Source organism: Parasteatoda tepidariorum, chromosome 1 (genome assembly GCF_043381705.1).
Source record: "Parasteatoda tepidariorum isolate YZ-2023 chromosome 1, CAS_Ptep_4.0, whole genome shotgun sequence".
NCBI lineage: Eukaryota > Metazoa > Arthropoda > Arachnida > Araneae > Theridiidae > Parasteatoda > Parasteatoda tepidariorum.
In genome coordinates this window covers 48,976,209-49,107,577 of record NC_092204.1, presented here as the reverse complement: position 1 = coordinate 49,107,577, position 131,369 = coordinate 48,976,209, and the positions used below count along the sequence as shown (strand labels likewise).

The 131,369-nt window shown below is 28.4% G+C and overlaps 6 protein-coding genes across 18 annotated transcripts in view; 4 read left to right on the top strand and 2 right to left on the bottom strand.

The window, feature by feature from the left end:
- The first annotated feature begins 22,657 nt into the window (after positions 1 to 22,657).
- Positions 22,658 to 30,000, top strand: LOC107438723 (zinc finger MYND domain-containing protein 19). Of its 2 annotated transcripts, none has more exons than XM_043042347.2 (6): positions 22,658 to 23,027; positions 24,229 to 24,288; positions 25,547 to 25,653; positions 27,001 to 27,184; positions 28,533 to 28,587; positions 29,302 to 30,000. In XM_043042347.2, exons 1-6 carry the CDS (start codon positions 22,947 to 22,949, stop codon positions 29,496 to 29,498), a joined length of 684 nt encoding a protein of 227 aa, XP_042898281.1. In that variant the 5' UTR covers positions 22,658 to 22,946; the 3' UTR covers positions 29,499 to 30,000. The 2 variants fall into 2 exon arrangements, with proteins under 2 accessions (XP_042898281.1, XP_042898236.1); XM_043042302.2 differs by lacking the exon at positions 25,547 to 25,653 and adding an exon at positions 25,927 to 26,033 and having other exon boundaries at positions 22,815 to 23,027.
- A 3,319-nt stretch (positions 30,001 to 33,319) lies between these two features.
- LOC107438725 (golgin subfamily A member 2) lies at positions 33,320 to 61,114 on the bottom strand. 3 transcript variants are annotated; one of them, XM_043042415.2, is made up of 23 exons: positions 60,859 to 61,114; positions 58,180 to 58,320; positions 56,278 to 56,327; positions 54,598 to 54,714; positions 53,914 to 54,127; positions 52,466 to 52,661; positions 51,401 to 51,507; positions 50,699 to 50,757; positions 50,536 to 50,596; positions 48,971 to 49,138; positions 47,814 to 47,921; positions 45,620 to 45,707; positions 45,328 to 45,422; positions 43,802 to 44,020; positions 43,025 to 43,138; positions 41,304 to 41,453; positions 41,091 to 41,216; positions 39,536 to 39,671; positions 39,383 to 39,453; positions 38,866 to 38,968; positions 37,954 to 38,060; positions 36,979 to 37,117; positions 33,320 to 35,253 (listed from the first exon to the last, which is right to left on the bottom strand). In XM_043042415.2, exons 1-23 carry the CDS (start codon positions 60,907 to 60,909, stop codon positions 35,039 to 35,041), a joined length of 2,835 nt encoding a protein of 944 aa, XP_042898349.1. In that variant the 5' UTR covers positions 60,910 to 61,114; the 3' UTR covers positions 33,320 to 35,038. The 3 variants fall into 3 exon arrangements, with proteins under 3 accessions (XP_042898349.1, XP_071035997.1, XP_042898392.1); XM_071179896.1 differs by lacking the exon at positions 60,859 to 61,114 and adding an exon at positions 60,540 to 60,749; XM_043042458.2 differs by lacking the exon at positions 54,598 to 54,714 and having other exon boundaries at positions 60,859 to 60,990.
- Positions 61,115 to 61,342: 228 nt separating this feature from the next.
- LOC107438726 (sarcalumenin) lies at positions 61,343 to 70,466 on the top strand. The gene is made up of 6 exons (XM_016051065.3): positions 61,343 to 61,500; positions 62,083 to 62,301; positions 63,941 to 64,057; positions 65,744 to 65,916; positions 67,360 to 67,551; positions 69,639 to 70,466. Exons 1-6 carry the CDS (start codon positions 61,443 to 61,445, stop codon positions 70,290 to 70,292), a joined length of 1,413 nt encoding a protein of 470 aa, XP_015906551.1. The 5' UTR covers positions 61,343 to 61,442; the 3' UTR covers positions 70,293 to 70,466.
- Positions 70,467 to 90,135: 19,669 nt separating this feature from the next.
- LOC107454513 (Ornithine aminotransferase precursor) lies at positions 90,136 to 116,756 on the top strand. Of its 3 annotated transcripts, none has more exons than XM_043042636.2 (9): positions 90,136 to 90,268; positions 104,259 to 104,468; positions 106,580 to 106,804; positions 108,102 to 108,325; positions 110,896 to 111,068; positions 112,449 to 112,527; positions 114,015 to 114,128; positions 115,097 to 115,235; positions 116,515 to 116,756. In XM_043042636.2, the coding sequence occupies exons 2-9, from the start codon at positions 104,264 to 104,266 to the stop codon at positions 116,673 to 116,675; spliced, it is 1,320 nt and encodes a 439-aa protein (XP_042898570.1). In that variant the 5' UTR covers positions 90,136 to 90,268; positions 104,259 to 104,263; the 3' UTR covers positions 116,676 to 116,756. The 3 variants fall into 3 exon arrangements, with proteins under 3 accessions (XP_042898570.1, XP_042898618.1, XP_071035985.1); XM_043042684.2 differs by lacking the exon at positions 90,136 to 90,268 and adding an exon at positions 98,205 to 98,417; XM_071179884.1 differs by lacking the exon at positions 90,136 to 90,268 and adding an exon at positions 100,454 to 100,529.
- Positions 116,757 to 118,025: 1,269 nt separating this feature from the next.
- LOC107454519 (zinc transporter Slc39a7) lies at positions 118,026 to 127,931 on the bottom strand. Its single transcript, XM_016071737.3, has 3 exons — positions 126,970 to 127,931; positions 121,624 to 121,829; positions 118,026 to 118,493 (listed from the first exon to the last, which is right to left on the bottom strand). Exons 1-3 carry the CDS (start codon positions 127,784 to 127,786, stop codon positions 118,242 to 118,244), a joined length of 1,275 nt encoding a protein of 424 aa, XP_015927223.1. The 5' UTR covers positions 127,787 to 127,931; the 3' UTR covers positions 118,026 to 118,241.
- A 212-nt stretch (positions 127,932 to 128,143) lies between these two features.
- LOC107454518 (general transcription factor 3C polypeptide 1) overlaps positions 128,144 to 131,369 on the top strand; it is an 11,440-nt gene continuing 8,214 nt past the window's right edge. The window contains exons 1-2 of one of the 8 annotated variants that reach the window (XM_043042771.2): positions 128,144 to 128,232; positions 130,828 to 130,922. The gene's annotated coding sequence lies outside the window, so the exon portion shown is untranslated. Of the gene's footprint in view, positions 128,450 to 130,827; positions 130,923 to 131,369 lie in introns of all 8 variants that reach the window. The other 7 variants (XM_043043004.2, XM_043042740.2, XM_043042957.2 and 4 more) reach the window with 7 other exon arrangements.

Below are 131,369 nucleotides of genomic sequence, written 5' to 3'. Positions count from 1 at the left end.
AAATTTATTTTAATGACTTAGTATTTACTAAAAAGATGTAATCATTATATGGATTTGAATGATTTTTTTAAATTCTAAGAGTTTTGTGCATTTGTAATGTACCTAAGTTAGTAGCGAGCGAAGCAAACTATATAAGCTTGCTTAGCAATTTTCGAGGGTTGGCGAGCGTTAGCAAGCAGGGGGTGCAGCCCACTAGTATACTAATAATGGTACCAAAATACTTTAGTGGAAATGAGTTTTTACGCCCAGCAGAAAGAAATATGTACAGGAGAATATTGTTGATCATGGTAATTATTACTATCAATTAGTAATTATTACTACTAAAAGCAATAACATTATGTCAAATAATACTGAGTATAATTTGTCTTTATTTTGAAGGAATGAACTTCCAAAAACATGAATTACGTAATGATGCTGATTCTTATTACAAAAGTTACCGGAAAGGGTACCAAATATTAAAAATAAAAATGCAAGCTGTATTATAAGCATTTTTTTGTGATTCATGATTAACTGGCATAAATTCTAAACAAATTTCAGAAGTTTATTAAATTTTAAGAACTAAAAGGCATCTTATACTTCGTCTTATACATAGCTGCATTAAATATAATACCCTAAACGTTTTGTAATCAGGTATTTTCTTTGAAATTAAAAAATCATTTGGTTGTTTAATGTATCTAAAAACTATTTCGTTGCTTTGGTTAATGAACAACTAAATAGTTAAAACTTTTTTGCAACAGCAACAACTAATCAATGAATTAAAATAAAACTTTATGTTGTGCAGGGGACTAGAGGAAAAAAATACTGTTATTAAAATTTGAGTTATTTATTGGATTTTATGCTTTTTAGAAAGCTTCATACAAGTCTGATTTAATCATTAAGTTAAACAAAAAGTATAAAGGAAATTAATTAATAATTCCTCTTGCAACAAAAACTAACTAAATAGTATTCATATCGTTAAACCTTTATTTAAATAGATCAAAAAATGATTTAAATATTATTTCAGAAAAGATACATTCGGTTCAGTGCAAAAAAAAAAAAAAAAAAAAACATCGGAAGCAAATATCATTTATGTCTAAATTGCATTTTGTAAATTTATCCCTCATTTCCCCCTCTTTTCTCTCATTTTTAGTTTACGACTATTAATGTTCAATTCAGAAGACAAGAAAACCCCTGAATGAAGTATTGGGAGAAATTTGCCTTCGTGTAGGACTTTTTGAAGGATTTGCATTACATGGAGAAGAAAATCATGAAAACCTCCCACGGTTAGCCAGATGACAATGGAACTCTAACCCATGATTCGTCCACCACTGAAATATTTTTCGTCAGCACTGTGGTTGGTGTGAGCCGATTGCGGAATTCGTATCTACCAGTCATTGCTGGAATTCGAACCCGGGCCACCACATTGGGAGGTGACCATTCTATTCCTTGAGCCTTCATGGCTCAGATAAATATAATTTATTTTTTATGACGGTCGTTGAACAGCCAATCCAATTTTGGGTTCACGAATACCTATGCTCAACTCCGTAGCCTTGTAATGTTGAACCCAGAAGAAAATGGAACACATGGATTAAGTATTGGAAGAAATTTGCTTTCGTGGAGGAATTTTCGATGGAACTAATCCGCATTAGCGTTTCATGGAGAGGAAAACCACGAAATCCTAAAATGGTTTGCCCGACGGGAAGGGGAATTTAATCCATGATCCGTCTACTACCGAGGATATTTTACGTCAGCACTGTGGTCGGAATTCATATCATCCAGCCATCACTGAGATTCGAACTCAGTTTAGCTCTTTGGGAGGCAAACGTTCTATCCCCTGAGCCACCAATGATCAATATATTTTATTGTAAAAAAGGGAGATAATAGTTCAATTTTATCCATTTCTGAATTTATTTTCATCTTCTTCACTGGCGTGACAGCCCTGGGTAGGCCCTGGCCTTAATATAGGAGTTTCCTTCAACTGTCCCTCTGTTTGGCGACAGTCCGCCAGTTTCTGATTTTCAAAATATCGATGTCAAATTTATTTTCATATTAGGCGAAAATGATCGACGAGATAATACGTAAGAACCGTTCTGAACAAAAATAAAAGTTCTGTTAACTGAACAATGGATGCGCGATGCAATTGATGTAATTGAAAAGAAATAAAAAAATAATTTATAGTAAAGACTATTTCTTAAAACTATAATGATGCAGTTTGAAACCATCATATTAATTAATATGTCAATGTGATTGCTAAAACACCTGCTGTATTCGTTTAAGGACATATTTTCAATCGAAATACTGTCCTTATTAATGACAATAGCAGGTGCTGTCACTTCGAATTGATGTCAACAGATCAGAAGCCATGTAAATCAATAAAATAATTCTAGATTTTTTACAGACATATATTCACAAAAGATGTAGTTAAGTGTGCATTTCTTAATGGACAAAAATTATGCCCTATTTGCGTCGGAACAGGTGTGTTGAGGTTCATAGCATAACAAATGCGGATACAGATAACATAATATGGGTTAGAACAGGGGTGGCGAACCTTTATACACCAACGTGCCATATTTTCTAAAAAATTGTTTAATGAGGCCATAGACGTGCCGTCAAATAATTTTGACTTCGTGATTATTGGGAAAATAATAATACTAAATACTATCATCCCAAAACTCTTTATTTACATTGATAAAAATTTTTTTGCCATGTCTTAAAACAACTTAAAGTAACATCAGTGTGACTCTGTTGTTGCAGATTAGATGACAACTTATACTAGGTTGTAAGATGTTAGTTTAAGCAAGACTGTAAATTTTTTTTTGCTTGTTATTTATTGTTAGCTTGTTTTTTATGGTTATTTATTGTTTTTCTTTTAGCATTAATTGTTTATTTTTTTTATTAATAATTGCTGATTATTTTGTTTGTTTTTTATGAATTTTAATTTAATTGTTACATATGCTTCATAGTGTAATAACATTTGTGTAATAATAATTCATAGTGTAATAACAATTGTGATCTGTGGCGCGACCAAAATATTGCGTCTCGTGCCGTAAATGGCACGCGTGCCATTGGTTCGCCATCCCTGGGTTAGGAGATGGTGAAATCGCGAAACCAAATTAAAATGAACAAAAACCCATCGAAAAACGTATTATTCTTTAATTGTGCCATTTGAAATTTAGTCATATTCACTGCACACGTAAGATTTTTATTCTTATTAGGAATATTTTATTTAAATCTTAGACAGACAATCTAATCACAAAGATCAGAATGGTTATTAGCTCTACGCAAGTTATTCAACCTTAACGCAAAGATTTTGGGATTAAATGTCGTAGAAAACGCAGTATTTTAATCAGCTATTGTAAGGTATTTATGCCAGAAATTCCTATTTTCCTCTAAAAATTAACGTTATAGTAACAAAAAAAAATCGGTAATAGAGCATGCATACATTACTCAATGATGTCCCTTAGTTTGAGCTGGGAGTTCCCTTGTCTTCTGGGTTGGGTTTAAAATTACGAGGCTAAATAATTTAACATTGACAGTCGTAAACTCAGAATTGGATCAGTTGCTGAATGCCAGTTATAAAATAAAATCTGTCTGTAGAGTGTCAGAATTATATTTCCCATTTTGCATGCCAGCTTTATATATCTCCAAAAGTGGCTTTCGGGAGAAAAAGAAAGTTTTTATTTAGGAGAAAAAGTGAAGGAAATTTTAATTTAAATGATAGTTAGGAAATTTATTTCACAAATTTTCAACATGAAACTTTTAAATTTGTGAGCTAAAAAATAATTTCTACTGTGCTCTTTTAAACAGATTACTCAAGGCTCTCAAATTTTTTTAAAAAAAAATAAGTATAAAAAATTAAACGTATTGATTTTTACTGCATTTTAGACTCATCATTTTCATATCATATCATATCTGTTTTAAAATTTCAAGCTGTCAAATCTATAATTGTTATCTTACTGAGAAATTTTCTATTAGTATTAACGTAAAATACAACTAAAATAATTATTTAAGGATTCTGGGAACTCTTCGTTTAAACTCTTCCGTAATTAAAATTTATTTGGAGATATTATTTATGTTTCGATTTATATTATTGCGTAATAAAATTTTAAAAATTATTTACGCTTCGAGTATCCTTTTCTTTACATAAACACAACTTCATTTCAATCTTACATAAATAAACTGGCATTAAAAAACAATATTTCCCGAGCAATATTTAAACAAATAAATTCTGCTTTGATGACACTCTATTTTTTGTTTGATGTCATAATTTTTATCTATCATAATTTTTTTTACACATCATCCTTTCGTAGAAAAGTTTTTATAATTGTTTTTATTTTGTGGATAATTGCTTCGATTTATTTTGTGGACAAGATTTCTTCCTTGTTATTATTTTTGATTTTACGTGTCAACGCTGCACTGCGTTTCCCTTTATTCCTTTTTCATACGGGGTTTTCTTCGTTTATTTGGGTGACAAAAAAAAAAACATTTTTTTATAATTCAAAACCAGTGTTTAGATTTTGGTTTGGTTGATTATTATTATTTGGTTGGTTAGCGGATATAAGCGAAAAATCTTTTTGTTTTCAACTTTTAAATTTTGTAACTTTTAGTTACGTAATTTCAGAACAAAATGGGAATTATGGGAAGATTGAATATGAATATAGGTGAACTGGAATAGAAGTGAATTAAATTTATAAAAAAACAATTAAATGGAAAATCGACAAACAATGGAATGGTCATTTTTTGTCCCAAAGTAAACGAAAAATCTATTTCAGAAATATTTAGCACGATAGGATAATGGAAAATAAACTATATATTTTTGCTTCTTATTTTTATACAGGGTGCTCCGTATAACTTTTAATGTTAATTTTTGAAAAATTCTTTTAAAAAAATAAGTTGAAAAAAATAATGATTTGATCAAGTGTCTTAAACTTTTATTTTAGAAAAGAATAAAGAAATACGCTAAGGAGTTGTTATGAATCACTGTCGGAGAAAGCGAGAATAAAATAAACAAACTTGTTTAATTGTCAATAGAGATAGAGAACCAACTTTCTTCCTGTATTGGAAGTGTTTTTGACTTTTTTAATCCCATCTTCCTCTATGTTGGTTCATCCAACTTTAGTAGCGGTTTTTCTTTTTACCTCGCTTTAATGTTAATTTGCTAATCCCAGCGAGTGCTGAGCAAAGCGTGGAGGTATCNGGCGTGACAGCCCATAGAGGGCCAAGGCCTACTGCGCCCATCTCAGTTTTCTTGACCTTGGGCTCTGGTGTGCAGGAGCAGATGCTCAATGGTGACTGATGGACAGCAAAATGGTGACTGATGCAAGCTAAATCTGTCGGGTCACAAAGTCCTCCAAGTTCCTATAACAAATCAATACCTCTTGGGGTACAGCAGTGTTTCCCAAAGTGCGGTACGCGTACCCCCAGGGTTACGGGAACAGTTTAGCGGGGATGCGCGTTATTATGCGAAATATCTTACAACAAACGAAAATTTCAAAGCATTTTATTTAAAAACGAAGCTAGCCATGAAAATTAACGATTGCGTATTTTTCTATTGGCTATTTTTTGCAGAGTTAACAGTTAATAATTAGTGGTCTAAACAGCTAGTTGCTATTTTTAACTTTTGTGGAATTTTCTTACAGTAAAAATAAATTTTTTATTAGAGGCACACAGCGTTACGAAAAATTTAGAAAGGGTACAAAAAAGTCATAAGTTTGGGGAACACTGGGGTGCAGGATCGGAGATTGATCATTCTCTGGTTCAGGTCTTAATTACGATCTGCGAATGAGTAGATGGTGTGTGAATGTATCCTTCCTGTAAAACGGGATGTGACGTATGTATGTTGTTTCCGGATCATCCTCAGCAATGTTTCCCAGACCGTCGCCAATAACCCATTGTGCAGCTCTAGCGCGACGTAAATGAATGCACTTGTTCACTACCTATGTTATACCAACAAATAAATAACTCCAACGCGTTTGCTTTTCAAGCTTCATTTTAACAAGGATTCTAATTGTATACATTACGCCTGTTTGATAGAATTTTTCTGTGTGTAATACAAAAGTAGATATATTTTCCTTTCTTCTCTTACTTAAAATTTATTGGATAGAATATCGGAAAATCAGTTCATTCAAAATTTGTTAGACTTCAGCACATAAAAGCTTGAAAATCAATAAATTTATTTCTTTTTTATTATTATTATCCTTTTTGTAATATTAGAGATAAGACTGGCGTTTCACAAGAGAAAATAAACATCACTCCCTCTTCGAAAACAATTGCTGGCATTTTCTATCATAAATAAATAAATAAAAAAAATATATGATCTCAAAAGGTATTAAAAAATAATAAGCTATTATATAAAGGAGAAAACAGCTAAAGATTTATAGCACAGCTAAGCTTTTGTGTTTTATTCATTGTTCTTGGTAAATCCTTCAGCAGAAATTCAATCAATATCTAATATATTTCTTAATATATTCCATAAGGTCAAACAAGGTCAACTTTTTCCCATCGTCATAAAAACCACTTCATTAACTATAAGCTAACCCTCTATTTTAATTAAATTTTCCACGCATAATTTACTTTTTTCTTCGGGAGCTTGATTTGATGCGAAATGAAAGGAAAGAATGAAAGATTGCAGCAAAAACTAAGGACAAACATTGGGAAAATTTCATTTTGTAGCGTATTAAAAAAAGTAATGCAAACGAAAATTATGTTTTTGCGTGTATTAAATTAAAAATACATGTAAGAAAATCAAATACTAGTAATTTTAAATACAACATTTTTCCAATGGGGTAGAAAAAAAATTGTTCGTGTTACGTCTAAAACTGAAAACGGTGGGTTAAAAGGCACGAGAGAAGTTTTCGATGGTGAACTTCATCACCGTTGAAATGTTTTCTTTATAGGTGTAGCAAAGCGTCGTTCGTTATGCGTCATAGTTGTGAGGAAAATAGAATTACCTCTTCCTTTCAAATCTACTTAAAAAACGTAATTTTAAAATAATTTTTATTTTATTTTACGCATTTTTTTGTTCTGTTTATTTGTTTCTGTCTTAAGGCGATCAAAATTTCAATGGCAGTTAAAATGAAGGCAGATTTTGCTTGCAACGGATAGGAAACAATTAAATTTGCAAGGTCATAAAAAAAAACAGAGCTCCAGTTAAAATTTGAGAGCTCTAAATAGATAGGAAGAAATCGCAATTCGGCTGACACCGATCGCGATGCTAACGTCAAATATCCTCAGTGAGTAGTGGTGGCTCAGAGGATAGAGCGTTCGCCTTTCAGTGAGGTGAACCGGGTTCGAATCTCAGCGATGGCTGGTGGATACAGATCTCGCACCCGGCTTGCACTGACCACAGTGCTGACGTAAAATATCCTCAGTGGTAGACGTATCATGGGTTAGAGTTCCCTTGTTCGTATGATTATGCGGCATGTAAAAGATCCCTGGAGTGCCTTATTGGCTCTTGGCATTTCCGGCAAAATTAAATTCCTAGTGCACTTTAGCATCCAAATAGAGTTTCGGTGCTGCCATCTAGTGTGGCAAAAACTAGACGTCCAACGTACATGACCAACGGTATCTCACCCATTGTGGTGGTCCTGAAAGAGTGGATACCACCTCTGGAGAACGCACTAGGTCTGCTCATCGGCAAGACCGATTGTGCAGCTCATTGGAAATTAAAAAAAAAAATTAAAAAAGTTCCCTTGCCGTCAGGCTAACAGTGGAAGGTTTTGTGGTTTTCCTCTCCACGTAACGCAAATGCGGCTTAGTTCCTACAAAAAGTCCACCACGAAGGCAAATTTCTCCCAATACTTTATCCAGGAGTTCTTTTGTTTTCTGGATTGGGTTCAAAACTACAAGGCAATGGAGTTGAACATTAGTAGCCGTAAAATAAAAATAAAATATCTTCAGTGATTGACGGATCATAAGTTAGAATCCTCTTGTAGTCGGGCTAACCATGGAGGTTTTTCTTGGTTTTCCTTCCCATGTAATACAAATGAGGGTTGGTTCTATAGGACAATCCTATGTTAAGGTTACTTTTTCCCAATACTTGATCTAGGAGTTCTCTTGTCTTCTGGGTGTGGTTCAAAATTAGAAACCTACTAAGTTGATCATCGATAATTGTTAACTAAGAATTGGATCTGCTGTTCAATGCCGGTTATGAAATAAAATGAATTAAAAAATTACTACTGCGTAAAATGACCAGGAAACGATTAAAACTTTGCATTGTCATCCGACACGAAGCTTCCGTAAATATTTGAAAATATTGAAGTTTCAAAATAGTTGAAATTTTCAGTTAAGATCCCATTAACACAGATATGAAAGCAAGATAATTAAGACGTAGAAATAAACAAAAAATAATAAGCTTGACTTCATATCTTGACCGTGAGAAATTTGATTAATTACCTAATGCCATATCCATTACAAGAGACTCTTTATGCTGTGTAAAGATGATTCAAAATGCCAAGAACCCTTAAGTTTAAAGAACTAGTCCAACTTAAGTAAATAACTTAGCTATTTATATCTACTTTTGCAGTTCTTTTTCTTCCGAAGACCACTTTTTGTTATTCTCAATAAGCCCACATACTCTCAAATTAGGAGAAAACTTTCTTTGATAAAATGACATTATTATTAAACGCAAGTGCTCGTTCTTTTGATGGGATTAAACAAAAGATTTCGTTCTATTTTTAAGGAAACTAGCAAGGGGAGAGAGGGGGCTAGTGTGGAGATTTTATACAAATTTACTAAGAAACCTTATTAAATATTTTTTCACCTCGTGAAGTACACTTTTAAAAATATTTTAGATTGTTTTACTGCGTTTCGGTTTAAATAAGGACTTAAAAAGCTGTTTAGCTTGTCATAAATTTTTTAAAAGTTTTTTGTTGTTCACACTAGCCCCACTACAAGGGGCTAGCATGCACAAAATATGAGTAGACAATCAGGAAAGTTGTTAAGTTGTCATTTATTACAACTCAAAAAGAAATATCTAAAGCTAAAATGAAGTTAATTTAAATCTAAGCCATAGTGAATAATAGATATTGACATATATTAATTGAAATACTAATTTATAAAACAGCTTTTCATTCTAAAAAAGACGTAGTGAGCGCAAATCGGAACATTTGAAATCCGTTATTCAGTTTTTTTCATTTGATACAGATTTAAATTTATTTTTGTTATTTTATTAAAATAATCCAAATGTCAACTTTAAACGTGCATTGAAATACAGTCTTGTTAACTCTGTATCAGTCACTGGCAAGGGAAGTTTGTGAACTATTTTGCTTTCTTTGAAATATGAGAAATTGTTTTTGGAAAACTGAAATATTTATGATTAGAATAAAAATATACACCTTTCTTTCTTATAAATTGAACATCATAATCTTCAAAATAAACAGCTTTCTTTCGACCAACATAATGCACCTGTTTTTTTATTAAAAGAACTTGACTAACAAATAGTTGATAACTCTTATTGTAACATTGTCCTCAAGTAGATTAGATCTATTTATATTGATCAGACTTTGCGATTTAAAAATGAAAAAAGTTGCTAACTTATAATCCACCTAAAGCATGTCCAGTCTAGTCTTGCAAACGTGTGTCTACACTAGTCCCACAAAGACATATAATACAGGACAATGATTATTATTGAAATGGCTAAAAACAGTATCATTTATAACATATTATCTTCTTCAGTGGAAATTCTGAAAATAAAATGTGTTAACAATAAAGTCAAGAGAAAATTTGAAAGTTACTTTTGCATCTTAAATAACTTCTTTAACTAATTTTTACTACAGTATTCCAGTGTGCTTATGCAACTACGGATGGAAGTGTACAGCAGTGTTGCCAATTTTCGGCATCTCACAGAGGAGATTTTATCAATACATAAAAAAGTTATTCAAGATATCCACTTTAGATCCATGTCTACACCAGTCTCTCTCCTCTCGTTTATATTAGGGAAAACGCTAATGAATAACCCATACATTTATTGAGATTTTTAATTAGGTAAGTACATACAAGGTCTCTACTGATATCTGTACATGTATGTGTATGAAATTGCAATGTATGTGCGTAATTATGTACACACAATGTAAAAGCGTATTTATGTAGAATGATCATACGATTCATGATTACAACTTAGCATATTGCACCTAAATCAGGGCTCGAAAAACCACCCGTCCGTCCGTCCTCGGCTGTCAAAAATTCCCCGCGGACAACGAATTTCTCGAATCCGACGTCGGCGCGGACGGCCATTTTCCCGTTAATATTAGTGATACATTTTCAATTTTTGTTATCTTACAAGAGTCTAGCGCCTCACTTCTTAAATGACCCTCTAATCTAGAAATACAGCAACATACTGCGCATGGTAGAATTGATGTTTTCTCTGTCTCCCGCACTGCAGCGGTTGAAAGGGACTTTTCAGCAATGAAATTAAAAAAAAAAAAAAAAAAAAAGAAATAAAANAAAAAAAAAAAAAAAAAACATTACGTATTGGTTTTAAACGAGAAGCGTTAAACGCAATTATGAACATCTACCTAATGAAAAACCCCTTTCAAAGTTTTGTGCAGAAACCTCTGTAAATCATTAACGTCATATTTGATTCATTTTGAAAAAGGCAATACCCTCGGATAAATTGACATTCCAGACAACTTGACATTTGTCATTTAAATTATTTCATAAAAGAAATAAATTATTTCATAAAAGAAATAAATTATTTCATAAAAGAAATAAATTATTTTATAAAATAAATACTTGGTTCCTATTATAGTAACCTAGTATTCCTTTTATTACTGTATAATGCAATTCTAGTATTTGTAATCCTAGTAACTACTAATTCATTGTGCAATTTATATAAATGATAGTAATAAATAAGAGAAAAATATATTTTTATTTATTTAGAAGCGACGGGTTAGTTTCAAAGGAGGACGGGTACATTGTTGGACAAGCCGTCCTCGGGGACGGGTAAAAGTTTTGAGTTTTTTCGAGCCCTGACCTAAATCATTTAAAAAAGTTGCATATTTAAAATTCGATTTCTCGGGAACGATTCGACGATTTAGCTCAAATTTGGAAGATTGCCATGTAAAATTACATTATTTAAAGTTATATTGTACATAATTATCTTTGCATCTACATACGTATATCCACCCATATATTACATGTACATACATTTTATGTCTATACGTACATTTATGCATTGTACATGCATATATTGGATAGGAAAAAGGTAGTAAATCTTACCTTTTCAAGGCGATGAGTTCGATCAATGGCTGAAAATAAGTTGTTTGATATTGATTAATTTGTGACCGGTTAAACTAGCATCATTAAAGAAGCATCTGTTATGCATCAATATAGAAATTTAATGATTCATTTTGATAAAACATTTTTACAAGCAGCGAGGAATGATATGACTTCATCCTCAATCGAAGATATACAAAGCGAAGAGAACATTAAAGCATTAAATATAACATTTATATTTAATTAATATTTAGACCTTGAAAAGATACATGCGATGGCAGTCACATGACATGAGAGTTTAAGTTCTTAAAAACCACACTTCCTGGTTGTAAAATAAAGCTTCAGAGATCATTTTATCCAACAATATTGTATATAGGTACGTACAAACATAAATTGTACATTTGGACTTAAACATTGAACATACATATATTGCCCATACATGCATGGGACAAACATACAATGTACAGTAAGCGAAAAAAAAAACTTTGAATAACTTATGATCTAATAAACGGGGTTTCGATCTAATAAGGACTCTAACTGAATGGCTCACGGAGATGGCGTCAAACGTGCTAATTAATTTGCGTTGACGATATTCTAAGTTACGAAATCAGACACGAAAATTTACTTTTTGTGAATAAATATGCCTTTTTTTAGACGGAAACCTTTTTTTAGATAGTCAGGAGAGAGATCGAAAGTTTCGATTCCTTAATCTTAATTTTTTATTTTTGAGCATTTAGCCATTTCTCGAGATATTTTTAAGAGAATTGAATTTTTTTCAACAGAATTATGAAATTAGCATACCCGAAGAAAAATCTAACCAAAAAGTAGGTTTTAATAACTATTTAATATTTTATTTAATAATAGGTGAAACAATTTTGATTTGTAAGAAATACAAGTTCTTAAATCATTTTAAAGAATGTGATTTCATATGGCAAAATTCAGAACTTTAGCGAAATCGCTCAAATTGTTCCAGAGAAATTTAATTTTTAAAAAGTCAAATATTTAAAAATTGCAAGCTTAATATAGTTTTTTAAAATATTTATTTAAAAAAAATTGAAACTCTTTGTTTTATTCTTTTGATACGTTTTAATCTCATAAGTATATCTCATAAGTATATATAAGTAAGTATAAGTAGTAAGTAAGTATATAAGTATGCCGGTAAAAATTAACGTTTCACGATTATCCTCACTCACTCTAAATGCTCATAATTATTTTAATTGTTATTTTTTTTAAAAATATACTTATCTGTTCTTTTTGCAATATTTTACTGCAATTGTCCAAAAGAGAAAAGATAGACATTTTATCATGCATTAAAAATTGTTATACAAATTCTTCAAGGAAATAAGGCGGTTTTATTCTAAGATGTTCCAGATATATTTTTTTCAATTTGATATCATATGACCTATTATTATTTTAGACAATTACAGAAAATGACTAGTAAGAACAGGGATATTGATAGAAAATATATGAGTGATTTTGAAAAGCAAAGAAAAATGAAGAAACGGAAATGAGCGAAACACTATAAAAAAAATTTCAAATAGGTTTAGCTAAGTCAACTAATTAACACTGACGTCTAACTCTACTAAATCTGATAATAAGGAACTTAAGTTTTCTTTAATCGAAAGGAAATTGCTAAAAAATAGCAAAAAATGCATCAGTTTCAAGATAATTAAAAACTAAAATAAAACAGACGAAGAAACATCATATATCTACTTCTTGCCGAAGAAACGGTTCATGAGTCGACTAATCTGAGCTGTAATCTAAGCTTTCGTGAACGAGGTAAACGAGTTCTAAGAGTTCAGAATATTTTTAAAGTTTTATTTTAACATTTTCGAAACCCGTAATTATATTTAGATTCAATCAATTGCATTACTTACTTAATATGTTGGTTGCTTTTATGAATTTTATTGAAAGTAATTTTAGTGAAAGTTGCTTTTATTGAAAGTAAAATGCCAAAAGATAAAGAAATGGCACATTTTATTGAAAAAACTACACGAATTTTCAAACAACATTGTATTAAATAAACTATGCAAATGATATGAATTTATAAAATAATACATTCGTACTTCCCGTTGCGCTTTTCAAACTAAAATAACTGGATTGTTATAAAGAAATATTATTTCCACTAGCAATTTTCAACGTTTCTAGCAGTTCTTTTTAGTTTTCATTTCAACGAAAACCATAATTTGACTTATTTCATTTATGTTCAGATTATATTTATACACAAAATGCAAATTCATAACAAGACTAGATTCGAGACCAGAAATGTGAATTCAAATGTTAGCTATAAAACCTAATTTAAGATTATTAATGATAAAGTAATGAAAAAATCCCCTTTTTTTATTAAATATTTTCAAAATAAACCAAATTTTTTTTTATGTTAATACGTTCACAATTGTGTTTATATACTAAAGTTATAAAGTCAGGGTTAGGTTGAAAGGATGTTGACAATTTAGCCGAAAAAAATTGGAACTGCTGATCTAATAGATTAGATGAAAAAAACATTTTTTGAAAAAGAAGAATTAATTGAAACGAAATAATTGGAAAAACACCTCGTATACTTCTTGATGAAGAAACAGAAAAGGATTTTTTTTATTCAGATAATGACATTAATCATTTAGGAACACAGCCGGAAATTATTAATAATAAATTTAAGATGGCAATTGTGTTTAACTGTGTAACCCCCACCAAAAAAACATTGTTTCCCTAAAGACGTCAATAATCGGAGTTCAGAGCTGTGGTGACTCAGGGGATAAATGAGGGGTCTCGAGTTCGAATTCCAGAGATGGCTGGTCGACACAAATTCCGCACCCGGCTCGCATCGACCACAAAACTGACTTAAGATATCCTCAATGGTAGACGAGTTATGGGTTAAAAAATACCATCACCGATGCTAACCGTTAGAGGTTTTCGTGTTTTTCCTCTCCAAGTATCGCAAATACTGGTTAGTTCCCTCAAAAATTGCTCCAAATTTCTCCCAATACTTGATCCAGGAGTTCCCTTGTCTTCTGGATTGGGTTCAAAATTACAAGGCTAGATGTTGAATAATGGTAGTCATAGAGTCGGCTCTTCAACAACGGTTATAAAACAATCGGAGTTCCTCTGAATGCCATTATATTTATACATTTAAGAAACGGTGAACGTCAAGAGAATAAATGGTTGCTTTACTCAAAAACCAAAAAGGGTAATGTTCTATTGATATGCATGCGAATTGTTCTCAATTGGGATTACTTCGTTGGGTCTGAATGCACTAAGAATGGAAAAATTTAAGTTGTCGGCTACAAAGCCAATAAAGGCTTGAAGAACCATACGCAAGCGATGCATAGCTTGTTGGAGTTGCAAGAAAGAATGAACTCAAATAATACTATTGATGAGGAAAACCAAAAACTTAGAAGGAATGAAAAACAACGTTTGAAAAATGTGTGGAAGAATGGGTTTGGTAATTTTGTATTTGTCTGAACCATAATTTTGGTTTCAGGGGAAGTAGTGATGTTCTGTAAACACCGAATAATGGTAGTTTTTTTGGGTTTTATTGAAATATTCACGAAATATGATCTAGTAATGAAACAGCATTTGGACAGCTTTATGACGACATCCTCACCGTTCTATTTGTCCCTTACGATTCAGGAACGAATTAATTTCGTTTTTAACTGAGGAATTCAAATTCCAGATTACACAGCTAGCAAATAATACGAAATATTTTACTACTTCATTGGATTGTACTCCAGACGTAAGTCACCAACTACTACTCGCTTTCCAATGAAGTCACCCGAGTTCGAATCCCAACTATGGTAGATCGAAGCGAGTTCCGCACCCGGCTCGCACCAACTACAGTGTTGACGAAAAATATCCTCAGTGGTAGATGAATCATGGGTTAGAATTCTCTTGCTGCCTGGCTTAACATGGGAGTTTTTCGTGGTTTTCCTCTCCGTGTAACGCAAATGCAAGTTAGTTCCACCAAAAAGTCCTCCACAAAAGCTAGTTTGTCCCAATACTTGATCAGAAGATCCCTTGGCTTCTGCGTTCCATAGAAAGTCGTAAACTCAGAATTGAGTCGGCTGCTCAACGCTGGTTATAATATAAAATAAACTTGAATCGGAATTTGTTAAAACTGCAAAATCTTAAAATGTTATCAATGAAATCGTCATTAGGCATTCAAAAAAAGACAGCATAACTATTTATTTAAAAAAATAGTGTAATATTTACTTTTCTTCTACTCTAATAACTTTTTAGGACATGTAGCGTAGCTACCACTGCTACTGTTAAATTCCGATGGAATTTAAGACATGTTAACTCGATTTTTCCTGGAGGTAGCTTTAGATGGATGAAGGTTGACACCGTTGGAAGCTTAGCCTCACACTGTTGATTTCCGGATGTGATCTAAACACGCCTGTCTCGATATGAACTTGCCTAGTTTGATGGATGGAACACAATGATTATTTGCCTTGCTATTTGAGATTGCGAAAGAGTCCTCCTCACACTGTTGCTACTCAGTCTCGATCATACTTAGTGGAGGCATGTACACATTGGCCTGCTAATTGCAATACAGAGGCTGTGTGCTCACAACTGTGATCTTAATACAGCTCTCAAGAACAGCACTGATCGAGATTAACGGTGATCTCAGTGCAGCTCTCCCGGCGTCTCGCAAAACAGCAATGAACCAATTAGTGATACCCGTTCATCTAATTCAATCCTAGATAAAATTCTGATGGGGGAGTTATGTAGCATAATTACCACTACAATTATTCAATTACCATTCACTATTATATAAGACATGTTAACTTGATTCTATTTGAAGGTACCTTTTGATATATTGACATTGTCGGCAGTCAAACCCCACAGACACACTAATTCCTTAATTATTGCGTTTCTAATTGTCTGAAATTATTGCTTACAAATTAAAAGAAATTAATTTGTGTTCGATTGCTAGCAAAAAAAAAAAACAATGCTTGCAATGAACAGTAATATTTTGAACAAAAATAATTAAACTTTTTTAATAAGGTTCTATAATTTTAAATTAAGGGTTCATTTAATCTTCAATATCTTGACGTACGTCATAATATTAAATTATCTTATATCATAATCCAAATATAATCTTAATCATATATCATAATCTTAAAATATCTTATACACGTCATATTTTCTGACGTACATAAGATATTTTAAGAATTGAAATTCAATGTTTTATAATCATTAAAAAGTATTTAAATCGATATTTCTTAACAACTATTCATTAAAACTTATGCCATCATCAATATTACAAGTTAAAAAAAATTTATATATGTAATTTCATATATATATAGATATATATATAGACACACGTGCCCACACGGGACCCCGCAAATGATTTCTGCCTCAGGCCTCGCGTTTTCTAAGGCCGGCCTTGAGAGCTGTTTATTTAAGTAATTTTTGTAATTTTAAAAGTCATTTAAGTCAATTAAATTGATCACAACATAAAAAAAAATCCTTTTGATTTAATGTGTAATAAATCGAAAGAAAAATTATATCAATATGAAGAAATCGTATAGTTACAAACTCTTGGTGTAATTATTCGGTGTCAAGGTCATGAAAAAATAATCGTTGCATTATAGATTCTGAATCTCAAAGTAGTTACGTCATCGAAAATATTATGAATCAAATTGGCGCCTCGCCGCTTTGAAATGAAACAGTTGACCACGTGCTTTGAGGGAGTGGAATAAAACCAAAACAACATGATGTATTTGCAATCGAAGTCATTAATTTAAGGCGAACGTTCAACGTTGATTTCAAGGTTCTCTATGAGAAAATGATTTGTGGTTTTATTCCTAAAATTAAGGATAAGAAAAGATTTGAAATTAATTAAAATAAAATAAAACTTATTTTATTGATTGTCTTACAAACTGAAGCTGATTTCTTGATCGGTGCAAACATTGTAGGAAAATTATTAATAGGAAATTCTGTTCAATTACTGTCAGATATAACGACCATGAAAATGAAATGGGGTGTACTGTTTTTGAGAAAGAAAATTCGTGATATTCGTGAAAGAAATTTCGCGAGAAAAAAGATATTGTTAGAACCTTGTCCATGCATTCTATGAATATGTCTCTAAGTAAACTGTGGGAACTTGAAATTTTAGAAATATATGATCTAACCTAAAAAGGGAAGAAAAAGACTGATCTTGATTTAGATCAGAGGTCGCCAAAGTGGTCTATATAGACCCCCAAGAGTCTATTTAACAAAAGCAGGGGTCGATCTGAGACAGGGGGGCGAATGGGGGTCGATCCGAATCGGAAGGGTCGGAAAAAAAACAGTTCTCAATACGCAAATCACACGTACCTAATGTAAAATTTGTATGTAAAATTTGTGAATTTTTTTTATAATTGACTCAATATCAGTTTCTTTATAAAACATAAATTAATAAACGTATATTTATTCAGGTGAAACAAGTATTTACGTACCACCGAGCAGTGGCACGAACTCAGCTCAGTTTATAAGTAATATGCATATGTGCGCTTGTCCAAATGTCACGTGTGACGAGCATTAACGTTACAAATGCAAATATCATACGCAGTTTCAGCTATCTTTGCAAACTGTGTTGAATATTTGTAGTGTCATTATTAAAACTTTTATAGTTTTGGATAATTAGTTATTGTTTCGATAAAACCATTCGTTTAGTTTAGATATCAATTTTAATTATCAAAGCACAAAAAAGAAGGTAAGCATTAATAATATGGATTAGTACAGCCCGCGACAAAACTATAGCACACTTTGTATTTTTTTACGAAAATTACAAAATTGACCAATTTTGACGAAAATTAAAATTGACCAATTTTGAACCCAATATAGCGAACCTTGCAAAAAAACACCAGGCACACCCATCTCATTGATCAAGAAGCAGTAAATCTTTAGTTACTTTACTTATTATATCTACTTATGCATAATTACTTATTATTTAATAATAAGGTATTTAAATTTCAATATTAATATATTTTTCATAAAACTATTGTTACACAATGTACTATTACTTTAATAAATGTTTAAAATCATAAAATAAATGTACAAACACAGTATCTAATAGAGTTTTATTTTAATTAACAGAAAATTACTTTTGCGGGGGTCGATGGAGATTTCGAAAAATTATATAGGGGTCGATAATCAAAAAAGTTTGGCGACCCCTGATTTAGATGATTGTGATAATAAAAACGAAGATTTTCCCATATGGGCTATATTAATCCTTTCGCGCCGACTGTCACAAATACGAGCAGCATAAAACCGTATCAATCAGGGTAAAAAGATAAAACTGGTAATCAAAGTATTTCCTTAGCAATTTATTTGTGGGCGGAGTTATAATTGCTTGATTTATTTAATTCACAATTACTTTGTTCAAAATAAAACTATTTAGTTATACTTTGAATTAACATTGATTATATATATGATTAAACTAACAATAATTAAAGTAAAAGCAAAGTAAGTCTGTNNNNTGGCTTTTAAGTCTGGTTTTATTTAATTGCAACTTGATTCTGATTTTGTACGAATGCTTTTCTGAATCACCCGTCCCCAAGGGGTTAAATAGAATTTCCAAGGAAGTATAACGTGAAGAATTTACCAACTAAAAGAGAATTAGTTTCGAAGAGTTAAAGAAAACGATTAATAGATAGCTTTTGAGGAATTTTTTCTACATTATCAGAATGTATTTAAAGATTGGGAGAATTTAAATATTATTGAACATGTTCCAGGTTTCGAATTGGAAAAGGAATGTCTTCATTTATTCCATAAACCGGTATTTAAATTTAGAAAGCCTTACTAATAAAATTCGACTCGTTTTTGACGCTCCGGTCTCTGAGAAATAGCAAGGGAAACCTTAAATGGGTGTCTGTTAAAGGGAATTAATCTCATTAAGTTAATACCTGATATTCAAGATCGGTATAGAATAAATACTATCGGTATGAGCAACAACAACTCATATTTTTGGGAGGGGGAAATTCCAAGTTTGCTGAATGAAACCCCCCATTTTCCGAAAATTTGACGCACATGGAAAATATTCAGAAAATTCTTCTTTAATATAGACTGTGGAAATATCATGTTTTGATTAAATAAATCTCAAATAAGACATTCTTTGAGCACTTTTCAACAAATAAGGGCATTTTCAAAACATTTGACGCCCATATTTTAACTTGAAACCAGTTTTAAAGGTTCGCCTTTTTCAAAAATTTTTTAAAAAATTCAAAAAGTGTCCGCTCTATTGATTCCTTAACATGGACTGTGGAAATATCAAGCGATATGGAAAAATAATTTCATTTATAGATATACTTTGAGGACTTTTGGACAAATATGGGCATTTGAAAAAAAAATTGACACACATTGTTTAAAATTAAACTAAGAATTTGGCTCTTTTCAAAAATTCACAAAGTGTTCGCTCTATTGCTTCTTTAATATAAACTGTGGAAATATCATGTTTTGATTAAATAAATCTCAAATAAAGACATTCTCTTTGAGCACTTTTTAACAAATACGGGCATTTTTAGAAAGTTTGCACATATTTTAACATGAAACCAGTTTTAGGAGATTCGATCTTTCAAAAAAAATTTTTAAATATTCAAAAATTGTCCGGTTTATTGCTTTTTTGGAAAGCGGAAGTATCACGATATGGTAAAAAAAATCTCATTTAAAGACATACTTTCAGGACGTTTGGATTAATATGTGCATTTTCAGAAAATTTGACTAACATATTTTAACATGAAACCAGTTTTAAGAGATTCACTCGTTTCAAAAAATTTTAAAAAATTCATTAATTGTCCGTTCTATTACTTCTTTATTTTGGACTGTGAAAACATCATGTTTTGATTTTTAAAAAAAATCTTATTTAAAGACATTCTTTGAGAATTTTCGACAAATTTGGGCATTTTCAGAAAAAAAGGCCCACATATTTTAACATGAAATTTGTTTTAAGAGCTTCGCTCTTTCGAAAAATTTTTAAAAAATACACAAATTGTCAGCACTATTGATTCCTTAATAAGGACTGGGGAAATATCATGTTTTGGTAAACAAAAATCTCGTTTAAAGACATTCTTTGAGCATTTTTGAACAAATATGGGCATTTTCAAAAGATTTGACACATAAATTTTAACATGAGACCAGTTTTAAGAGATTCGCTCTTTTCAAAAAATTTAAACAAATTCACGAAGTGTCCGCTCTATTGCTTGTTTAATATAGACTGTGGAAATATCATGTTTTGGTAAAAAAAATCTCATTTAAAAATATTCTTTGAGCACTTTCGGACAAATATGGTCATTTTCAGAAAATTTGACAAAAATATTTTATCAGGAAGCGAGTTTTAAGAGTTTCGCTCTTTTCAAAAAATTTAAAAAAATTCACAAAATGTCCGGTATATTGCTTCTTTAGAATGCGGAAATATCATGTTTTGGTTATAAAAAAAAATAAATAAAAGAAGAAGAAAACTCATTTAAAGACATCCTTTGAGCACTTTTGGACAAATATGGGCTTTTTCAGGGAATTAGACACGTGCGTCTAATTTTAAAAAATGTACATTTTTTAACATGTAAAGCGTTTGACTCTTTTCAAAAATTCACAAATTGTCTGCTCTATTGCTTTCTTAATATGAATTGTGGAGATATCCCGTTATGGTATAAAAAATCTCATTTAAAGACATTCCTTGAGAATTTTTCAAGAAATAAAGGCAGTTTCAGAAAATTTACTTGCTTTATAAATCCGGAAAATTCCAAATGAAATGTTCTTCGTTAGAAAATTTCATTCTTAAATAATATATACATAGATTATCCCTTCATTATTCCCTTTTAGATGACATACTACACAACAAAATTCTATAATTGTAAGATCTCGATATGAATTTCAATAGCTTAAAAGCAGAATAGCTGAATTCTAGTTGAAATTATTCTTTCAAAATTAAAAAATACTTACCGAGAAAACGATAAAAAATTGATTAATAGTCAACACAAATGATACTATTTCCAGTAATTCGGATAATTCTTTATTGTTGTTTTCCGAATTATATTTACAGAAATATATACTATTCGTAAAGAGGAATATTCTATTACTAATAAAGTTCTATACGTTCTGAAATCATATTTATTCATTGGAATACTAAGAAATATTGACTTCACTTTTATTTGCAATGAATTGAAGATACTAAAAAAAAAAAAAAAAAATTGCAAGTTTGTTGACAATAGAAAGGTAAAAGTCCCACAGTGGACTGATCGTTAAGACACGGTTCCCAGCAGATCACCGAAGTCAAGCATCACTGGCTACGGTCAGTGTGCGGGCGGGTGACCACTTGGATCAGCCTGCGTAGGGACCGAGGGTGTGCGGTATTGATATTCGTTAAACTGTTCTATCGTAAAGTGCTCGACTTCGCGTGCAGGTCGTCGGGCTACCGAAGCGGGAGTGTCACCCACTCTGCAGAGGATCAAAATTGTGATGACATGTCTTCAGATCATCCTCAGGGATGTTTCCCAGACCGTCGCCAATAGCCCATTGTGCAGCTCTAGTGCGACGTAAATGAACAACAACAGAAAGGTAAAAATTATTGGGAAATTGTTCTTCAAATGTTTGGCGTGTTCTGTTTCGGAAGGACTTGCATATGTTCTGGGTAGTTTCCTCAAATTCTTCTGCCTTTTCCTTAGGAAAATTTTTCTTCTTATTTGATGCTAATTAAAATAACGTCCTACTCTGTCACTGATTATGATAGATTTAAATGAAAAATTAATGAATAAAAGCCTGAAAATATGCTCGCCGCTAGAGGACGTATTCAAGCGTTGCGATCGCGAATAACAAAACCTTCTAGCTATAGATTATCAAGCCAGCTTTTGTTTATATTAAGTCATCACGCATCAAGCTGCAAACTTAATTTTGTTTATATAATATTCACAGAGCCGACCGGCTTGTGAAAGGGTTAGGGAACTGCCCTTGCATCAGAAGATATTTGGTCAATTTAGGAATTGGTAACTGGGCGGAGTGAGCTTGACGCTAGCTTTTATCCATCAATCTTCTTATAACCCTATATTGATTGTGTGACCAAACTTTTTCGCCAAAGCAATTGGCGTTGTTTAAACAAAAGCTATTGTTAGAGGAAGCCATTTTCTGTATTTGGCTGCGCGGGATTTCATATTTTATCATCATGAAAGTTTTAATTACAGGTAATTCTTATTAATTAAAGATTTATAATATTAGTGTACGTTTCATAGCAGTATATAAAAAAATTACATGAAATTTTTAAAAAGATTAATGAATTTTATTAAATATCTGTGAATACCACGCGTTAGATTTTAAAGTAAATAGTTTGTAAAATGTATGTATTTTAAGAAAATCGTTATAAAAATTCATTTATCAAAGTTTTTCTCTGCTTCCTTNAATTTTGTTTATATAATATTCACAGAGCCAACCGGCCTGTGAAGGGGTTAGGGAACTGCCCTTGCATCAGAAAGGTTCTGGGTTCGAATCCCGGTCAAGGCCAGTAAAACTGCCCTGTAAATGCCTGAACTGACGAAAAATGTTAACACAGGTGGGCATTGGAAAAAAAAATATTAGCAACAAGAATATTCCCTAGGCAAAACCAACCAAGCGAAAAGACGAAGTTTTGCTTAGGATGTTTTAATATTGGCAACAACTATTTTAATCTTGACAGGAAACTAGCTGCCGCTAGCCGGTGAACAGTGGAGGATGTGTATTTAAATTTTTTTAATCTTTAATTTAGAGCATTATTTTAAAAAAAAAACTTCGAACTAAAAATAATTCTTATGAAGATCGAAACGAAAGATGACGAATCTATTACAGGCTTCATGTTCGGACTAATATTATTGGGGCCAGCTGTCGGAAAAGTGAGACCGGTGTTTTATACACACCTGCTTTATTTCATTGTTTACTAAATATCGTGTTTTAATATTTATATGAAAAAGAAGCAATGATTTTTTAAAAATATAAATTTATAGCTCGAACTTTCAAAAAATTTTTTATTTTAGGAATTCTATTTTATTATTAGGATGAAAATATATCAAATTCAATATAGATTTCACTCTTATTAGCATTTTCATTGCTGTTTTGTTTTCTATTTGCTAGAATCGGTCTAACTAATTAAATATGTATCGTTTAAAAAAACTTTACTATTGAACTTTATGCAGTTATTTCGATATTTTAAGTATTTTCTGTTTTATTATAATGAAAGTTAATCAGTTTTACATGTATCAATATATTTATTTTCTCTTTATACTGTTCATTTTCGTTTTAATTATTGTTCTGGGTTCCATTTGTAAAAGTTTTTGAATACATATCTGAGTAATTACCTGAATATTTAAATATGTATTCTTATAAACCCAATAGATCTTTTATATATAGCTATTTTTCCCACTCTTAATTAGGTTAGTATTACAACTGCTTGAAAATCTCTGAAACTTTCAGTTTTGCATAAGAGGGAAGGGGCATGTTTTATATAGAGCATATTATTCAAAGCGTTATTTTAAAAATGTGGTTTTAATCTGAAAAAGGGTTTTTTATTTATAAAACACATCACAAAGCTATTCATGTAAATCAACCATTTTTTTAGCTATTATATTTTGTTTGCTGCATATTAAATCATGTTTGTTCCAAGAAAATTTGATTTTATAAATCAGCCAATTTTGTAAGTCAAAGTAACAAAGCTAATGGAAATCAAAATCTTTTTAAATAAAAATAAAAGAAACTGGAAAATATCGTAAGTACATTCCTATACAATTGAGAAGAGGGGGAAGGTCAAGATATGGAACCGTGTCTTCACCCCATATGGCGTATTCGAGCATTGCAATCGCAAATACTAAAATCTTCTCTACTGATATTCAGAGGAACTGTTGGGCAAAGACATTTTTTTTACCAATTTGTCCAAACAGCAAATCAATTAAAATTGTTATGTTTAATATAGTTTAATCAAAAATATCAGAATCTTTATGAATATTATTTTTAAGGTGTAATTTTGTTAAAATGTGAACTTTAATTGAAATGTATATTTTATCGAATTAATATTTAATGGTATTCAATATTTTATTCCAGCTTAAATATACTTTGATGGATAAGCAAGATATTACACTTCTCCAAAATCACCAGTTTGAGGTAAAAATAAAAATACAGCATTAGTTTTATTTCAAATAATTCTTATTATCTCTATTCTGCAATAAGTGTTATAATTTTGCTAAATAAATTCATTATTAACCTCTTAACGGTAGTATAAATTTGAAGAAAATAGTCTTTAATTCAAGAAAATTTTATTAAACTAAATGCATGTACGGTATATGTATTCATTTTTAATATTGAGGTAAATTTTTATCTTTCATGCTTGAAGAGTGCTGACATCTAGTTTAAAATGTATAATCTCCTTCTAAGCACATTATACATAGTCTGGTGTATAAGTTGAGAAATAAGCATGAGAAATAGATTGTTTTAATCTTTTTTGGTGCATTATTTTTGAACTATCCAGGCACAAGAAATAGAAAGCGAAACATCACCCTGTCAATTTCACTTGAGTTAGAAGAAAGGGGTTAATGCTATTTTCAATAATTCTAATAATTTTCTAAGTTCAATGTTATAATGAGCACTATTTTTAGAATTTGATCAGAAAAAGTTAACATCTTTAAAGATATTTATTTCTCTTTTAGCATATTGTTTGTAAAAGAAATTTATTCTGTCATAATTTTAGAATTAAATAAAGAAGAATAAATTGTCAAGAGGAATTTTTGATGCAAATTTTTAACTGAATAGAGGAATTTTTCAATAAAACTTTAAAAATCTTAAAGAAATCTTTTTATGTAAAAAAATATATATATATATATATTTGAAATGTGTGTTTCTTAATTATTTGGGTTGAAAAAGTATGTATAAAAAGAAGACTGTGCTTTGGATAATTAATAATGTATGCAATATGACAAAATATTTTTATAAAAGTAATGTGCTATAATTCATATTAGAATCTTAAGACTTGAGACTTTTAAATTACACCTGTTTTAATCATTCTGTGTAAGATTGACCAAGAGTTAATTTTCTTATATCCTACTTTGAAAAGTGTATTTTTTTTTCTTTAAAAGGCATTTATTACTTTTTATCTTGAAATATTTATATGGAGCATGAATAATTCAAAAAATTTTAGTACATCCTAAATAAAATACCCTATAGATTATTGTTATATTTTGTTGGGAATACATTTTTAAAATTAAAAAATATATAAATAATAATGAGAATTTTGTTTTCAATAATTTTTCATGTTTGTTTTTATACAATGTTTTTCATTCAAATAATTTCATTCTAAAGTCTGTTTAATACATTTTTTTTCCTTCATATTATTTTGATTAGTTTATATCTTCATGTTTTTTTTTAGGCATTTGTTGATATAGATAGAAATGGGCAAGGTGCCCATGTTTATGCTTTCGCTTTTGATGTGAGCAAAGGAAAAAAGTTTGGACGCTTTGTACAAGATATACTCTGGTGACTATAAAAGTTTTTTACAATAATTAATGATTTATCACTGAGTTAGAAGTGACTTTTAGTTATGACATTCATATGTTTTAATGGTTTATAACAAGGTTGGAGTTTTTGCCGGCAAAAAGGGGTTTTCGCCAGGACAGTGGCAAAAACCGGCAAAAACTGGTAAAAACCGGCAAAAACCAAATAATCTAAATTGCTGATTAAATATTATTACAAAATACTTGAAACAAATTTAAATCAATCATAAGGAGGTAATTGTTCTCNTTTTTTTAGGCATTTGTTGATATAGATAGAAATGGGCAAGGTGCCCATGTTTATGCTTTCGCCTTTGATGTGAGCAAAGGAAAAAAGTTTGGACGCTTTGTACAAGATATACTCTGGTGACTATAAAAGTTTTTTACAATGATTAATTATTTATCACTGAGTTAGAAGTGACTTTTAATTATGACATTCAAATGTTTGAATGGTTATAATCATGTGGAACTGAAGTTATAAAACGAAGCTCAACTTTAAAATTCATGTATTTGTTACCTCAAAATTATTTTTGTATTTTACTATCTATTAATGCTACACTATTAATGTTGTCTATAAAAAGATTTTTAAACTAATAATTAATGATTTAGCTTTAAACTGTTTATTATGAACTTATTTTCATTGCTTTATTTAAAAACTTTGAAAACAAATTATCTAATTTATGGCTAAATATATCATTTTCTTGTAATCTAAATGTTTTTATACCATTTTGCATTTATTTATTTATTTTAAGCTTTTTAACTATTTTTATTATTTAAGTATAATTAATTTTAAAAATATGTTTAGCATTATATATTTATATCAGACTTCTTTAGATTTTTTTAAATAATTAATCCTTGTATCTGATGAAATAAAGTTGATTCTCACCAAGAAATTTTTGACTGTTATTTATTATTTTGATTTATGTATTCATTATTTTGCTCAGTAAGTTTGAAATATATGGACTATTTATGATTGTAATACTACCAGATAATATTTAAAATCAATAAGAAATATTTAAAAAAAATAATAAAGCGGTTTTCTTTATCATACTATGGAACTGATTTACTACATTACTAGTTCCATTATTTCCTCTTTTTTTTTTAAACACATTTAGGTTTGTGTTAATTGGAAGTTGATCAATAAACAGTATGTTTTATTATATTGCATGTTTAATTTATGTTTGAAAGATTTTAAAATTATTTATACTGTAAAATTTTTTATAGCTTTAAAAGTAATGTATTTAATCATTTGTCTATCATTAATTATGAGAAATAAGTTAGTAATTTCATTTAAAAAAAATTTTTTGTGTTAAATTTCTAATTTTTTGTGTAGGGAAATCCATTTTGGTGGCATTGCTCCAGGCTACAAAGTAGTTCATAGAAATGGGATCTCAGTTGATAACAGATTGGAAAATCTATCCCTCAGCCCTATGGGGAATAGTCAAAATCAGTACATCAGTCAGAAATGTAATGAACCTTCTCTGTATTGGGCTGCAGTGGAAAAGATGCCTCATGAGGTAAAATAGAGCTTTCTCTATTTGTAAGCATAACAATTCTAATCATATACTCCAGGCTCAAATATTTTTATACAATATTTGTACTCCGTGCAAGGATGTACAACTACTAAAACTTATTCTTTATAAATGATTATTGCACAAATCATTTTGTAATTGTTTAGTAAAATTTTATAAATGATAATAAATTAACTCTTTCATCGCAATGGACGAGATGACTTGTCTTCCAGGAATATTCGCTGTGCTCTATTGCTGTATTAATGAATATGGTTATTGATGATTATTATTTTTTATAGTAAAGCAAACAAGTTAAAAGGAACTCTAAGCGCAGAGGATGAAACAAAGGCGCATCACTGAGGTGATGAATGTGTTAAAAGATAAATTACTTCCTCAATCATCCCTATTGTTTTCATAAATTTTATTTAATTTTCTATTCATAATACTAAATACATGCCATTGCTGAAATAATTTAAACCAATATGAATTCTAAGAATTTTACTTTTTTCCTCCTGGATCGTTTCTATGAAATATCTAATTTTTATTATTATGGTTTGCTTTTTGAGTTGCTTATTATTTTTACTGTAACAATTTAATTCTTAGTTGAAAAGAATATTGTAGAATTTTTTATTTGTTTTGTTATTTGTACTGTCAACTCTTTTGTGTCTCTTAAAGTTCTTAAAATGTCTTAATTTCATAAACCTCTTAAGACCGTTAAAAAGTGCTTATTAAATCCTTTTTTGGATTTATTAAACAAGTCAATTTGTTTTTAGTAAATACAAGTTTGTTAAAAACATAAGAACATGCAGCATAATGACTGAAGAATAAAATTAAAAGTCCAATCTAAGAAAGTGCTAAAGCAGCATATACCTAGATTTAAAAATTAGAATACTAAACTTAAATTAAAAGATAAAAGTTTTAAAAATGAAATTAAAAAAACATCAAAATAATGAGAATACAATACAGAACTTCTTCAGGGGGCACTTTTTTTTCTTTCCTTATAAAAATTAAATAAATTTTTTTTTAATATTGTGTCACATTTATTAATTGAAGGGCAAAACAAATTGTAAACCAAAATTGAACCAAGTATACTAGTAAAAACTAATCAGAAAACAAAATACATAAGTTTAATTAAGATTGAAATAGAAAATGTGTTAAATTAGAATTCAAAAATTAATTTCAAGGTTAATTTTTAAGTTTATTAATAAATTCTTATGCAATTCAGGTGCCAACATGTTCTTAAAATAAAATAAGTTTCAAAGAAAGAGTTGAAATTCATAACATAAATCTATTTTCATTTTATTAAATTTGCAAATTATTGTATCTTATTTAGCATGAAACTTTTTCTTTTTAGGCAGAAGTATTGTACATCAACCTATTTAGTCCTCAAGAAGAAATATTTTTACAAAGTAAGATTTTGTTTAGAAATAAATAATGACAATATTTAAAAATCCTTTTTATCCGGTGATTCCTTTATAATGTGTTTAAATGTAAATTATAATGTACTTTTCTGTAAGCTTCAAAAAAGGAAACAAAAATTACATTCCTCTCTTAAGCATATTGAATTTTTTTAAAAAAAAGAAGTTTTGCAAAGTGAGTTTATCTGTTCGTTTTATTTTAATAACTGTTATCTCCGTTTATTCAGGATTCTTCATTTGAAATATTTTTTCTAAACTTTCAGAGTTATAGGTTGTATTCTCTTTGAAATAATAATCAAGCTTTGAAAAATAATTATTATTTGCGAAATTTTACTATTATATATTAGTATTGTTGTCAAGAAGAAAAAAAAGTGGTTGTCACAATTAATAACTTCGCTCAAACAAGTAGAAATGATTTTTCTACCATTTTTTTTTTCTATGTTGATCCCCGGTTATTATTTCCCTGCATTCCCTGTTTGATGTGTGATAATACAACACGATTTGATAGTTAAGTGTTGAGAGTCAATCCTGATTAATTTCTGCTTGAAAAACTGATTTTTTTTGTGTTTTTAAATGGAAATTTGTGCATAACAGAAATTTCAGCACAGTTTTACCTAGGGCTTAAGGTTTAAAGAAATAAAATTTTTGTCTCAATTTTAACCAATGTCAATTTCAAACTACTTAAGTAATATTCTTTTATTTCAGAAAATGAACGATATTATGAGTGTCACTATCCCCCATGTTCAAAGATTGAAGCTAGACCTCAAGAGTTCAGTATTTGTAGTTTGTGTCGAGTAACTAGATATTGCAGTTCATTTTGTCAAGCTAAAGATTGGAGGTGGCACAAACCTACATGTATCACAAGACCACGCCCCATTTTGAAAGATGAACCTGATCGGTGATTGCTTATCAAATTAGAATTTATAATTTACCCTCATTGGTTCAACTTTTTCTATGCAAAAAAATTTTTAGGAGTCATTTTATTGTTCAATTTTTGTGTTGGTATTTAAATTTAACTTAATAACCTTTTAACAAACGTATTTTACATGTGCTGTCTTTTTTTTTTTAATGCAACTTTTCAGTATTAATGGAGGATCTTAGCAATGTTATAGCCTTTATTACACGTATAGTACTTTTATACATGTGTTCCTATGTTTCTTACCAAAGTTTGCCACATGTGTTTTAACATTTTTCCAATGCTTTTAATGTAAACCTTATGTTCTTATTTATTGCATATGCAAGCAAGTAAGGTGTACAAAATAATGTGTTCATTGCTTTCCATTGTAAAAATATCATTTTATGTATGGTATAACTATTTACATGATTTATACAAATTTATACCACAAGATTTATATTTTTTCAGATCAATTTGTATTGATTAAATAAAGTATTAATATATTAAAATGTCTATTCTTTGTTGTTTTATCTATAATTCTTGTTCAAAAGTAATTTAGAGGATGATCTGGCAATTCACCATTTAAAATTTTTTAATAAGATATACTGTATTGTTGATTTGAATAAATAATTTTTAAAATTAGAAGAAAGAGATAAATTCATAACTGTGAAACTACATAATTCCACCTTAGAAAATTTGTTACTGCATTTGCTTAAAATAAAAATACATGACCCCTGGATTCATCACTATATAATTTTGTAGATGCAAAGTTTATTCTTCTTCTAAAATGACTGAATTCTTAAGAAGTTTGAAAGAATTCTGATTAGGTCATAAGCCTGGATCATTTATGTAAGTGTCCAAAATTAAAGTCACAAACATAAAATTTGTGATAACTGATGAACTATACACTGTGTTGCTAAAAAAATTGGCACAGAGATGTATTCTAATGAAGAAAAAAAAAAGGAATAAAACAAAAAAGAAAATATTTTGGGAATTGTGGAACAGAAGTATTTATATTTGGAGAAAGTATAGTATGAAATGTTGTCACCATGCTCTGCTATGCATGCCTTACACAGAGTTCTCATAATCTATGAGGATGTCAAGAAATTCTTGTGGCAAAAACTCATTCCAATACAAGAGATCCGGAGGTCTTGTTCATACAGCAAATAATCTTTTCAAGAAAATTGTCAACTTAGTGGGCTCTGTGTGGCTACGAATTATTCCTAAAAAAAAAGTGCACCACAAAACAGCCTCACTTAGGCTTCCAGTGATGTCATCTCTATAGCTATGAGCTGTGACAGTACCTGCATCGAAGATGTGCAGAAGTGAACAACTGTCAAATAGACGAGGATTCCTTTATCAAAAAATCTGTAGTAGATGTTTATATACTGTTTGCCTCAAAATTCTTCTGAGAAGCCTTTGCCAACCTATGACAAGAGCTTAATGCTACGTAGTGATCCTGTACATGAGGCCTTTCTGGTGATAGTACCTCTCGTTTTGAATTGATTCCACAATATGGATACTGCTTTCGGTGCCACTTGTCTTATGTAACTATGTTTGTAACCTTAATTTTGGACATCAGTGCATATTAGGATATAGCAAGAAATTTCTTTTTTAGTAGTGACAAAAGCTTGACTCAACCTGACAAAAAGCAAGTTTTAAAATGTTTTTAATTTGAGTGTCTACATTTGATTTGAATATTATTAAAAAATTCCAATTTCTCCTGATTTGTTTTTAAAAAAATATTGTTTTCTTAACAAAAACAATTGCTTTGCAGCAATTAAAATGGATACTACTCCTTAAAATGTATTTTAAAGATTTTTTTTATTTATAAATATCCATTTAAGCACTAGAAATAATTTTTTAACTTCTATCAAGAATATGCGTCAAAAAGTAAAATAGGGATATAACATTAAAAGTTTAGATTTGTTTTATTTTAACAAATATTGAACTGAAAGATTATATTACCAACCTGTACGGATGTTATCAAATTTTATAATTTGGTATGGATATCAGCTAAAGCTCAAAACTGATACTCTGGAAGAGTGATAGAGTCGCTGCATCAATCGTGTTGGCAGTTCTTCATAACATTAAGTCATACATTGAAATAAACTAATTTGCATCATAATAGAGCAGATAAATCAAGTTCTTAGTATTCTGCTTTATAGTTTTATGGGGGGAAAAGAATAAGGTTTTGAAAATAATAAACGAATTAACAGTTGTTGAATGCAATAATAAATAAAGGGGGAAAAGGTAGTTTTTTTTTACTGCTGTAAGAAATATATTGAAACCAGCATTTATGTCTTTGACACGTAAATAAATTACTCTTAACAAAACACTTTAATAAAGTCTCGATGGAACAACTCTTAGGTTTGTGGTTAATTTTGAAACATTAGTAAATTGCTAAAAAATTGTGAAAAAAAAGCATATTTTTAGTGTATTATGGGATATAGTGTGCTATTATCGATGACTAGTTCTGATGAACTTTTAAATAATAAAAAAAACAGTAGCACAACAGCTCATGCAGGGCCAAGGTCTGTGCTTATTTTAGTCAAGTTTTCTTCACCTTGGGTGCAAAAGCAGATGTTCTGGTTGGGTGGTAAGCCAAACGCGAAACCCCACTGTTTAGTCCCCAAGCATGCTTGGTACTATTATAGGATTCACTGAAGGGATGAAAGGCCGAGTCAACTTTACTGGCTTAGGACAGAATCCAGGACCTGTAGCATGCAAGCGTTGCCACCAAGAACTAATACAATATTAAATAGGCCGTAATAAGCGCATAGTAGTCTACTGATCTAGCAAACATATTTATAGGGAAAACACTCTACAGTTAACAAATGAATATTAGGGTGATAAAGGCCTCAGATAAGCTAGTGTTTCTTAGACTTTATGCGTCTTGATTGTTGGAAAATATAATTCGTCCTTCATGTTAAGATGATACTTTGCTTTTGAAAAAATTGGTTTTTAATTCTTGATTCTCACCTGAATTAAAATCGGTAATTGATCTGAATAGCTATTTTTGAACATAATGAGAATATTTAATTGTATATGTTTTTTGACCCTAAAAACTATAAGGATCATATGATCAGGAAACAAAATTATTTAGAAAAACTTTCTTTTATTTTTGAGAAAATTAAAAAAATGTTATGATAAAATTCAAAAGGTTATAACGGAAAAAACAGATATAAAGAAATTTTCGTCAATATTTAGTAGTAAGTGAGCTTAAAGATAGCATTAGACTAGTTTTTTGTTATATTTTAAGTTTTAGTATACAATTATTACTTATTTGCTCATTTCTGTCTTATATTCAAAATAATAAAGTTTTTATGTAGAATTAATAAACGATAGTTCAAGTTTTATTTATATAACAGAGAAAATGTATATTTTTAAAATAAATATGCCAGTAGAAGTAAATTTGTAATAAAGCTTTTTTTTTCAATTATGAAATTCTCTAAGGATGGTTCAATTTAATTTCATTATCATAAAAAAAAAAAAAAAAATCAACAAGAAAATTTTGTAAAACAGAAGTCAGCTTAATTGTAATGTATATAATTAGTAGAAGGTCTTTAAGCTTGAACATTTTAGGATTTTTCCCAGTATTAATTAGTTTTTCCATTCATAAACTATGACAGAAAAATAACAAATGTATTACGAAATTAAAAAAAAAAAAAGAGGAGATGGATTTCACACCTTAGTAGTTTTCTTATAATGTAAAAAGATGCGTTGAATTTGGTTTCAAATCAGGAACTTATGTAACCACTCTATCAACCAATGGAATTTTTTTTTTAACATTTTACAGTCCAAGACACATTTAAGTCAAAAAACATATTTGAAATATCTAAATATAAATCTTTATTTATTTACATAATATGCTTACACCATCTAAATATACATATATTAAAAATTCAAAACAATAACAAATTTAGACAAGGTTTATTTAACATATGGCAACCACACATTATATTATGCAAGTCAATAGATCAAACAATTATTACGTACATAGGTGTTGAAATAAAATAAAAAACTTCATTCAAATATTTTTTTAACCTTTTTGAAGTAGTAAAAACCAAGTGAATCCCTTTTTATTGAAAGTGAATGGTTAATGGAAGCCAGTTCTTAACTTTTCAAAAAAATATATTGAATTAGATAAAGTACTTTAAAACATGCAATAACTTATTTCACACGAGAGTCCAAGATACAAATGCGTTACAAAAGTAGTACAAGAAAAATATCACAATAGAAGGCCCCTATTTCACCATATTCCTCTTAATAAACAGACTAGAAATAGGATATTTAGTTCACAGTTGCATTATGTCATCAAGAAGCTGTTTTAAAGATATTAATGTAACTTTAGCAATTAAATTATGTAGCTAGAAAGTTAAAATGAATATAAATTTTTTCAGGTCTGATATGGAGATTATTGTAGAGATGAGATCAAAGTTTTGAAAAGAAAAAAAAAAGTCTAATGTGCATTAGTGTAACTTATAGAAAACTGAGTCCCGATAATCCGAATCTTAATTAACAGAGCCCTTAGTCTGAAGAGCAGCACAATAAATAGTGAAAAGTAAATAGCCTAGGAAAGACCATCTTTAGCAATTAAAAAAACAATTCAGAGTGCTTTTGTAAATTTTTTTTATAGATTTTATATCTACAAACATCATATGGTATTACAGCATCAGCTATGATATCTAGTATTAAAGAAAATGTCTCAGGCAATGTAATACTGGAATAATTCAATTAACTCAAATACTTAGGAGTATGTAATTAATGGATGGTTCTAAAATTATAAAAAAATACTTAAAATCCTTCGGTATTAGCTATTTTGCTAAAAATAAATGGACTTTACTTAGCAAAGATACATACACTAAGATATGTGCAAAGCAAAAGTAAATGGATAAGAGGCAAGAGGATGGGCTCAAGACAGAGGTGCATAGAAAAAGAGATTGGAGGCCTTATATGCCAGCTAGTGCAAAGAGGATAGATAAAAAGGTAACTTTTCAAATTAAAATGGTTTACATGTTTGATTGTTATCTAAATATAATTTATTCCCTCTTTAACAAATTTCATAAGAATCTACTAAATGTAGTGCAATTCAGTAGATCAATAAGTTTATTTAATAGCAAGAAACTGACTAGGATTAAAGGGACTGCAGTGCAATTCAATAGATGCTTGTATCCGCTATGCAGAAACTAAATCAATAATTGCACTTTAACCTACTGGCCTAATATAATAAGCGACATATTTAATATTCAGTAAAATCAATTTCACAAAGAATAAATAAAAATAACTTAAGAGCACTTTTTTTTAAAGAAAAGTGGAATGTTTTTAAATATGAGGTAAATAAAGTTTATTTCAATCAAAATGATGGCAGAAATATTTAAGAAACTTTTTGATCTTCAATATTCCTTTCTTTTGTCTAAAATAAATTAAAATAAAAAAAAAATTGAGGAACTAGCAAGTATAATGAGTAATGCAGCATTTTTATATGGGCATATAGCTGAAAAAGTTTAATTTTAGTGCAACTATAATAAAATGCATATCCTATTTTCACACTGTTATTAGTCTGCCTGAACATACGGGACAGGGATGAAAACTGTCCAAAACAGGTTTCTCTACTAAATTTGTGGTCTCTATGTCTGAAAGCAGTTTTATTATTTTTTTAGCTGTGGCATCAGGCTTGGACGTGTCTGAGTCAGAGGAATCATCATCTTCAATGTCACCATTTAAATGTTTTTCACAAATGTGATCATGCGAGTCATGCACTGAAATAAACAAAAATTAAAAGTGAATAGTATATTCAGTTCTTTTAAAAAAATATTATAAGATATTAGTTGTTAATGTATAGAGGCATTATAATCGATTTTAGAATGAATAATCGGATTTTCAAAATTAATTATTTAACGCTTTAATGATATTGCATTGTAAATCACACTTCAAACTTGCATACGATTATTTTCCTGCATGACAAACTAGTAGAATGTTTAAAATATGCAAAAGTCCTCTAAGTATTAAAAAAAAAATTTAAATTCAGTTTTGGTGTGAAATTAAAGCATTCTTTATTCCTTTCTTCTCTTAAAATAAAATAAAATAAAAAACGATTAACCAACTTTAAGAAAGTTTGCATGGTAACAAAAATCTACACATTATTCATTGGTTTATATTAATACAAAATGTTATGCTGAATTATGAAATAAAAATGTGGGGTTGAAGAGAAAGCAGATTAGACAGGTTTGCATAATTATTAAATTTGTAGGGTTACAGATTTCATTTTTCAGAAATTTTCTTTTTTTGTTGTTGCTACAAATACCTGGTAACAGTTTCAAGCACGCTTAAGCCACAAATAATTATGTATTAAACACAAGACTATTCAATATCAAATAAAAGTAAATAATACCATAATTTTTTCTAAAGTAACTTGTAATTCAATCAATAATTCCTGTTACTTTTGATAACAATTTATAAATCACTATCTAAAGAATTTATTTATTAATAATATTCAAAATAAATAGTCTCATTGACAATATTTATTTATAGTAATCATAGAGTTGATAATTTTTTTTCTCCCAATTGTAACAATTTCAGCTTTCGTTCAGATATTTAAAATGAAGTAGATTGTTTCGATTATTTAGCTTATTTATGTTTATATCAAACCTCGCTATTTTGGATTTTAGGTAAAATTTTTGTTTTCTTCATATTTTTTCTTTACTTAACTTTTGAAGATATTTGAAAGCACAATACCTTAGAAAAATGGTAAAAATTAAGAGGTCATTATATTAAATTTAAAAAAATAAGGCTAGATAATTGTTAGAACTTCTATGAAATTCACCTCAAAACTTTAAAGCAATCAAGTTATGCGGTTACAAGTACTGAGCCAGTCATTTAAAACTACACATTGGTTGGTTTTTAAAATTTTATTTAATTACAGTTTAAACTGATGAAACCCAAATTAGGATGATGCTAAAAAATTTTTTTAGCGTGAATTGTACAACAATAAAGATATTTAATAAAAATTTAAAAACAGACAAGTGTATGCTGTTCAACAGTTTTTCAAAAACTGTTGATTGCACAATCACAATGGTGTAACTTTGTCAGAAAAAAATTAATAGAAAATCTAAAATACTTCATACTCTGGCTCAAATTCTGATTGCCTTGTATTTTACATGTTTTAAAAGAGACTGTGAAATGGAGTAAATATCAAACAGTTTATTTAAGAAAATTAAATAAAAGCGTGCTTAGTTAAGTTTGATTGGGAGGAGCAAGACCTCTTTATTTATTTATTCTTAGTTTCATCAAGTTTAAACTAAAAAATTAGTTTTATAGTAATTAGTTTTTATCCTTAAAAGCTTGAATGCAACTTTTTAAATACATACAGGTTGTAAGCATAATGCAAATGAACCATGTAAAAAAAACCAGTGGTTTGAAAAGATTTTTTTTTAAACTTCTATTTAGCTGAACAAAATTATTTGGAAATTATATTTAATACTTACACAATGCTTCATGGCTATCTGAGATATGTGGCATATTGATAAATCCTAAATTATCATTTAATAAATGTGGGTTAGACTGGAGGTGCTTTCTTTCTTCTAATAAACGCATGACAAGGTTTTGCAATTCGCCTAGTTTGGCCTGTAAAACATATCAAACTTTTGGTAACACATTCAGAAACACATTTAAATCATAGTAAAATAAATTGGATTACTATTTATTATTTATTAACATGTATGTATTTATTATTTATTTCTAACTACATTTATAACTCTTGATTTTTCCACTTTTAATAAATATTAATGCTTTGAAATTTCAATACTTCTCAATTGTGATAAAACATAATATATGAACCTTTTTTTTTAAATGGTGATGTATGATAAAATAACAATAAGTGAATAATTGTATTTAAGCATGCTTTCTGTGATCAAGTTTTGATTTTTGATAAAAACTATATAAAAAATATTATAAAATTTAGGAAATAAGAGCAAATAAAATTTTAACGATAGAAAATAGGATATATTTTGAATTAAATGTGAATAAAACTAAATATATCCAATATATTTCGCACAGAGAAAAGTTTTTGTTTATAGAACAGAAATTACAGTTCTTTCTTTTCTGCTTCATTCACATTTAGTTTTATTCAAATTTGAACCCTTTTTCCCCCAACATCAATGCTTATTTCACTTCCCTTATCAATTTGAAAAAGATTTTTTTCTTAAAACAACAAAACACAACTTTTGTGTTAAGTTTAAATTTTATTGTGATTTAGATCTTATTTACTAGCCAATAAATGTGAGAATAAGCAAAAGGTAATTCTTTAAGAAAAATTCTTTGAAATGAATAATAGATGAGTATCATAAGTAACTAGAATCTTTGCCAAAATAATAAAAAAAGGGGAATAAAAGAATAATTTCTTCTCTTAATCATCATAAATTATTTATTATGTAAAAAAAATTTATGTAAAAAAATGTGACCTTTAAATCTTCTCTGTCTCTTGCCAGTTGTGCAATATAATCATCTTTTTCAGAAGCTCTTTTTCGCATCAAGCCCCTCTGAATTTGGTACAAAGCTATGTAATCACCTGCAACATTATCAAAGAGATAAATTACTTAAAAAAACATCTGCTTTTAACCTTAAAAAAAATTGTAAAACTAATATTTGGCAGCTTTCACTAAGTTTATAAACATTAAAATATGATTTGATACACTTAATTTTAAGATGCTGATTAACAAGAGTTTATTAAAAGCAGAGTCTACAAATCCAGAGCCATCAGTTGCTATAGTGCCTAAAAATAGTAGCTAGAAACCAATATTTTAATAAAATTTAACACAAAAAAATGATATGTTAACAGCATTTTAGTTAGCAAAATATAGGGTGTGCCTTAAGACTGCAAAAAGTTACTAAAAATAAGAACGAACTTACAAAATTAAATGCAATACAATACATTACATGCATACAAATACCACGTTTGCAAAACTTGCATTATAAGAATCAGAGATAAAATTACTGTGTCCAAATTATATTTTACTAGACTAAATAAACATAAATGAACTATCTCTTAAAATGTTAAGGCAGTTTTATAAAAAAGTAATAAGTTTAGCTTTTCTGTTTTTTAAGACAGTAAAAATTAACAAAAATTTTGAAATAACAATGAACTAAATAACTAAAATACGTAAGTTTTGCATTCAATTAAAATATAAAGAACTACAAAAATTTGAATTCCAAATGAAATAAGAAGTTCGGCACTTTAGTAACAGCGATTAGATGTCAAATATACAGATAAGTTGCTGATTTTTAAGAAAGATAATTTTTCTACAAATTACTCAGAAGTGCATAATTATTAATTGTCATTATAATTCAGTAAACTTCATGCAAAAATTACAAACCAATTGTATCAGTTTCTCCTTGCAATTGGAGGACTAAATGTTCTAGTTGTTGCCTCTCATCAGAAAGTTCAGCAATTTTACTCATAGTCTGTTTAAACCTTTCCTATATTGAATAAAAGAATTGCATCCAATTATTTAGGAAATTTTTAAAAAATAATAAGCTTTCTTTAATATCTTCAGCATAAATATGATCCAAAATCTTTAGGCCGACAAAATTAAAAAAATTTAATAATTTTTTTTTTAAATATTTAAATGCAATTAAAGAATGCTACAAATTACTTTTACTAATCAACAAAAGCCAAAGATTTCTTAAAAATCTTTTTACAATCTTTTTTTAAACTTATTTTAAGATAACAGTGAAGATATGAACTCAGTTAAACAATTTTATAATCATACAGTACATACATTAAGAAGAAAATAATTAATTGCTTGCAGAAAGAATCTAGGAAAACCATTAAATATTTAAACAGTATCTACAGTTAATTACTAAATGATAATAAATAAATAAATATATTACTTCTAACTGAGTCATGGCACTTCTCATCATTTCATAATCTTTTCTGGATACAACATTACTTTCTGTGCCATCTATGAATAAACATAAATTATTACAATGACATTTTTTGCCAAGTGATACTAATCACTTACCAATGAATGCATAATAACTTACCCTCATGAAACAAAGTTTCTTGTTTCTTCATTTCTTCTTCTAATTGTAATCTACTGACTTTTTGTTCTTCTAATTGTTTCATCATTTGGTTGCGTTCCATCTCTAATTGTCGCACAGATGCGGATAATGATGCAACCTATCAGGAAAAATGTATAAATTATCGCGATAAAATAAATTTAAAATAGTATATTATAGATAATAAATAAAGAGAAAGAGGACATGGGATAAATTCTAATAATTAAACAATGTACAACACAATTTATTTAAATGTAAGACATTAAGGCATTATAAAAATAAAAAACATTTTAACCTTTATAAATTCACCATCTCAAGCATATTCAAAAACACAATATTCTCAAAATTTATTAAATTATATAATATACAATTAAAGAGTTACACAATACTTTTTGAATACTATAAATAAAACATGCTTAAATAAATGGAAATGTCTTAATCATTGAGAGAACAGTCAATTACAAAAATCTAAAAGTTAACACAATGTTTCAAAATAAAGTATTTAAAAATTGAAACAAAAAATACATAGCTGAAACTCAATATAACAACTTCTGTTAATCAAGAAAAATTATGATGAGAGTTAAATGAATAAAAAAAAATAAAATAAAAATTCTAGCGCATTACTTCAGACTTTTTTGAAAATTGATGTTATAAAATAAATTTTGAAAATTCCGTAATATATTATTAATAGAAAAACGTTACTTTATTTAAATATACAAAAATGCATGTGCATCTTTGTTAAAGACATTTATACAATAGTTAAGCTAAGATTGAATAGCTAGTAGCAAGTGCGAAAATAAAAATCTACTGACTGAAAAAAAAGCCTACTTTAAATGTACATTTAAGTAAGAATATAATTCTTAAAAATAAACAGCAATAACCTAGTAAAAATAAATCATGAAATTAAAAATATTGAAACTAAATAAAGAGAAATAAAACTAAACAAGAAATACAAAACAAATATTACTTATATGTGAATCAAAAATAAATCTTAAGTGGATTCACATTTCACACTAAAGGAATATAGACTGATAAATTTATTGCTGCACATGGAAACAATTATACAAAAATAATAAGTTTAATGAACATATTTAGTATATCTAGTAAATTGTTATAAATGGGACATAAGTTATGGAAACTCCATCTCTTTTTCAGTGATCTAGTATAAAAGTTTAGCCTTCTCAGAGATACGAAGCCACACTTATTGAATATTATTGCTTTTATAGTTATTATTAAGTAAACTTAAATGAATCATTATCATCATTGACTTTTCTTTTTTTATCTATGTTATTAGGTTAAGTAAAAATTGAAATTATACAATTTAATATAAAATTTGCCTTTTTAAATTACTTTTTAATAAGTATAAACTTTAAAATATTTAAAAAATCATTCTAATCAGTTGAGCAACTCCCCCTCCCCACAAAAAAATAAGGTGGTGGTTGCCAAGATTAAATATTTTCTGCTTGGTGGTTCGTGAAGATCAAAAGATGTATCATTACACAGAAAATTAAATATATATGTTCCAGAGTGTTACACTAACCAGATCATTACGCTTAGAGGAATCTTTATCTTCTCTCTGGTTTTCATCATCAACAGTAATTTCAGCTTGCTTTGCTAAAGCCATGCGTAAATCAGAATTCTGACTAGTCAAAGCATTTATTTGTTCCTTTAAAATAAACAAATGAGAATTTATCACATGACAAGTCCAAACATATGAAATTTAAGATTAAATATAAAAAATTTTTTTGTTTACCTGTGCTTGATGAATTTCACTTTGAAGCATCTCAGCCAAGTGTCCTTGAGCTTCATAGTGCCTCATTCTGTCTGCAATCTGGTTTTGTTGAAAAATTCCTTTTGTATTTGATTTATGGAGATTTTGGAGCTCAGATTCTTTTTGTGCCAGCTACAAAATAGAAATACAAAATCTGTATAACAGGTCTCCAACTTATTGGGCAAAGGAAAAAAAGCCTACTTATTAACTACTATTATAACTATCAGAAAGATGTTGTAATACACATAACAACAAACATAAGTAAAGATACATGTTATTGTGACGCATATTATAATAATAAAAAGGAGTGGCAATCATAGATAGTAACTTCCCCCAAAAAAGGCGGACAAAAATGAAATGCTTTTGTATGTTTGGTTAATTATTGCAGTAAAAGAAAATGTTGTTTTCATTATAAAGTAAAACTAACATTATCCGTCCTCCAATCATACAGCATTTTGGTTAACCGATAGTTTTTTTGCTGCCCATTGAAAAGGTTTTGACAAAATTTTCATCATTATTGCAGCTTTTGTTATCAAATTAATGATGTGACGATGAATCCAAAATATCCCTGATTATTCGACCCCAGATTATGTAACACTTCGATTAACTAACACCTTTTTTGATGCAGGTTAAAAAGTTTCTGGCAAAAACGTGTCATCGTTATCACAACTTTATATTTTCAAACATACCCCTGGTCCTGAGAGTGTCGGTTAATTGAGGTTCTATTGTATTTTAATAAGCAAATTTCAAATCCCAGTTATTGTTTCCAAAAGTAGCTACAACAAGCCATATGAAGAATTTTAAAATTGGTGGTTAGCAAAGTTAAATAAATTAAGCATATAAAAAAAGTTTATGCACTGAGAGATAGACATGGGAAATTGTGTAAATAATGAAATAATAGTACGTAAAAGAACTGAAGTAATATTTTTAAAAAATATTATTTTAATTCAAATAACATTATGATGTAAAATTATGATGAAAAAATTATGATGCAAAATATTTTCGATTGTTAAATAATTCTTGGTTATGTTTCTTTGTTAATCCAATAACAAATTATTACATTTCGAAAACCATCGTTCGGAGTGCACATTGTTTGTAGACATTAGCATACATCTGGATACCCTTAAAAATGTCATTTTATCAATGATCTATTCTCTATAATGCTTTATTAAATACACATTATCAATTTTGAACCTTCCAATATGAACAAATTTCCATTAAATGATAGTAATAATTTAAAAAACCTCAAAACTCTTAATAATTTTCTGCAAATCATAGCTAATATTCAGGAAACCTCCTAAATTCTAGAAAGAAAAAAAAAAGATAAAATCCTGAAATCATATAAAAAAATTGTACCTTGAAAAAATCTGCAACTCTAGTTTAATTAGGTAGCATTTGATTGATAGTGCAATTATTGACATTGGCATCAGAAATGACCAATATGTAAACTTTATAAATGCAGTAAAATTATTATTTTTTTACAGGAAAAATTCCAAAACAAAAGATACTTTGCCTGAAATATATACTTTTTTATTCAATTAAAATAGGCATCACCTAATAAAACAGAATCCAGTTAATGCAGATAAGAGATAGTCTCTTTGACAGTCTGCTATAACAAGTGACAACTGCAATAAGCTTTACGAAAGATTTAACTACTATTTATTTTAACACTGACGAATCTCAGATACATTAAAAAATCTTACTTGCTCTTGCAGTTCACGAAGTTCATCTTCTTGCTGACTTAATCTTTCACCAAGCTCTTTAGTTCTATGCTTTTCTGAGTCTAACCTTTCTGTAAGCTCTAGTTTGTCATTGCTCTAAAAATGTTCACAACAGTATTGTTATTGTGTTGGAAACTTTATTGGTATATTTAACAATAATAGGGTAAATGAAAATTACCAGAACAACTTTGACAATCAATATAACATGTAAAAAAATATCATACAAGAATAAAACTTATGAATAAACACATGAAATATATTTAAAAATATGTGAAGCAATAAGGGGTAAAATACATAAAAAAGAAATTTTATCTGTAATTTCATAAATGCTAACAGAATAGTTTAGCCATCTTATTTACTTCAAGATAATTCTTTGTCCAAAAAAATTCAAGTAAATTACATTTCAAAATAAAGATGTCCTTTTAAAACTAAATTATGTTTGTTCTGAAGCTAAAAATTATTATATTTAAAAAAAAAAAAAAAAAAAAAAAAAAAAATTNAAAAAAAAAAAAAAACAATATTTAGCTCTAAAGAGGTATAGATATTCAGTTAACATAGCTGCAGCAATAAAAATAAGTCAAAATTGTAACTTAAATTAGAAAATGAAATCTATAAACAGTAAATCTTTAGTAATCTATAATTACTAGTAAAAATGTAAATAACAATTTGCAGTGAGTGTAAAATTTTAATAATAATTACCACCTTAAAGGTTAACTTGAATCAATGAATAATATCAAAAAATAGAAAAGAGATAATAACCATTTCAACAAAACCATTTTGAAGCTCTTCTAGCTGTTTCTTTAACTCCCTATTTTGAGTAACAGCTCGACTGGCAGCAACTTTGTCACTCTGCATGGTTTCAACCAAACGATTTTGATCTACTTGATCATCTTTCATACGAGCAAGGATTTTTTCAAGCTCTACAACTTTTTCTTCTAGTCCTCTAATTTGATCACACAGACTTGAATTGGTAGCTACCTGAAATTATTATAATAATTCATAAACAAATAAAGTTGTCTGTGTAATAGAATCCTTTTAAAATGGTAAAGCTTAATGTAAGTAAGAGAAAATAATTTAAATAAACTTAAATATACTAATAAATTAAATAAAAAATAATTAATGACTCTAGAACTTGAAAACAACTAAGCAGAATTGTTCATAAAAATTACACTGCAATAATTTTTAGAAGCCAATAGAGTGTGACAGAAAAATTTCAGGGCTCCTATTTATGTATTAGGGATAATCAAATGAATCAGAGGTTATTCATAAAATGTATTTAGAGAAACTCAAAAGTATTGCCTAAAATTGTCAAGGAACTTGCCCCTTTACACATTATTTAAGCTAAGTTATACTCTTAAAAAAAAACCTTAGGCTGCTACGTGGACCAGTTACACAAGTACATCTCCACTTTGTTTAAACACTAATTCCTCGCAGCGCTTTTTCTTTCTTTCAGCTCATTGAAAATTTGGAGGTCAAGAAATGTCAATGCAGTGGGTAGTTCAAAATACTGCAAAGTTTGATTACCTTTCTGAGTTAACGTTTGCAAAAATGACTAATCATAAACTCTAACTCCTGGAAAACTACAGATAATACTGAAATTGGTTCCTTCATTACATGTCACTTTCTACAACAGAATGAAAGCGGACTGACAACTGCTCCGTTATCGTTTCTTTATCACTGCCTGAGTAAAAAAGCTCACAAGATTTTTTGTCACACAAACAACTACATTTTAAGCTAGTCTATTTTTTTTTAAATAAAATCATTTTCGTTTAATGGTCTCTGCCTGGTTATTTATTTCATATATTGTTTTCTATCTATTGAAATGAAGCTTAAATCATGCTTCCTTTAAATGTCATAATTATCAATTATTTGATAGTTAGACCTAATAACTTTATTTAATCTTATTAAATATGTAGTACAGAAAATTTTCATTAATTAGAAATTGTTATTAATTTACAGTGAGTGATAAATGCAAATTAAAGAGGTAATTAGTACATTCAGATTAAATTGTTTTTTGTGTTTTAATAACTATTCTTAGTGATTGAGTAAGTTAAATAAAATGCTATCAGTTAATTTACATAAAATAAAGGTCCTCAGCCTTGTTAACTTGCCCGCCTTGAATCAATCAGGCATTAATTATAAATTTAAATATTGAGATGAAAAGAACATATCAAATATATATTACATCAACAATGTACAAATGAAAAGCTTACTTTGATTGTAAAAATAGTTTATGCTCTTAAATTATTAATAGTTTATAAAGAATTAAATAATGTCAAACACACCTCTATTTGCCATTTTTTGTTCAGTTCTTCGTTATGATTCTTTAATACTGTTATTTGTAATTTTAGCTCAGCTGGATCCTCTTTGCTTAAAGCTCCTAAAAAATAAACATACTGATAATAAACAACTTTGTCAATTAATATAACTAAGCTCAAAGTCTCAAAACTGATAAAATTTCTACCATATTAATAACAAATACATAACAGCACAGTTAATTGTCATGTTATATATTTGTAATTTAAAAAAGTAGCAAAATAAAAATTTAGTTTAATATTGAATATAAAAAAGGAATACCTGATTGAGCTTTATGAGTTTCGAGTGATTCTTGAAGCAAATTCCTTTCCTTGGACAATTCCTCCTTTTCATTTCTTAGCTGCTTTAGCTATAAATGTAATTTTAAGAAACAAATTATTAATGCTATTACCATAAAACTGCCAAAAAGCAGGTAAAAAAATTTCATGTAGATATTATAAAACAAGCTTCGTAGTGGGTCAAAGAAAAAATCAGAACATTTTTTGGAACAATAAATATATATCAGACTACTTTTAAACAAGTAATATAAAAATAAAAAAAATTAAGTCAATTCCTACTCGGGTCTTCAAAGAAAATTTTTATTTTAGTTACTTTTTATTAAATAATAAAAATTTTTTTCTCCCATATAAAATTAAAATTAGTTAATTTTAATTAATTGAATTTAATGAAAGAATTAATATTTGAAAAAACTGTATTTACATCAAGTATCATCCACTACAAGTTTAAAAAATGTATTTGAACATGAGTGGATGAATAAAAAGTATTTTATTAACGATTGAAAATTTGAACAAGATATATAAATATATATAGGGAGAGCATGAACTAATAGTAGAAATTGGGGAAAAAAAGGCCCGTCGTCTCAGACTACTACAAAAGTACAAATTTTATGAAGTGGACCACACATGATACCACGCAATGTTCTTTATTGAATTTATCTGACACAGCGAATATAAAATGATTAAATATTTAAATGTGTGCAATAAAGTATTTTTTTTGTTCAAACAGAGCTATAAGTTAGAAATTATCACTGATGTTGTCTTTAAAATATGTGAAAAACTGAATCGTTTATAGCAAAATTTAAAACAATGACTATCGCTTAACCAATCAGAAAATTCCATTTCATCTTTCGCTCAGCCCTATTTAATTAATGAATTAATATTTGAAAAAGCTGTATTAACATCAAGTGTCACATGCTTAAAAAATGTATTTGAGCTTGAGTGAATGAATAAAAATTATTTTATTAACGATTGAAAATTTGAACAAGATGTGAGGAGTGTGTGAACTAATAGTAGGAAATGAAAAAGAAAGCAACAAATTTCAAAAAAGCATAATTAGCTTACTTACTATTAGAACTATTTTAACTACTTAATTATCTACTTAATTATATAATATTAGCTACTAATTAGCTACTTAAGAGTAATAAAAGCAAATTTAACCACAAAATAATAATAAAATATACTATTTTTCATTTCAGAAATATTTTGTTTCGAACAGAAAGTTTTAACAGTTTCCAGTATAATTTTATTTAATGCTGAATAACTCCTAATAGATTCAAATCAATGCATGAATAATTTTTAAAGTACTGTTTTATTAAAAAAAAAGAGAGAGAGAGAGAATCAGTATCCATGAGATAATATTCTCTCATATCAATATGAAATTAAAATTTGTAACTAAGTTCAAGAGTCACTTAATTTTAAAATAGGGTTTCAATAAACTTGAAATAAAAACACGGTGAATATGAATATGCCATTTAACATTCTTGTACAACAGTAATTTTAATGGATGATCCTCCAGTCCCTCATTAAAAAATTTTGTGAACTCCTGATTGAAATCAATAATTCATAAAATCACTTGAAAGATCACTTGATTTTGAATCATTTAAATAATTGTATAACTACAAAAGCTTATCCTACAAGATTTGTTAGGGCATTGCATAATAAAAAACTCCCAAATTCATAAACATAAAAATTTGACAATATAAAATAAGTTTCGTTTTCATAGAATTGCAGAAAGGGTTTAAACAATGAATCATGCAAATATGGCAATAAACCTGCATGAATCTTACTAATTAACAGACAATTCCTTAATTGGAACTATCAAACTTTGTGATTTCTACTAGTATTGTTAACTAAAACAAAAAATGTTGGATCAAAAATCTAAATTTTTTGATTTTTCAATTTGATTTTTTAAATTTTTTTATTTGTACTCAGAAAATGGGACACACACTAAAATCAGGACAAAAAGTTAAAAATCAGGACAAAATATTTCTTACCAGGAAAATCAGGAATATCAAGAAAAGTATGAGCCCTTTATAAAGATACCACACATATGGAGCAATAATTTTGTTACATAAACAATCAGTAGTCAACAAGTGCCATCTTATTGATAACTAATAATAAAAAATAAAAAAATTGACATAAAAAGATTAAAACAACTTTCAAAAACAAAAATCTACCTCATCTTGTAAAGAAGCTACTTTCTCACTCAATTGAAGAACATATTGTTGATACTGGTCAGCCATTGAATCTCGCTCGTTCATAAGTTTATCAACAGATGCTTTTAACTAAAAAAAAAGAAAGTTTAAATGAAATAAGTAGATCAAAATATACGGTGGATTGGTAATGTTACTGGTTTTATTGGAGCTTTAATGCTTTCAGCATGCACAGAGCAGTGGTAACTGAAAAAGGGTACAAGTCATCTCCAGCCATTCAGAATTTAAAACATGCATTTTCGTAAAACTTGTTTTTGTCTTCCCAGCAAGCTGCCATGCTGCGAAAGATGAATTAACATCATATTTTGTGTGAAACTGAGCAGTGTCACAGTGGAAAAAATTTTCCATCAAAAAGAAGGCTTTTGGTGGTGATTGTTTATCAGAATGCCAAGTCTACTGGTGACACAAAGATCATGCAGGAACAAAGCTCATACTTGATTGCCATCAATAACAACCACCATCAAAGATTTAACACAAGTAATTAAATTTTTCAAATCAGACTGTAGTTTTAACGTTTGTTTGATGGCATGAATAAATATTTCAAATTGTCCAAACTGTACATTGATGTTGTTTGTAAACTTCGTCAATGACAAAGGGCCTAGCCATGCTGTCCTTTTTTAGACCATTTATCTGATAGATTCAAAGATACCAAAGGTTCTCCAGCTGTTCTCAAGTTATGAAATGACTTTTCTAGACTTCTTGTTTCGGCACTTAATAACTACCATGAAAGAACATTTTTAGGACAACTGACAAAGTCAAACTTACATTTTATACAATGGACAGTTGTACATATTTCCTTTTATACAATGAGGAACGTATCTCAGTATTTAATTTTCATCAATGCCTATCGAACAAATTTTCTTAGTCATGTTAGTACTAAGGAACCAGAAAAGATACATTAAGACAGCTTCAATATCTCATTAGAAGCGATTTATAGATGAAGGAGGAAACTATTTTAATGTGCTGTAACAATCACATCAATACATGTTTTATAAATCAACACAGTGACATTACTTTTAAGACAAACTTTGTAGTGGAAAACCAATTTTCAACATGTAATTAATAATTTTGAAAAAGTTTAACTATTTAACAATGAATAAAAAACGATAAAAGATACTTACTAAGGAAACTTTCTTTTCAAGATTTATTTTTTCTTGAAAGAGTTCTTCCAACTGATTTCGATTTTCAGGAGTGTTACTGTCAGGAAGTTGCTGTGAATGAGATTCTGCTGCTGACAATTTGCTTCGACAACCCGTAAGCTCTTTTTCTAAGCTTTGAAGATCTTGAATCTATTTTTTTTGGAATAAAATTATTTCATTTTCAAATATACAAAGTCAAAATAAAATTGTATTTTTTGTTGTTGCATAAGTAAGTTATTAATATCAAGTCTTAAAAACATGTAAACTAAACTCAGTGGAGCGACAGCCCATAGAGGGCCAAGGCCTACTGTGCCCATCTCAGTTTTCTTGACCTTGGGCTCTGGGGTGCATGAGCAGATGTCCATAAAGAATCATAACCATAATCATTGTCTATAAAGAATGGTGACTAAAAAGGTTGGTATCATCTTTCTTATCACTTTCCAAAACAGAGTGCAATACTGTTGTTGTTGTCGGTCATTAAGGCAAAAGGCGCCTGATAGTTCTTGTTTTTAGTGGCGCCATCTGTGGCCAAGAATTCAACTTCTGCCACACCCACTCATTTATTCACAGATCGTAATTTTGACCTGAACCAAGGATCGATCAATATCCAATTCAGTACCCCCAGAGGTTTCATTTGTTATGGGAACATGGAGGATGTTGTGACCTGACAGATTTCACGTGCACTAGTCACCATTTACAACACAGGGAGTCTTCGGCTGGTTGAATTCGAACTCTTATTCTGCAAAACGTGAGTCCAGCGACCTGCCTACCAGGCTATTCCGGTTGAGTGCAATGCTGAATCGGTTAAATGAAATTTCAGCAAGATGTTCATGCCATCGTTTTACAGTTTTTAAAAAATTTATTTATTCATTGAACTACAGGACTTTTTTTTATAAGTAAAGCCTAGTTTTCAAAGGTAATTATAACTTGAGTAATCTAAAATGCTATTATTAATAATTAAATTCTTTTTTATTATTATATAAACTGATTGGACTAAATACAGAAATAACTAGCAAAAAAGTTAAGAGCATTTATACAGTTGGGATTATATCCACTATGCTTGTTATCCCGAGTATGCAACATCATTTAAGCAGTAAAACAATATTTATATAAAAAAATAGCATAAGATATTGTTTGATCAAAAAATTATATTTTGTACCCAAGATAACAAATTCCTGTATAAACCAAATATGGTGTAAGTACAAAAAAGAAAAAAAAAATATTTCTAAGTCATTTAGTTACAGTGAACCTGTATTTACATTAAGAAGATAAATTCTTTAAAAACAATATAAAGACTGGAAGAGATTTAAAGGGAACTTTTCAAATTCACCAGAATTAGTGGTAAATAAAAACTAAATATTAATTAAATATAAATATTAATAAAAATTTCTATCTTTAATAAAAAAACTAATATCTTTAATTATACAAACAACAAGTTTCCCATAGCCATAAAACATTTTAAAAATTGAATTTAATAGCTGTCAGACATAATAAATGAACCATAATTGAAATGAAATTACAAACCAAAAATAATTTATAAGTCATACTTTTTTATTCAACTTTTCTTTTAATTCTGAATTGGCTGAACTTAAATCTTCATTCGACCTACTGAAATAGCAAAAAAAAATTTTTCATTATGCATTCTTATTAGAAAATATAAGAATATATTTTTTTTGATTCAGCATGGAAAAAATTATCTAATTTTCTTACCTATATTTATAAATTTCAGACTTTAATCGGTCCACTTCCTTGGAAGATTCTTTGTTAATCTGGAAAATAAAAATCATGTAGCAAAATAAAAACAAAGAATTAAGAGATATTAAGAATCAATCAAAATTTTGGAAAAGTTAAAGAACAGTCAATAGTAAAATTTTAATAAATATCTCAATATTTTTTTCACAAACTCAGTCTCAAGACTTTGTGTCTTAAATTCTTAATGCAGAACAAAAACATATTTCATTATTTATTTCAATAAAAAATATGCTCATTTAAAGATGAATTTCCTTACGCAATACAATACAACATATGCAATTTATTTGAACATATTTTATTTTCAGCAAATACAATTTTAACTATTTTTACAGAATCATTAAATATTTTTAAGAGCATTCATTTATTCAAGATTTTTATGAGCATTCAATTTATTTATTTTCAAGAGCAACATATTTCTAGGATCATAATAAACTAACAAAATATATAAGAAATTATTTTTCTTTAGATCTAAGAAATTTAAATTTATTTGTGTTATTAATTATTTAAGTTACACAATAAAATAAACATTTATTTAACTCATTAGACTAAGTGTTTAGAAAAGTTTTTCAATTTTATTCCCTGCATAACTAAGACTAATAAAAATATTAATTTAAAACTTGCATTATTCACAAGAACCAAAAAATTAGTTTAAAAATGTACCTTATCTAATTGTTGGTATGAACTATTTACAGCTGCCAATTCTCTTTCAAGATCTGATGCTCTTTGCCTAGAAGCTCTTAATCTACCGAATAGCTCTTCTACTTCTCCTAAAATGAAACAAATTTGTTTACAGCTTTAAAGATACATATAGCAATATAAGTAATTACTTAAAAAGCTACATCCCTGAATTGAGAAAACTGACTAACTGCAATCGCATTTTTAATTACTGAGCTGAGTAATTCAAGCATTTAATATTACTAAAAAAAATATAATTTTAAAACATGTCATTTCAAATTTTTTTAGTTGACACTCAACTTAATAAACTAAGACAGGATTGGGAAAAAGACTTCTTAAGCAAAAACTTCAGGATTTTTATTTATTTATAACAAAGTTTATTTATAATCAAAGTCAAAGAGAAAATAATTTATGTCCAAAGTAAAAAATTATTAAACCAATAAAAAGCTTTTCAGAAAAACATTTTGACTATTATTATTTTCTATAAACAAATAAAAAATATCTACTTTCATTTGAATAGCATGCTTAAATATTGCTTTACAACAATATTTAATAAGCAAATAAAATTTTTATATAATGTACATCTACCCTAACAAAGTAACTGCCTATTAGAGAAAAGAATTAAAATATGAATGAATTTAAAATAGTAGATGATGCAGCAATAATAACTGTTCCAATTTGTAAAAGTAGCACTGCACAAGGAGGAAATTTTTTAGCAATAAAAAGTATAAAAAGTTTAAGCCTTTCCCTTTAAGATTATTAAGAAAAAAAAACTAATAAATGTACTTTATCAATCTGGCGCTGATAATATAAATATAGTTATTACAAGATCTGAATCGTTTTCAGGTTATGTAATTAGGAATAAAAACTCACAAGCAATAATTAAAATTGCATTTACACTTAACACAGAAAAGTTTCACAGGGCTATACATGGCATACATGGGCTATAACCCTTTACTATTACAGTCCTTTAACAATTTCTATGCAATATTATAAATTTGGAGAAAAATTTAAAGACTAAGGAATTTTATTATTAAAAATTAGACATACCTGCTTTTTGTTTTGATGTTTGTTGGTTTAAAGAAAGAGTGGACTGAAGTTCAGTTTTTTCAGCCACAAGAATACCTATGGTTTGAATATGGACATTAAGTTGATCTTTTAAGCTAACTTGCTCTTTATGAGCTTTCTCCAAAACTTCTTGCTTTTCTTGCTCAAAAGATTGGGTAAGGCGCTTGTTTTTTACTTTCTGTATAGTGGAGAGAAAAACAATATATCTTAAGCAGTACCATAAGTACAAAAATTTAGAATTGAAAAATAGCTCATAAAACATAAATTAGTAGTTGACTAAAGACACCCAAGAAATTAAAATACTAATTTTTTGAAAGAATGATTTATAATTTGAAATAGAAAAATAGTTTTATTATTCATATAGAAACAACATGTTAGCTTAAACTTAGATATATAACTGCTATAAAAATTTTTTTTTAGATAAATTAAAAAAGTTTTAAATAGTTGGACAAATAAGATAATAATGTAAACAAAATACATTAATAAGATTCTATTAAAAACAAAATCTTTAAAATCTTGAAATATTAAAATCCTTTAAGCATAAAAGTTGTAACTGATTTCAAAGGCTTATCTTCACTAGCATTCATACATTGTAAGAGGTTCCCAAAAGGTATTCTGTGTACTTTTTTTTAAAAATGACTTATGAAACCTGAAATTATATTTAATCAATAATCTATTTATTATTTATTTAATAAAATAAATAGAAAAATGCCAGTGGGAAAATATTGCAATTATATATTTTTATTCAAATAACGATACATATTGAATCAATTATATAAAAAACACGCATTTATATAATAAGTTGCACTAGTATTTCTCATTCAACTTTCCAATTCCAAAATTACAAAACTAAAATCAACAATAAAGAAATGTGTTTTCCTGATATCCTTTCCCAACGTTTTAACAGTTTTTTGTTTTCATTTTAATGAAAACTGTAATGCTGCAAGTTCTGTTCATTTTCAGTTTATGTGTTTACTAAAAACTAATTTAGAACTAGATCAGATGCCCTGCGAGTTCAATTATCTGACGAAAAATCTAATTTTAATACTGCTTCTAATTAAACAATGAAAAAAGAATCATTTTTACAGATTAACTCTTTTCAAAATAATTAGTAGTTCAACTAAAATAGTTGCAAGTTTGGTTATTACGTTAACAAATATTAAAGATCTTTATTTTATGATTTGGGGTTCCGTTAAAAGTAGGGTGATCATTTAGGGTTTCATTATTTCCAATTATGTAGCTAAAAAAGACTGTAAATCATTGTACTTTAATTTTTGTTTTTAAACCTAAAAAGTCAATAAGTAATATCTTGATATAATAATTATGAATAAAACTTTTATAGAGAAATTATGTCATAGTATAAAGGCTAAATAACATGAGCCATTAAAATACATATATTTCAAATAAACCCAATACAAGTTTATACTTACAAATTCCTGTAACTGAAATTGCAGTTGATCATTAGATTGCCGCAAATTATTGACCAATAAAGCTAACTCTTGATTCCTTTTTTCTAAAGACTGGCTTTCTATATTTGGGGATTCTTCTCTACTAATATCACCATTAACAAAAGCATCTGTTTCAGACATAAGTCCATTAACTTGTAAAGAAATCTGACGAAGACTCTCAGTTGAGGACAGCTCTCTAAATAACAAGGAAATTATTAGAAATAGTAAAATAAATTTAAAAGACTCACTGAAATTTTTTTAAAAAATAAATCAAAGTATCTTTGATCTAAGACACAAGGTGCAACATAAAAGGTGTTTAGTAAATAGCTGGAAGAAAAGTCTTTCCCTTTAGAATAAAAAAGTTTTTCTAAGATTCCATAAAAATGCATTTATCAAAAATAAAAAAATATCAGCAGATGCTTAGACAATATTTAGCTTATTAAAAAATTTTAAAAACTGAGAAATTTTTTTTTTAAATTAAAAAACAAACCATTTTAATTTCCCCTATATCAAAATTATGAGTAACAATGTATTAAATATTTAAAGAAATATCTAGATAGTTCATGTAATACAAATACAAAAATTTTGAAATAAAAATTTTATCCTTTAGAGATAAGATAAACAAAAGTGCAAAATATTCATTCAAATAATAAATGACAAACGTACTTTAAATTGTTTAGCTGTTGTTCTGACTTAGACTTTTGACTAAGGTTTTCACTCTGAACTGATTTATTAATATCTTGGACAGAAACACTTTCATTGAGAACTGAAATACTTGAACTTCTGCAATTTTTATTCAAAATTTCAATAAAAATTAAAACATTTCACAGATCAAAAATATATAATCATACAGAAATAAGACAAAAAGTAAGCAGAATCAGTATTGTGTAACCTACTATCTGATTTTAACCTCCGGCAAATTTTATGCATAATTTTTAAAAAAGAAGATGTGGTATCAAACTCGCAATTTGGATATAACAAGTCACAGTTTAGAAAATTTACTAGATCTTTACTTGGGATATTTAAAAGGTAAGTGGCAATGCAGAGGGGAAAGTTTCACAGTTTTTAAAGAGAAACCTCTGAGTTTTTTGAGAAAATTCAATTATTATGCTGCGCTATGTCAGAAAAAGCTGCTAGCATCTTCAATTACAAGCATTTAGCAATACTTATTTATAGTTGAATTTGATTGATTAAATTAAATATAAAATTTTAATAACACAAGATGTAGATGCCTGATAATATTTTTAAACTGATCGCAATAAATTGATAATTATAATCAGTAAAATTTTTTTTTTAATTATAGGTATAAAAGTCAAAAATAACTTCTTTGCTCAAAACACTGTCATTTTCTCTAAAATCAATTAGTTGCAAGGTAGATAAATGATTTAGATTTGATAAAAACTTACTTTATCTTTAAAGAGAATCATTTTTGATAACAGCTTAATATTTTAAATATAAGAAAAGTAAATATTTCAGCAATGAATTTGTTTGCATGAATAATTTTGTGTAACTGCATAGATTTTGTTCAGTAACTATTTGTTTTTAAAAAATATTTAATATTCCACCAAGTTTGTTGAATTTAACTCGACTTAAATTTATTATTTTCAAAGACAGAACACAATTTCAGAAAGATGGATGAATTTAAAAATAGGCATCAATTTATTCATTTCAAGTAATAACTTTATGAATTAACAAAGTTTATATAAATATAAACATATAGGAGAATTCTAAATTGAATATCTCATTCAATTGCATACACCATATGCACTGTTTTTTAATTAATTTCTGAAAAGTTACTAAGGTCCATAAATGTCTGAAACCAGGTCAGTATATCATAAAAAGTTTTTTTAGAAAACTAAATGAATAAAACTTATAAATCATATCCTTAAATGCAAAACGTTTTGCATCATAAATATCTATATTCTAAAATGAAAGCTTCATAAAAGTAAATGACTGAAATAAGCATTTTTGATTACTGAATTTTTCAAACATTTACCAAATCATATTCGGTTTAAAGATAAATTTTTTCCATAAATGAATAATAGCAATTAAATTTCAGGGGGATTACATCCAAAGTCAAATTATAAAAAATTAGACAATTTTTATAGACTGTAAAAAACAGTTTTTAGTAAAAATAAATAATCTCTTTTATCAATATTTTTTATATACCTAATAACCTGGTATTTGTTATACATATTAATATAATCTATAAATTTTACAAACAGCAAAAGTAAATAAAATATGAAAATAAAAATTTGAAGGATAATGATAAATATTATCATTTCAATATTTAATGAATATAAGTACATATATTTTTATAGGAGAAACTGAAAGCGAAACACTTACTTATTTTTTGTTTGCTCAAAATCTGTGCTAGTGGTTTTACATAAAGGCACCTGGAAAATATTTTTATAACTTCGTAAGAAAAAAGTTATTATCTATCATAAATAAAATCAGTGTAAGTTATTAGTAAGAAATTTATTTGTAAACATAAACAACAACAATCCAAAACATATTCAATCCATTGTAAATTTTATGTGATACTAAAAAATTTTAATTGTTAAAAATGGTGGGAGGTCATATCAGAATTCATTCTTTTTTGTATTTATGGATTTTTTTTAAAATTATTAATATATAATTTCAAGTGCTCTTCAGGGCATCAAAAAATAAAAAGAAAAAAAAGAAAAGAAAAAAGAAGAAAATATTTAACATTAATAATATTTTTTCAATAGCCCCTCAAATTAAACGAATGATTCTGTCCTTAGGGATAATTCAAAGGCAAATCCAATGTTTCCCTGATGATTTGCAACGTAATGCTTATAATTTGGAGCAGATTTAAATTTTCAAAAATATCCTTTCAAAATATTTCATTTGTCTGTGAGTTTAAATTTAGAAAAAAAATAACAGTCAAGCTAAGTTTTTAATTTTCATGGCTATCAAAGTTAGGTTTCACATCGAATGGAGTATATTTTGCTGAACTTTACAAAATTTCATCAAAAAGAATGAAAATTGTAACAGTTTCTGGTTTATTTAAAAAATAAATATGAGTTTAGAAATAAATATCTATAATGGAAATTTAACAGGGTGCGTAGCCAAATCTTTGAATCAAAAATAAGCACTTTTTAAAAACTTTTCAAGCACTTTACAAAAATTTTCAAGCACTCAAAAAATTCATATTCAATCAATGATATTATTGAAAAAAAAAACTTTTTATAAACAGTTTTAGCGTTAAAAAAAACCCAAAAAGAAACGGGCGTAAATCGAAACAATCAGTACTTTCCCACATCACCGAGTGAATTCAGCTTGAGCCTGAACTCAGAACAAAAGTACCCTTACCCCTATGTCAAAAAAAGTGTTAGTAAAATAAAATAAACAAGAAAAAAATTAAACCAAATTAAAAAGAAAACCATTTCATAAGGATCTGATATTCTCTATCCGAATTGGAGCACTCGGGTTTTGGTTTCAAGTGTGCGCGCATGCTTAAGCCATAACGTGGGTACGACATGAAGTCCACGTGAATGATCACGTAGTAAACTCCCCATTTTTTGTGAAATGCATGGGATCCACCAGATATCACTGCAGGGGAAAAAAAATTATTCGAAAAAAAAAAGCACATTTTAAAAACACCAGCTGAAAAAAGCACCTTTAAAAGCTTTTAAAAACGAAATCCCCAAAAAAGCACCTTTAAGTACTTTTTACAAACGCTATGCACCCTGTTTAAAGTGTTTTTACTATTTATAGCTGACATGTATTTTTATTCAATTTAATTATTTTAAAGAAATTGTTTTGTTTGCCACAAAAAAAAAACTGCTATATAAATCAGTGAAAACTAATCTATATTTTTAAATATGCTCACTAAGTTGTATCACTATGATACTTTGGTAATTATTTTAATTGTATATGTCTGTTATATTGTTATTTTCCCCTCTATCATTCTTCTCTTTAAAAAAAATTCGAAGAAATTCCTTCAATCTGATGGAAGGAGTATACTTTCATATCTGCACCTGTTAACACCATTTGAAATCAGCAAGACTTCAAATATAATTACCTAATTGATGTACTTAGAATCAATTTTATAAGAAAATATAAATGGCTTGCTCAGGAGTGGTCATGAGTTTTACCTTTTGAGATTCTGTGTTTCTTTTTTTATTGTGGTCCATGTGCAATTGCCTGATTGTTACCAAAGTTAAGGAATTACTTTGGCAGAGGTGTCAAAAATGAAAACTTCTCATGAACATTTAAGTTTACCTTTTCTATGGAACTATCAGCAGATAATTTTCTTGGCGTGCTTAGTGATGAATTTCCAGCTTCTGGGGAATCGTTTTGAAGAGGCGATTTCCTTCGTGCAGTTTTCGATTTAGAAGATCGTTGCTGCTGAAACTGTTTTAACTATAAAAAAGAAATTAAATAATTAGAAAACATTTTTTAAAATGCAACATGTTATTACGTTAAACTAATAACGAATAAAATCAGCGTCAAGTATCCAGAAATTAGCACAAGAAGGATAGTAAAAAATATATTATTTATTTGAGCAACATTGATTGATTTCATTAATAACACAATTAATATATAAAGGAAAATTTGTAAGCAAAAGAAATAATAATAAACCATAATATTAAATTGCACTCATCCTTATTCAGGATGACAATTTTAAGATTTGAACAAACTTAAAAGAAATATATCAAGACTTTAAAATTTACGAACTTAATTCCAAAAATTTAAGAGAAATTGAAATCTTCAAAATTTCCAACAGTCTTATAAAACATTTGAAACTACTTTTTAAATTTTCCCCAGTTATTACTACTTTTCCATTATTAGAATTAAAATTATTAGACTATTTTAAATTTAATAAAGGCACCTACTTTCATGGTTTGAAATAACACAACAATAACACAGAAAGGTTATTAGAAATGCACTTGATTATTTAGATTAAAAATAAGAAATGGTGGTACAAGTCTAAGAGGCTGTACAAATTATTAAAAATCATAAAATGACTTTTGCATCTATGAACCAATGCATTTTAACTCATTAGTTAGGTAATCTGTTAAACACAAACTAAAATATTTAATGTGAAGTATATTATTTGAAAAATATTTATACATTAATCAAAATTTTAAACATTATTCATGTAAACATTAAAAGTGTGATAAGTGAAATTTAAAGTGCAATAAAATATTTGACTAACTAAGCAATAATAAAAAACTGTCGATACAAGTTAAGGTGGAAAAAAAGGAATATTCTTATATATTTTAAACACTCACGCGCATTAGGCCAGGACATGAAATTTCAGATCTAAAGAAACTGGATTAAAGTTTTTGCTTGACCCCATTTCACATTTATTAAATGCATGAACAATTTTAAAATGTTTATTGACAAAAACCTACCATAAAAGAATGTGGAGACTTATAAAACAAAACATATTGATTGCAATAAGGCAATAATTAAAATAAGGTCATCCAAAGATTTAATTGTTTTCAGAAGCAAGGATTTTGTAGGTGAAAAATGAGTAAATAAGCAATTTTTTCTCTTTTGAATCTATTTATTTATTTATTTTTTCTTTTGTCACTTGATTTTCAAGGATCCTTTCACAGTGGTCACAAGGGTCTTTCAATTTAAGCGCACATAATTAAATTCAAAATTTTAAAAGCTGAAACATACAAGCTGGAAGAATTTGATTGTCAATGACAAGTAGAAATTCCATGACCAGTATAATGCAAGTAATGAGAAAGTATCACCATTTTGAAGAACTTACTTTATTAATAGCTCTAAACACATCCTGCTCTATTTCTTTTTAATGCGGTGCATAAAATTTAAATAAATAAAAAAAAAAAACAGAACACCCTGAATATATGAATACAGTTTATCTTAAGCTCTGCAATAATAATAATAATTCAAGAAACAGATCTTCCTAAATATGGGTGTCAGAGAGGTCCAATTTTGGAGGGGAATAAAATAAAATACTATCACAATAGTTTTCTAAATTTCACTAAAAAAAAATTCTTAGTTGCTAAATATTTCCAAAAAGATTTATTATATATTTACTACCTTTCTGTTTTTAACTTTGCTAAACTTAAATCAATGATAATTCATGAAAATAATAATTCATTCTTTAATTAAATGACATATTGAGGGGTACTTAATGAGATTTCTAATCTTTTAAGTGGACATATAAAAATAATCTCTCCACCCCAACGGCGTCCATGTTCCTGCGATTGCTAAATAATAGATTAATTAGCACAAACATTGTTTGAAGTTACAAAATCGGACACACAAATGTACTTTAAATTGCAAATTTCAGTCTTCACTATTTGCTTTTATTTCTATGACAACGAAAAATCAATCTTGCACTTATAAATTAAAAAACGTGGTAATATAAAAAGTCAATTTATCCAAGCAAAATTATTTTTTATCACTGAAAGGTGATAAGTAACATACCAATGATTAAAAATGTATCACCATACTATAGCAACTTTACTTATCGTTTCAAAATCTTTAATTAATAAGGTCAGCCCCGTAAACTAACAAAAAAATATGTTGTTTTGTTAAGAGTGCTAGATGATTTACTCAACACGTTAACTTTAGACATATAAACATATATCAATTAATACCTATTAACGTTACTTCCTTGTTTTTTATCGAGGGACATACATAGTACTTTTAAAATAAACACTTTTCAAAGAAACTTAGTAATTGAGAGAGTAATTAGAGTTCAAACAAATGGTATGATAAGCATGAAGTCAGAAATATTTGATTCTTGATAATTTAAAAATATGTCTAAGCGGTGTCTTATCATTTTGTTACACGTCAGGTTTTTGCGCATTTTCTACATCGTCAGGTGAAAAATTCATTTCAACCCATATGTTACATATTTTTCATATATTTGATAACAATTTTAAGCAAATAACATAATTCTATTTAAATAAATACCTTTTTTAAACCAGCAGCTAATTTTTCTTCCCTACTAATTTCATCTGCCATGTTGACAAACTCAAATTGCGCATATCCATTGAGCAGAAAAGGTAAACAGAAACTAGTTAACCCATATCTTTTAAATTAATTTTAATTGAGATTAACTGCCAAATTAAGTAATATTTTTAAAACAGTTTGAGGATTTCCATAAGTTAATACCTATTTTTAGTAACTGATGTGATTCAATTGAGTTCAAATCTTTCAAAAATAATACAATATGTTGGTTTGATTCTGCATTTGAGTCGCGCATTTTTTAATTTTTCATGTATATAAATTAGCAGCAAGACAAGAAATAGCTACCCAATTAAAATAGTGATCCATGAATTTAACTAATTGTTTCAGTCACACCTATTTATTCCAAGTGATTGGTTTGTTTCAAACAATCCAACCAAAAAATTCATTCGCAGTTTCAGAAGATTAATTAGATTCGTTAACTGTGATTGTCATTGTATCGACGTCCTCCCGGTGTAAACAAACTTGTCTGCTAATGCAGTTTATATTATGAAATTGGTTTTATTTAATTTCTTTTAAATAATTAAAAAATGGTGATCTTTTACTTTTGTCTAATAAATGTTGCTGTTTTTTATACTGAAGCTCTAGGTATTTTTGCTATTTAATACGATTGTTATTAATTTTATTTAATTACTATATTTTATTAATTTGATACTATATTTTATTGATTTTAAGGATATGTTTTATTAAATGGAATTTAAAAGCGATCTAAAATAATGATATTTAAAACTGCCCAAGAGCTGGTACTGTATTCTTGCTGGTACTATTTTAGGCTAATATTTCGTTGAATTAAAACCTGATAAATTAGTTATTGTAGGTAAGTTTAGATATTTACAGTTAAGGTTAAGATGTTTCTTAAAAAAATGAGATATTGTTAAGATGTTCCAGAAACAGTACCGCTATTCTATTATTGACTTTAATTGAGCATTTGTTTATAGTAAGTTGTTTATTATCTGATTTTCGCTAATATTTCTAAATGCTGGTACTATGCTGGCTGGTGCTGGCTGGCTTCTTCTATGCATTTTATATTATAGGAATTACATGTAAATAAATTATATTTATTTGATTATTATTATTTTTTATTAGCATACTTATTGCCTTAAATGTATGGCCTATTATTTGAAAAAAATTATTTTCATTCATATTTTTAATTTATTTGTTTTATTACAGGCTCTTTCAAATCTTCAGATAAAAGTAGTACTGCATCAAATACTATTAGGGATAGAAGCCATTTTGAGCATGCTTTTAATATCAAAAATATTCAAGATGTCTATGGTAATGATTTAACTAAGAACACTCTTGAGAAACTCATTGAAGTATACATGAATTCAATTAAGCCTCTAGAAGTAGCCTATAATTTCAATGATTTAAAGCATCATGTGATGAATGGTAAGTAATTTTCAAGTAATAATCCACTCTTCTCAAAGAAATACCATTGATTCCATCAAACCTCAATCCAATAAAAGTTTTATTATAGTGTATTATAGCACATTCAGCAAATCTGAATATAATACTTTTGCAAATTTTCAATTGAAATGGTATATATTGTACGATTTTCAAAAATAATAAATTTGGCTAGACTTGTGCATTCTATTTTAATAATAAATTAGTAATTATAACTATTAGTGCCACATTATTAAATACATCGGTATTCATATTTGAAATAAGTCAGAAAGTATACATGCAAGTTTTTAATTTATTTCTTTAAGATATTAGGGATTGTTTTGACCCACATTTGATTGAATATATCCCTTCTTTTTATTTAGATATACTGTATGCAAGACAATAAAGAATTCTTGTTTGTGCATAAAGTTTTAGAAACTCTAGTAATCTGTCTATAAATTATACCCTTCAAATTTTCAAATTATACCTTTATTTATATACAGTCGGACTTCTATTTACCGAACTTCCTTTTTACGAATTTTTCTATTACGAATTTTTTCGAGGAACCGAGAACATTTGTGAAATTTCTTCGTAAAATAACTTCCAAATGGCAAAGTGAATTTTCTATGTAACAAACTGTTCATTGAAATCCACTTTCCCTATTTTCCAAAATATTTCGTAGCATTTCAAACTTGTTAACGCATTTTACGGGGGAAATGACCTTGAATTAATTTTCGAAGCCACTGTTTATGAAATGTATTACTCTTTTCTCTAAAAATTATCTTAGAGAAAGCAGTAAATTCCCTTTCCCTCTTTGTTTGCATTTCAAACGAAAAACTCAGTTCAAATTAACAGATTTTATCCATAGCAATTAAACTTAAGAACGCATGTGGTAATGTATGTTTAAAATTAATTTTATAATAAATGCAGCTATGATTTTATACATATATTTAGCCTTTTTTTAGTTGAAAATGTATATAGCATGATAGTTTAACACTGGATAATGTTTTGCTCTATTCTTGCTCTCCATGCAGATTTCTTTTATGGTTAATATTTATAAAATAAAGAGTAGATGCTAGTTTACAGGAAAAAAGTGCATCAATTGCTATTTTAATTATGTCTAGTGTTTATGAACTTAAGACGTGTTTTGTGTTGTTCAAGTATTTTAAAAGGTGATTTTCTATTTAACGAATTTACCAGATAACGAACTAATTATCGGGATTTAGTGACTTCGTTAAATAAAGGTCCGACTGTATTTATTTTTTCACTAAAAGAGTACACTAAAGTGCCAGAATTTTCCTTCTGTATTACACGTGAACAAGAGTTTTACTATTTCTTCCGGATAGTAAAAATTAAGATTCTTAACCATCGACCATCTTTTATGTCTATTAACGGCACTGATGATTGTATAAAGAGAAGGAAATATTCTTAAAAAGTTGATTATATTAGGTTGTAGAAAGTAAGTTTTTTTTTAATAAAATAAAATGATTTGTTTTATTATTTTACAATAACTTTTATTATGTTAATCATTGAAATCTATCATACATTTGTATTGATCCCCGACAAGTTCAATATAATTAAGGGCTATTGCATTTATTAAAAATATCTTACATAATTAAAGCTTTTTTTTGTTGCTATTTTTCAGAAGGTGAAATATTTTCTTTACCTATGATTTTACTTCTTGGACCTTGGAGTACTGGAAAATCTACTCTGATTAATTACATTTTGGGAATTGAGAATTCTTCATTTTCATTAGATGCTGGTAAAATTTCTCTCTATTTATTATGCTTTTTGTAAATTTTAATAATTTTAGGAAGTTAATAGTGAATAAATAGTTGATCATGAATATGTAAAAGTAACAGAGATCTCCTTAAAAATAAAAAAGGGCAGGGGACTTTTTCAAAAAAAAAGAGCACCTTCAATTTTGAATCTTACTAAGTATATTAAGTATATCTAGCTAGATTAATGCCCTTCAAAATAGAAATAAAAATATTCAAATAAATATGAGAAATAATAGTATTTAATATTGACTTAGCCTAAAGATAATTTCTATTAGTTATGGTAATCTGAAGTTCCAGGTTTCTGTTACTGCTGCCTCTTTTCTTAGAATAAAAAGAGTTTTTTTTTTCTAATTAAAAAGAAAGGCAGCATTTTCGAAAAAAGGGCAAGGAGGGTACATTTACTTCTGTGAAAGAGCAGGCAGGGTGGGCCCCCCTTCTAAAAATGTTTTGGAGAACATTAAAAGTAATTCATTCATTATTTTTTTACTATGTTATATATTTATTTTTAATTTATTTAAAAATTTTCTTTTATTTTTAATTATTTATATTTTAATATCTGTTTTGGGTAAAAACTTTTTAGTATAGGTGTAACCTTTGGCAACTATAATGTTCCCACAATACCCTCTAGTAGCTTTGTCAAAGGATCGCAGAATCTTGAAAATTATTTAGTAAGTAAGGATTTATACATACTTTTTTTAGGAAAGTTCCTTGGAGCTTAGTCCCAGTATTTATCATTTAAAAATTTTTTTCATCATACTTATTTTGTATGTTGAATACATTTTAAAATAAAAATTTTGATATAAAAATTTTAATTTCATATAAAATTTTGCAATGAAAATTTAAAATAAAAATAAAATAACATTTGAAAGCAAAATCTATATGATTATGCAGCGTCATGGGAAGTTTAATGCTTTATCCTAATGGCTTTATCCCTTGAACAAGGACATAATTTCTTTTTAATCTTAAACTCTACATTTTTTTTAACTCTATACTCTGATCTGGATTGTATATATTACTTTTATAATGTGCAACAAGTAAATAGGAATGTCTGGTACTAGTATTTTTATAAGATCAAATTTATCATGACATTTTGAATTACTTTTCTTTGATAATGGCACAAGTTAAATTGATTGATCAGTTAAATGTAAGAAACTTTTAAAAGGATCAAAGTAAAATAGAATATAATTTTTGTTTGTGCATTCTTGTTTTAAAAAATAAGAAGAAAGTAATTATCTATGCAATTTTGTTATTTGCAATAGAAAGTTTTATTTGGCACAATTTTTTGAAAACACTAGTTTGAAATTTTTATTTATGTAAATAATATTAATTATACCCTTCATGGAAAAAATTGTTTTTAAATAATTCATTATTTTTGAAGGAGTACCTAAATTATTTTTGCTCAAAACACTTCTGAGACGTGACCCTCATTAGAACTGTGTAGCTGTACCATTTTAATTTTATGTTTCTTTTTTTGCAAGATAGTGAACTCAAACAAGTTTTCTTAAGTTGTTATTATTAAAAATTATATTCAAAACTTAAGTGCCAATACTAGCAATATAATTTTTTCTTTCACGTTTTATAGCTTTATGTATTTTAATTAATAATTTTGTTGGCAATATGTTTCTGTAATATCAACATATTAAATTTGTAATATATTGCATTTTTAGGGGCTCAGCCAACTACTTCTGATTTTATTATGTTGAATTATAGTGAAGAACCAAAAACTGTTGATGGAAAAATTTTGGTTATGGAGAAAAGTTTTTCATCTTTAGAAAAATACGGCCAACCTCTTCTTGAAAGATTAAAAAGTTTGCAAATCCCAAATCAAATTTTAAAATTGGCAAGTGTTATTAAATTTTATTTCAACTAATATTTTTTAGACTTTGGTAAACAAATGCTTATTTTTCTCATAAAATGGTAATATATATTTAATAATAGATTAAAATATATTCATGAAATAATTATTCTAAAAGTTATTCAAAAATAATTTTTAATTGGAAAAAATACAGAAAATGTAATGTTCTTTTATTTAGCCCCTGAAACAATTAAAAGAAGTCATTCCACAAACTATAGTATGTTACATACTTAGTGATATAATGAAAAAATAAAATTTGTTAGCTTATTATCTATATATATATTTCTTTTATGTGGTAGCATTAACTCATGTCTATCTATTGTTATTATTGTCTATCTGTAATTATTAATAATTTTTTCTATTGTCTCAACTATCTCTGTCTAACAGTCATTAAATCACACAAACTACAGAAGTATGTTTTTAAGTAGTGTTAAAAAATTACTTAAACCTTTATTTGTTTCGATTCATTCTGTTAGGTTGTCTTAAGTAACAATTTAAATATGATGAATAATTATTTATGCATTAAGTATTTATTTAGAATTACTTTGTATTCTTATAGAAATAAAAACTTAGATAAAAAGTAATTATTTAGACTTATTTTTGATCCTTTCTGAAATAGCTGTAGAAATTTTAAATATAAACAGTACCGCATATTGTCATACCAATCATTGTTGATGGAGCTTGCTATTTTTGAGCAATAGCATATGTATGTTATGCAATACTTAAGTAATGTCTCAAAAGATGCACTCCTTAATAGAACACTTGAGATAAGTTTTCTATCTTATCTCACAACAGAGATGAAAATTGTTTTCTTAGTTCTGCTGCCTACTATGCTGAAATGTCATGGACTCATACTTACAGTGATTTGTGTGATTTATGACTGCCAGACAAAATTTAAATTTTTATAAAAATTCAATACACAAAGATATGGCAATATCATAAAATAATAATGACATAAGGCAATATCAATAAAATAATTCAATAAAATCGAAAAATAGTTAAAATTTAATCAAAGTACTTCCATGAGAGCAACAGATAGGCAGTTAAAAAATTTGATTGATATATTATTTAAAACTTATTATGATGTTAAGATTGGAGGAGGGGTTGAAGAATTAGAATATTTAAATACAGTTGTGCTGTGAATTCGGCTTGGTTATCATTAAAGTTTATGTGTTGTACAAGATAATTTTAAAAGGTAACCAAGCTGGTCGTCAAAAGCAGCTAGTTTTTATATAAATTTCATCGATTTTTATGGGAAAAAATTTACTCTCTATACTATTGTAGGCTCTCTTCTGAGTTGCAGTTCTCAATTGTCAATTATTTATATGTATTATTATAAGGCACTTTTAGATTCATGTATTTATATTGTATGTCCAAAAGAGTTTTTTTCTCATACCAATTGTATTCTGAGAAATGTTTTATCTATAGGTGAATTTTATTGATACACCAGGTGTTATTGAAAACAAAAAGCAACAAGAAAGAGGTTATCCATTTATTGAGATTTGTCGATGGTTTATTGATAGGTCAGATCTAATTTTCCTTGTGTTTGATCCTTTCAAAATGGATATTGGAGCTGAATTAGAAGAAATATTCCTGCAATTGAAAGGCTATGAAGCAAAGGTATAATAAATTAATGTTATTTTTTTTAAACTTCATCATTTTTTAAAGATCAGTAGAATTAATTAAATTCAATCCAGAATAAAATAAAAACTCTGCTACTTTATATCTTCCTTTTTAATGCAAATTGATTAAAGTCCTCCAATTGTTTTAAATCTTCTCAGGATTCAAGGTTGAAAATAATTCCTATCATGTGTTCAGAGTTAAATTAAAAAACTAAATGAACTCATTGGTTAAAGTTAAATGAAAATACAATCAAACTTAATTAAAATATTTTTATAAATTATAATTTCTTTTACATTATAAACTTAAAACATTTTCTTAATATTGTAATTTACATTTTCTTAATATTGTAATTTATAATTTTAAGAAGAGTAATTAGGTTATTGAGTTTGAATTCAAATAGAATAAGATAATCTCATCATTTTTATAGTTATTTAAAAAGATCAGAATAAATTAATCCTTTTAAATTTATTGTAAAACTAGCTGAACAATATTTTTCTTAATTTCTTGCTGCAGAAATATATACATAACAATAAAGATGATTTAAGGCTTACAGACTGCTCAAAATTATTCCAAGTGCATCTATTTTTTAGCATTTACTATATTTAGAAGTAGATATATGCAGGGATAGAAAAATTCTGTTGTTAATTCATTTTCATAACTAATAAAAAATTAGTTTTAGTTTATTACAAAATGTTATCATAACTATAATTTTTTTTAATAATAGGTAATAAAAAAATTAAAAACTTCATTTAAAAAATATATAAATTTTACTTTGGGATAACTTTGGGACAAGTGTCTGAAAAATTTAAAGTAAATAATCTATAATACTATCTGTGTCTTTCTGAAGCTGAAAATTTAACTGTGCTAATAAAACAGTATACTGAAAATATAATTTTTTTCCCAATGAGCTGCACAGTCGGTCTTGCCGATGAGCAGACCTAGTGCGTTCTCTAGAGGTGGTATCCACTCTTTCAGGACCACCACAATGGGTGAGATACCATTGGTTGGTCATGTTAATTTGGACAACTAGTTTCTGCCACACTAGATGGCAGCACCGAGCACTAGATGGCAGCACCGAGACTCTATTTGGATGCTAAAGTGCTCTAGGAATTTAAATTTGCCGGAAATGCCAAGAACCAATAAGGCACTCCAGGGATCTTTTACATGCCGCATAATCATATGTCATGGCCACTGAGGATTTTCTGCATCCCGAGAATCCGGTGTCTGGGGCCGGGGCTCGAACCCCCAGACTTGGGCTCAGAAGGCCGACGACAAACCAACTGCGCCACCCAGCCACTTACTGAAAATATAAGAGTGCTAAAAGTCTGTGTTTTTCAAAGTGCTTTTTTTTCAGAATATCCTTATGAAAGTTTTTTCTTTCTTTAAAAATGTAGAATATGCGTACAAAAAAGAAAATAAAAAGTTGATCAAAGTATAACCATTAGACATGATTCAACTATGTTTTCTTGAGAAAAAAAATGGGTAGTATACCAAATACAAGTTAGTTTTTAGAGGTTATGTAAAGCATAAATATTTAAAAAATCCTGTAGTATATTATTTAAAAAACATTTTTATATTTATTTCAGTTAATAAATAGTTGAATTGAGTAGCATTTTGTTATTGTACACTTTGGAGCATTAAATGTAGAAACATTACAATCATCGAATCACTAAGAACAATTTATGATAAACTGAGATTTCATGATGATCATAATTAACATGTTTTTTTTTGTTGTTGTTTTGTTTTGAGAGCAAAACCAAGTCAAACATTTTGAAACTAACATAACGAATGAAAATTTTTGTATTCCATTCTGAAATAAGATAAACATTTAAAAGTTAAAACAAACTTGACTTTTTCTTCTTCTTTATCTAATCAAATCTTAAACTAGTTTTCCAAAATTTATTTAGAATTGTTAATTATATCAATATTTAAAATTCATTTTGGCAAAACTTTTCGGGTTTCTCTTATATCTCAGCTTTATTGTTATGATTTAAGTAAATTCTATGTTTATTTTCTCATTCATTAAAGATTTGTTTAAGCATGTTTTAGCAGCTTTAAAAATACATATTTATGATTTCATTTAGGTTAGAATAGTTTTAAATAAAGCAGACACCATTAACTCTCAAGAACTGCTCCGTGTTTATGGAAGTCTATTTTGGAATCTTTCACCATTGATCAATATCACTGAGCCACCAAAAGTATACGTTAGCTCATTTTGGTCCAAACCATTTCAGAGCATGTCAAAAGAATACCAAGACATGTTTGTTCTTGATGAAGAATCTTTGCTTAGGGATATTAATGAAGTAATGGCCAACAGACTGCAGAACAAAATTGCGTTTCTCCGAAGGCATGCAATATTGGTAAGAAACCACGCTCTTATGATAGATAAGTATGTGGCAACTCTCTCTCAACATAGATCATTTTTTCAAAGTTCTAATGATATTGCTCAATCTATTGCTGAGCATCCTGGTAGTTATAAAATACGTCAAAAAGTGCTATCTTACAAAGATGTTAGCGAGAAGGACTTGTTGGATGATTATTATTATGAATATTTTTTTACCTTACATTCTATGGATAGTTTTATTTCATTATCAAAACAATGTGGGTTTGTTTCCTCATGTCTCCTAGATGCTATTGAGAAAGTTATTTATGAGGAACTGCCTGCCCTTGTTAAACAGGTTGAAGCAGTGCATTCACTCTTTTTGTGCTATGAGCAACAAAGCTGCAAAAGTGTGTAATTTAACTGCTTATTGTAATATTCAAAAAGCTGTGAATAAAATAGTGAGTATCCAAAAATTGACCGACAGTTTAAAAAATCAGTTAAAGAAAAATAGATGGAGATTTATGGTTTGTTGTATTCTGTATAGAAAACTAGATATTTTTTCTAAGTTTCAAAAATTAATACCAAAATTTATCAACAGATGTTACTGCTAATTGCAAAAGCTGTAAAACAGAGTTTTTCCAATAATCTACTATTTGCAATAACAACTTGATGCTGTCTATGGTGTGATCAAATGTGTAAACATTTAAGCTGCCCGAACAAATTTTTCAAGTGGAATAACCAGACATGAAACAAAAAACATTCTTCTATAATTTTTCCAGTTAGAAATGCCATCTGTTGACAAAATCTATTGCTAAATTTTAAAGTTGGTGAAAAAATTTTTTTTGGTGTTCGAAGCACAATACAGCAAACTATATGTTCTGTTTTTGTTTAATTAATTTTGAATATAGTCAGTACAAGCATAAGCTTGTAAATGTTTAGTTTTTATATCTATACTTTTTAGTTAAAATTAAACATTAATTCTTTTGATTTTTTTAAACCAATTTCCAAGCTTAGAATTGGAATGGTTTCTTTTTTTTTATGCGAGTTAATAATTAGGAAATAGATCTGGTGAATAAATAATACAGATCTTTCTTATTGTTACGTTTAACCTATAAATATTTTTCCATTTTCTAGATCTCTATCACTGTCTAGGGTGAAAAATCGTTTTGACTTTTCGTAATTTTTTAAATTATTTCATTGGTAAATTAATTAAAACTTAACATTTAGATGTAGCATTTATATACAAAGAACTTTAATTGATAATACTGCCTGGATAGAACGTTATTGATTCACTTGCTTTTTGAATGCTTCAAAGAATTTAAAATCACTTTAATTCTCTTGTTAATCAATTTTTAACAAAAAACACCTTTAAAGGTAAGCATTGAATTGTGCTGAGCATAATCACTGTAAATTGCTATTAAATATGCTGGTAGAACTATAGCTTTATCTTCACTAGAAATCTTATTACTGGAAGATATATGAATCATCTTAAAAACAAATATTATTACTCACTTATTACAATGTTTTACAGTAATCTAAACATAAATAAATATTTGTTATTCTATTTATTATTTTGATTTTCTTAAAAATAAAAGCATTAATTTATATAAACAATAATGCAAGGTTATTAACAATAATGCTGAAAGTCATGAAATATAATTTTTTTAACCTCACACCGATTAGTCACAAGACTGGTTGCTCAGACTGGTTGGCTATTAATGCTTTTTAAAAATCATAATTGGACGATCGAGTTCAGCACAAAACGTGACTAAAAGATATTTGAGTATGACTCAGAGATGAGGTGCCAAAGTGCGAGTTGCACACTTGGTGCTTCCAAAACTGAAGAAGGTGTGGGCGAGCAACTCCAAAATGGAAACAATGTATATTGTCTTTTTCAATGTAATAGATCTACAATGGTGTGGTTAAAAGAGTTTTTATTTCAAAAAAGGACCATCTGCGCCGCGATGGCTCAGGGGAAAAACGTTGGCCTTCCGATGAGTCGAACCGGGTTCAAATCCCAGTCGATACAAATTCCGCATCCGGCTTGCACCGACCACAGTGGTGACGTGAAATATCCTCAGTGGTGGACGGATCATGGGTTAGAGTTCCCTTGCCATCAGGCTAACCGTGGGAGGTTCTCGTGGTCTTCCTCTCCACGTAACGCAAATGCGGTTTAGCTCCATCAAAAAGTCCTCCACGAAGATAAATTTATCCCAATACTCGATCCTGGAGATCCCTTGTCTTCTGGATTGGGTTCAAAATTACAAGGCTACGGAGTTGAACATTAGTAGTCGTAAGCCCATAAAATTGGGTTGGCTGTTCAACGACGGTTATAAAGTATAAAAAAAAGGACCACCGATGCTGCTGTAACTGCCTTTTTTATATAGGTGCCTTCTACATGGATTTTTGGAAATGTTAGAAAAAGGGTCATTCTTTTATTATTGCTGCTACCTGGCTTCTGCGGCATGATCATTTTCAAGCAACATGCCTGTGTCTTTTAGTGAGTTCCTGGCGAAACATAGCATTATAATATTGCTGAAACCAAGCTACAGTGCAGATATAGCCTAAATTGACTGTTACTTTGAAGAAAGTTTATTTTGAGTGTTTTTATTGGGTGTACCTGATATGGAGAAAGTTGGAGGGGGAAATGTTTAGGTGCTCATTAAAAGAACTCTGGAAGTTATTAAAATTTTTTATTGACATCATCAATTTGTCCTTTTTAAAATAAATATATTTCTTGACTTTTGGGAGATATCCTGCATTTAATTATACAACATTTTAAGTTACAAGATAGTAATTATGTTGGAATAACTGTATACTTTTAAGAAAAGTTGCATGATAGCTATAATTACTTTTTTGTTCCAACATTTTATTTAGTAATAAAGTTATTGCTATGGGAATAATGATTTATAACACTATTTTGTGACTGAGATTGCCAATCTTTTTTTTATTATCAGATAAAATGTTTCATTTTAATTCCTATCTTAATGGACAATGTAAGTTACAAATCCAATTGGATGAAGAAAAAAACAAGTAAAAATATTGAAAAAAGGCTTATTTAAACACTTTAGACTCTTAAATTTACATAATTCCTTATATTGAAAATTATATTAATTTCCAAATATTTTTCTATCTAAAAAGATAAGAATAAATGAATTTTTCTTTTTTTATTTTTTATTAAAAATTATCTGTTAGCCCTGCAAGTAAAGAATTTCTCAGTACCTACATTTTATAGTCTATTTGCTGATAAGCAAGGGGGTTAAAGTGAACTTTAAACCCATATCATTCTTATAAATGAAATTTTCTTGTAAAATTAAATTTATTTGCATTATGAAAATATATATATTTTTTATTTTGTTTTACATTCTCTACTTATTGACAATTGTTTTTACTGTGATATGCAGAGTGTTCAATATTGAATGGATAGTTTTTAATATAAAGTGAAGTTTATGCTGATCTTTCTTGAGGAAAGTTCATTCAGACTAAAGAACTATGATGTGTGAGTATAATGATAGAATAGGATGATGACAAACTGCAATAGATAACACTTGTTTTTGAGTTAAAATTCATCATGTATTGATATAACCTTAAACATAGTTTTGGCTTCTTGTTGTTGAATCACAAGCAAGAGAGTCTCTTCAGGTAGCTAAATCCCTATATCCATAATGTTAAGATTAAGTCCCCGACCCCCCCTCCCCAAATACGGGTATGCGGGAAAAATTTTCAATTTGTTGTCGTGACAGTCTCCCACACAGCCAGAGGTGGACGAAGAGTATGTGGCACACGCACCAGCCGAGAGGCCCAGGGAAGCCCCTCCATGGCATTTATTTCGAAATATAGTACTATTTTGGCAACAGCCTGGAGGTAATCGGGCAAAAATACAAAAGTAACAAATTTACCTCAAGAATTAAAACGTTTTACATGTATAATAGTTGTGATTATTCCGACTATTAACTAACAGGTGAAGTTAAACAATATCCATATCCATAATGTTAAAACTCATCCTTTTAAATTAAAAATGTAGGCTTGATATTTTTTCTAATAATAAAATTTAAGAAAATTTAAAATACCCTTTATAGTATAGTACCTTATTCTACCATATTATGTATCGTACCCTTTTAAGATTTTTAATTTAACCTTTTTAAGAATTTGTTTGAAAGATGCTCTTGCTTGGTATTTTACAAGGATTTCTGATACACCAAAAAATCAATACAATTATATTAATAAATAATTTTTAAATGATTGTTTAAGCAAAAGATTTTTTAAAAAATTAATCTAAATTATGTTAAAAATATTAGGTACCAAAAATCAGATTTATTGAAGCCAGTTCTGTTTGTGAAATTTGCAGTTTTGCGAAAAAAAACTTCCAACAGTAAGAGCAATGTTAATGGGGGATGCAAGGAGTTTTTAAAAAATCATAAAAATACTTCAAATGGATCTAAAACAAAAATGAAAAGTGCTTTAGAATTGTTTGAATCTGAACTGCATTCGGAAGCAAAAAGTGGGATCTGTGACTTTTGCAAAAAAAACTTTTAGTTTGGCATACTTTAGTGCATTAGTTTTAAAATTCTTTACTTCTTCAAGTCTTCTAAAAAAATTTTATTTCCCCATTTCTTCTTTTTTTTCCATTTCTCCTTTTTTTCAAATTCTTCAAAAAATGTATTTAAGTAAGATTTATACTTGCAACAGGTTGCTTATGAAAATTCGTGTAAAATGTGATTAAATTTTTCTGTGTTACCAAAGACTTTGTTTTAAACTACATTTTATGAATTTTTTGTCCGATTGTGAATTCGTTGATTTTTAAGTGACCAAAATATAAAAGAACAAACAATTTTTGTTATCAGTTACAACAAATACTACTGCACTTCTTATTTATAAGATTGTGTTCTTGTAAAAATGTTTACTTCATTCATGAGCACTTTGTATTTTAAAAATATGTATTATATATTTTTTGTTTTGTGTGTCATCTGTGATATTTTAAGATGTTTTTAATTATGTTATACTAGGTTGGTATTAGCTATTATAATTTTTAAAACTTAATAATGTATATTTTATATAAATTTATATTATTTTTTCTCATAATTTATAAATTTTGTCACACTTGAATTTGTTTTTATTGCAAGATATTAAGTTAAAAAAATATATATGTGATTATTTCTTTTTATGTATATCTGTGATTTCTAAAAACATGTGATAAAGTTTTTTTCATTTCATTTGTGTTCTATGCTTTAAGTGATTAAGAGTTAAGCATTGCTTTGTGATTTTAAGGTTAAAATATCAAAGCTAATCAAGGTGAATTTTTTATACTTATTTTAATTTAAAAATATTATTTTTTATTATTAAAATATTTATTAACATTTTTTGTCAAATTTACTTATTTTTAAAAACTTATTTTTCCACAACTTAAATGTATCTCTCTAATGGTTTTTCAAATGAGAACATGTTTCTCCCCTATCAGCATGGGGAGAAAAATAATAAAAAAAAAGTGGTAAAATTTAGATTTTTTTTTTCCTTGCATTTCTATTTCATGTTTTAGGTTAATGTAATTTTTTTTTTAAATTTTAAAGTGACTATCATATACTTATAATTTTTTTATTTATCATTATATTTTGAAAGTATTTATATTTATTTTTCCAAATTTACTTATTTTTAAAAATTAATATTTTTTTATGTGATATGTGTTTTTGTGGTCGTTTTTCCATGGGGGAAAAAATGCAGGTCAAAATGGGACTTTGTATGCCTATGCTGGCCAGTAAGTTAATCCTCTTTTCAATGTTTAATAACTTTGTCTAAATAGCTATTGAAAGTAATTGTGTGTGAAAAATTTCTAAGTGCCTGTTCATTGCATTTGTGATCAAAGCAATAGCTTAATAGTAGAGATCAGTATTTTTCAACTTGACAAAATAGTAATCAACTATGTGTAAAATTCTCATAACTAAATAGTTCTTTTCACAAAATCTCTTATACGTTTTGAATGTACATTTTAGCTGGTAAAATTTAAATTTTATTAACTAGTTAAACACATTATTTTGAGCACAACTCTTACTAACAAAATTTTAGCTTTGAGCTTGAATTGGGGTGTCCATGTGTGCTATTATATCCTCATATTAATTACAAAAACTCTAAACTTTATTTTTAACAAATTGCAATGCATGATGTGAAGAGTCTCTTATTTGTTTCATTTACAATTTGCATATTTTATAGCCAAGATAGTGGTTCAATAGTGGTCTGTGTTAGAAAAAAAAATATTAGCTCCTATTTAGATGAAGAAAGCATTTTTTAAATTTTTTTTTATTTTGATGCTGAACAAGCTCAGTGGTAATACACTCGACTCTTTTTAATTCAAACGTTGATAATTTGAACTATTGAGTATTTTGGTTAAGTGATCCATAAATACTTTACATTCTGTTTAAAATAGTATTTTTATAATTTATATATTTCAATGTTGAATACTATATCAAGAATCCTGTGATCAATTAGTCATGAAATTTAATTTGAAAAATCTTGTTTTATGATATATTGTGTAGATTTTTTTATATTGTTTTAAAAACTCATTGTGTTTTATATATATTTCAATTTTTATTGCATTAGGTGACTATTAATTTATTTGTACTCGTATATTGAAGCTGTGTATAATGCACATGTTTAAATTATATTCTATCTCTAATAAAGCTATCAGTATAATCATATTTTTTTACCTTTTTTTCACTTCAGTTAAGTTTATTCTTAAGAAAGTTAATATTTTTCGGTAGTTTTTACTAATAAATTTCTTAAATTTAATTGTGATATATTACTCTGAAGTTGAATTTTGGTGGCATTGGAGCAAAAATTTAGTAGATTTTAGTACTTGCTATCTTGATCAACCTCCAATCAACACCTCATGAAATAAACATTTTGAATCTATTTCTAAAAAATTTTCATGTCAATGGAATAATTAGTATAATTATCATACTAAATTTATTGCATATTCAATTTAAATCTGATTTTATAAAATTTGTGAGAGTTTTTTAAAGTTTAATTTGTGATAACTTCCTTAATAATTATGACTGGACTATATTTTTTTTATCAGTAATTCTCTTCGAAATCCTTTTTTAATGATGTATCACAAAATAAACTATTTTATTTGCAAATTCAAAAGTAATGACTCAATTCGTTGATTTTTCTTTACCAGATTAGGTTTGGGTGAAATTAATTGTGCATGCATTTCTCATTTTTTTTTTTTTTTGTAATTCTTTCAGCTTTTTAAAGAAAATAATAAAAAGCGGGACTTTATGTGGGGCCCTAAGTATCATTATGAATAGTAATCGGTTGCAAAATAATTACATATAGCATAGTAATAGATAATAACTAATATAAACTATAAAATAATAACAAAAGAGACCATACATTTACATATTTTTGTATTTTTTTCCAATGCAATACATGGCAGAAAATAAACCAAATGAACATCTTTAGAAGGACAAGAAAAAATATAGCAAATGGGTATTTCTGATTACACAACGTTGGAATTAATCACTAATCTATAAAATCATGGCTGATTTAAACTGTAAAAGTTTATATAGCTACACTTTAATTTGCAATATCCAATAAGAAAAGTTAGATATTCTTGTACTGTAATTGTGTTGTTATATTGAACTGTATAACACATTTGTTAACTAGTGTATGTTAGAACTCAATTTTCGGAAGGAGTTGCAAACAAGGAGGCTTTGCTCAAAGATAATCTTTTTTTTTTCCTTCTACGTCTGGGAAAGACTAGCGACCAGATTTTCTCTCTAGTAGCACAATACAGTTCAAATCAGTTTAAAAAAAATTATCAACTCGAATTTCATATTACTAAGGACCGAACATAATAAGCAATAGTCAATGTTCATAAAGTTTATCTTTGTACTCAGTGGGCTGTTGAAGGAAGAAGAGGCAGCGATGCGGTTTAGTTGCCCCCCTTCCCACTTCTCTAAATCTATCAGGGATCTTTTAATATCCGTGATAGATTTAGAGACAGATTTAAGATCCGTGATAGATTTCTAGTCTTTAGACTAGACCTTTAGTAGACCTTAAAAAGTCACATAAAGCAAAGAGAAGTTTCACTCTTTATCATTTGTTTTTATTTCATTGCAGATATTAATCTATTTACAGGGACGAGATGGCTAAAGTTATCAGCATCCAGCTTTAGCTAGTTCAATACGTTCATTTCCAGAAATGTCGTTCTGCCATTCGAGGCAAAGAAAAGCTTGCCTTTTCCAATAATTGGGAATTTTGATCAAATATACTTATTTTGAAGGGATTTTAAATATCGACTATGTCAATCTTCATCTATCAAAAGGTACCTCAATGTAGAATTGAAGTTAACATGTCTTATATACAAGGGAATTGATATTTAATATTTATAGTGGTAGTTACGCCACAGTACTCCCCTTCCAGAATTTTATCTGTGATTGAATTTGATGAACAAATACCACTAGTTGATTTATGCCGTTCTTTTTTATTTACTTTTTGCTCATTATATTTTTTCTTCATTTTTTGCTTATAGCATTTCGCTCATTGTTTTTTTCTTATCTTCAATGTTGTTTATTGACCGGGAGACTTTTTTTCTTTGAGCAGTATATTTTTAAGTAAATCAACTGTTTAATGTGGATCATCCATCAATGTTGGCAAGTACATATCACGTCTGCAGGTCACCATTGACAGGGATTTTAATTATTGACTTTGTCAACCTTCATCTATCAAAAGGTACATCAATATAACATTAAATTTAACATGTCTTATATACTAGTGAATTAGTATTTAATATTTATAGAGGTTGTTACGCTAAAATTTCAGATTCCGAGATTTTAATCTCTTGACCCATTAGTACCCCTTTTGTTACAAAGCATACCACCGTTTTCAAATACAAATCCAAACTAAGATTGATAGTAAGACTTGCCTGGAGATGATTTAACCCTTTGGCTACTAACGGGACTCATTTGTCCCAACAAATGTTTAAAAATTACTAATGGGGAGATAAGCACTAAGAAACTCATTGTAATATGTCCCAGTCGTAGAGTCGAACCAGGTATACGGGTTTCATGTGTCAAATATCCCCTAGATGGCGCTAAAGAGTTTCTTGCATGAAATAGCATTGTGATTTTGCGCTGGGACAGATATATCCCACTATTATTCTTCATTGGGACAGATATATCCCACTCGTATTCTTCATTGGGATTGTTATGTCCATTCATATTTTCTCAAATGAACATAGAAAAAAGAACAAATATGAGTTGTCCAATGTGTAATGTCAGGTTATGCAAAGATTGCTTCACCCTCTAAAAAAAAAGTCCATATAATGAATTTTTCGGTAATGATAGATGTGCTTGTAGTAAGTCGATCACTACAGGTGGGACATATGTATCCCACCATTAAGTACGGCCGGGACATATCAGCCTCTAAATTGATAACCGAAATCAGAAAAATCCCAAATACTAAATTTGCCTTATTTGTGACCTATTTTGTCCTTTTGAATAATAAACGGGACAAAAGAATCATTTTTTGAAATTCGTAGTCAAAGGGTTAAATTGAAATTTATGGTACAGAGTTTCCAACTTCTCCACATTGAGTGAAGTTTTAAGGAAAGCTCTGCACAACGAGCTTAGTGTTAGCCCATCCTCTTCCCTAAACACAACTATTTTTGGAATTTGGGGGCAAATGGAATCCGCATCTTTCTAATGATTATTTGTGATGAAAAGGTCAAATTTAAGCGGAAATAATGTTAGCTTCGTTTTAAAAATTTTTTCTTAATGTAACAAATTACTTATCTTCTTAGGTTGACAGTACAAAAGAGCATTGTTTAAGCATACAGTTCAAAAGGAATTTGTAGATTAATTACTTATTCGCCCAATTTAAAAGAACCTTATATGCTTCAAATGCTCTTCATGTTGGGTTCTTTAACTATTGTAAACTCTGGTGGTGCTGTGTAAAAATCATACCCTTCTAGATATTGGATTCACAGGATAATACTGATACAAATTAAAGCATTCCAATTTTTGTAATGTTCAAAATGTATTATAATAATTTAAAAACCACTAAATAAAAATAATCGTACAATGTTGGTTTAACGCTAAAATTAATTAGCATGATTACCTTACAAGTAAGTGCTGTCTATAAGTTTTTAAAGAATTTAATGAAATGTTAGTAATTTCGTTTTGAAATAACAGGCTTCTCCTTTGCGCTATTTAAGATCTGAAGTGATTCGTTTAGAGTTTTCGCACCCTTCACTCCATTAAATGTACTATAAAGAGAATTTTTCATATATTTGGTTTTAAGGCATATTGTATATCCTTTAAGATTTCAAATTGAATAAAAATTAAACAAAAAGTAATAAAAAAAATAACAGCTCCATACTATTCACTGTAATGTGAAACTTAATGGTGACAATAATTGCCGAACTTTGTAACAGAATTGAAATTTATTTCTCGATATGCTGAATATAATGTAATAACATATCTCGAATTTGTGTATTAATTTTTTAATTATATATTCGTGTTTTCTAATGTGGTAACTTATTGGTCAAAAGGTTCTTATATTCATCTTTAAAAAGAATTTAACTAAGAGAAAAATCAAAATTTCTTTATTATTCGAATTTATTGTTGACCCCTTTGGAGGCATCCTCCTTTATGAAAACGCGGGTCAAGTTTACAAAATAAAAAGAGCGCTTTAAACTCCCAGCTACCTTCCTATGGAGACAAGATTATTGCCTTTCTTTTGCATGCGTAGAAAGGTATAAAATGCATTGTATATACAGGTATAGGACAAAATAATAGGAACACCTGTGAAAAAATGAAAATATTTTATTAATAAGGAGTTGGGCCACCTTTGGCCTGAATGACAGCTTGCATTCGACGTGGGGTTCACAAATAAAGATCTTGAACAAAGTTCATTGGAATTTGCAGCCATTTCTCTTGCAGGGCTGTCTCGAGTACAGAGAGTGTGCGTGGAGGAGGAAACCGAGCACAGACTTATTTCTCCAAAAAACCCCACAAAGGGTCAATGATATTGAGATCAGGGGACTGACGACACCACGTTAGAAGGTCCACTTTATCATTATGCTCATTTAACCATGTTTGAACACAGTGAGACATGTGAACAGGGGCGTTATCATCTTGGGACACAGAACGTTCTCCCGGAAAGAGAGTATAAAGCATAGGGTGAAGATGATCTGCAAGAATGCTTTAGTAATGGTCCCCTTTGACCACCCCCCTCAATCCACGGACAGATATAGCGCCCCACACCATAACAGAACCATTTCCATGTTTCACGGTTGGAACCAGGCAGTCAACATGAAATGCTTCTGCCGGCGTTGGCCACACGAACACACGTCCGGTGGTCGGGAATAGTGTTAAAGAGGATTCATCAGACCAGATGACTTGTTCCCATTGCAGTTGTGTGCATTTTAGGTGATCTTGGCACCACTATAGTCTCTTCAAAGCATTCCGCGCTGAAACTAACGGTTTTGGAATAGCTACTCTGCCATGAATGTTAGCAGCATGCAACTCCCGTTGAATAGTTTTTATGGATACAGGGTTCTGAAGGTGGGTATTCATCTCGGATGTTATCACCGACAGTGTAGTCTTGCGTTTTCGAGCGTCTATCCTCTTCAACACCCGTCTATCATGGTCTGACAACTGCCGCTGTTGTGCCTCGCCGAAGACACCTTACCCAACTTTGTGTATGCCGACAGAGTCCTTGATTCAATGGTCCTTGAAACACCTACAATTTTCGCTGTTCTGGACACGGACGCTCCAGCCAGGCGAGCTCAAATTATCATGCCTCTTTTAAGGTCAGAGAGGTCGGACATAATCTCGTTTTGCTAGAAACAGATTTTTTTCATGCAAATCTCACACTGCCAAATGCTAGCCTTCATCACCACTAGGTGGCACATTCTTGCGACGCGTGCCTGCCGCTTATTGGACGATCGAGAACGACTCCATTCTTTCACAGGTGTTCCTATTATTTTATCCTATACCTGTACATCATTGATGTTTTTTTAAAAAGTAAAGTACAATTGTCCGGTATTCCTGACACTGATAATTTTTTTAAGTGTAAGAGTCATTGCCCGATATTTCCTACACTGATTTTTTTCTTCTAAATTGTGTATAATTCATTGCTACCTCTAAGCACTGAATACAATAATAGAAAATAAGTGAATGAATGTAATAATAGAAGATGAAAATTATTATAAAGTGTAGTTAGCTCGAAAGGTGGAAATGCTTTTCAATGCATTTATTATTAGAAACGTAATGTTTTATTTTCGACTTCCAAATTCTGAAATCTTAAATAAATTTTATGTGTTTGTTTCAGAAAAAATTTCTATATTTATCCCATTCCTTTCTTCCTCCACAAAACATATGAATTAGTTCACTCCAATAGGGAGTAGTCTTGGAATTAAAGGAGTAACGCTGCACGCATGTTGTTTTTGTAATCTTGAGACCCGAAGGTATCCTTTTCCTTCTTCTGTATTTCTTACGTTTTCTTTCCATCAGACTTTGATTAAAACACCGTTTGATCATCTTACTTAAAGTTTGTATAACTATGATTTACGTTTAGCGCAGTATAGCCAATTCCTGCCTTTGTACAGTTAAACTCGATTTTCGTGACTCTCAAAAGAAAGTTAAGTACTAAACTCTTGAAGATATGCTCTTCAATATAATAATTCTTATATTAATGAAATTATATTTTTAAGCATTATTTTTTTTAAAAAAAAGAGTTATAAAATCTAATAAGAAATGAAATTTTAAAAAAAAAAAAACGGTCGTTAAAAAAAGAGCATTTTTAAAATCGTTTTCTAATCTGAAATTTTAAACTTTTGATCTTAAACAGCTGCTGTCACCAATCGTAAGCATTCATAAAACATTAACTTTTCCAATCTATAATACACAGGTTATAAGAATAAAATAGTTAAACAGAATAAACGTCTTAAAATGAAATAAAAAATAAGTTAAAAAGATTTGCAAGAAAGGTGAAATTTCAAAATCGTTTTTTAATTTTAAATTTCTAACTTTAGTTTTTAAAAAGTTGTTAAAGCAGATTTTTTTTAAAAATTTTTATAACCGTCGTTAAACAGCCAACCCAATTTTTGAGCTTACAATTGCTAATGTTCAACTCCGTTGCCTTGTGATTTTGAACCCAATCCAGAAGAGAACTGGATGAAATTTAGGGAGAAATTTGTCTTCGTGGACGACTTTTCAATGGAATTAACCCTCATTTGCGTTACATGTAGAGGAAAACCACGAAACTCTTCCATGGTTAGCCTGACGGCAAGAGGACTCTAATCCATAATTCGTCTACCACTGAGTATATTTTACGTCAGCTCTATACTTGGTGTGAGCCGGGTGCGGAATTCGTTTCAACCAGTTATCGCTGGGATTCGAACCCGAGGCACCACCTCATAGGGAGACGAGTGTTCTTCCCCCTAATACAACACGAATCTGTAAACGCCGATTATAAATATTTACAAAAACTCTTTTTAATATTTATTTTAAGAAATATACTAAAATAAGTTTCCAGATTTTTCTCAACCGTATGTCCGATTTTATTCTATAGCATAAGTTGCGAATAGAAAAAATACAATAAAAATATGAAATTTATTGAATTTGATGAAGAAAAATAATGTTCTTCGCATTAAATATTATTTATGGATTAAATAAGATATCTTAGAGATTATAAGTTATTCTTAAGCGATAGTTTTTAAGTTTGAAAACTTATGGAAGCTATTATTTCTTATAGAAAATATAAATAAGAAAATAAGAAGTCATTGTTAGTTTTTTTTCAGTACTAGAACGACAATATTGAATTAAGCATTTTTAAGAACAGTTCTCTTTTAGTTAAAAATTGATTTACAATATTTTGTTAGTTAAATTAATTTTGAAATATTTCGTTTAGAAAATAGAAATTTAAGCGTTTGACATGTATTGAATCATTTTTATTAGTATTCATTTTAACTTACTGGAACAACTTCCTATAGTTACAACTTTTTACGAATTTTTTCAGAATTTTTAACTCACGTAAATTTTTTTGAATCTGTACGTAAAACATAAATTCATATAACTTATATTTCTCATATTATTGAAGTAAATTCCAACCTGACTTTCATGCGCAATTACAATCAGTTTTGCGTGCAAATCATATATTAGTTTGGATGCTATACAAGCTGTATAATGCAGTTTTGTTTTTCTCCGCGACGACTTGACAGGTGTTCATATATAGTTTCGTTGAGCAAATAAATTTTAACACGTCACTCCATTAACTTATTTTAGAAAAATAATATTTCAAGTTCAAGTTGTTTTTCTTTTCAATCAACTCAACAAATTGCTATACAGTATAAATAATAACCACTTTGCTTTTATAAATTATTTTAAAATAAATCATGCAAGCTTGTTAGTTTTTAAGGTACATGATAGTTAGGAATTATGTTAAAAATCTGATTGATATTAACTATTGTGTTTTTCAAAATTGAATAATATTATAATTGTAAATTTTTAGCCCCCTCTGATTTTCTTACATTATTAAACTAGCTGCCTGCAGTGACCAGCTGGTTTGCCTACACGAAGTCACCGTTTCGCGGTTCCACATTGTTTTCCGCCTTCACAGAGTCACCGCTTCGCTGCTCCACATTGACCTCGCTGCTATCGGTAGCATCTACATTTGTATTTGAGTTGATGCATTTATATGAAAGAAATAGTAGGAGTTTTGTTTTAAAAGTATTTATATTTTTACGTCAGTTTTCTTTGCTTTAATATTAACATCAAACACTGTTATCAATGATGATATATAATGAGACTTATTCTCTGCGACGCACATTTAAACACATTTTCAGTCTAAAAGATCAAAAAACTTTTTTTTTTCAATTTGAATAAATGGTGCTATAAGTAACATCTGTCGTGGAAAAAAAATATCACTCAGTGTCGTGGGTCTCGAATTTGCCTAAAATCGGCAAACGCCTTGAGGGAAAAAATCATTTTAAATTCTTTATTTATATGTTATTATTGCTTCTGTGGATGTGTAAAAAAGTTGAGATTAAGATTTTTGATTACGTATGTACTCTCAGTTATGTTGATCTCTCTGTTATGTTGCATAAAGTCCTTACTTAGTTTAAATAGCGTGACTCTTTTCCTTGCAACCTTTGTGCAACTTTCGATTTTGTTGAGCTATCGCCGATCACACGGATAAACCATTTTGTCACCATTTTGTTGACTAGTTTGAGCGGTGAGGTATCGTTGCACTTGATCTGTTATTTCTACTTAGCTTTTCTTTTTACTATATTTGTTTCATAATTTTAAATTAATAATGACAGGTTGTTGCGCACTTGGGTGTTCTAATAAGTCAAAATTAGGCTTTAAATTATATCGCCCACCTGTTGGAGATCAACAATAAAGAACGATGGAAAGTATGGCTTCATAGAATTTGCAGATATGAATTTACTCCAAACGATACTAAGTACGTTAAAATATTATACGGAGAAAATGCAATGCGATTGTCACGTTATGTTTCAAATCGCTCATTATTTTGTTTGATTATATGGAATTTTGCCTTTTAGTTTTAGAGAAATGTCTTTAGAAATGATATTGAAAATTTGAATTGCTTTGTTTTATTGAACAAAAAAAAAAAAAAAAAAAAAAAAAAAAAAAAAAAAAAAAAAAAAAANAAAAAAAAAAAAAAAATTGTGTCTATTTCAATAAATTAACTATTATGGCAATTATTTTCCCCTCTAAAGATATGTTATTAACATTATTACTGATTAATAAAACATAAAATTATTGAAGAATCAAATTGAATACAATTTAAATACATTTGTACTAATTCAGTAAAATATATATTCATTTTTTCTTTTATATGCCTCACAGTTTGATTGTTTAACTTTATCCAATTAGAATTAAGCTGTCATTTTTTTAAATATCAAGAATTATTTATTGAACTAAAATATTTACCGTGCAATATAAATACTCAAATAATGTATCTCAATCATGGAGAATCTATATAAATTAAATAGCTTTAACTCTTAGTTTTGTAATATCAATAAAATGACGATGATAAGGTAATAAAGATTGCTGTGTTTTAAAAAAATGTGAAACTTTCCCGAAAATATTAATGCTGTTCAAGTGAATTTATTGGTTTAAGATTTATAATATGTTTTAGATTTTAATTTACAAACACATTTTTATTTAATTTAGTATTTTAAAAACTAAACAGCAATTTTACAATATTTTTCAATTATGTTATTTACATCTAAAATTTTAATTAAGTTTCATTAAGTTTTCATTTTAAATTTGATTAATTGTACTTAAAGTTTGAGCAATTTTTTATTTTTTTAACTTATTTTTTATTTTTATAAAGGATTAAATAACAATTGGTATTGATTAAAAAGAAAAAGATTTGAACTATCGAGAAAAAAAACTTTTTTTTGTTGAACATTCTAATAATGTCCATAATGATTTAATCACAAATCATACCACCCTTTTAACCTCATTTAAAAACCAACTTCAAAGAGTTTAGGAAAAAAAAAGTTATTGCAGATTATGAAAGACGAAATGAGAAAGTTTTAACTCATTGATAATGTATTATTTTCTCTGAATAGAATGAAAATAAAACATATAATTTCAGAGGAAAAAAAAGAATTAGAAGAATAAATATTTAAGCTATCTTCAAGAATAGGAAAATATTGATCAATAAAAAGTGGCGTTTAAGAACAGAAACTCCGTTCTACAATGAGAGTTGCGGTCACAAGAGAGTTGCAGTTACCAAGATGGCGGCATGACGATACTTAATCTACGTATCCAAGGCTTCAAATATTACAGAAGGATTCCTTCCTTAATGAATTAAACCTTGCTAAAAATGAAACTCATGTTTGGTTTAATAGAGCTATAAGATAGCAAAATCACTGAGAATATAAAAGATATCCCAATACCACCGCGTAAAAGCAGATTAGGTAGTTGATCGCAAAAACATGCGTCACTCGAGTGAAAAAAAATCAATTTTTAATTAATTTATTTTTTTAAACTTTTTCTTTAAATTTCAGTAAGTTAAAAGTGAGTTTTGAAAGTTTTGATTATCTCTCTTGCTGAGCACCCCCTTTTTTTTGTTTCAAATTATAAAATTTTTGAACAGTTCAAAAAGCAATGTAAAATGCAAAGGAATAATCCCAATTTACATCTTTAAAGGTAATTATTGTTTCTTTCTTTTTTTCAGATATCAGGTTTGCAAGTTACGATATGGTGTTCAATAAATATTTTATTTCTTTTCAGTAAAAGATTCTAAAAAATTTGAAAGTTTCTACATAATGTAGATTTCAAATTTTAATATCCTATAAAAATTTGAGAATGAACAAGCTGCTATTGAATGTTTTTTACAAATGAATTCAACTTATTCAACTCAAAGCATCAATAAATGTGTAATAACTTTCAGAAAATATCAGTTCTCATTGAATTATAAATTTAATGTACTTGCACCTTACAAAATGCTGATAATATAATATTTGTTTAGACTATAACATTAATTAAACTTATACATGATATAGATTTATAATGTTAAATTCGTATAAATGAATAAAATTAATTGAATTAAATTTAATTAAGAAAAGAGAAACAATCTAAAACACAACAATACGTTAAACATGTAGCTATGCACATTCATAAATTTTTTTAAACTGAATTGACCTTTGTAATATAACTATCTTAATTCATATTTCAAAGATCAAACTAATCACGATTCAAAGTAATAAATCAAAATTCATAAAATAACTCCTAAAATAATTGAAAAGAAAAATTAAATTAGAAAAATTTTAAGCAACTTTTACGCATTGAAAGTTTTAGTATTTCACGAGAAAACAAAATTTCTATTGCATTTTTAAAAAATAAAAATTTTGCGCAGAAATTTCTTAATTTAAAAGAAATTTAAAATTTATATTTAAAAAAAAGTAATACGTTAATTCAGTTTTCAGAAATTAATTTAATCGCGATTCAAAATAAACAACCAAAATTCATAAAATAATTTAAAATGAAAATTTAATTAGAAAAATTTTAAGCGGCTTTCACGCATTGAAAGTTATAGCATTTCACGAGAAAGGAAAAATTCCTATTATATTTTTAAAAAATAAAAATTCTACGGAGAAATTTCTTAGCAAGAAAGAAAAATCAAGAAATAAAGTAGTTAAAATTTTTAAAAATCAAATAAAAAATAGCATCTAAATCGTGTCAGCGGGACCAGTTTGTAAAACATAGTTTTCTTTTATATGTCATTGAAATTTTAGCATTTGGTTGTGATCAATGCTGCGCAGTGTTGTTTAGATGGGCGAGGCAGATTTTTCGAAGACCTGTTATCTTTTGTGACTCTAGAAAAAAAAGTGTAATTACTGCAGGAGGTCAAAAAGCCAATTCAATCAAAAACTAAATAAACAAAAAAATTTAAATCAATATTTGTAATTTCTATTTATCCAGGATGCGTAGCGTTTTTAAAAAGTGCTTAAAGGTGCTTATTTTCGTTTTTTAAAAGCCCTTAAAGGTGCTTTTTTCATTGGGTGTTTTTAAAAAGTGCTTAATTTTCCCTTTTTTAAAATGAAATTTTTCCTTTACTATGTTCGAATTATGCAAAAAGACACAGTTCACATGGTTCTCTCCAATGTTTTCACAATTAATTCTACCTCAATCTATTTCGGCGTATTGTCAGTCCGTATCGTATGAGAACGCTACTCGTTTTACATGATTCAAAATTTTAAATTTTTTTGACAAATGTCAAAAACAATGCCAAAAGGTTTTTTTTTGTTTTGACATGACTGTCAAAACAAGATAAAACGGTCAATTGTGAAAAACTTTCCAACCCTGCCTAATTAAGATATTTTTTAAAGTGCTTCAAAATATTTTTGAGTGCTTGAAGAGTGCTTAAAAGGTGCTTATTTTTTGTTGAATAATTTGGCTACGCACCCTGTTATCTAAGGTAAGTGCAAATTATTCTAAGGCAAAAAATTTATTACATCCAAAAAATAAGCTTATTTTTTTTGTTCTTGATTTTGATTGTAATTGTATTTAAAACAATAAAATAGAATGATATTGATTTAAAATTTCATTAGTAAATTTATCATATCTATTCATACAATTGAATGCTTAATGAAATATTTTGCTCAAGCAAAATATTTACTTGTCAAGATATTTCCTTTCAAAATGATAAATGAAGTAAAATTAAACATTGATTGGATATCTGTGGACAGACAATGTTCAAAACATTAAACGGGCCACCCTGAATAATTTCTGATATAAAAACAAACTTTTTTTCACACCGGATTCGAACTTCTGACTCGCAAAATATTGTCTCAGTAGTTAGGTCAGAAGAGCGGTGCAAAGTTTGGACCTTTTAACGTTAATTTTACTTTTTGTGTATTTCGCCAAATCTCCAGAACTTTTTAAATGTATTGAAAAAATTTGGTACACAATTATAAAATTTGTCCATTTGTCTAAGGATAATTCTATGCAAAAAATAACTTTCAGTATAGATTTATTAATTTTATTATTTTATTTAATAATAGTCAAAAAAATTTGAATTGTGAGGTGTACAATTTTTTTAAAATAATTATAATAAATTTAATTTTCATATTGCTAAATACAAAATTTGAGCGAAATCAGTCGAATAGTTTCTGAGAAATTTAAATTTAAAAAGGTCTTATTTCTTCATAAATGTTTCAACCGATTGTACAATACGAATAAACGAATTTTGTATTGTGTACAAAAATGTTTGCACTAACTAACTATTTTGTTTGTAGTCACCCCGTCGAACCATTAAGATTAAGTCTTAGAACTTAAAAATTTGATCATTAGATCAAAAATAACTAAAAATAATAATAATAATAACGTTTTTTCCCCCTTCTCTCTGCATGCCATTATTTGTTCTATATCCCACACAATTCTATATAGGTCGTTTATTTCGCCCCCAAAATTATGAATTTAGAAAAATATATGCTATCACTTTTTTGTGATAAATAAATAAAATTTAGGTTTTGGGAAATTTTGGAGTGATACTTCCTTTCATTATTGTAACTTAATATACAAATATTCGATAACTAGACAAAAAGTTATTATAAAGGGTGAATTAAAGAAAAAAAACAATCTTTGTTTTTAAAACACTTCGAGGTTTAAAATATATAAAGGAGTTTTTTTCGGGTACGTAGCTTTCTTTGTCTCCCTAGAACAAAAAAAAAAAATTCAAGAAAAGAAGGCACAACTCTTTAAAAATCTGTCTGCAGACTGAAATCTTAGGTTCACTTTCAGTAGATGGCGCAGCAGCATGAAATGAAGAACGAGAAATAATTTTCTTTACACCGGTAAAAGAGTTGATTGCTGCAGGGGGTTACTTTTGGCAGGCTTCCACTCGACACAGGTAAATATTATTTATTTTCGTCTTCTCTTCGTATTCATTATCAATTATCTTCTAAAAAACTGTATTTTTTATTTTTTTTAAAACTCAAACGATCATATTTTATAAATTGATTTCGATAATTGACAAAAGGGGCGGTGTCTTTAAATTTTAATTTTAAATTATTGCAGTGATTTTTACTGTAAAATGATCGAGAATTTTAAACTAAATTATTTATTTTTTTATTAAAATTTTTTTATGAAATTTCGATGAATAACTAACAATGTCTATATTCCTGCAGACATCTTTTTTCAAATATTCTTTTCGAATTTAATTATCTGTTTTATTGTCTTCATTTTGTTTTACGATGCATATTTAAATTTTGCATGATAAACTTTGAATTATCAATGATTTTCATTAATTTCTAAACCCCTGCAGACGTCTTTTCTAACTGTTCCTTTCCAATTTAATTAATTATCTGTTTGATTAACTTTATTTTGGTTTACAAAGCGTAGTATATTATATCGAGTATTTTAGAATAAGTGATGTATTTTTTTAATAGAAATTATTTATAAATATTTAGATGAATCACTACCAATATCTATATTCCTGCAGACATCTTTTTCAAATATTCTTTTCGAATTTAATTATCTGCTTTTATTATCTTAATTTTAGTTTACGATGCATATTTAAATTTTACATGATAAACTTCAAATTATCATTGATTTCTAGACCCCCGCAGAAATCTTTTCCAACTGTTAATTCGATATTAATTAATTTTCTGTTTATCTTCATTTTGGTGTACAATGCATATTTTAATTTTTTATGATAAAGTTTGAAATTTTTTTAAAACATAATATCTGTAGGTAATTAAATGATACTTACGCTATGAATGTTTTCCCCACTTTCAGTTTTTATATTTTTTTGAATCTAAATTAATAAGTTAAATAATATATATTAAGCTATGAATAATAAATACTTACAATCTTTATGAATAATTCAGATTTATAGTAAGAATGTGTTGTTGAATAGTTTTTATCTTTTGTCAAAATCCTTTACTATTTAGTCTAAATTCGTTTTAGCCCATTGTGCAGCTCTAGTGCGACGTAAATTAACAACAACAACAACAAATTCGTTTACTACACAAATTAAACTACTTCAAAGTTCTGTTTGAAGATGTCGCGATAAATGATAGATGAATGTCAAACGATTCTTTGTATTTTTAAGTTAGAAAATGAAGTTTTGAAAAAATAGTGTTCATTGTACTTAATGAGCTTTCTAAAAGAATGTCTAGCAATTTTTTTCTTAATTATTTTATAAAAAATTTATACAAAATATAATAAACTCATTTCATTTTATTTATTTCCTCATTCATTAACCAACTATCAAAATACGTGACAGTTGGAAATTTGGAAATTTATTCTACTTTTAATGATGAAAAATCGCAATTTTTATTATAAAATCTTTCTTGCGAATTGAAAAGTAGACTTTTGCGTTTAAAAGATTTTTTTTTTCAGTTTAATTTTGTTATCAAAGTTTGATTGTAAACATATTAAGATTTATTAAATGTGAGGCATTAAGTATGAAATCAAAATGCTATCTGAAAATGGAAATGCTACCCACTTTATTCTTACATTAGTTGCATTTCTTTTATTAATATGCATTTCTTTTATTATTGCAAAAAAAAGTTCATTGTAGCTATAAAAATTGCTTCCATGAGCATTTCATTTTTATATTTATTTTTATACGAAAATCTGTTTTGATTGATTAAATATTCAACGGTTAGCGACATGCTAGTTCACTAACCTCTGTTATCAATATTTTATCTTTGGGGATATCTAACTAAAACTACAATAGACATATAAGTTAATCTTAACTTAAGACACGTTAGTTAATCTTAAATTACCTCAAATTCTTAAATTTGTTCTGAATTGATTTTAATCTACCCATTAAGGACCCATTTAATGACCTATTGTTCTGAAATTTAAGATTTAGTTTTGAGAGTTAAATTTGGAGTTGATTAAGAAGATATTTTTTGTTGTTGTTGAAGAAGGGATAGTAAAATGCAAGCTTGTAACACCATGCTGTTTTAAAATATCATACTTCTAAAAATTATATTACAATATTTTGAAGATTCTATATTTTTAATACATTCATAGATTATATTAAAAATATAGAATAAGATTAGGCTCACAGACGACTGCAGGAAGGTAATAAAAATGAATACTGATTTACTGGTTAATTCGCGTTTGTAATGTCGCTCTACAGTAGTGTAAAATATAAAAAGTGTGTATGAAATAAACAAAAAAATATTCCAATTACGTATATAAACTATAAATGTAATTTTAACTATAAATGAGGAGATAAAGCACTTGCCTTCCAATGAGGTTACCTGGGTTCGAATCCTAGCCATGGCTGATTGATACGAATTCCGCTCCAGACAGAAGTGACACTATATGTTACTATGTATGTTTATATATAATAGTATGTTTAATAGCATTAATATGAGGAAATTCGAAGTCAATATTCTGTATTACAACATGGCACTATATCTTCCCTTTTGTAACGCAAATGGGCAAACGGTCTCTAATTTCATCAAAAAATTCCACCACGATGGTAAATTTGCTCTCATGCTAGATAAAGGAGTTCTTTTATCCTCTGCGTTGTATTGAAAATAACTAGGCAATGGTTGAACATTGATTGTCTGAAACTCAAATTTCAGTCGGCTGTTCAATGCAGATTATACAATCAAATCATGTAATCTATATTTACGCAACGGTATAACAATCAATTTGACTTTATATTGTGAAGGAGCCACAATGGTTCATTAGTTACTGACACTGAGCTGTGTTCTTGTGGAAGACAGAGGTTCGATCCTCAGTTGAGGCTGGAAAACTACCTAGCTTCAGATTGATGGGTACCCGCTTGTCTGGGGAGTAAAGGCGGTTTGTGCGCAATTCAGGCCACATTGTCACAATCATGCTGTTGGTCACAAAATTCTGGAGGCTTAAACTCCATGACCCTCTTAATTCTTAACAGGCTGACGCGGAAGCTTTAATTTACACATTTTCAAGAATCTGGAATATTTAACATACTCTCAATACAATAATTATGGAAAAATCTACAAATAAGTAAATTGTGCAGCGATGGCTCAGGGGATAGAGCTTCCAATGAGGTGTACCGTGGTTCGATCCCGGAGATGGCTGGTCGATACGAATTCCGCATCCGGCTTGCACCGACCACTGTTCTGATGTGAAATATCCTCAGTAGTAAACGGATCATGGATTAGAGTCCTCTTGCCGTCAGGCTAACCGTGGGAGGTTCTCGTGGTCCTCCTCTCCATGTAACGCAAATGCGGGTTAGTTCCATCAAAGAGTCCTCCTCGAAGGCAAATTTCTCCCAATACTTGATCCAGGAGTTCCCTTGTCTTCTTGATTGGGTTCAAAATTACAAGGTTATGGAGTTGAACATTAGTAGTCGCAAACTCAAAAATTGGGTCAGCTGTTCAACGACGGTTATAAAATAAAGTAAATAAATAAAAAGCCATGGTGTGTATTTACGAAAGGAGTGTTTGTAATCGAAATGAAAACTTAAATACTAAAACAATAATATTATGCAAGTCAGTGCTCAATACTTCTTGTCATGGAATATTATTAAAAGTTAATCTCACTATTCCAAAACAAAGTTAATTTACAGGTGGCCACATAAAGTAACAAATGGTTCAGATGACTAGAAATTTCGAAGTAAAAAAATTTACCGAATAACAATTGAGATTTATTTTTATTGATAAGAGAGCATGCATGCAGTATGCTATTTATGTTTTCATAAAATAAAACAAAATGACACAAACTGTCTATATTTTAAAGACGACATCAGAATTGTTCCCTGTTCGTAATAATCTGGTATGAGAACTTCGCTATGGATATAAGACACCTTTCCTTTGTCACCCTTAAGAAATAACGATATAGTTAATGGCATTTTATTTTAAAAGAACAAATGACATACTGTGCACAGAGCACAAATTAAAAAAATTACCACCCTGAATAACTTTTGATCTAATGATCTTAATGGTTTGATGGGGTGACCTTAAATATGCTAATTCATTAGTGCAGTCTATATTTTAAGTTAATCAGACACAAAAACGTGCTTTCTCTGAATAAGCACGCCATTTTTCGTAGGATTTCGTAGGATTAGAAATATGGTCCCCATAGTTTGGTCAGGAGAGCCGATTTTACTTTTTGCGTATTTCCCGGTATCTCGAGAACTTTTAAAGCGAATTGAAATTTTCTTCACACAATTATGAAATTCATTATTCAAATGTAACATTCCCTGCAAAAAATAACTTTTAATAATATTTATTATTTTATTTTAAGTATTTATAGTTATTATCTTTTTTAAATTAGTCGAAAAAATTTTGAATTGTGAGGCATACAATTTCTTACTTCACTTTAAAGAACGCAATTTTATTTTGCAAAATCGAAAATGTGAGCGAAATCGATCGAATAGTTCCTGAGAAGCCGTAGTCTTAAAATTCGATATCTCAGGAGCTATTAGACTGATTTAACTCAAATTTTGTGTTTTGCCAAGTAAAATTACATTTTTTAAAATGATATTAAAAATGGTATACCTTACAATTCAAAATTGTTTCAACCATTATTAAAATAAAATAATAAAAAATAATAAATATTTACTAAAAGTTACATTTTGCATGTAATTAAAGAAGGAATCACTTTCAATGCAGAGCGCATAAGTATTATCAAAAGTTGAATTTGAAAATGACTCAAATTATCAATAAAGTCCAACCGTAAAAATAGGAAAAATACGAAAAAATTGTTTTTATTATGAAAAGTCTTTGTTTGTCTCAAGGATCGTCGATCAAAGTCAATTTTTAGTCATGCATTTTTGCCAAGAGGTTGGTTTACTTCTTCCCAGCATCTAAAAATAAACTAAGCAATTTGATTTAATCAATAATCCCCTAAGGGATGCTTTTAATTTCTGCATTTTCTTCGCAGGATATATTACGTTGACTCGGATCAATAATTTAACACTTTTTCACTTTGAAACTTATTTTATAGTATCTACGAGAAATTGAGCATGAATACGTTTGAATAACCAATTGTACTGGCAACAAAGATGATTGTACAAGCACTTCTGGAGGTGTTGAAAATAATAGGGTTCAGGTCTCATTAGTATGAGTTTTTGTTCATAGTTCTCAGAATTTTTTGTATGAGATATATGCATTAATTGGCATATGTTTCGTCATAAAAATTCGGTACTTAACCCCTTCCTTCTCGCTCCCGTGAAAATGACGGAGTGAAAATTAGCCCGTTATTTCTCGCTCCCGTGATATTGACGGGCTGGAGTGTTCAGTAGTAACGCGCCAATAAGAATAAAACTAATTCATTTCTTTTGCCCGAAAAACATTTAATTTCTCATTTTACATACCTGATGGCAGTACCAGGTTATTTTTAAGGTAATTGTAGATAGTTAGTTTATTTACAGATTTTTGCATATTTCTTTGAAGATTAAATGTATAACTTTATCTTTTGTAACATGACAAATTTATTTGTTAATTGAAGTCAAATGTGGTATAATTAGCAAAGTTGTGCCCGAAAGTCACAACTTTGCCAGTTTTTATCTCAAAGTGTTTTAATACATTTGGAATTCTTTTTTTTTTTAAATATTGTTAAATAATTAAAATTTTTCCAAAGACAATACAGATTTTTGCAAATTTCTTTGAAGATTAAATGTATAATTTTATCTTTCGCAACATTACAAATTTATTAGTTAATTAAAATCAATTGCGGTATAATTAACAAAGTTGTGCCCGCAAGTCATCTTGAATCTAACATTTCAAAAGTTCAATGTTCTCTAACTTTGCTAACAGCATGAGAAACCAGTTAACTTTAAAAAGAAAACTATGACAACTAGAGAGTTCGAAATTTATGATTAATGGAATAGTTTTGAAACGATAAAATTTGTTTGTTGCCGAGGGTAATTGTTTTCGAGTAAATAAAGACTTCCCTATCACCGGATTAGAATGCTATTTTTCTATATCTGTTTCTTATCAAAATTGCGTAAGGTATATTTTTAAACACTCTCAGTGCTATCTTTACTTTTAACAATTAACAAGTAATTAAGCTAATAGTTTGCACTTTTTGGCTGTATTCTACATAGTTGTTGTTGTCATAATTGTTGGGCAAACATCGTATACAGGATAATAGAGAAAAAAATTATTCTTTTATAAAGAAAAGGCTATTATGCTTATACATAATTTTTAAAACATTAGTTTGAATTTTATATACATCCAAAGCTAATCGACTTAATCGGACAACAGATGTCTGTCAATACTTCCTGATTTTTCAGAAGATTTTTTTTAAAGTGATAGTAAAATTTATGCTATTTAATTTTCTTGATGCACTAATGTAATTTAGAATGATTCTAACCGCTACTAGATATGAAAAAATAAACATGGATGTAAATGCTTGATAATTGCATGATGGTAAGTTTAAGCTCTGGAAAAATATAAAATTATTTTGCTTTCAAAAATACATAATTACGGTAAAAAATTTCCTTCTATAATTATGGTAAAAAAAAAACCGGCAACAGTCTGGGCATCCGATCAACAGTACGGTAAAGAACATTTCTTACCTTTACGGTTTTGAAACAGTTTACAATGGTATGGCTGTAAAAGCATGGATACAAAACTAAACGGATTTTTTTAAACCATTTACAACTTTCATGGTTTCAAAACCTTAAAAAATTAATTTAACTGGACATAGGAGTTAGACTTTTCGTTAGGTAGTAAGCATTGGAGAGTGCAGAACTAAAATTGGGGAGTGTGGAACACTGGAAACTCTTCACGTTTTGAAGGGAATGAAGGAAGCATTGTTATGTCAACGCTGGGACTCAAACCCCAGTACCGCCAGTCATGAGACTGATAGATTAGCCCTTTCGGCTATAATATGCACGCAGTTGCAAGGAACTAAGTGGTTTCATTAGGTGGGCTTAGTTTATGCGATAAAACTATGGTTGTTTAACCCCTAAGTTGTCAGGGATCCTGTAAATTTATAATAATGGTAGCCATGCAAAAAATCAAACAAAAATGCTCACAAGTCTCATTTAGTCATTTAGAAATTAAAAATAGAAATAAAAAAGTACATTTTTGGCTTTTAAAAGTTAAACTTTTTAGTTTTATTTTGGTATAAAAATGTCCATAATTTAATTTGTTTTCAGCATTTTTGCTATTAGTGTTTCATTTGAAATATTTGAGGAATTTCTAAGATTAATATTCCATATTTTTGCGTTTTATTATTTTTTTTAAATGCAAAATAAAATTTTAAAGTTCTCTTAAAATTTCCAGAACACCTCTAAAATATGTATATTCCATATTTCACTTCAAATTTATCCTTAATAAATTTTCAGAAAATGTTTTAAAAGTAAAAAAAAAAAATCGTTTTTTTTTCTAAAGAAAGAGGAAATAATTATGGAGAAAAGATCTAGTATTACTCTAACTTTCATGCAGAAAAAAAAACGATACTAAGAGTTGCCCAGGTTTTGTTTCGCGTTTGAATTGACTGAAGTTTCAGAATTTTTTTTAATTAATACTTGAAAGATAATTACATTATTTTGTAAGTAATAAAAAATCTTCGCGAATATTGAAATAATGCAAGAGCAGTTAAACGTAAAGGATTAAAAAAGTGTTTAACGCATAAATATCTATACATATATCTGCTTGTTTTTTGAATTATTAAAAGATATTTTCATTTTTTTTAAATTACAAATTATACTTCACTTTTATTTTAACTAAGCCAAGTATGATTGACCAAGTGCTATCAAACTATTTTTACTGATAGACGCGCAGCATTCTGACGTGTGTACTGGCGATTTTACAAGGACAAGGTTATATTTCCGTAATAATCCGAGGTTATCATTATATTGATTTCAAGTGATTAAAATAACTGATAAAGAATAGTATTACGTTTCATGATTAACTTTTCATGAGGATTCGGTATTGGTTTCCAACATGCATGCACGCGTCATCGAACTTTCTAAAGATATTTTAAAGTATGAATTTTTAAATAAAAATCAAATACCTTTGCATTTTCGCTGAAAACAAGCTGATTAATTAATTCCAAAGGTGCAGTATTTTAATCCACAACAATAACTTAGGGTAAGTTATTTCAATTGGTTATTATTTAAATTGTATATTATTATTCTTGTTTGAAACATTTAGTTTTTTTCACTTCGAATTTTTTTTAATCAAATAATTAAACTTAAGATGTAAATAAATATGTTTAATGCAGTGAAATCAAAATGAATTAACATTAACATAGAATACTTTATTTGAATTTAATTTTTGTAAAGCACTTTTCTGGGAAGGGTTTTAAATATTAAAAAACACATAAAATTTCTTGTTCATAAATTTTTTAGGGCGGCAAAATGGTAAATTAATAAAATATTTAAATTATTTCTATTAAATAATCGTTAATTTGTAAAAACAACTTAAAGCTATTTATTTGTAAATCTTAATCAGATGAGTGTTTTAAACTCAAAACCAAACTTTTAACTAAAGTTATTGATTTATTTTAAATTTAAGGCAAAATTGTCTACAAAGTTAATTAAAAAGCTATTAATACTAAGAAAAAATCTTATTCTTCGCAAAAATCATTTTCTTCTGATTCGGATAGATTAATTTGCGTAAAAAAGAAAGTTCTTCCGAATTTGTAACATTTCTCTGGAAACATTTGTCTAAAATAGCAGCTTATTTCTTAATCAGCGAAACGCTAGATCAAAACTGATTTATTTAAAGTAATTTTATGAGAGAATAATTTTACATTAAAAAAATATGTATGAATTTATTTCGTTTTGAAATTATATATATATATATTCCGTTCAAAATATTATAAACTTCAAAATAATTTTTATTTTGTTTCTTCTTTGGAGCAATTAGCTGAAATAATTTTAGTAGTATAAGTTTAGTTAATAAAAGAAAAAAAAAGATTTTATTCTGTGAGGGATTCAATTTTAAAGTCTTCATCATTTGTAAAAAGAAATCAATTTGGTTAGTTTCACTCTTTAAGTCTTAATATTTTCGTCCTTTCCTTCAAGAAAAGAAAACTATGAAAACAGGAAATCGCTAGAAATTATGCTAATGATTATGAAGCAGTTTCGGAAATCAAATTCACGGTCATAGCAATGACTTGGAAATCACTGGTGTGTAACTTTCCACATGATTAATCATTGTGGAAAAAGTTTACTTAATGAAATTTTTTTTGTGTACTTTTATAAAGAAGGCCAGATGTTTTTGAAATTCAATTTTGTGTTTTTAAGAAAACCATATTACATATTCTGTACAAAAAAAGAAAAGGAATGAATAGTCTTAAAGCTACATTCTATTACAAAGTAACTTAACAAATGTAATCAACTTAACAAAAGAATTTCGTTAAGTCGTTTTCAGAGTTCCGTTAAGTATAAGAAAATTTATCCATAGGGCTTGTCTAGGAATTTGTCCATCAGCTTTTAAAATTAAGAAGGAAAAGATTATGTTTTTAGTGATCAAAACAGTCCCCCATTTTCAAGACTCATCAACACGTGTATAGCGAATTCAAAACCTATTTTGTGCTCGAAACATGTCGACTTTTGCACTTTTAAATTTTTTAACTAATAAGGTTTTCTATTGACAAGTATATCTTTCCGCTTCAGCTTCTTTGGGATTATTCATTTCATAATTATTTCGAATAAGAAATTTTATTCAGGTTTTTGTTTACATTCTTTCTTTTCTTTCATTTTTTCTCTCATTATTTTTAAGTAAAAATTTGCTTTAAAAACTTGCAAATTGTTGTTGAAAAATTACGTGAAATCTGATGCATCTTATTTAACTGAAAAATACTTACTAAAAGGTGACAAATTTGTTTTAGTCAAACGATTTTTAAAAATCGTTTTCAAATTTTCAACTCACAGCTTTTCAATTCTTAAAAAGTTAAAGTTACTTTTGAATTCGGCATCTGCAACTCAATAAAAAAAGAGATTATTTCCAACCATGTGATTTAAATCAAATTTAATTGGATACCCAGAAGCAGGCGTGAGTGTCGAACCTGATTGGCTTCTGAATCGATAAATTTCGCGATTTACCTACAATGACGTCACCTTGCTGATATCCAAATAAAAGTTTTAAACTTTTGATTTCAAATTAAAATATACTGAGATACTTTTCATCAAAAATGCCATATGCTATGACTAACTAAATAATTTTCTGATTCAAAATTTTGTATGGTAGAATTGTGTAAGCATGGACTAGTTTATTAACTTTTTACTGTTAACTTTTGGTGCATTATAATTAGTTTATTAATTATCTATTTTTTCACTTTAACTGTATTTCATAATCTAACTTACGCTTACTGTGGTAACCAAACTGAAATTGAGAATCTTATAAGCAGTATTTTCATATCAATATTTCATTGATATCTCGACAAATTTTATTTGCAATAACACTTATAAAAGGTCAAAATGCTATTTATTTTAAAACAATAGATCGAAATCGAAGAATAATACAAGCAAAATGTAGTTGATAATGTGCTTAATCTTTTTGTGATGTCATCATATGCACTTTAACTGTTTAGCTGTTCAAGAATAATTTTATTCTATTTAAAGCTCAGACGTCTAAGGGATTTTTTTTCCTTTTTAGATTTTCAAAATTTAACTTATTCAGACACTTTGAAATTTCTACAAAATAATTTGAGCTTTAATACTTTTTTTTAAACAATTTCAGAACTAGGTTTGGCATTTTTATTAACATTAATAAAAAAATATTTAGTTTTATTAGTAGACCGAACAGAATAATTATATACGTTTATGAATCCAGGCGCTTTTTCTAATTTTAATTTATTTAAAGATGGGTCCAGCGAAACAACACTTGAGAATTCTTTTCAAATATTAAGAAAAAGTTTTCCTTGGGAAAGGTTTTAAACAATCACAATTAAACTTATGACTAATTAATATATCACAATGAATTAGGTTTTTCTTTTATTATTATTTTGTTAAAAAAATTTACAGTGACAGAAAACTTCGTCATTCGAAATATCATACCGTTTGAAAATTCGTTTTAATTGTTTTTTCTTATAGTTGTGGTATTTCCAGAAAATTCCTTTGTATTACTTATATAGTATGATCAAAAGTTTCCTTAGGCATAATAGATAAGGTGTTTCTTAATGACCTCTTTTTATATGCATTTTTAGAATTCTTGTGAAAAATAAAGTTATAAACATTAAGGGTTCGCAAATTAAGATTTGAGGGAGAAAAGACAAAACGTTATCAAATTCTATTGAATTAGTTAATGCTATTAAAGACTGCTAATTAATGAATTGATGAAGGCTGCTCGGAAAACATCAGAACCTTTTAAACTTTCTCTGGAGGAAACAAAGAAGATTTGAAAGAGATTATTTTATACATTTTAAGTTTCATTAGAAAAGTAAATCAAGTTTCTGTGTTTTTCACTCCACTTTCACTTTAAATTTTGGTAGCGTTTACCCCCCATCACTATAATATTAATTCAAGGCCCTTAATATGCATATTTTTTTAAACTTCATTTTTGATAAGAATTCTATAAATATTCTATATCAATTATATAAGAATATATANAAGCAATGCCCTCCGAAAGTCCGGTAGACAGGTGGGAGGGGGTTGACGGGCTGCATTTCGTCGGTCAAGCATATCCCACACATGCTCTATTGGATTCAAGTCCGGTGAGTATGCTGGCCAATCCATACGGGTGATATCCTCCGATTGAAGGCATTCGTCTACAATGTTTGCACGGTGAGGACGGGCGTTGTCGTCCATAAACAGAAATTCAGCACCCATGGCGCCCCGAAACAAACGTACATGTTGTTCCAGAATGACATCCCTATAGATGTGGCCTGTCATCGTTACACTCAGAACATGCAGGTCAGTTCTGGAACCAAGAATAATTCCTCCCCAAACGAGCCATCCTGCACCACCGTAACGGTGTCGTTCAATGGTGTTGTCTTGGTGATAACGGGTACCTGGCGCTCTCCATTTGAAAGTCCGGCGAGAATCAGACTGCAAACTAAACCTGGACTCGTCGGAAAACATCACACAAGACCACTGTTGCGGTGTCCACAATGCATGCTCTCTACTCCAGGCTAATCGCAGGCGACAGTGAGTTGCGGTAAGTGGAACACATCTGACAGGCCTATGAGCATATAGACCAATGTGCCCTAAGCGTCTGTACACGGTCTGCCTTGAAACTGTCGTACCGGTAGCTGAAGAGAGCTGACGAGACAGGTCTGATGCTGTGCTCCGTCTATTTCTTTTGGCAGTAACTGCTAAATACCAGTCTTCATTCGGCGTTGTAACTCGGGGGCAACCTGTGCTGTAACGTCTACTCACATTACCATCATCTTGGAAGCGTTGCCAAAGCCTGGAGATGACACTTTGGGTGATTCCAAGTTTCTCGGATACTTCCAGCTGGGTACGTCCACATTCCAGTCGTCCGATGATTCTGCCACGTAAAAATCATTCAAATGCTTCCTTTGTGCCATAACTATGCGGTTATTGCACTGAAAGGCTTTTAAAGCGCTTGTGAACTATTTTACTTCTTTGCCACCATTCCTTACATACCCCTCTCTTACACTCTCGTCATTGTGATGTACTACCAGCGTCATCTAGTGGTTTCCTGTAATTTGCATATTCTTCTTCAGGATGTGTGTGATAATTCTACAGGTGAAATTTTAATTGTAGAGTTTGATTTCCGTGTGATTCTGAATTATCCTTAATTTATGGACATGAGTGTATTTAAAGATGGGTCTAGCGAAATTCTTTTCAAGATGCAAATATTAAGAAAAAGATTTCCTTGCGAAAGGTTTTAAACAATCACGATTAAACTTATGACTAATTAATATATTATAATGTATCAGGTTTTTCCTTTCATTATTATTTTGTTAAAAAAATTTACAGTGATAGAGAGCTTCGTTGTTCGAAATATCATACCATTTGAAAATTCGTTTTGATTGTTTTTTCTTATAGTTGTGGTATTTGCGGAAAATTCCGTTGCGTTACTTATATAGTATGATCAAAAGTTTTCTTAGGCATAATAGATAAGGTGTTCCTTATTGACCTCCTTTTATATGTTTTTTTAGAATTCTTGTGAAAAATAAAGTTCTAAACATTAGGGGTTCGTAAATTAACATTTGAGGGAGAAGAGACAAAACGTTATCAAATTCTATTGAATTAGTTAATGCTATTAAAGGCTGCTAATTAATGAATTGATAAAGGCGGTTCGGAAAACATCAGAACCTTTCAAACTTTCTCTGGAGGAAACAAAAAAGATTTGAAAGAGATTATTTTATACATTTTAAGTTTCATTAGAAAATTAAATCAGGTTTTTGTGTTTTTCTTTTCACATTCATCTTAAATTTTGGTAGCGTTTTCCCCCCTCACTATAATATTAATTCAAGCCCCTTAATATGCATAATTTTTTTTAACTTCATTTTTAATAAGAATTCTATAAATATTTATAAGGGCCATAAAACTGTTCGGTTCATACAAGAAAAAATATAAATTCTTTTCAGACATGAAGATTAGCATGAATAAATAAATTTTTTTTTTGCTTATATTTTCCACAATATATTTTATTATTCACATTGTTTCAACTGTAAAAAAAATTAATAAAATTAAGTATTCACAAAATAAAATATTCACAATTACTTAAAAGTTTGTGGTATATAAAACATTAAAAAGAAAGCAGTTTTACTTTTTTTTCTGATGTTATCAAAGCATTTTCTCATTAAAAAATACCAAACGTGAACATTTTATAGTCTTGATTTGTATAACAATTCATTACTCAAAGCGTTATTTTTAATAAAAAAAAACATTGTGCTGGCCATCATTTTCATGTAGTACCTGCTTTATAAATCATCGTTTATATCTTTTTTTTATTAAATAAACTTAAAATCATAAAACATCCTTTTTACTCAATAACCTTTATGTTTTCTAGGTATCATGTTTCATTCTCAAAAAGTGAGCTGCTCTCTGAAAAAGGCTGTTAAAAATGTTAGCAAAGCTATATCGGCGTCCACCCCTGTTCGAACAGAAAGCTCATCGAGCGCCTTATATCCTCTAACTTCCAAAGAAGTTATGGAAAGGGAGTCTAAGTATGGAGCTCACAATTACCACCCCCTGCCCGTTGTAATACACAAAGGGAAAGGTAAGTTAAAGAAAATAATAATAATTCAAATTCACAATACAAAAATGGCTGTGATATTTTACTTCGCAGAACCAATAATTAATCCTATTGATACAGATAGGACACCGTGTCACATATATTTTTTCTGTCGGTCTAATTACAAAAAAAAATTTTTTTGGCTTTTTTTTTACTTACAAAAAATTTTTTTGGGGCATTTTTTACTTACAAAAAACTGTCTAATATTATTAAACTAATCTATATTTAACAGATTTTTATTATCTAATCAGAATTTTATAATTTAAATCTATGTATAACAGATAATATACACCGAAGAGCCATTACATTATGACCACCCTCCATCTATAACAATGGGCTCGCCCAGGTTTTCATGGTGTTTAGCCCAGGAACAATGTTTTCATGCGGCACATTAGGATCCATAATCCTCATAGAACAATCCCTGACGTCTGTAAGCTACTTGAACATAGTTGCCGACCAGGTTCATCCATTCATGGCAACAGTTTTTCCTGCGGGAGATGGTGCTTACCAACAGGATAATGCACCATGTCATAAGGGTTGAATCGTCGAGGAACATTCTAGTGATTTTCAAGTCGTGTCTTGGCCCCCAAATTCACCTGACCTTAATCCAATAGAGCATTTGTGGTCCTACTTGGAAAACCAAATTCGTGCTGCCACGCTACCCCCTCGCAATGTGAGAGAATTGTAGGACCATTTGGTGAACGCTTGGTACCAGATACCTCAGACTACCTATCAGCACCTTGTGGAATCAATAACACGGCGGCTGCTGGCAATTTTGAGGGCTAAAGGTGGTCCTGCATGTTATTAGCAGGGTGGTCATAATGTAATGGCTCTTCTGTGTATATCGGACAAATAATATATATTTGTACAAAAATAAAAATGTTTGAATTTTTTTTTCCATTCATATTCAAAAATTTGTGAATAATTGATTTTGAAAATTAAAGAAATTTCAATGATGAATAACTGTTTCTCTTATATCTAAATAACGGTAAATAAGTGCAAATTTGAAAAATTGTTTGAAAGTGTGCCGTGTTGGGAAGATACTCTTTAACGTAGAAAAAGAGCCGGGTTTTATGCTGTATTTCATAATCATAAAATATTAAAATGCTAAATGCAATATTTTCCACTTATTTTGACTTAAATTAATACAAAATAATGAAAAAAGTACAAAAAATATGTTTAATAAAAATTCTACAAAATATTAAAGGAGATCTTTATTGAGTTATATCCATATTGATTGGTGTGGACCATGAGGGAAAAGTTATTTTAATATTTTTTTTTAAATGAATTGAATTTCTTAAATGGAAAAGAAAAAATTTCAATTTCTAAGGAACTTTCACTGTTAGACTTTCATGATTTATAGACTTGACTGCGTCCTTGGAGAACTAATAAACTGCGTAAGTTTCTAAAAGGATATTCAATAACTCGCCGCCTTATCTTTTAGATTAAAAAAAATCATTTCTGTCTGAGAGTTTCATAAAAATTTCTATTCTGAGAATTATAAATTGGAAAGAGAATTCATGGAATTTTAAGTTAAAAATTCTCAGAATAGAAAGCTTTGACAGAATTATTTCGACTGAAATGATTAAAAAATAATTGCAAAGTTAAAGCGATGAATTTCTGAATAGTTTTTTGGAAATTTTATTGAAGTTTCCTTGTCTTTTGGATTGGGTTCAAAAATCCAGGCCGAATTTACTACCATTTAGCGGTACCTTCACAAATTTAATTTGTGAAAAACAGTAGTTTCACAAAATACTTTTTCTTAAAAATTTTTTTTTTTTGCATTCCTTTAGAAACGATAAATCCATATTTTGACCATATTTTTGTGTTGATTTTTTAATATAATTTTTAATTTTTCACAAATTATGTCTTAATTTTCACAAAATAGGTACCTCTCAGAAAAACCTAGACAGACCCCTGATTAGTAGTCGCAAACACAAAAGTTGGGTCGGCTGTTCAACGACGGTTATAAAATATAAAAGGATTTAAACATGGCCACTCTTCATTCTATTTAACTTTAAAAAACATTGTTTTTTCTTCATTTAATAGGCTTATATATATATTTAATGTGATTCATGTTTGATAATTCTGCTTAGGTATACATGTATGGGACGTAGAAGGCAAACAGTATTTTGATTTTTTGAGTGCTTACAGTGCTGTCAATCAAGGGCACTGCCATCCTAAAATCTTAGAAGCACTAGCGAAGCAAGCTGAAATCGTAACATTAACATCCAGAGCATTCTACGCATCAGCTTTAGGGGAGTATGAAGAATTCATCACGAAAAAATTCGGATATCAGAAAGTCCTTCCTATGAACACTGGTACGTCACTCAGTATATTGTATATTAACACATTAGATGCCATAGATGCTTTCAGGGAGGGCTATAAAAATTTAGAAATATTTTTCATCAAAAAATTAAACCTTGCCTTGATAGTATGCCAGATTATAGCGAATAATGCACTTAGCCTTTATTTTGCTAAAAATGTTAAAAATGTGTTTTGATTAATCTAATAACGTCGGGATAGCCTGGTTGGTAAAGCACTGGGCTCATGTCCAAGAGGTCGTGGGATCGATCCGTGCCGGCCGAAGACTTTCCGTGTAGTAAATGGTGACTGATGCACGTTAAATCTGTTGAGTCACAAAGTCCTCCATGTTCCCATAACAAATAAATACCTCTGGGGTACTGATCCACGAATTTCCTTGTCTTCTGGGTTGGGTCAAAATTGCAAGGCTGCGGAGTAGAACATTAGTAGTTATAAACCCAAAAATTGGGTCGGCTGTTCAACGACGGATATAAAATACAAAATAAAACCTAATAACGTAAATTCATCTAGAAGGGCAAAAATAATAATTATATATAAAAATCTAGTGATGATGTCGCAATTCTCCCTTGTTGTCGTTACGCTTTTATTGGCAGGGGAGTATAATAATTAGCATTACGCAGCATTTTATGATAAAATTTTTTTGAATTGGTGTCTATATAAATTTATTAACCGTTTTAAATTTTTTTGTTGCTTAAACCACATTAATATGCTTTTATAAATTACCGTTAAAGGGATTCATTAAAAGTTTAAGAACTTAACGATCAACGTCATGCACATTGTGATGAATGCACAAACTATATTTAATATATCAGTCTGTTTGGAAAGCGAAAATATTAAATTACGATTGCGAACGCTCCAAATTTGTTTTTACAGTATGCCTTTAATTTCGAATGTTATTTTTTTTTTTAAAAATGATTATTAGGCAAAATTATTTAAGTTCACTAATAGATCTTTCGACTGCGAGATCACTACCAGATCTTCCATGCTATTTACAAATCAAATTTGACTCAAAATGAATATATAATTTAAAGAAATTAATATTGGATGTGGAAGTTAAGGCGTAAGCAAATATAATTCTTTTTATTTTAGGTAAATAATTTCAACTTTCGTAAAAAAAAAGAGTTGTTCTAAATTAAGAAACAACAATTATTGTGAAGCACTCATCGTGATTGTTGAGCGGCAGCGCTCTGGGGGCCTCCGCTCTCCAGTACAAAATATTATGCAATTGGGAATTAGTGAATTAACGTTGAAAGTTTTAAATCTCTAATTTGATTGGATAATTATTTCATGCAGGTGTTGAAGCAGGAGAAACAGGTTGCAAGTTGGCTAGGAGATGGGGTTATGATGTAAAAGGTATAGGAAAGAACAAAGCCAAAATCATTTTTGCTGAAGGAAATTTCTGGGGACGAACCTTATCAGCCATTTCAAGTTCTACAGACTCTTCCAGTTATGCAGGGTTTGGTCCTTATATGCCGAATTTCGAACTTGTGCCTTACAATGATACAAATGCCTTAGAGGTGAGTACAAGTTAGATATATTATGCTTTAAAAAATGTAAATAAGAGACTAAAGTGTTATAGTTGGGATAGATTTTGCTTGAACCCTTTGACCCAGAAATTTTAAACATATTTTTTTCATTATTTTGTATTAATTTAGATCAAAATAAGTGAAAAATATCAAATTTAATATTTTAAAAATGAATGTTTGTGAAATACAGTATGAAACACCTGTGTCTTTTTCTGCTTTAAAGGTAAAATCGTCCAAACACGGCTCACTTCCAAACAATAATTTTTCAAATTTGTACTTATTTGTAGTTATTTAGATCTAAGTAAAATAGTTATTCATCATCGAAATTTCTTTAATTTGTAAAATCAATCACTGATAAATTTTTGAATATAAATGAAAAAAATTTCAAACTATTTTTTTTTTTTGAGGATATTATATTTTAGTACAAATATAATTCATATAATATAAAATATTTTCTTTACTAACTAATAGACTGTTTTTTTATTATAAAAAAATACCAAAATATATTTTTGCTTGTACTTAGAACGTCAGAAAAATATATATAAAAGAAACACAGGTCTCCCATCTGCGGCAAAGGGTTAATATTGAAAAAGCTAATGAATTTTAATCAGTTAAACAACTTTATACGAATGCAAGGTTTGATATTGGAGTAACAGGATGTAAGTTAAATAGAAGACTTAAAAATTAAGGGGCTAATCTTTTGTGAAAAAGATATGAGCTTTTTATTATAAGTGAAGTGTCTAAACGAATTGTCTTAAACTTGATTGAGTGAAAAGCCAAAATCATTGAAAGATAACGGAAAAAAGAATTGCATTCTTACAATAAGCCTTAGATATGATTATTTTAGCGAGATAAAAAATGTCTTTCAGTTGTAGAGTGCTGTGTGTACTGTTGGAATATGTTACGCAGAAAGACAATTACATTGAAAAAAAAAAGGTTTTTTTTTTATCATTATTCAGAAACGAATTTTTTAGTTTAAATGACAAAAAAGTGCAAATTTTTCGGGTTTAAAATTAATGAAAAGATGGTTAAATAGCTCAATGGCATACAATATTGCTTTTCTTAAAACTCAAGTTCTGTTCCTTTTTTCTTGCCACCTTGTATGTGTTGTGGCTTAAGTTTTCTCTATGCGATATTACGAAAAGAAAAGCGAACGGTTAAATTTTTTTCAAATATGAATTATTTCTAGAATTGTATTGTCGAAAGAGAAAGTTTTAATGGATGCATCAAAAACATTATAATCCTCATCATCGTCCTAGAGTTCCTTGTCTTAACAGCTTTACTGTAAAACATTTTTTCTGCAGAGATAGTGTTAGTGCAGGAAAACCAACAGTCATAACGTTTCGAATTTTGAAGTTGAACTGCCTGTTTGGGGGGTGGGAGAAAAAAAACGATTGGAGGCTTAGCGAGGAATTCTCCATATTAAACATTTTTACAATTTTTTATAGATTTCATAATAATCGTTTCTGCGGATTACAATTTTGAGAGCAAAAATACGCTGTTTTCTCCACTTCTGTCTTTTTTATTTAATTTTTTTCAATTAAAATAAAACAACATTGACACTTTTTTTTCTGCAAGAAAATTAAAGTATTTGTTCTAAATAGCCCTGTTATTACATTTCTTTGTTTATAATGCAATTTATAAGTTCGAAAATAAAATTTAAGGATTTCAAATTAATTTGTTGAATATTTTAAATATCTACATAATAGTTGTGACAATTAGATGCTGAAACATAATTTTCTTCAAAAGAACAATAAATTTCTAAATCTTTCTTGTTCAGATTAAAACATTTTTATAAACTCCTTTAATCGCACTGAAATTTTAAAAGAATTCTACGGAATCTCTTAAAATTCCCTAAAAACCATTGCTAGATGAAAAAAATAAAACATTTTATTTAACTAGACATTGTTCAGCGAAGGATATCTGAATAGTGTGCAATACAAAAAAGCGAAAACAAATCGAAAAAAGCTACAATTATTGCAAGTATCAATATTTAATAAATTTTAATAATGAGCCGTGCTGGCTCAGGGGATAGAGCTTCCACCTTTCTATATGGTGAACCGGGTTCGAATCCCAGCGATTCCTGGTCCACACGAATTCCGCACCCGGCTCGAACTGGCTACAACGCTGACGTAAAATATCGTCAGTGGTAGACCTATCATGGGTTAGAGTCCCCTGGCGGTCAGGTTAACCAAGGGAGGTTTTCGTGGTTTTCCTCTCCATGTAACGCAAATGCGGGTACGTTCCATTAAAAAAAAGCCCTCCACGAAGGCATATTTCTCCCAATACTTGATCCAGGAGTTCGCTTTACTTCTGGATTGGGTTCATACTCACAAGGCTACGGAGTTGAACATAAGTAGTCGTAAACCCGAAATTTGGGTAAATTCAAAGCTGATTATGTAAAAAAAAATTTAATAAAGTAATTTAAAAATTGAAAAAGTTTCATTTAATTTTTTACAGTTGAATCAGTTTGATGGGTCATTGACGTGACTGAAATATTTGAATTATTATTATAGCAATAATGGAGCATAATAATAGGTGTTTTTAATTCGAAATTTTAGAAAAAACTAAAGGATCCAGATGTTTGTGCTTTTATGGTAGAACCAATTCAAGGAGAGGCTGGTGTCGTGGTACCTGATCCTGGCTACTTGAAAAAAGTTCGTGAGTTGTGCACCAAATACAACGTTCTATGGATAGCTGATGAAGTTCAAACTGGACTATGCCGAACTGGAAAGTAAGTTGAATGTATGTGCTATCACCAAAGTATTCAATTTAAGCATAATAGAGAATAATGCCTAGTCAATATTTTATGTCTTATCTTACAAAGAAGTAACTAAAGTGCCACTCATCAATCGGGCTGAATTTTTTTTTATAGATAATTTTTTCTCATGTAGTTAAAAATCACAAATAAACTTCCAAAAACTCATAGATTTGAAAAAATGTTTAAGTATTATCGAAAACTATTGTAGATGTTTAGGAAGAGAAAAATATCGTAATTTTTGCAAAATTTATTTTACTTTGCGTTTGTAAGCAACTACTTTCCTTTAAAAAAATGAGTTGTATACAAATATTACAGTTACTTTGAAAAAAAGCGGCTATGATCCAGCAAAATTAAAAGGAATATTAAAAAAAAAAAATTTGTGCAATCTTAAAAAAAAAGTATGTGTTTTACTTTTAAGGAAACAATTTTAAGGTTTGAAACAAATACAATGAAATCACGATGTAAAAACATGCCGAACAAATACACAGCAAAAATAAATTATTAAATCGTGAATATGATGATACATATATTTGTCTTATTATAGAAACTTGCACTGAATTAGGAAACTCAAACGGAAATTCTAAAACTCATTGAAATATTTACAAAACGTGAAGATGCATTCATTGATGAACAAAATATACTTCTCTATCAGAGATTCAAATCGAAATGGAGACATGATTCTTAATATGAAAATAAATAAAGGACAAAATACAGAGAGGAGAGTTACGAAAAAAAATAAGAAATATGGAGTGAAATAACTGAAATGTCACATAAGAAAGCGGATGCTCTTTTCTTTACAAAAAATAAAATCTTACATAAATAGTGAAAATTTTTCTTATAGTATTCCTGTAGCTCGTCATTCATTGGGGTTGAAGAAAAACTTTAAAATTACAAGATTTTCATATGCTGCTTATTAAGCTTAAGACACATTTTTACTTTATTAAAAATTTCAAGAATTTAATATGCATTTTTAAAAAAAATATATTTTGAAAGTTTGTTTGTTTAGAATTCATGTTAATTTGATTTAAGGTAATAATAGCTTCATTAAATGATTATAGTTGCCCAAACCATGAAGTTCAAAGCCCTGTTTGCTGAAAATGTCTCTTCAATCCCTATGCTTAGGAATTTTTTTATTAATTATATTTTATAGTGATTAAAATTCATTATAAATTTTATATTATCTATCTATCTATATATAACTTAGAGAATAAAGGAAATTTTGTGTCTGAAAGGGAGTATTTCTTAAAAAACTTTTTCTCCTAATAGTTTTTCGGAGATAAATAGAAGTGAAAATATTAATCACATTTTAAATAAATAAAATTTTTCATGTAGCAAAACTATCATTTTTTTTAGGTGGTTGTGCGTTAATCACGAAAATGTTAAACCAGATATCCTATTATTGGGAAAAGCTTTATCTGGCGGAGTATATCCAGTAAGTAAAAATGACTATTAAAAAGTACTTATATATTTTTTTCGGTATTAATACTTCTGTATTAATAAACAAAATTTATGTCATCAAACTATTGCAAAATGATATTTATTGTAGCATTTTAATCTCATATTTGATAAGCAGTAAATACATGTAAATCTTTGGCAACATCTTCAATATAAGTTCAAAAAGTTTTGGGCCTTTTTATTACTTCTTTTAGGTGGTAGTGTTTTGATTTTTCATGCCATTTTTTATTTTAATTTTAAAACAGTAAATTATTATTTTTCCTTTGATTATTTCTTTTATGTGATTGTGTTAATGATGCACACATTTCAAGCCAGTGTTCAACTGTTGTTTATAATATGGAACCATTTTTTATTTTTATTTTAAAAGAGCAAATTAATTTTAACTAGAAGTGTTTGAATTTCGGTTATAGTTTCACGGAAGAATTGAGACCGATAAAATCTAGAAATCGCGAGACTGATAAAAATCACATAGTCGCGAATTCAGAAAAACAGCCTACACATCAAAAAAGAAAATTAAGATATAAGTTACTTTTACATCGTATGTTCTTCCAGTTAATAATAAAAATTAAGGATTAGATACCATTTAAATTTAGCTATTTTATTATTTTTCGTTTAGATCTGCTCAACAAAGACTTGCAAATAGAAAAAGTGGCATGAACGATGACCATTAAATTCAATGATAATATTAATATCCACAATTGATAAATCTTTTATAGCTTCATTATTTGCTAACAATAAAAGCATATCATAATACTCGCGAGAATTTCAATTGAATAATTAAAAAAAAAAAAGAAAAGTAAACTATGCTTTTTCTTTTATTAACCTTGATTGCGATTCAAGATTGTGATTTAAAGAATAAATTTTGAATTTCACCAACCAATGATTTGCATCATTTTCAGGGACGGTTTGAAAAACGTATCATGTGATACGTGATACACGAATTTGTATTTTTCAAAGAATTTTTTTTCAAATGAATTAATTGTAAGTATTCATTATTTTTTAATTTTATAAATGACAGCTGTTATGAAATACTGACTTGATAATCCAACATTATTTATTTATAAATTACAATAAAAAAATAATTTTCTGCAATTTTAATAAGAAAAAGGTAAGTTGTATTACTTAATAACGAATTTAAATTCTATTACTTACAATCAATAATTTTTTCTGACATTTAATTGAAAGAATACTTTTTTACAATTTTATACTTAATTTCAATAGTTATTTTCATTTAATCAATATTTTTAAATTTCATCCCTAAATTGTAGACACGTTAATTGAAAATAAAAAATCAGCTATGGAATTTCTTAATTGACCTTACAATTGGTATTAATATAAAGCTATAAAAGCTATAAATAAAGCTATATGGATTTGAGAACTGATGGGCTAATCTTATTTTTCTTTGTACAAACACTTCCACGTAATTTAAACTTCTAGTAATGATATTTATTTCTTGTTTTTTAGGTTTCCGCTATCTTAGCCAATGATGAAGTTATGCTGGTTATAAAACCTGGAGAGCATGGTTCAACTTATGGAGGCAACCCTCTAGCTTGTAAAGTTGCCATGGCTGCTCTTCAGGTAAAATAAACTGTTGGCATAAAAATGTTTATTACTAATTAGTCTAGTTTATTAATAATTGAATGAAAACATGTAAATACAAAATTATAGTTAAGCATTTTAATTACGTTATAAATATATATTATAGATAGCATTTTATTCATAATATTTTATTTCAGACATTTTTGTTTGAAAAATAAAAATAATTTAGCTTAAATTTAGTATCGAGAAGTTTTCCATTATTCGATTATCAGCCAAATTTCACCACAAAAGTGGGAATTTTTAGAAATGATACCAAAGGCAGCTTGAGCCCCCAGCAACAACTATTTGGTAAAAGGTTATTTGGTTTTCAACAGCAACAACTATTTGGTTTTCTTTTTAAATCAATGATTAAAAAATAAAAGAATTTTGTCTTAAGAAAAACTGTTGAAACAAGCATGATAATTATTTTAGACCAACACCAGCCGAAGGAATTCATTATAGTTTCTAACAGCACTAGTTAGTGCTCCCAATTAAGACCAAAATGTGCTTACACTAAATTATTTTAACATTTTTATAAAGAATTAAAATGTTTGTACACTTATTATGATCTTGTTACTAAATTATATAAAATCTCCAATTATGGTGTTTTTACTGCATTTATTTTTTTAAAAAAATGGATAGTTTTTAAATGCATTTTTTTCACTGTGAGTTTCGATGTTTTTTTAAGTGTTAAAAATATCTTTTTGATATAAAAATAGAAGGAGAAATAAAATTTAAGTTTATACATAAAAACTTTTCACGTTTTGCTTTCATTGTCTCCTGCCATGGTTAAAATAAAAATATGCAAACAATTTATACATAAATTTTAGTGATGGTTGCTTTTAATAGAATTATACATGTAAAAATTCATTTGTTCTTAGCATAATTTACCTACAAACATTATGTTTGAACAACTAAACTTCATAATATGTGATTTTGTATATAAAATACATGTATCTTTTATATAGGTGTTAGAAGAAGAAAAACTTGCAGATAATGCAGAAACGATGGGAAAATTGTTCAGATCTGAACTTGAAAAACTATCTAAAGACAAAGTGAGAATAGTTCGGGGCAAAGGTCTTCTTAATGCGCTAGTCATCAATAAAAGTAAGTTATTCTTTCAAAAACGAAGCTCCAATACAAATAATTTTGATTGCAACAGCAAAATTTTAAACATTGCCGTGCAGGTGAGATTTATATTTAAAATCTGAGTTTTGAGAAGTAACTTTCAGAAACCACTTAATTATATAGTCTAAGTTTCACGTAATTCGGTAGGCAGTTTTCTATGAATTTTAATAATTTATTTTATAATTTTTTTATACAATGGGATCGAAATTCCAACAAGAAGTAATTTTGATGGAAAATGTATTTTTTTCATAAACAAAGTGTTTTTTTTTTATGTAGTTCTCCATTTAATAACTTTGAACTGACATGCATGAACATGTGTTTTCTTTTGCTTGGGAAACATTTTATTATACAAATAGCACAAAATTCAAACTTTGTATGAATTTTGAAGCAGTCTTAATTTTTTTTCCAACAAAAAATTTAAGGTTGAAATGAATGCAACTGCTTTCTGTGGATGCAACTTTTTTTTTGATCTTTTAAGAGTTTTTTTTTTTTAATGAAAATTGTGAAGTAGGATTCAGTTTAATTTAATGTCTTTTTAGCATGTAACTAACTATAAGCTTTCAGAAAAAGCTACAAGATAAGTAAATCTTGAAGAAGTTAAGAGTTGTGCCATCACTCCTTGATGTAAAAGGTAATAGGGTTTAATGCAAATCTTACTTTTCCAGACTGCGTAGTCAAATTATTCAACAAGCAACATATTCTCAAATTATTCAATAAGCACCTTTTAAGCACTCAAAAATATTTTTAAGCACTTTAAAAAAATATCATTATTTAGGCAGGGTTGGAAAGTTTTTGATAATTGATAGTTTTATCTTGTCTAAACCATCATGTCAAAAAAAAAAACCTTTTGTCATTGTTTTTCACAATTGTCAAAAATCATGAAATTTTGAATTATGTAAAACAAATGGCGTTTTCATACTCTACGGACTGACAATAAGCTGAAATAGATTGGGGTTGAATTAATTGTGAAAACGTTGAATAGAACAATGTGAACTGTGCCTTTTTGCATAACTCGAAGCAAAAATCAACACAGTAAAGGAAAAATCCCATTTTGAAAAAGGGAAAATTAAGCACTTTTTAAATACACCCAGTGAAAAAAGCACCTTTAAGGGCTTTTAAAAAACGCTATGCACTCTGTTTCCCATTTAAAATTGTTTTAAAAATAAAAGTTGATTTTGTTTCACTAATCAAATCATTTACTAATCTAATGACAATGTTTTGAAAAGATTATTAATGACACATTCATTTGTTTCTTTAGGTTTTGATACTTGGGATATTTGCATTAAATTGCGTGACAAAGGTCTTCTAGCCAAACCCACCCATGGAGACATCATTCGATTTTCTCCACCCTTGGTAATAAATAAAGAACAGATGACACAATGTATTGAAATCATTCACAACACAATCGCTGCTTTATAAATAGACATGAAGAATTAAATTAACCATTAAATACATTTTTATAAAGTTTGTATTGTATAAATAAAATATTTTTTTACAGTGTTTTATGGTGTAGATTGGCTGCATTTTTTAAATGGAGAAGAGAGTGACTTTAGCTTTATTAAAAAAAAAAATTGACAAATACAGTCACAAATAGCTGGTTTAATACAGTTTGAGGAAATGCTTTACCACAGGTTATTCATTCAAGGAAAAAAAACAACTATTCAATAAATAAATAAAGCATAAGCACCAGAAAAAAAGGTCTTTTCATAGATGGGGCTAGAATGGAGATTGGGAAAATTTTATATTTTTCTCTTTATGTATTTTGTTTACTAACTACTGCTAATTCTATTGAGAATTGTTTTTCAGGCTTTATAAATGTAATTTTATTTACTAGGTTAACTAAATTACTGGGTTTATTAACTGACAGGGTTGGCAAGTATTTGACACAAGACGGTTTTTACCGTCATGTCAAAAACCCATAGTTTTGGTAAAACTGTATTTTTATTTGAGTTTATTAATTTTGTAAATTAATTCAAGCGCTTATGTCTTGCCCATCCAGTTCCACATCCATTGAAAGAATCTTTTCGAATTTTGGACTCATCCATACTAAACTCAGAAATCGTCTGGGCAATGAAAAATGAGCAAAATTAGTCACTTGCTATCGTATGCTTTGGCACAGTGACCCCGACTACTGAACATGTAACTTTGTTTGTAATTAAGTTTTGTTTAATGTGCTTTTTCAACTGAATAAAAGTTTTTAACTTGACAAAATAGCAGTAATTCTTGACTTAGTGTTTGTTAGTAGTTACAAGTTTTTAAAGTTTTGTTTAGCTTATTTCTAATATTTAAGAAATGCCAAATTTTAAATTCTTCTTTTTAGTTCTTGGCATCTAACATAGTTGGGNTTGTTTGTTTGTTTATTTCTAACAATTAAGAAGTGCAAAATTTTGAATCCTTTGCAAATCAAGCTATAATGAAAAAAGTAAGTATCACTATTTTCAATAAGTATATTACAATATTTCTGTATGAATGTATATCCTTCTATAAGAATACATGTATATAATCGCAATAGCAATCATTTACAACATTCATTTATAAAGGCAATTATGTGAAATTAATATATTGTCCGCTATATGCCATAAATGAAAGAAAACAGTAGGTTTTTGACGGTTTTTACCACCGTCATGGCAAAAACCAGTTTTTGACGGCAAAAACCCAACCCTGTTAACTGATACAGTTTAACTAATCCAAATAGAGCTATAACAAAAAGATTTTTATGGGATGTTAGTTTTTTAAATAAAACATTAAACAAGGAATTGAGATCATTGGTTAAAACAAAATATCATTTTTATTACAATAATTTAAACGAAAGAATATTTCACTGTTTTCATTTTTTTAACACATTGAAAGCAGAATACTGCAGCATAAAACAAAAAATGTAGATAGAACATAGAGAATATTTTTTTCCATAAAAATATTTTAAGAAATGTACTTTTGTTCCACTTAGTTGATGAAAATATGCAAGTTTTTCTTGTTCATAGAGTTTTATTCATAACTCGCAATAAGTACCATCATGTATACACCAATTATTAAGGCTATCACTTCTTTAACTGACTGCCAAAAATTAGTTTCTTCCAGGAGATCAGGAATGACAGAAACAGTTGCAATGTAGATAAAACCACCAGCAGTAAAAGGAAGGATAAGGTTTGTGGCTGCTGCATTCAAACCTCCAGCAAACAAACTGAATGCAGTTCCAGTTAAAGCACCAACTGCTGTAAGCAACTGCAGCATAATAGCCTGAATAATAATAATAAAAAAGATTAATAATCTATTTAAATTTGGAGTCAATTTAATAAAACAATTACTTTAGTATACTGGAGCTTGCATTTTTTTTTTTTTTTTAAAATAAGGGATTATCTGTACATTGAGATATTTTAATGGTTCATGGGGGTGACCTCAGATATGCTAATTACTTCATACTTTCTCTGAATAAACATACTTTTTTTAAACAAATTTGGATTTCTGACTCTCAGGTAGCCATGCTTTGGAAAGCTTGGTCAGGAAAGTAGTAAAGTACCCTGAATGATTTTGCATATTTCGCCATATCTTGAAAACTTTTTAAGCGAATCGAAATTTTTTTGCCAGGGATGAGATTGGCCAAAAGGCAAAAAAGCTGAATTTTCACGTGAGTAAATCTTACGTGAGTGCAATTATTTCAAAATAAAATCCAGACGATTTAAGATAATAAAGATAATAAATAACTATGTGTTGATATAAAATTGTGTACTAATTTATTAATATATGAATAATTACATTGACACTTAACATTTAGTAAAAAGTAAAATTACAAATTGAAAAAATAAAGTTGGAAATTATATTTTTCTTCAGTCACAAAGGAGTCAATTATCTCTGCCTAGCTTAGCACACTAAACTACTGAGAACATACATTAACATTTCATTTTTTTTTAATAAATACTATTACGTGATTTATAGCAAAAATATCAGTAACAATATTCTCATCTAGTTTCGCTGATGTCGCCTATACATATACCAATAGTTGTCGATAAAAAAAAAAGCGACATTTATAGTACCTAATTCAAGAAAAAAAACTTACTTCTTATAAGAATTGCGATAAAGGATTCACAGTATTGGATTTTGAAATCACGGGAATATGAAACTCCATGTTGGATTTCAAAAATGCGAAAATACAAATCATGATGCCTAATTTTTAGATCGCGTAAATATGAATCACAATGCATAATTTCTATATCCCGTGAATACCAATGAAAAGCTTAATTTTTAAATCACGTATAAGTACGAAAATCGATGTTTGTTATTACAGCCGCATAAAATAATCACACGACATTGAATTTTAAACTCGCGTGAATACGATTTTAAAAACACGTAAACTCGAATTGCTACATAGGATTAAAAAAAAAAAGAAGCATAAATATAAATAGCGATATTGGATTTTTAAACCTCGTAAATAAGAACTGCAATGTATAATATTGAAATTGCATAAATAAGAATCGCAATGCACAACTTTTAAATGAGGTAAATAAGAAAAATCACTGTTTGATACTAAAATGCAGCGACATCTGAATTACGAAAATATAAGCTATCTAGCGGGCGGGTAAAAATATGGAAAATCTTATTTTCTACACGTAAAAGTGGAGAAAATAGCTAAAATTATTAACAATGTGGAAGGGTTGGCAGCTACATAGTTTGAATTTTCTGTTTATCTTTGAAAATCGGAAAGAAATATAATTATTCTATTTCAACGGCTGAATTCTCAGAGAAAGCGGAATATTTATTTTAAAAAAAAAAACTTTTAGAGACTCAGAGTTTTTGATAAAAAGGCTGAAATTCGAGAGACAAAAGCGAAAAAGGCGGAAATCCGATAAAAAGCGGAAAAATCTTATCCCTGTTTTGCACACAATTATAAAATTTGTTTGTCCAAAGATAATTCCTTGCAAAAAATAATCTGAATAATTTTGAATTGTAATGTATACAAATTTTTACATAATTTTAAATAATAAAACATTCTAAGGTAAACTACAAGATTTGAACAAAACCAGTTGAACAGTTCAAGAAAAATTGAATTTTAAATATATGGCTTTTTAAAAATTCGATCTCCTTAGGAATTATTCAATTGATTTTGATCGAAATTTTGATTCCCTTGAAAAAATACACAATTCTTCAATTTTGAAATATGTCAGATAATAAAAACTAAAAAAAAGAAAGTTACAGAAGACAAATTGAAGCTTTGTTGATTGTCCAGTGACATTTAAAAAAAAATTATTTAATAGGTACAATTTATTTTTTTAAAACTTGAAATGGCAAGACATATATTTTATTTTACTTCATTGGCAACTTCTAGGATACAAAAGGAATTGTATTAAACATACATTCTAAATATTTTCATGAAAAAGTTTGTGTCAAACCACTTACATCTAAAAACTCTAAATTTCTTTTGGAACAGCCCTGTCAAAAATTATGCTATTATAAATACAGTCGAACTTGTTTATAGTGAGAACATATGGACTGAAGAAATTCCAGCAATCTGGTTAAATTAAGAGTTTATCAAAAGGATCTAAAATAAAAGCTATCATAGTTCACAATCAACTAGGAAATGTTTAACAGCTAGCTTTCTCCTGATTTTTTATTTAAATTGAAAAGGGGAAAAAAAAAGAGTATGCCTTGTTTGTTTCACTTTGTAATGTTTTATGGCTTTGTTTGAAATGCATGACATAAAAAATTCAGGAGACTCAAATATTTTTATTAGGAACATACAAGAAGACACTTAAGCAACAGGAAGTTGAATGTATCAAATGCCTTGTTCCACATCATCTCTCAGCTATTGTAATAACTCCACAATTTTTTTAAATTTTTAATCCTTCAATGCTCTACAACCTTGTGGCTCAAATGGGTGTCAAAATAATCCATGATAAGACAGGTGAGAGAACTCAGATTGTTATACAATTTTTGAACAACATAAAATAAAGATTTTTTAAAATATTTTAGAATGTAATGAAATTTCTACAGTGTCAGATTTTAAATTTTTAGTTTTTAACGAAAATAATCTTTAAGCAAGTTATAGTTATGAAAAATTATTTCTTGTTAAATTCAAGTTACGCTTGAAATAACAGAAAAAAAAAACTTTAAAAAAAAAAAAATTCCCTGTTTCACAAGAGATTTTATTAAATAAAGGCAGACAGATAATATAAGTTTGACTGCATTTAATAAATTTATAATTGAAGGTTTTTTCAAACCAAAAGCCTTTCTTTTGATTTTAGGCAATACTAGCAAGTGTACAGTTTTATCAAAACTAATTTATATTGCTCATAAGTCAAGTTTGTTTTGATATGGAAATTAATAAAAAATATATTTTAAATGTATTAAAAAATTAAATAATTTAAATGAATACCTTTCGTTTAGTACAGCCTGACTGTATGAGAATTGCAAAGTCACCAATTTCATGTGGAATTTCGTGTAATAAAATGGTCACAGTAGTTACTAATCCTATACTTTGACCCGCAAGATATGAAGCTCCAATAGCTAATCCATCAGTGAAATTGTGCATAAAATCTGCTGCCAGATTTAAATAACCAGCAACCATAATATCTTCTTCATCTATAAAAAAAAAAAGAAAGCTTTGTAGAATAAGAGATTAGTAAAAATAATATTGTAGAATAATAACTCTGGCAGCTAGTTTTTTTAATTCCCATCAAAAAAAGATAGATGGAAAAAAAAATGAAACTAAATTATTGTAATGAGTAAAAAGTGCAACTGAAACCAGTTAAGAATCTTGTACCAAAACATTGTTATTTTAAACTGTATCTGCAACACCTGAAATCATGAGAGTGGCAACTGGGGGTCCAATCCCTTTAGATATTTGGGGAGTCAGAACTCAACATTTTGAGAAAAAAAAAATATTTCTGTTTTATTTTGCACAAAAAATAATGTATATGTTTTTTTGCACAAAAATTTATTATAAAAATAATTATTATGTATAAAAAAAGCAAAAATATGTATTAAAAGGAAATAAACCTCAATAAAAAAAGAACCACATCAAAAAATAACAAAACAAACATTTACAAAAATAAAATAACATAGAAAACTGTCATTTTAACCTTTCTCTCAAAAGAGCAATAAACGATAATCAGATTCATCAAAATGTAAGAGGTAACCGTAAAACACAAAAAATAGTTCAGTCAGAAGAGCAGATGAAAGTTTGGGTTCTTTATAGTAATTTTATTTTGGGTATTTTCCCATATCTTGAAGCGAATAATCAAAAATTCTTTTGAATACAATTATTAAGTTTTTATATTATATTACTTTAATAATTATTTGTTGCATTTTGTTTTTTATTTGATAATAGCTGAAACATTTAGAATTGTAAGGCATAAAACTTTTTTTTTACATGATCTTGAAGTAGTAGTAATCATAAAATATAAAGCTACAAAATGAGTCATATAGTTTATAAGAATTAAAATTTTAAACATATAAAATTTTTTTGAAAAATTCAATGTGATGGTCTATGCCTCCAGCAGTTTGCTTTCTTTAAGTATACATGAGGCAGACGATTAAGAGGCTGCCCAGAGATAATTTCTTTGATCTTTATTTCTGTGTACGTCAGACAGAGTTTGTAGCACCTTTCACATGCATACTAGAGTAGTAATTACGACTAATATTGTCTGATTTCATTTTCAAGTTCAGATTGTGACTGTTTTATCCAACTATAAAAGTAATTAAAAATTCTAAAAATGTTTCAAAAACAGTAATTATGGGAGAAAATATATCAAGATGCTTAAATTTTTTGTAAGAATGCATTGAATGCTATTGTTAAGAAATAATTTTGATTTAAAAGCATATCTAGTTATTTTTTGTCATATTTTTGTCCTGTGTTCAGAAAAAGACTTTCTTATCAATATGTGTCTTTCGGCACTTATACACTAAAATAACTCTGCATCATGCTCAGCAAATCTAGAATTGCTCACGCAGTTCTTTTTAGATTATTTTGCAAATCCCAGTGGAGTACAAATTTTTGTAAAAGCAGCAAAAAATCAATATATTAGAGTTGATTGATTTCTGATTTTTAACTGAAAAATTTATAACTTGTAAATTGGAAATTCTCAATTGAAAATCCTCCTAAAATTAGCTGCTAATATTAGCTAACAAGTCTTGGTTTTAAGTCTTGGCTAACAAGTCTTTAAGCTTGCAAGTTTAAAATTAATTTGACGCCTCCGTGATTTAAGTTGTTGCAACATTTCACGATGCGGAAACATCCTCTAATAAAGGAAATTCTCATAGATTCAAACTCATGAGGTAAAATCAATAGAGAGATTAATCCTTTTGCTTATGTTTGTTTATAGCAAATTGAAGAATTATTTTTTATTGTTCGGGAAATTTAGAGAACTAGAGTGATTGCGTATTTTAATTTTGTTCTCATCAAAAGGTAGACAGACCTCTGATGCCCATAACTCTTATTAAAGGATTTCTGAACATGAAAATATTTTTAACTGTAACATGTTTATATAAAATTTCAAACAGACTATTTTTGGTCTTAATTGAGATCTGTAAACACAGAAGGGATGGCAAGTTTTTGACAATTGACAGTTTTAACCAAGGCTTTATCCCCATAAGCAGAATATTTTCAAATGTTCTGCAACAGGACTCATTAATTTATACAAATGTTCTGCAAGCATTTCACTGCGAAAAAAAGTCAACTTTAAGTTAAAATACTATATTTTCACTTATTAAAATACAGGATCATACACAGATACACTACATTATTTTTTAAACCAAGGCAAACATTCTAGATTTGTTACTTTTTCAATCACTTTTGAAGTACAAATTTTGTTAATGACGACGATGATGAATTATTAATAAAATACCTATGATATGAAGGTCCGAACATTAAAATAAGGGCTGCCTTAAAAATCTTTCGAAGGGACAAGTGCCCAAATGGTGCACCATTTGCAAACACAAACATTCGCTGGCTGTTGTTCCAACAACTTCTTCATCTCCATCAAAAGCATTTGGTCTTTCAGAAACAATTCTGTCAATCGTGGATCCCCACGATTCACAAATTGCTTCTGAAATGGGAATGGAAAATATAAAAGTCATAAACTTTATGAAATTGGAAATCTCGGAATTTAAATCTTTTACGGCTTGATTTAGAAGCTTTCTTGATAAATTGGTGATCGATTTCTCCTGCTGTCTGCTAAACACTGATACATCCATTTTATAAAAATGTTATAGCCAAAAGCTTATTCTTTAATTTCCTCCTCAGAATGGCAAAGATATGGGAGAGGGAGAATACTGACAAATGTTCCTCTTTTAAAGCAACATCACTCCAGGGAAACAGCAAGTGGTCAAAGCTAAAGAGAATTCTATTCAAGATACAAATTGTTCTGCAGGATTTTGTTTGTTCTGCGACGTACGTCACAGTTTTAGGCACTTTCTGCTTCTGGGGCTTTATCTGTCATGTCAAAAATCACTTTTTGCCATAGTTTTTGACAAGTGTCAAAACCTCTAAATTTTAATGTAAGGATACTTATTAGTTATTATAAATAAGAAGTATTTCTAAATAAACATACATAAAAAATTGCAAGTGATCAATCAATTATATTCTTAAATTATTTTGATATGAAACTCTTTTTGTTTTGACAATTAAAATAAAAAAATTAGGTTCGAAGCTTTCTATACTCCCAGTTCAATGTTCAGTTTTCTATGAATAAGACAGAAAATCAAAACTATTCTTTCAATTGATGCTGAGGTGCTTAGTCTAGAAAGTAGACATATTAAAGCTATTAAAACAACATGTAATTAGGAAATTTATTCTAATAGTTGTACTAAATATTAATAGTACTTTAATAAAATCCTTGAAAAATCATCCCCTAAAATAATTGAAGAAAATCAATAAAATGATTGAAAACATTATTAACTCATTTAAACAAGCATTTATAATTTTCCAATTATAATTTCTACTATTCAGTGAACTAATTATACATTAATATAATTAACATTAGTTCACTAATATTAGAAATAGTCATATACACATAAGCAGCAGGAGCGATGAAAATTCTCAGAGCCTAATCAAGTTTCTTTTTGGATCCAAAATTTTCACAAACCTTTAGCTTTTTTTTTTAGTACAATAATTTATTCAAAATATTTTTGGAAAATAAAGTTTATATAAGAACAAAATTAATTTGATTTTACATAATTCTTGAATAAACGAGCATATAACAGAAATCAAATATATTGAAATAGTAATAATTTTCTAAATTAAATTAAAGGTCCCACTTATTAACTTAAGGAATTTAAACTAATAAATACACAAATTGACATGTTTTTTAACAAGAAAAAGTTTTCAAAATGACACATTTTTTAACAAAAATTTTGTAGAAGTTTGATTAGACCAAAAATTTTCCCTGAATTTCCCTTAAAGCCTTGTTCGTGCAGTCAGACATACTCTACTCCCTTGAACATAATTAGTAACAAAAAATATTGAGAATCAATAAAAAAAATTTATGTTGAGATCAGACAACTATTGGGGAACACTTTAATTTTACTTAATCAAAAAAAAAAAAAAAAAAAAAAAAAAAAAAANAAAAAAAAAAAAAAAAAAATCTGCTATAATTGTAACATAAAAATTGAAAAAATTCTATCAATATCACAGGCACTGCAACCCCTACAATCTTTGAAATATAAAGCTGGACAAAAGTCTCATCCTTATAACCGCTTTGATAAGAATGCTTTAGTTTTATAACATACTTTAAGTATGCTTTACCTTCCCTTTATATAATTGGGTATAACTTAATGAGTTATGTCACACTTTATTTTTTCATGCAATTATTCCCATTTTTGAGATGTCAGTGTTTTCACTACAGCGCGAGAATGCGAGAATCTCGCATATTTTTCTACTATCTCGCATTAAAAAATTATTACCGCGAGAAATTAGCTCATTCTATAAATCAATTTCAAAATTCGCGAATTTCTCGCATTTTAGAAAAAGCTTTGAATTACGCCATTTAGAATAAAATCCGTTTCACTTTTCCTCCTGGATCTTTCATTATTTTCAACATCTGCCCCGTTATCTAGCTTCCCTATTTGCGAGTATTGTTCAGAACCTTTTCGAACAACAGAACACAACCCCTCCGAACCACAGAACCCCTTTCAGAACACATTTCTCTGCAACCACCTGTTTACCGTAGGTAAGGTTTCTTTATGCAAGACGTTCAAATTTTTTATGCACTAATGTAAGATGGACGAATACCTTGTAAAGGCAAAATCTTCTATGATGATGTATTATAATTAAAGAAATGATTTTATTTTCGAGAGTTTTTGTGTTTTTTTAGCTCTTAGAAATCTCACTTAACTTTTTGAAAACTCGCCCTGTTTTTGAGAAAGGGTGAGAAATTCTCACCCATTTTTTTTCTATGATGAAAACACTGGATGTGGTAACCAGTTTTACAAAAAATAACCATCTCTTTAAAGAGTTGAAGTAATTGTTTTTCTTTCATTAAAGCCCCTTGCCTCATTCTATTTAAATATAAAATAAGTTAAAAATATGACCCAATCTCCTCACAAATGCTTAAATAGATTTTCAGCTGTGCAGCAAATCTATTTTGCAATACTGATTAAAAATATTTTAGTTAGTTAATAAAAAAATATTTTAGCTAAACATAAAAATATACAAGATTCATTAAACTAGAGACAATAATAAAGTATGAGATAAATAAGGATATTGAAGTTATTTGAACTTTACCGTGATCAGATTTATCAAGCTGAGTATTTGAATCTTCATTTGCTTCATCACTTTTTTCTTTCTTTTCTTCATGAGTACTATCCTTGTCAGAAACTTTCTCTTTAACTTCAGTACTTGCCTCTTTAGGTTTTACAGTTTCTTTAGATGCGTGTGAATGTGAATGACCATGGCCACCTTTAACTATGCGAATAAACTTTTCTACCATGAGAAACACCAATATGCCACCCAATACTCCTAAGCCAACACTAAGGTCGTGACCATGCACATCAGAATCTCCACTATCTTTTGATTTAGAATGAGAATGTGAATGAGAGTGCGAATGAGGACTTTCATCAGTTAGGGAATGAGCAAGAAGAGCATGTGGAATGAGATGAAGAAATGCATCTCCTAACAGACCACCAGAAGCAAAACTAAGCAAAATTTTCAGAAGATTCTGATGCTCATCGCGTCTGTGAATGGGAATGAAAAATAAAATAAAAAAAGGGAATATACTGATGATAAAGGTGGATCCCATCCCTTGTAACCATAATGATAAATTTGCCTCATCCCTTGGTTTGTGAGGTTTCTTTGAAGGAATGTCTTCTTTAGCTTTTGCAAATTGTTGATTTGCTTGCTGAGAATACTTAAATGATGGTTTCTCATTGTGGTGGTGATGATCGTGTGCATGTACACCATCGTGATGATGACCATGGGAATGTATTTCATCGTGATGCTCGTGGGAATGACCATGATCGTGACTATGAGCAGAAATAAAAATAAATAAGTTTAACAAAATAAGTACACTCATAATTCTTCTCAAAACACACAGAGTCCTCATTTTAAAGCGATTTTTAAGCTCAGTGAGGAAGGGAAAAAGTATATGAATTGACTTGTAATTGTCAGCAAAAATATCAGATCTATAGCATCTCAAAACTAACACCTCATCAAACAAACTGACAAATTTTTTTTGAAGTCCGGTTTCTGGATTTATTTTTTCTGAATGCATAATAGCGTATAGCTCACTTTGAAAAATAATCCGGAATTTCATATCTCAATTTATAGTGAAATTCTAATGAGATTAATAAATAATTAAATATTTTTTGAAGAAATTGTAGTTCTTTTAAAAATTGAAAAGATGTGGTTGTGTTCAATTAACTAGAGGTTACAAGTGATCCCCTTCATATTTTATTTTTCTCAATAACTATAACTTTAATTTCTAAATAAGTAAAAAAAGCGAAACTTTGCGTTTACATGTTTGTAAATAATTTAGAAAGTGTAGATTGGGTGAGTTTTACGAAAATATTACTCAACTAAGATAAAGTTTTCTCAAATGTAAGAAAATTGCTTCACAGTATTAATCTGTAATAATAACGAGATCACTCATAGTCTTTGATGATGAATCTGTGTATATTCAAGATGACTTTTGCTGTCAGTAGTCATAGCGTCTTTTAAAATTTTTTTTCTTTCTATGCATTGTTTCTAAATTTCAATTGTAGTAAAAGTAAATGCATTTAAATTTATATCATTGTATAGAATGGATCTTTTAAACTCAGATTTTATTGACAAAGGATATTGCAACAAAGTTTTAATATGTCATCAGATACTTTACTCCCAATTATTCTATATTTTAAGTAATTTCATTATTTATTAATGTTTGACTTTTGTGGGGAGATTTTCCTAATGTGAACTGTCGCTCCAAATACAATCACCAAATAGTTTTTAAATTGTCAAATGTTTTAAAGAAAACACGTAGAGGTTTCAGTTTCTTTAAAATAAATGCAGATTATAAAAAAATGAATTAAAAAATGTATAATGGCCCATAATGTTTTTTATGGGCTATGTGGACACATATGTATTACTTGATGTTTCCAAAGGAATTATTTGATGCTTCTCTGGTTTGTTTCCAAAGGAAAATAAATTTTATCTCAATGATTTTGGATTAAAATTTAATCTGCTGATTCTGATTGTTAATAAGGTTTGATTTTAAGTTTTTGTGGAAATTTTTTTTTAATAGGCAATAGCTCATTTTAGTAACAAATTCAAAATGTAATTTAAATCATAGGTAATATTTCAATAAATATTTCACTAATAAGTTCAAAAATGTAATTTTGGAATAATAAAAAATTTTAGTTCTCTTTTGTTCTTAAATATATGCTTAGAATACTAGACACTTCTATACAACCGGCATTATCCATTTGCTGTTGCATCTTTCAGATCGTTTCTTAATCTATACCTGACAACTGTTTTTTATTTCTCAGTTTCTTATTGCCTAGAGCAAGCAAAGCTTACATAATTATCAGGATATGGAAATGAAGGGCAATATTGATAATGTTTATGAATGTAATTTCTGTTTTATATTCACTTAATTGACACAGTAGTACAACAGCTGAAGTATGTTGATATTGTTGCATTTAGAAAATAGTTATTTAATTTTTTGCTTTGCCAATTTAGAATTCTGTATAAAATAGGGAATTTATTTTTGAAAGTAAAAAATATTATCTCTCTCTCTCTCTTTATATATATATATATATATGTCGAATTTGAGTGTAATAGTGTAATATTTGAACAGATTGCAGCAGCCATCATCATGTAATACTTGAAGAAATTTCATCATCCACTTCCTCATTGAACTGTGCTAGCGAGAGTCCCGCAGCGAATCCAGGCTGGAAAAGTCCCAAATTTATTATTAATTCTTAATTTTTTATCATAGAACAATCTAATTTCACTTTCAATGCGGCGATCAATCGAGAAGGCAGCTCTCACCAATCATGTCACTGTTAAACCTATTTCCTTTTTTATCTATTAAGTGTTAAGTTTGATTATTAAATTATTGTTGTTATTCCCTCTTATGCTCCACAAAATCCTACATATATATGTATAAGGATTAACATATTGTCCGGAAGGAACCCATTTCAGGACACATAAAAAAAGTGGAAATACACTGTTAAAAACTAAGTGAATTGAAGAAGCTATAAATGTCCTCATTTCAATTGCTGAGTACTGTATATTATAATAGTAACTAAAATTTAAACAAATCAAATTAATGTAGTACTATAAAATTAAACATTTCCTTCATTTTCTTTTTAAAAAATTGCTACTTTCAAGTAACTTAATTTAGTTTCACACAGAATTTTAAAATCTATATTTATTATTATTTAAACTAAATAGTAACAATAAATTGTTTAAAAAATTATTTCAATATTTGATATTTCTTTTTAAGTTTGGTTGGAAAAAACATTTCTTCTAGGGCAGTTATTTTTTCACTGTAAAAGGAACTTGCCATTCTTTATATATATATATATATATATATATATATTTGTAATGTTATATCAAATTCACATCCAAAGAAACTTTTTCGAAAAACTATTAATTTAATAGAAATGACTGCAGCAGACAATGCTTTGGTGATAAAATCTTCTTTAAGGAAAAGCAATTACGCTATTGCTTTTAGTTTTTTATTTCATAAAATTTTAATATTATAAATCATATTTAAAAAAATATATACATAGACTTATTTAAAATGAATAATTTCTGTTATATGGAATGATATATCTAGATTTATGTATTTAAACTAAAATTTAAAGCAATTGTAAATTAAATAATCATTGAGTAGTAAAATAAATAAGTATTAGTCATTAAATTTAAAAATATCTGTCACTTATTTTGGTTTTAAAAACAGAAATTATCGTAGCTATACCTGTTTCTATAACGCTTGAGGACAATTTTAAAAAGGGAGAATGACAATTTTCAATAAATAAACTATTAAATAAACTATTAAATAACCAATTTACATATATTATGCCTATACGTATTGCCAAGTAATGCTGACATAAAATATATTAATTCTGTGTAGTAATTTTGTTTTCATTTCATTTGTAGAAGGGAATCAGCTATGTCCTTTAAAGGGGCTGATTGGAAGGTTCAGGTAACATGTTTGAAAATTCTATAGAAATGGTTGAGGAATAAAACTGAAAGTAAATACACTTTTTGTTTCTTTGCTTGATTGTCGTCTTACCTTTCACTAAAAAAGTTAAGTGTTTTAAAAGATTGTATGAATAAAATATTTTATTTCCTTAAAAAAAATGTGAACTATATGTTTTTGTTTATTTACATTTTATAAAAGCGGATTTTTGTTTTAAACAAATTTCTATAAAGCATGGTTGGTCTTAAAGCAAGGTCCATCAATAATCTATCATTTTTTTGTGTTATATATCTTTGCTCAGGCTTTGTTATCTTTACTTAGGCTTTACTTTACCTTGGATTATATATCTTTACTTTCATTATACTGACAGTTATACAAATTTCTCTTTGGGAAATTCTGTTCTTAGATTGTATGAATTTACAAACTTTTTATATCCAAATTATTTGCATTATCATTTGAATTAATTTATGGGAAACTAAATTCTAACTGTACAATTGTA

Excerpts from the sequence above, each read along its gene's own strand:
- LOC107454513 (XM_071179884.1), top strand. Across the intron at positions 111,069-112,448 it reads GGACTATGCCGAACTGGAAA|GTGGTTGTGCGTTAATCACG; the intron begins GTAAGTTGAATG and ends CATTTTTTTTAG. Across the intron at positions 114,129-115,096 it reads TTGCCATGGCTGCTCTTCAG|GTGTTAGAAGAAGAAAAACT; the intron begins GTAAAATAAACT and ends TCTTTTATATAG.
- LOC107438726 (XM_016051065.3), top strand. The coding sequence starts at position 61,443 with ATGGTGATCTTTTACTTTTGTCTAATAAATGTTGCTGTTTTTTATACT. Across the intron at positions 61,501-62,082 it reads TTTTTATACTGAAGCTCTAG|GCTCTTTCAAATCTTCAGAT; the intron begins GTATTTTTGCTA and ends GTTTTATTACAG. Across the intron at positions 62,302-63,940 it reads AAAGCATCATGTGATGAATG|AAGGTGAAATATTTTCTTTA; the intron begins GTAAGTAATTTT and ends GCTATTTTTCAG.
- LOC107438725 (XM_043042415.2), bottom strand. The coding sequence starts at position 60,909 with ATGGCAGATGAAATTAGTAGGGAAGAAAAATTAGCTGCTGGTTTAAAA. Across the intron at positions 47,922-48,970 it reads TTGAAAAGAAAGTTTCCTTA|TTAAAAGCATCTGTTGATAA; the intron begins GTAAGTATCTTT and ends CTTTTTTTTTAG. Across the intron at positions 41,217-41,303 it reads GTGAAATTCATCAAGCACAG|GAACAAATAAATGCTTTGAC; the intron begins GTAAACAAAAAA and ends TTTATTTTAAAG.
- LOC107438723 (XM_043042347.2), top strand. The coding sequence starts at position 22,947 with ATGAAGATCGAAACGAAAGATGACGAATCTATTACAGGCTTCATGTTC. Across the intron at positions 23,028-24,228 it reads TGGGGCCAGCTGTCGGAAAA|CTTAAATATACTTTGATGGA; the intron begins GTGAGACCGGTG and ends ATTTTATTCCAG. Across the intron at positions 25,654-27,000 it reads TTTGTACAAGATATACTCTG|GGAAATCCATTTTGGTGGCA; the intron begins GTGACTATAAAA and ends TTTTTTGTGTAG.
- LOC107454519 (XM_016071737.3), bottom strand. The coding sequence starts at position 127,786 with ATGAGGACTCTGTGTGTTTTGAGAAGAATTATGAGTGTACTTATTTTG. Across the intron at positions 121,830-126,969 it reads GCTTGATAAATCTGATCACG|ATGAAGAAGATATTATGGTT; the intron begins GTAAAGTTCAAA and ends TTTTTTTTATAG. Across the intron at positions 118,494-121,623 it reads CAGGCTGTACTAAACGAAAG|GCTATTATGCTGCAGTTGCT; the intron begins GTATTCATTTAA and ends ATTATTATTCAG.